The sequence below is a fragment of the Strix uralensis genome, chromosome 4, assembly GCF_047716275.1.
Source record: "Strix uralensis isolate ZFMK-TIS-50842 chromosome 4, bStrUra1, whole genome shotgun sequence".
NCBI lineage: Eukaryota > Metazoa > Chordata > Aves > Strigiformes > Strigidae > Strix > Strix uralensis.
Window position 1 is genome coordinate 3,359,791 of NC_133975.1, and position 121,896 is coordinate 3,481,686.

Sequence of the window (121,896 nt, forward strand, 5' to 3'; positions counted from 1 at the left end):
AACCCAGATGATTCTGTGATTCTGTGATATGAGGAAAAACCCTACACTGGAGTAGTTGCAGCTGGACTCCCATGGCTCTTTGCTCTGCCAACAGCTCATAGCTTTAAATAGAAACCTTATTCTTTAACATACAGAGGACAAGGACCCTGAAAAAATGATGACCATGCAGGATGGGAATGACCTGCACCCCCCCAGAGTCTAAGAGGTCCCTCAGGTAGAGGAGGGATCCTTCAGTGTCTCTGGCAGCAGGTCAAGATGGAACGCTGGCCAGGCAGATCCAAGGAAAGAGGAGGACCTCAGAAGAAACCAGGTGCATTCAGAATGAAAGCTGTGCTGTGACCTGAAATTGTCTCTGCTTCACTTTTCCTCCCTCTCCACCTTCCCGGGAGAGTGTCTGGGTTTGTTAGCAGCTAGGAAAACACTTTGGCCCAGATTCAGGCAGCCTATTAAGATCCACAGTCCCAGCGGGAGCTCGAGGCTGTGTGGATCGGCGAGCTGGAGCTGACGCTGGGGAAAGGCCATGTGGTCCCACCAGGTCCCAGGAGGCAGGAGGGTCTCCCCAGTGTGAAGGACACCGTTAGCACAACCCCCCATGCCCGTCCGGCTCTGTCCGCCCAGCCCTGCTGGCTGCTGTCACACAATGTCCTTAGGTTTGCAGGAGACGTGAGCTCACTTGCTGAGATTAGCCAAACAAAACAAGCTGTGTAAGACTATTCCCAGCTTCGCTTTGACATTTGCCAGAGGAGATTTCAAGCGCGAGAGCGGCCGTCCCCCCGCTGCACCGCAAAATGCAAATCCGTGGCAATGCAACATCCCCGTCCTCTGGTCCCCTGCCCCAGGAGGCATCCCCACCTGCATCCCCTCCATCAGTGACACCTGAACTGGTTGTCATAGAAACCGGTGGTCTGCCTGTCTCCCCGTGTCCTGCCTGCCAGGGTATGATGCTCTGCTCCCTCCAGCAGCAGCTATTTGCAGTCTGAGGTACCCGGGGCGGCTGCGGTTTTCCCCGTGCATCTGGGAATGGAGCAGCCCACGTGGCCGGGAGCGTGCTACCAGCTGGTGATGCTGCTATAATTAACAGGAAGCGAGGGCAGATTGGGGTCACAGCGAACCCCCCGAGTATTTCACCGGCCGAAGGACGCAGTCATCGGAGCAGGCTGCAGCAGTTCCTGTCTCTGCCGAATCGAGATGGGCGTTTCACATCTGCATGTTTTGGAAGCCGGTGGGGATATGAATGAACAGAGCCAGCTGCAACGCCTGCTGAATATTGCAGGGAAGCTTTTCATTCAGAAAAAAAAAAAAAATCCACCCTTCTGCCCCCCCAAAGATCAAAATTTTTAGAATAAAGCTGCACAGGGTATTGACTAAAATTAATTCAGGATGGGTTGATGCTGTTGGACAAAACCCCATAGTCTCACATTTCTTTTATGACAACAATTTTGGTTTTCATTCTAAATTGTTTTTCTGGGAAACCTTGTTCTGCAATGATCGTAACTGTGAAGAAGAGGCCAAGGCGCCTGTTGGAAGACAGCGATCGCCCATCACTCAGAGCCTCAGGTTTTCTCCCTCATCCCTAGCCAAGACCCCAGGGAAAGGCTGTGCTCAGGGCACCCGACCCTGGCTGTGGCCGGGCAGCAATGCCATGGAGAGCAAAACCTGGTTTCCTCAGGGAACTGGGCTAAAAACAATGCAAAGCAAAACACTGTCTGTCTTCAGCCAGCTAAACAACCCCTGAAAACTTCACTCTTTGGTTTGTGGCAGGGAACCAGGGTCCAGCAACACCCAGGGCATGAAAAAACGAGCTCCTTGAACCCCTCCTGGCTGCAGTGGGATGGGATGGGATGGGATGGGATGGGATGGGATGGGATGGGATGGGATGGGATGGGATGGGATGGGATGGGATGGGATGGGATGGGAAGAAAAGGAGATGAGTGAGGTTGCATATGAAAGGCATGGGAATAAGGCCAGGGGAAGTGTCAGATGTCCCAGCAGATGTGATGGTCCATGCCTGGTGCTACCCAGGTTCAGGCATGCTGTCCAGGATGGATTTGGCCCTGCTGGCAAGGAGGGATGAGGGCTTTCCTCTGCTTCCATCCACTGTTCCTCCACGGGCCACTAACCAGCCGAGTGTTTTCTCCCAAACATGAGCACTAATCAGACAGCATGTTGTGCCTAATTAGGACTCGTGACAAAGTGAATCAGCCTCCCCCCGCCTCCCGTGGCAGGACGATGATTTCATCCGAGGCCAGGTGTTAGCAGATGGGTGCCAGCTCCACACGCACGCAGCCAAGCTGCTCTTAGCATTAATAAAATCCCTCTTCAACAGGCTCTGGAAAGGATGAAACCAACCATAGGAGTGTCCGTTCCTCAACGTGCCTGCCTGGGCCCTCTCCCCCAGCTCCTCTCACCATCCAAGAGCTGGTTTCCACTACCTGACTTGCTCCTCTGAGGTCCTTTTTTTGGAGGCTAAGTCTGTGTTCTACCAAGCAGGACCGGATTCCCACTCCTGATCCTTCCTCCATCCAGGAAACAAAAGGCAGGAGACATTTGACTCATCCCCACCAGGCACTGAGGCCAAGAACATGCATGTGAGCATCCAGAAGGTCATGAGAAACCTCCACGTGAAAATGGGATCTTGTAACAAAGCAGCAAAAGGGGATGAGGAATGAGACCAGATTTCACAGGACACTCCAAAGCAGCTGGTGGCTTGGAAAGGAAACAAATCTGAACGTCTTAAAGAGGCCTGGGACAGTGCAGAGGAGGCAGAGATCCACCCTTTTCAAATAAGCTGAAGCTGATACTTAGCCAAAAGTGGATCAACAGCGTTTTTTTGACTGTATCATCCCATTTTTTCTAGGAGGTGGTGCCCCCTGGGAGTGGATGGGAAAGGGTATCTCAGTCAGGAGTTTTATAGCTTTAGATGAGGACTGTATTTCCAGCTTTTCCAGGAAAAAACTGATGCTGAAGAAAGCCCTGTGTCTGTTCCCTCCACCCAACAAGCAGGCAGGTGACAGTTTATCAGCCTGCTTCCAAAAAGGAGCTCCCAAGCTGAGAGCAGACGTGACAGCAGTGCGGCTACAACTCATCTTCTCCACGGGAGGAAAACAGCAGTGTGAGGACGTTAACGTGAGCAAAGGGTAGAAGTTGGGAATCACTATACAACAAGACAGGAGCAGCCACTGAAGGCAAAGTGGCCACCTGCAGAACATAATTAGCCGAGCAGGTCTTTTAGCATCTTTAAAGGATTATTGTCTCGTTATTATATTTGTCCCATTGCTGGTTCCTGGTCTCCCTGAGCCCCTGGGCATGGCTGGATGGCCCCTGGAAGCAGGTGTTGTTAGAGAACATCAGCAGTAACGGGAGGTCTTAGGAAGCTTTAGGACACAAACCTTCCTGTTTAGCTGAAGTGGAAATCTTTCTTCAGGGCCTGAAAGAGGCTTTTTTGGCTCTACTTTAATGGCAAGCTGAAACTCCATGTGGAAAGCAAACATCTCCTCCCAAGGATTTATTTTTCTTCTTCTTGTGGAGCAAGCTTCATCACTTTCCATCAAAGCTGTTTTTTCAGATTTTTCAGCACACACTGTATAGCTCTGCCCTACTCCAGAGCAGGGGAAACTGAGACACGGAGCAGAGCACATCAGGATCTGACAAATGCTTAACCTGACATGGTGGAGAGACCTTCCCAGGACAACCTGTCCTGTGCTGTGATGGCCCCAAAGGGGAAACTAAGGTAACCTCCTACATCTAAAACATTGAAATCAGTTTTCTATCCTCATGGCCCTACAGGCTCTCTACTGACCATGGACGGTCAAGTCTGTGCTCTCCACCTCCTATAAAAGGTGCTGGCTGCCAGACCTCCTGAACTCATGGGATCATGTGTTTCCCTTTCAGGAAGGAAGATTTGTGAGCCAGAGGGCAAAGAAAACATATCTCAGCTCATATTTATCACACCTCTCTATAATTAACCACTCTCTGAATGAAAGGCAGCACTTGCAGCCCAGGGGTGGACCCAGCACAAGGAAGTCAGAGGTGTTTTCTGGTCCAGCTGTGCTGGGTTTCCACGCAGATCTCCCCACCCCTCTCCAACCTGCTTCTATTTACGGGTGTCACTGCGAGGCAAGTGATCCAGATGAAGTCAGGATGCTTATTGCTGTTCTGCTTTGCTGGCCAAATGAAACAGCGGTGTGATGCAACAGCCGTGGCTGAGGGTTGCACAAACTTTCCAGCCAGAGGAATTAATCTTTTAAATAGAAATAGGGGAAAAAAGCAGTAAGCACAGAGGGCAGGCTCAGGGCGTCTTTCTTGGAGCGGGTGTCTGCGAGACAGGCTGCAGCACATGTTCTGGCTCCCTTCAGTGAACTTTGTTAACATCGCATCGGTATTTGCTGTGGCTGTGCTTGGGTTGACCTGCTGCTTCTCTCCAGGCTTCAGCCTTGGAGGACCTGGTGCCTTGTGGGTGCATTGCTAAGGAGGGACAGTGCTGCCCCAAGCCCTGCAACCAGACTCTGGGACGACCTTGAGCCAGTCCTCTCCCAGGAGTCTCTCACTATTCCTCCTCTAGATCCAGCAGATCCATGGATAATGCTCTTGGCTGGGAAGAGCAGGTGAGGATTAGCCGGGTGGGCTGCTCTCCTGGACACTGGAGTGGAGAAGATCCTGGGGGAACTTTACGCAAAAAAGGGCTTAAATCTCAATACAGCAGCTAGATATGTGACCATGTGCCCTCTGTGTCCTACAACACAAGAGTGGACAAACTGGGGCAGACAGATGGCCTATTCATCCTATAGACCATCCACCCTATGGACCATCCAGCTAATGGTCTGTTTAGCACAGTATCCTGACTCAGAGCAGGGAAGAGGAAAAAAAAAACAAACCAAATCAAGCCAACATGGAGCAAGTCCCTCCCAGCCTCCAACAACTTCAAATTGAAAGAATTCCTAAGGGAGAGGTGGGATCTTTGGCTGGAAGAGACTTTTGGGGATGAACAGGTGCTGAAGTTTTGAGATCCATGTAAACATTTTGTATTTGCAACATCCTGCAGCAGTAATTCCCTAGTTTAATTGTATGTGTGATGGGGAGCAGCTGCCTTTTCTGTTTGAACCTGTCCTATGCTTGTGTCACTCTCCAGACACTCTTTATTTTGTATCTTCATTCAAATCCTCCTCTGTCATCCCTCCAACAGGAGCTATCACATATCTTTGAACCTACTTTCACTCCTCTCCAAATATTTCCCCAAAATTCTTGATGAGATGTGATAAGGATGAACCAAAAGACCATCCGTGCATTACTGGGGCAGTGGAAGACCCCAGGAAGCACACGGCAGCCAGCTGACACCTCAGCGACTCTCTGATCCCTTATATAACCACTGACACTGTTTGTTTTTCCTTCCTGACTTTTTTGTGTGTGCTACTCCCGCGTACGCTACTCCTAAAGCCGCTTATAATCGTGCTAAACCCCCAGCTTAGCCAGACACGGCTCTGGGTCCTGGATGACTCACTGAGCAATTTCCTTCACTCCCCTTGCAAGAAAAAGCCTCCTTCCTCCCTCCAGCAGCCCAGAAGGACGCAGTTGTCTCCAGCACCCCCTTCTCCACCTGCACACCCACCACCTCCAACACTGAAGGGCTTTTTTTCCCTCTTGCAACGTCCAGATTCAACATTTGCATGGCTTCTCCCCTGCGTGGTGACTCTGATTTGGAACCTGCTGCCCAGGACATGGCCAGGTTGCCTCCTCAAAGGGTTGGCCAAGGTCTTGCTCATCCTCAGAAACACCAGCCTGCAAAGTCCAAAAGCCCAAACTTGCAGAGGTTCGTGTCAGCGCAGGCTGAGTGTGAGAATGTGTGCACAGGGGACAGTGATGAAGTCCTTTACAAGGTCATGGCTGTTTTCTAATATATAGCACTCCAATATTCTCATTTTGCTAGTGTTATTTTGATAAAGAATAACGTATGCTGTTCTTATTTTGTGTGATGTTGTCCTCTAAAACCACTGTTGCCTTATATATGTGCAAACACACTCAACAGATGCACACACGCATCTGCTAACAACTTTTCTGTTGAAATCCCCACCTACTAAAATCACAGCTATTGCTTAAGATTTGCTCTTGCTAAGCCAGATCAAGAATTTTGGGGTCTTGCTGAAACCTCTTCACTCCATGAAGATAAGATTTGTAGCCCTAGCAGAAGACTATCCTGGTCTTTTTTGTTGATGCCTGTGTCTTTACTGGAAAGCAAGTGAATTTTCATGTGCCCTGGAGCAAAAGCAGTATCTGGGCTTTGCATCTACTCCAAAAGGGGCCCAACCTATTTCCTGCTGGGAGAATATTTCACATCCAGGCAATGCCAGTTAAATTAACAGTGCCCCACACTCCTTTTCATGGACTTGGGGGAACAGATGGGTTGGTAAGCCTTTGCACAACATCTCAGTGGTTCAGGTTGATCCCCACATCTGGAAACACTGTGCCAGGAGCTGCCCAAGTCTTTCCATGTGCCGCGTCTTCCTGTTTGACAAGGCATGGAGTGAACCAAGGGGAGTTCCAGGATCTCAGGCCAAGGCAAGTGAGTCCTTCAAAGAAAATTTTAAAAAGCTTCTTTGATCTTTGTGATGCCTGGACTGTGGCAAGGAAACACAGGACCTCTCACATGCACTTGGCAGTCTGATTTACTCCTGACACAGGCACAGTCAGGAGCTGGGGAGACAGCAGTGGGCTGACACAGGATATTTGTAATGCCATCAACCATGCTGCAGCCTCTCCACCCCAGTTTCTGACCCTTTTTCCCCCAGACCAGTCTCACAGCTGTGGCTCCAAGGGCTCAGCTTGGAGGCAGCTCTTCCCTTTGTGATGCTAAACATCTAGGAAGGAATAATCAAATTATATCCACATGATTACGTGAACAAGTGCATGAAGCATCCCATAGAGATTTGTCCCTCGTCCCTTCGTGAGGGCCACTGGATCACTCTGGTTGGCAAAATGCCCCTCTGGGTTTTGAACGGGGAGATGGGAAGACTGGTTTGGCCACCTTTGGTTGCCTTTCTTGAGTGCTTCTGGACCTGCTCACCTGGTTCCCACCAGCCATAGCATGACAGTGTTGTCTTTTCCAGGTCCTCCACCTCTTGCTGCTGTGTTTTTCAGGTGCTGTACCCCATCCTGAGCCCTCTGCCCTGGGCCACGTTGTAGCCTGAGCAACGGGTGGTCCTTCTCCCTCCCACTAAGGAGGGTGGGCCCTCCATGCAGCCCCCATGCCGGTGCACAACAAGTAGGAAACAGATGCTTCCCAGTGCAGCTCCCGCTGGAGCGAGTGGCTGTGAGCGCATCCCGCTCCCGGGGCTTACGCAATTAGCGGATGAATCAGCAGCACATCTGGGCGCCTGATGAGGCTGCACAGTCATATTTTCCTCTCCATCCCATGCCGATGAGCTCTTAAGCCCTAGGAAGGCAGCGGGCCAGCCCGGCCTGGCTCCTTGGCTGAGAAGCAGGAGGGAGAGGAAGCTGGGTTGGCTTGCCTTGCAGGGGAAATATTAAATGCTGCCATCAAAAACTAGGTCATGTCCCCTACCCTGTGTCTTCTTGATCCAGGGGTGAGAAATCAGGTCTGTTTTCTGCAGACGGTTTCCCCCACCCTGAACTTGAGTATGAAGGGGAGACATGGAGCCTACCCCCTCGTTCTCCTCCTGGCTCCAGGTTTTGAAGCAGAGTGTTGGTCCTGAGCTCAGCCCCATAGCACAGAGCTCGGTGTCCTGTAGGGCTGGGTTTTATGGAGCCAAGTCAAGCCCATGGCAGCACAGCATATGACAGCCAACAGCACGATTTTCCCAAGCACAGGGCAAGCAGAAGGAACCAGGAGGCTGGCTATGGAGAAGGGGAGGCTGGGTATGGAGAAAGAGAGGCTGAGGATGGAGAAGGGGAGATTGGGGATGGAGAAGAGGAAGCTGGGGCTGGAGAAAGAGAAGCTGGGGATGGAAAAAGGAAGGCTGGGGATGGAAAAAGAGACTGGGGATGGAGAAAGGGACAGCCTTGCTTTGAGCCACCAGGAGGTGGAACCAGGCTGAACAGGCCCCTTTCACCCTCAGCTATTGTGTACATTTCCCCCAGCCCATCACCCAAATCTGCAAGACAGATGAGTTCCTGTCCCAGAAATGCTCCTGCCCTCCAACACCAAACAGCCTCATCCAAGGGATGATTCTTCACCAGCAAGTGACTGGAGGCTTTTTTCTCACTCTGCCACACCAGATCCCATTTATCACTTCCTCCAGCACAACCCAGATCTCCAGGACCCCTCAAACAGCCTCACCCCAAGCTCGAGGGCTGGACATGGAGAGTTGGGTGCTGATGGGCACCGTGGGAGCAGGTGCCTGGGCAATGTTGGCTCAGCCCTGGCGCTGTGGGAGGGGGAACGGCTGGCGGGGGACTGCTGTCTCCCCGCTCTGCACAGTCAAGTGTCGCTCCACATCACCATCACCCTGCGTGGCGAAGGGATCTACTACAAGCAGACAGGACCGGAGGCGGGAGAGGTGGTGCAGGGAGAGCATCCCTTCCCCCACCACCCTGCTCCTTCCCCCAGTGTTTTCCCAGGCCTAAAATTCAGACCTTTCCCAGGATGCAAGAAGAAAGGCAGGGGGGAGGAAGGAGTTTTCCAGCTGAAACAAAGCCTGGGGGGTGCTCCTTGGTTATCAGTTCCCCTCCTGGGGTATGTCATTTCCTCTCCTGCCCCCTCATTTCCCCTCTGAAAGAATTGGGAGATCAGCCCGCAAAATCATGAGATCTCACCCAGAAGGAAAAAGACATGGATCCCATGCTATCACAGCACAACCAGCCCCTTCCGCAGCAGGGACCACTTTTCTGAGAAAAAAATGGGAAGCTGAGGCAGGCTGAGGAGATGTCTCTGCAAGTGGAGATCTGGTTCCTTTGGGCTGTGCATCCCAGAGGTGAATATCTGTTCCTTCCCTCTGCCAAGAGGCATCAGTGAGTCCAAATTGGGCCCTCAGACCTCCGCCAGCAGGATTTGGCCCCCGTGAGGTATTGCACATGGGCTGCCATGTGCATCCTTCATCTTCGGTCATGTCCTGGGGTCACTGTGCTCATGGATGATGGAGGGAAGGGGACACCAGTGGGACATCTCCATGCTCGCAATTGATCTCGTTATTAATAAATCATAAGTGTTTCATCCAGCATGGCTCAACCACCACCATTCTCCTCTCTCTCAAACCAGGTCCTTGGAGGGGGAAAGAGGCTGTGACGGGGGTAGGTTTTCTCCAGCCAAGCTAGGTCATGGGCTGTCCTGATTTTCCATGCACAGCAGCCGACGATGCCATTTCCAGATTATTATCTTTGAAGTGTTACACTCAAAATCTAGCAGCAGGCAAAAACGGAGCAGACGTTATGCGCAGAGCAGGGAGTTTAGCATTAGTCTCATTAACGATCAAATCACAATGAAGCAAGTCATTTTTGTTAGCCTTGTTGCAATGAAACCAACACATACCTTCCAAATTATCCAATTACAACTAATTCCCATTAATAATGCAATTATGGTTGTTATACATAGACTTCTGACCATCTCTGGTGCTGTGCTCACCCCTCCTCAGAGTCGTCATGGCAAGTCACCAGCACCCCATGATTTTTGCTGAGGTTGGGAGTGTTGCCCGGGTTGGTGTTGGGGGTCACTGGTGCCATTTTCATACCTCATCAAGCAGCCTGCTGCTGGCACTTCTGTCTTATCAGTTGGCAGATCGGGTTATAGAACAATCCCTTATTTTTTTAGACCTTTGCTGACTGGTAGAATGTTTTTAGGGTGAAACCACACAATTGCAAAAAGCTTAGCTAGAGCTTGATGCTTGTCACCTGACTGCTGGGCGGAGTGGTTGTCACAGCCAGCAACGCTCATCTGACCATTGGGCAATACAATGTTATGGCTAAATCTGACTAAAAAAAGCTCTGGCCAAGACCAGTCCGCCGAGGCCTCACAAGACCTTAGCCCTTGTCTTGCTAAGTGAAATAAGGCTCATGACCTAAAAGCAATGGCCATTTGTTATCTTCTGCGCTACCAGGCCACAAATGCAGTGTTGAAAAGTTAGATCTCTGAGTCCTCCCTGGAGTGATGCTTGCACCCACATGCAGCGTCGGCAGAGCTAGCTACACCCAGCCTCAATGGAGCTGAGACCAGTCACAGGTTGTCCTCTCCTGTGTGGAGAAGCTGATGCGGAGACAACCTGGGTCATGCCCAGCGAAGAGCAGCTTCTCTGCAGGTCCTGCATCCTCTTGGGTCCAGCCCATCCTCCATGTTCTCCAACCAAGAAGAAGCTGCTCTTGGAGGCCACTAGACCTCCACCTTCCTCTTGACCCCAAAAGGGTACAGGCAACAAAACATTAATATTAACTGAACCCCTGTCTGAGCCAAGCATGAATGCTAAACAACAAAGCTCTGGGTTTCTTTCTTCTCCAACTCCCTTTGATTATTATTAATATTCCTTTAATTATTATCACCACATCTTTTGCACAGTGGGGTAAGTGCCCACCCATTTTCTAGTTGACAGAGGTCAGAGGTGATGTGTGCCCTCAGACATCCCTGCCTAAGAACAGCCTCAAGCTACCAGTTCAGAGGATGGCCAGAGCAGGGATGGCTGGGGAGGAAGAGCAGGAAGGTTTGCTCTCAGAGCTGGGTTGGAGGATGATAAAACACTGGATGCAGTGTGAGTTAATGGCAAGGAGAGATTTTTTTTGAGCTTGTCAGTAGGAAGCATATGGCTGCTGCTGAGCTCTCAGGCTTATTTAGGATTTAGTGACTATTTGATCTATTTTAATCCAGATGTTCAGCTCATCACATAATGAGATCCCACCAGAGGAACCATATTGTGATGCCTCCCAGACAGCCAAGGCCCCCAAAACACATCGAGGAGAACAAGCAGCTTCATAAAGCCATGTGTGGTTGAGCATCTTGGAAAGGTGAAGGTGAGCTGGGGGACCTCAAGGCTTTCCACTGGGGTGAGATCAACTCACCAGTGTTGGGAGTTCAGTCAGCTTCCCAGGTCCTTCTGGCATCCTACCCAAGCAGTTCCTAAAATTTGAATTTTTTATCTTAAAGTACAGAATTTTGAAGGGTTTCACTAAAGCTTGGACATGCTTCTCTCCAGTCTCCTTTTCCTTGTGCCATGGGCCTTCTGACCAAATAGAGACACCGTTCTCCTTATTTCAGTGGAGGGACTGACCACTCCACCACCTTCCTGTCTTCTGCATCACTCCATTACAGGCATCAAACAGAAAAACAACTGTGAATTGCAGAGTGATGGGAGGGCAGGTGGGAAGCACCAGCACTGTGACCCTGAAGCTGTGATCCAGTATGGAGAACATGCCCATTGCTGTACACAACAGATGGTCCAGGATCTCCCATCTTCAAATTCACACTGGGATCACTGGGCCTTTCTTGGAGGGCTGGGTGGACAGGGTGGGATCTGGTAAAGCTCATCTCACCTGAATTTTGGTCTGTGTACATGTGGAGTGTGCCAGCTCCCACCGTAGCCTAGGAAGATGGAGGGGAGTCTAGGGCTGGAGTCGCTTGACTGTTCATATTGCCATCAGAGGAGCCCTGCTAAAGTGCTTTCCAGGAGAAATTATGGTTATTTTGGAACACTAAATTTCTCTGTCTTCCAAGTTGGCTTGTGTTGTGGGCTCCCCAGAAGCTGACAAAAATACATCACATCCTACCAGGGCTACTCCAAAATCCCACTGTCATCACTGCAAGGTTTATGTTGAGATTTGAATGTTTATCAAGATTAAAAAAGGCTTCTCTCAGGTGCAGCTCTGACTGGCCAGGTCTGAGGCTGAAGCAACAAGCCAGAGGGCAGGTGAAGTTGACCCAAGGTGGTGGCCTGGGGCAGGAGCTGTGTGCATTTACAGTTGGCACTGGACCATGGGAAGATGGAGGTGATGAAAGTGCCCTTCCTGCTGCTTCCTGCTGTGCTGCCTCCTCTCCTGCTTCACCTCCAGGCCTCCTTGGGAGGACAAATTGTACTGAAACATCCGAACGCCTCCTTTGGGAGCGTCAGTGCTCGGCATCCAGCCCTTCATCTGCAAGAAAGCACATCAGGCATCTCTCCACATCAGCCACCACACCTTTTACAGGGCATCTTTAACGGGGAGGCACGGAGGAAAGGACGTGGCTTCAGAGGACTTAGTATGGAAAAGCAACAAAGGCTTGTAGCATCTACCCAAACCTCTGACAGGTCATGCCAGGCGGCCTTTTGCTGCATGGAAACAGTTTTGGTCCTTTAGGGCATCCCGTGCTGATGCAGGATGGGTCTGGCTTCCCCTGGGGGTGATGCCCCAGGACTGACCATCGCTTTGGAGATGAAGGAGCTGCAACTCAAGCATGGAGGTGGCCAGTTTTATTAGATCCTTGCAAATAAACAACCCAAAGTATTTCCACCAGATGCAGGTGAGCCATAAGCATTTATCAGTTTTAATTGTGCTGCTTTTTGAGCTCATCTAGGGGCTTAACAGTTTCATTGTATGAAAAATCTCAGAGATGGGTTTTGTTCTGCATTCAGGAGACACCCCAGCTTTCATCAGCTTTCATGCTGTGGTGAGGTGGAAAGTGCAGCACAGGTCTGGGCACAGTCAAGGCAAAACTAAGGCAGTGCCCTCATCCTGCATGGCTGTGATCCCTGTTTTCTCTGCAATTTTCCCACTCGAAGCTCCCCCACCACCACCACCTCCTCACCACACAGTAATTGAGCTCTCCATGAATCTTTCCGAGCACAGGGCTCTTAAAAAAAACTGTGCATATCTTGACATTTAATTAAAGAGATGTGAGCGGTTCATCAGGGATGCAGAGTGCACAGCGCCGGGCCAGGAGAGCCGTTAGCCGAGTGCCCTTGACAGAGCCTGAACGACTTGGTGGGCACGGTGGGGAGGGGGGAGGATGGGAAACCCATTTCAATTAAGATACTGAGGCACAAAAGCCCTCTGGCCTCATTGCTCTGTGCACTAATGACCCTGGTCTCCCCTGCCTCCACCCCAGGTGGTTTCTGGGAGGTTTACCCAAGGCATGTCACGGTGCATCCTTGGGGAGAGAGGCAGGAGGAGAGGGATGGAGGACCAGCAGTATTGGCCAAACGGCACAGTGTGAGCAGGGAAGGTAGTACAAGGCAGCCAGCAGAGCAGGGAGGCTGCAAGGCTGTGCTGAGCAATGCTTTTCAACGGTGCTTCTGCCTGTGGGGCCCAGGGGGTGAACGCAGAAATGACCCCCGCCTGCTCCATGGCTGATTTTGCACCAGGGCATGCATTTTCAGGGAAAACACTGCAAATGGGGGTTTCTTTCCTTTTTGTCACTTCCTGCAGGTAAACGTCAGGTAGGAAAAGCATCTCTGCTCTCATATGAGAAGAAGAGATTGTAGCAAACTAGCTTTTGAAGTTAATGTATTTTCAAGGCTTTCTTGCTGGGTTCAAGGAGAGCCTGACAGGTCCTTCAGTGTCCTTCCTCCAGCATCTCGAGCTGCAAGGCTGAGAAAAGAAAGGAGGAGCAGCTCCCAGAGCCATGAATCCACAGTGCTGGACCTGCCCCATCCTTCTGACAGCAGGACTCCCTGTTTCTGCATGAGCTGGGATGGGTTTTGCAGGTGCCAGGCGTGTGCATGGGTGAGGGATGAACAAGGGCAAGAAACGGCCATTGTCTTCAGACCCGTGTCAAAAATGATGTTGTCCAGGGGAGGTTCATGTGCTCAGGTGGGGTCCTGGTACCACGGCCCACAGTCCTGCTGCAGCGCATCTTTTAGGCCTTCTGAGCATGTGTTAATTCCTGATGGCTGCTCAGCCCCCACATCTCAGCCCTTCCTGCTCCAGCCCAGCTAGCAGACACTTGCGGGATGCTGAGAGGAGCTGCAGCTAGCTGGGATGGTAAAGTACACTTGAGCTCCAACAAGACGGATGAAACTAACCCACAGAGGAAGGTCTCATACCCTGCAATAAGGAGGACAAGAAGTCCCTTCCCTGTGCAAGCACAGGCTTGCACCAAAGCTTCCCCACTGCTCTAGTACAAACAGATGTGGTTGATCCCAGAGCACAGCTAAGCCTGGGACACCAAAAGCTCCAAGCATGTTGCGTGTATGTCTCCATCCATGTATTTGAATGACTGGAACCCCACAGCAGCAGGATCCCCTGGGATATGCAGCACTGTTTTCTCTGCGTCCTTCCCTAGGGCAAGGGGAAGAGATGTTCTTGCTGAGTCCTTCCCTGTGTTAAGGAGCCGGGAAGTGCCCTTTGGGCAGGAGATCTATCCACCTTAATTACTGTGGACAGAACCTTCCCGGAGCAGAGGATGTTTAACAGAGGCAGAAATGGAGAAGGAAAGAGATGGATTATCCCGTGCTGATTCACATCGTGGTCAGGTGCTGGCCATGTCTGGAGGGATAAGAAGTGTAAAGGGAATGGATTCTGTGCCCAGATCACCATTAATCCCAAGGATCATTGATGTTTCAGACTGCAACCTGCTCAGGAGTGGGTGAATCTGCACATCTCCACCCTCTCCAGATCATCCCTCCCTTTAGCACAGACTTTTCCCACCTTTTTCCTGCCTGCCCTGGCAGAAGATTCTCAGGGCTTATGTGGATTTCTGGGCATGTTTGAAATCTTGGGTAATCCTTCAAAGGACCCAGTTTCTCAGGAATTGCCGGTGTTTCCCATCAGTGTTGAGTGCTCCCAAGGTGCCCTCTTGGAAGAAGAGAGGATGACCTGTCATGGAATTGTCTCTGATTTGGCCAAGGTCAGACAAGGTGACACTGGAGGTGGGATCCTGCTGGATTAGGCCCTTCTCAGGCTTCAGCAGGCTTCAGTAGAGATAATGTAAGGCTTATAATAGTGGACTCCTTCCCCCAGCCGCCCCCAAATATGGCACGTGCAGATCATCAGCTAAAAGCCTGATGTGGGCAGACAGCCCACGGTTGTTTCTCTAAATAAACCTTCCCCTCCCTGGCTGACTTTCCATCTCCCTGCAAGGGGATGGATTTATTTCTTGGGTTCATATCAGGGCCTCGGTGTCTCCTGGAGCATTCTCAGTACAGCCCCGCTCCCTGGAAGGAACCTGCAACTCCTTGCTCCCTTTGGACCTCTCTTGGTCTAGCAAAGTCATTTTCTGCCTTTTCCCTCCTGCCACGGAAATGCGGGACGCAGTGTGCCCCATATTACATTGCAGAGCCTTTGGCAGCAGAGATAACTCATATATCAAATAAGTATGTTGCTGTGGCCCCTTATAAACTGGGAAATGCTCCTGGGCCATGAGTTACAAGCACAGTGCTGCTCTCAAAGCCTCTTTTGCTTGTGGCCAGGCCTCCCAGCCCCCTGACAACCCGAGGCATTGCTCCTGCAGAAATGGTAGGTCTGAGCAGCTGGGCGATGCTGGGGGGACCTCATTTGCAAGAGCCTCTCATCACGGTGATCTCTGTGCCAGCAGCATTAAGGCAATTTACCGCCTGACCCCAGCTCGAAAATGAAATCTATCATGCTTGACTTGACCTGTTGGCCGAATCATCGTTATGTGGGGAACATTTTTTTTCAGCCCTGTAAAAACAAGAAAAAGGGGGAGGGAGAGAGGAAGAAAGAGGCAGGGGGGAGGAGAGGCATGGTGCCTGGCTGTCTCCTCGTCTCACGTGTCCCTCGTCATGGTCAGTCCACAAAGAGCACGTGGGATCCGGTGGAGCATCAGTAAGTTCTTTATGGAGGGGATTGCCTGCTGCCTCTCGTGCCGTGGCCCTGGTCAGTAGCAAGCTGAGCTGGGTGGGAGGCTGACCCACCTGCTCTTGCTGTACGTCTGTCTGCCCATTTCCCGTAGTTTGCACCCCCCCCAGCATCACATATACCACTGCTCCCCATGGCATCTCTTACAGCCTCTTGATCCTTCCCATCGCTGTGTCCTGGCAGAAGCTCTGGATGGGTCCCTGGTGCTCTGCAGGGACTATGCTTTGCTTCTCCACCCCGGAACCATCTGGGGCTGAGTTTCCTTAAGAAAGCACAGTCCAAAAATTATCCCGCCTTAGCCTCCCTGGCATGCATTTATCACAGTTCTTTTTGCCAAAATCATGCAGTTTCATGAATTCAAAGGCCAGATTCAGCACAAGAAATGACTAGCTTTGGTGAAGGAACAGGAGAGTCATCTTTGCCTTCTTGTCTTAACCATCTGCCCACATACTAGTTTCAGCATTAGCAAGAGCAGGCATGGGAACAGCATGGGGCCGAGCATCAGTAGAAATGCTCCATTCCAATGTGGCTGGTGATGCTCTTCCAGGAAGGGTTGGATTAAAGAACGAGATAACTCAGCCCAGCTAAGAAAACACCTGCAAAAACATTTAATGAGCCCCAGTCATCTGGCTTAAACCAAACCTGTCCCAAGCATTTTCCAGAGGAGAGGGACAGAGAAATACCAACAACAGCTTTCCCAAGAGTCCTTTGTTCAGGATTTCTGGCACAGCTGGGGATGTCAGGAGTTATTTATGGGTTGTTTCTTTTTTAGCCTGCTGTGATCAATAGGTGTGACCCATCGCACAATCCAATACCATATCAGCAATCATAGCAGGAGAGCAAAGATTTTCCTCTCTGTGGTTATAATGGCATGCACTGAGTTGTCCTTCAAGGAGGGGAAGAAACAGTCACCCCCTCCATGCTGCAGAGAAGAGCTGGCACCCTCCTCCTTTTATTCCTATGGGTTTCCAACAGGTCACCTCTAGGTCCTTCATAAGACTTGAAGACCCCATCCTTATTGCCTGCTAAAAATAATCCTAGAGACAACTGACAAATGAACCCAGCAAGCCTGTACTGAAGTGGGAGAAGCAAGACCCAGGTGGAGTGCATCTAGCACTACCTGTGCTGCTTCACCTCCTGATTACCCTGCCCTGGCAATGACATTCCTCACCTCCAGCTTTTCCTTAGCATGCCACCTGGATCAGCAAGTTTCTTCCAGACAGCAGTAGCAGGCAATAGTAATCTGGGGAGTTATCCACACTTTTCTGCTCAAAGAGGTGCAGAAAACCTGTATCTTGTAAAAGGGATGTGTTAGGGCTCAGGGTGCTGCTCTTGATCTGTATTGTTGGCGAAAACAGACCTCCCAAGGGTGGGATCACGGAGGAGGAGGAGGCAGCATTGAGCAGCTATCAGAGGATCTGCTCCCAAGCGAGCATCAGGTCTCTAAAGAAAGGGTTCTCACCAAGCACACACAGGTCTCTGGTCCCTAACCCAGTCCTGGGTCTCACTGGGGTTCACCCCATCATGGGACAGGATGTGATCTTCATCAGTAAAGCAGATACTGCCATTATATGAACCGGGACCTCGCACAGACAGAGCTGAGAGGCTCTTTGGCTCTCGGCCAGCAATGACGTCTGAAGATTTACAGCCTGTGTCCCTCTCAAATTGCTTTCCTTAAGTAAACACCATGAGTTATCTTCGACGCCAAGTGATGAAAGTGAAGGTCTTGTCTTCTCTCCACGGCTGCTTCGACTCGTTGCTTCAGGAGCAGCAGCAATTGCACTGCACTGCACCAGCAAGGACGTCCACCGGCTGTTCACCAGGTTCCTTGGGTCAAGCTCTTGCATTGCAGTGTTTCATCCCCTTTGGTTTTTACACTAAATGATTTTGGTGTTTCCTCCCCCATGGCTCCCCATGCTCCCCTTCTTTCAGGACCTCCATAAGTTGTTGCAGGCAACCTACCGAAGATGTTGTCCTGGCGTGGACCAAGGGTGCAGCATCCACCACTCCACACCCTGAAGACTTTATCACCCAAACACATGAGGAAGACAAATGGCCAGGTGCAAGGAGCTGATGGATGGTACAGAGAAATTGCAGGAAGCAGGGTTTTGGCCGTCTCCAGAAAAGGTCTTTGATGGGACATTGTCAGACACAGGTATAAAGTCCTACCAGCATGTGCTAAAGGACATCAGAGAGCCCCTATCACCTCTACTGATGGGTACACTGAAGTACCTAAATTAGAAGCACAGTCAAGCCACTCTCCAGCAGATAGAAGACGTTCTTTATGGGTGAAAACAATACTTCTCTCTGCTTGGGTATGTGATTTAATCCCCACAGGAGGATTTTGTATTCCAAAGGTCACCATCACACGTCTGATTTTTCCTGAGAACTGGTAAAATTAGGAGCAAAGTTACAACATCATCGCTACCCCCCTCCTCCCCCATATCATCTTACACTCCTTGCAAGGACAAGGATCTCATTTTCTTTATTATAATAGGAATGCACAGGCTCCTGTTCCTGTCCCAGATGGCATACCCAAGAGCAACGGCTCCGGATGGACATGTCACAATAAAATCTCCTTTCTATTTATACAGTGCCTATGACCTTCAGCTGTTGCTACATCACGCTAGGCGTAGCACAAACATATTTTAAAACATCCCGGAGTTTGTTTCTGAAAGGTGCATGGGTTCATTATGTTTTCCAAGGGGTCGTTACGTGCATCTACTCTGAACCTTTTCAGAATGTGGTTAACAACTTAATTTTTTCTGTCCGGATCATAATTTCTGGGGTTAAACTTAGTACTTAAAAACACAGATGGGCTCAGTTTAAAGACTGGGAGAGGATCCAATTGTAAGTTGTCCAGCTGGTAAAACACCCTCACTGTTGAAAAACGGGTGAACCTGGGAATTCAGGCAGCTATATCTTCCCATCATTGCCTTTCACTGTGCCTTTTCCCAGCTACACTGATGAGCTATGAACCCCCAGAAAAGTCTTCACAGTGCAATTGGTGTCACTCTGTGACCCACTCACCTTTTAGCCTCCTCCTGCACAAACCCGACGGACCTCTTTACATCTCTGGCCATGAATCAGGTTTCTCAGGCCATTATAAATGTGGCACTTCCCTGAACTTCCTTCAATTTTTCTTTGTTCCCTTCGAACCGCAGGCACACAAGCAGGATGCAGGATTGACCCTTGGTGGGACGTGGAGCTCTTTGGCTGATGCATCCCTCAGCCTCTCATCTACCTTCACTCATAAAGCATATTATGTACATTTATGTATGAATTCATCACACAAATAGGCATTAGGCATCTTTGTTAAACTGGGCTCAAAACTCAGCTCCTGCCCATGGGAAGGAGCACATAGACTTAGCTTTGACTGTGTGGTTCTCCAGCATTAAAAAGGACCCTTGGTGGGCTTTACATGGCCCAGCAGTGAGCTGAGCTGGGAGGAGGGATTATAGCTGGACGTCCTCAGCCTTTCTCCCCTGAGTGCTAGGAGAGTTGCTGTTTTATGGCATCTTCCTTTGGGAGAGATGCAGGATGAGGATGAGGATGAGGGTGGGGAACAAGGCCTTCCAAACCTGTTAATCTAAGCCTGGGGGAAGTCTTGGACTTGTAGTCCAGATACGTGGAGAGAGAAAGTTCTGCTGGGAGACAAATTAATATAAAAGCGAGCTGTGTTTGCTGTTTTGGGGAGGAGAAAAGATAAGACAGGGGGAGGGGCTGGGGTGTTTATTGGGGTGCATGGTAAATAAGGAGCCTTTGGGGTGATGTAGTCAAGAAAGAAATTCTGATTTTTAAAGAGAATGAGGGAGAATATCTGAAAACAAAATGAGTTTTGGGGGCTGAGCCCTATGCAAGAAGGAGGGATTGAGTCTTCCTGCTCCAGCAGAGCCTCAGAGTGGTATTTACACTTTAAAAAAATGGTATTTTCAGTCAAAACCTGCTTTGGCTCCCCTTGCCTGGCTCTGTGTAGGGGGGAGCGAGTCAGTCTGGTGGCCAGAGGGACGGGGGCACAGCTGTGATCAGTGAGTATTAAACAAGCCATCCCCTTGCGATGGGACAGAGGGTCAGGGCTAATCCTCTTCAGGCTGCTTGAGTCCAGGGCTCTCATTTAGGGACTGTTGTTAGCTTTCAGCAGAGTGAAATCACTGAAGAGAGTGGCTTAGATCAAGCCAAAGTCCTGCTGACTTTCAAAAGAACTCAGTTATTGATTTCTGGGGACTGTGCTTCTCCCTGGAGGACTGGAAAAAGCCCAAGGCAGTTGCCTAGGATGCCTGTAAACTCTGGCTCTGAGAACAGCCTTGTTTAACGAGGACCTTTCTTAATGCAATTTGAGTCTAAGGTCACTCCCCTGGGCTGCTCTCCGGCAAGCAGACAGCGAGGGGCTGGAGGACCTGTTAGCCAAGGGTACCCTCCCCAAAAGGGGATAGGAAAAACAAGTTAGAAAGTGAGTTAATGATGATTTCTCCCAAAAGCTTTTCTGTGGCAAAGAGCCAGAGATTTCTACCTTGCTGAAGTCGCTGATCTGGTGAGCCAAGGGTGAAACCTACGCAACGCAGAGCTGAAAGACGTTCATTTACCACCCAGAGATGTGGTGGAGTTGGAGAGGGGAGAACTGCTAAAATCACCCCAGAAATCAGTCCTCTGTGCGGCGGGTTTTATACGAAAGCTGACTACTGCCATCTGAAACAAGTGTGGCTATGGGCATGAACAGTGCAGACATCTCTGGCACAGGCAGCTGAGATGGCCAAAGCTCCTCAGTCTCCCACCTCAAATAGCTGGACGTAAAAACTTATCAACACAGATGCCAACTCATATGGGCTGATACCTTAGTTGCAGGAGAAAACAGACAGCATTTTGTCTCCACCAAGGATCGCCACCATAAGTGATATTAACAGAGATCCTATGCCATGTCTACCTGCTCTGTGTAGGTGCCTCAAATACCCCAGGACAGTTACAGTGCTATTAGACATGGGCATGAGCAACTGAACCGAGCTCCAACCAACACAGCCAATGCAGCTTGGGGAGCTGCTCACTGGCGTTGATGTAGACACCAAGGTATGGTCACCTGAATGACACCCAGACGTCACTGACAAAGAGCTGGGTGCCTGCATGCAGCTCAATCCCAGGCCAACAAAGTCCTTGTAACATCAGGTGTTATTTTCTTTGAGGCAGTAGCAAGGTCTACAGGCAATTTTTACTGTGGAAACCCAGTGATCCCTCCTTGTGGAATGACACATCTTTAGGAAGCGGGTTCTCTATATCCATCCTTGCCCCCCTGAATACTGAACACCATAGCAGGCAGTCTGAAAACAGCCCTCAATACACAGGTCTTTATTATCTTTAACGACTATCAGCCTCCCACTGATTTCAGCGTGATTTCAAGGACGGCCCTGTAGCCTCCTTGACTGTGCGCCCCTTGCAACACATTCACAAAAAAAAAAAAAAAGATCCCCACTCTTTCCTTGCTAAACATGAACCCAAAGGTGTAGAGAGCTGCCAAAGCCGAGCTCTGCCTGTGGGTTGGCATGATGGATGGCAGAGCTCAGCTGAGAGCTGTTTAATTTGGGTGAAAGACACTGTGTGGGAAGCAACCCTGCCTGAGCTCCCAAGGTGTGTAGGAGCCAGCTCGGTTTCATCTCAGCTGATTCTAGCGGCAGCGTGTTGCTTTGGAGAAAACGAAATGCCGGGAGCTGTGGAGGGGAATGGAGGTTAGGACAAATCTCTCCATTCACTTCTGTGGGGATGAGAGCATCAGCGAAACTGTCAGTGAGAGCCTCAGTGTTTCTCCACTGAAGGACTGTTCACATCACACATCTTTTGTGGCACTTGAAGAGGAGATAATAAAGAACATTCCTGTCTTGCCCATCTTTCCGGGCTTGCACCCTTGGATTCTCACTTGGAGAAAGCCCTTTTCCTAGCAAAACCAGCATGGTCTCTCCCAGTGTCCCTTCAGCATCACTGCTTCAAATTCCCTTGGACTTGAGGAGGGAAGATTTGACACAGAACCCCATACTTCACACAATACCCCAAAGATCTCCATTTCGGCTCCTTCACCTCAAAATCCAACCAAAAGCTGAACCCATCCGTGTCTCCAGGAGTTGCTCACAGCCCCCTTCCTTGGAGAGACCTCTCTGGTCTTGAGCATGTTCAGCATGCCACAAAGTTCTAGCTGGTGATGAGACAGCCCTTGGCATTGGTATTTCTGAGCACCCCCAGACCATCTGCGCTAGTTTCATCCCTCTTCTGGGTCCTTGTGAGGAGGAGGAGACTCCAGCTGAGAGAAAGGGACAGGCCGCCCACTTGTGCTGAGTAACCATTGCCAAATTGGATGCCAGCACATACACACACACACACATACACACACAAAAATATTTCCACTGAGGTTGCTAAGAACAATGGTCTCTTGATTATTTGCTGTCTTAAACACATATGCCTTTGGCAGTCTTCCACGGAGAACAAGCAGTTCAAGCGCTGACCCTCCCGCTCTTGGACCGACTCATCAACATTTCCACATCCAACGCTACCAGCTGACGGGTGTTTCATCAGTGAAGAATGGGACATGACCCCTGCCCTGGGACTTGGCAAGCTGAAGGCAAACACGTGGGCAAGGGCAGAGCCACGTCCTCATGGATGGTGGTGAGAAAACACCTCTTGCCCGTCTCCTTAGACACAACTCCAAACCCACCTTATCATCTTCCAACCCTTCCTTAAAACATTGCCGTGGTGTCTGCAAATCCGTGGGAAGAAGTTAGGAAGTGTGCAGCTATCAGTCAAGGTTTGTCACTCCCGTTTCCAAGGACATGCTGGAGTGCAGACACCCTGGCTGGCTCTGCCAGGCAGCCTTAGGTCCAGGTGCACTAGAATCATGTCCCAACCGTGTCCTACCTGAATGATGAGAGCCACTGATGGAGGAAGCACTGGCGCATGTTTGAACCCAGGAAATGTGAGGAGTTGCACAAAATCCTTCTTACACAAGGTGAGAACGTGTTCGTGGTTCAGGTGGTAGAGAAATCAGAGTGACTGTCCAGTGCTGGCCGCTTCCTAAAGCAAAGGGGAAAAGGACCGAGGTTCTTGGAGGCAAGGCGTTTGATCTGAACATTATTTGTGATGCTCATGGAGGTCTTCACTCAGTCCTAGGTTGTCTTCCCTGCCTAGGAGAGAGACTTCCAGAGACCCCATCAGTCCCCGGCTATCCAAGATTTTGCACTGTCTACAAATAGTTGGTACTTGCTGAAAAGAGCAGATCTGAAACCACAGTTGGCAAATTGCATCAACAAGCATATTCTCAGCAAGGCATTGTTCCAGTTTGTATATGTCTGAAAAGAACTGTTCAGGCATATGTTAAAGTTGGCACCTTCTCCCTGGGACTCGCTACAATCTGACGGCTGGAGCATGATAACCACATCAAGACACACAAAACACTCAGCAAATAAGGGAAAACAAAGTCCACTCGAGATGTTAGCAGGGCCATGATGAGGACAAGGAGCAGAGGCAGAGCAATGTCCTCTGGAGAGAGCGCTCGTCCTGGCCTGCCGTAGAAAACGACGACATCTGCAAGAGCTTCTTGGAAAAGGATCAACAGTGGCGTAGCAAGAGGAGAGCAGAAAACCTGCTGGCCCAGTGCTGGTCTCAGGATAATCCTTATAAAAAGATTCAGCAACTGAAATGGAAGAGGAGGCCAGTGCTGTGTGAACCCAAACCGTGTGAAGTGTCCTACAGGCACCGAGCTTCAACCCACGCCAAGGGACGCAACGCCTGGCAGCGAGGTTGGACTCAGTGGGGACACAAAAAGCATATGAAGGGCTTTCAGCCCTCACAGAGGTCTGGACCCTGCAAAAAGCTCTCCTTTGTGTCAGTGGGGAAGAGGAGCTGGGAAACGCTGCTCCGGCCACCAAGGGTACATCCACCAGGCCTGTGCTCTGCCTGGATGTCTTTGTAGACAGCTCACCCTCTGGAAACCCTCTGAACTGAAAATGGTTGGAGTGTCAGGGGGAAATATTGTCCTGGTTTTGCTTTTCCTTGGGTGTCCACGTACAGCTGCTGCTGGGGATCGGATGCTGGGCTGACCTGGTGGAGCTGCAACATCATCGGAGCATCCTCTCAGCTACAAAGCTGGCCCTGCCCCAGCCTAGGCATGTCCAATCACTGGGTGGGGGGACACATGCAGATTCCCTCTTCATCCCCTCCCATCCCTTCAGGGTGTCCAGGAGCACCCCAGTGCCCCTTAGAGGGTCGGAGAGGGGAGCTGGAGCCCATCTCCCCTCGGGTGCATCTGTCTTAGCGTTGGTGCTCGATCCTGGAGGTGTGTGGCCAGGTGACAATCAGAGAGGGGTTCCTCTGAGGCTGGCAGCAGCATGGGAAGCTCACGTGTAAACACCCCACACTCTCGTATGCCCCCCGAAAGAGGCTGCACCGCGCTGCTCAAAGAAGACCAGGCTGCCTGTGAGCAAGGGGCTGCATCACACAGACAGGGGTATCCCGCGAGGTCCTGGGCACGTCTTCCTTTCGGGGGGGGGGGGGGGGGCAGTCCCTGCAGAAACGTCTGACTTGACCTTCTCCATCCCCCGTCAGCAGCCCTGCTCTCTCCCTTCATCCCACCAGATTTAACACCCAGAAGGACCACCCAGTTCTCCATGCAGGACCTACATTGCTCCACTGCTTGGCAGGGCAGGAGCAGAGTCCCACCCACAGGAGAGTCAGCTCCAATCCTGGTCCCCAAAGGTAGGTAAGTCAGAAGACCTCGGTTGCCTTTTCCATCCAAGGAAGATCACACACAGCCCCTGGAGCTCTGCCAGCAACAACCTATGCAGAGAGATACTCACAGCCTGCAATTCTGTGGGAGCAGTCGAGTGCCTGTCCAGTGTTATTAGCAAGAAAAATTAATTACCTGACCTGCCATTCCACTGGAAAGCAGCAGAAATATGTGGCAGCAACTCCTGTCTCTTCTCCCACTCTTGACAGGCGAGCAGGAGTGGTGTAACCACCGCACATCCATGGAAGGGGCCAAGAGGGGAACCGGAGCTTGGTGGTGTGTGTTGCAGGACCAAAACCTCCTGCAGTAACCCCCGGTCTGGGGTGAGGTTGGGGGCAGGGGCATGTGCTGCTGACCTCTCCATGCGTTGGAGCTCCTGACCATAGGCAGCATCGTGAGCTTTTTCTTTTCCTTTTTTTTCTGGCACCTCTCATTTCTCCTTGGAGAAGGCAACTCTTTGCTATGTCACCATCAGGAGCTGCCCTGCCTTCAGCTTGAATCCTTGGCCAAATCTGCATGCCATTTGCATGTCCCTTTTTGAGATAATCCGTGTAAGAGGGAATTTGGGGAGTTTACCCCCTCTGCTAGCTCAGGTCCTTGGCCTCTCTGTAAAGTGGGAAAAGAAGCTTTCATCTCCCACACTGACTTTTTTCCCCATCCCAACCCTGCTGGAGGACCCCATGGGTTCAGGCAGGGCTCTGCTCCTGGAAATGGCCAGGGGGGGTACACCAAGGGCCAAATGGGTTTTCCATGGTCTCAAGGTGGACACAGGCAGACAGACACGGTTCCCACTCCCAACCACACACTGTGGAGCTGCCTCGTGTCCCCCAGACACCAGTCATGACCCCGAGCCGCCCCACACCTCCCCTGACCCTGTGCGTGGGGCAATATCGGGGCTCAGAGGTATTGGGGGGCTCTTGTTTTCCGGGCCATGGGGGCGATGAGACACGGCAAGGCTGCGGGGGGACGGAGCCAGGGCACCACGGGGGTTGACCGGACCCCAAATGTCCCCTGTCCCAGAGCTCTATGGGGGGAGATGCCGAGGGGGGATCCATGGAGCATCCCACCTCCCCCAGCCGGGGACAGGGCCTGACCCAGCAGAGCCCTGTCCTGGGGAGGGGGGGTGGCGAGGGAAGAGTTAAAGGGAAGGCGAACAGATCCTCCCTCCATCCTTCCCTTCCTCGCTGTTAGGCTGCCGCTTTGACAGGGGGTGGGGTCGGGGCTGGCCGCCGTTTGCCGCAAGAAGGGGGGGGAAACGTGGCTGCGAGTGTGTGTGTGTGTGTGTGTGTGTGTGTGTTGGTGACATATGACAAAATGAGATGAGACCCCTCGGACGGGAGCGGCCACCCGGCTGCGCAGCCAACGCCGCTTGATCCCCAGCCCGGTCCCTGACACCCCCCCTCCCGCCCCCCCTCCCGCTGCCCATCGCTGCCCACCGCGCCTGGACCAGCCGGAGCCCCCAGCATCCCCGCCAAGAGTAAGGCTCGGGGTGGGGAGGAACTGGGAGGAACTGGGAAGCGGTACTGGGAAAGGCGGGGGGACGACGTGGGACGGGGTGGGGAGGGTGACAAGGAGGGGGGGGTGGTGTCCCTGGAGGGTGGGAAAGATGTGGGGTGCACAGAAAGCAAAGGGGGGGACCTGATGCTGGAGCTTCGCTCACCTGAACCATCCACCCAGATATAATTGGGGGGGGGGGGAGGGGGAGGAGAAAATTTTGGGGAGGGGGGTGGAGGATGGGCTGCCAGCGCCGATTTCTGGTGTGATGGAGGGGAGGGAGGCTTGTTTGTGCCTAAAGTCGCAGCTGCCTGGATTTGGCCCCGCGGGGCCGTTTGGATATGACAGCACCCAAAAATAGAGTGCAAGGCGAGGAGGGGTGTTGGGGTGGCGGGGGGTGGAGGAGGGGGGGAGACCTGTTTGCCAGTGCCCAGCAGGATCAGGTTATTCCCCCCCTCCTTCTCCGCTTCCCCGGCTTCTTTTATTTATTTCTTTATTTCTTTTGCAGTGATGTCAGGGAGGGGAGCGGTGGCTGGGGATGGGGGGTTGGATTCAAGCAAAGGAGGTTGCTGGCGGCCGAGTGATTAACGTGCAGTTGCTGGGAATTATGTCATCTGCCTCGGTGCTGGGTGGCCCTCGCCCAGCAGCGGCAGGGAGGGAGGGAGGGAGGACGTGGGGGGACGTCATGACACGGGGCTCCCCGCTTGGGACTTCACCCAAGGAGGCTTCGATGCCTCCCTGGCTTTGCGAGGACGTGGCCATCGAGTGTTCCCCCCATCACCCTTCGCAACACCCAAATCACGGGTGCACGCTGGCAGGGCTGTGGGTGCAAACCCACCCCACTGCCCTCTGCTCCCCCAGGGTGCCCAGGCCCACGGGCTCCATCCCCACGCAGGAGAGGAGCAAGTTGCTGCTCTTCCCGATGGCTCATCCCACTTGCTGGCCCGGCAGCTGGGTTTGGAGCAGCTGGAGAGGGTGTCATGATGAAGGAAGGATGAAGGCAGGCATCCCCTCTGCCAGCTCCTCGGGAGAGAGCAGGGCTGGAGCTGCTGCACTGCAGCAGGAGCCCCATCCGGGGATGCGGGTGTGCCCGGAGGGGAGGGCAGGGACCCCCTCTGCCACCCCCATCCGCTCCTCAGAGCCAAGGCGAGAGCCTGGGGGACCTGTGGCTGTGAGCGGCCCCCCAAGCCGGCCAGTCCCTCTACTCCGGAGGAGAGCATTGGGCTGCTGGATGCTCCACAGTCTCCTGAGCTTCCCCCTGAGCATCCCCTGCCTCCTCCCCATGCATGTGGGGAGCTGGGGGAAGAGGGCAAGGCCTGCCAGCTGAGCCAGGTGTGGGTCCCCGCTGCACATCGACACCCTCTTCCCTCTGCTCCGCACCCCGTGAAGCTCCACGCAGCCCCATGCAGCACGGCAGAGGGTTGGGCAGGCAGAGGAGCAGGCAGATACAAGCCGGAGGGCTGCAGGGAGATGTGAAGCAGAGGCAGGAGGGGTGGGCAGATGCTGTAGTGGGGCTGTGCTGGCATTTTGTGCCCCACATCGCAGTACATGGGAAGGGTGATGCCAACAGCTTCCTTAATCCAAGCTGGGAGTCAGCAGGTGTAATTCAAGCCAGGGGATGCCACTTGCCCCGCCAGATAGCCTTTGGCAACTCCCTTAGCTCTTCAGTGCTCTGCTTTCAACAGCCTCCAGCACATCCTTTATTCGCAAACCTGCTCGGGCAGTGGATTGTGCCAGCAGCTGAGCCCTCGAGGGAGGTGCTGGCATTAAAAGAGGGTGTAGGATCTCAAAGCACCCCCAGTCTCCAGCAGCCAGGGGTGGGAGGCTCCACCATCACGTGCAGTTTGTTCGCTCGTCCCCTCTCCACGCAGGGAACCGTGTGGTTTGTTTATGTGTGGCCCTGGTTCGAGCGGCGATCTGCCGTGGCTATATATAGCATGCGATGTTGTCATCCGAGTTCAGCCTGGCTGGGGAATTTATTTTCTGCAAAGGTTGGGAGGCGAATGGTCTGAAAACAGGCGTGGAAATGCCAGAGAGGTGTGATTCCCCATCTGTGGTGTCCGGGCTCCTGCAAGGGAATTGGGCATGTTGTCCTAAGCGTTGGCCTTGTGCTGACAACGGAGCAGAGGAGGAATATGTGGAGGGGCTGAAATTTCCCTCGTTGGCTCCCTGCTGCAGGGGTGGGCATTTAAAAAGCCGTGCAGCAGCGTGCGTGGCTGTATGGGCTCCAGACAGGGACAAGACTTCCTCCTCCTTGAACTCCTCTTTGCTGGGTACCGGCCTGATGTCCCAAGGAACCAACCCCCAGCCCCAAATCCAAAAGGAGGAGGTAGAAAAACATCTGAAGGTCCAACATCTGGTTGCAGGAGCCTAGATATTTGGGTGACAGCAGCAGCTTGAGCTACCAGAGATGGGATCAGGAGAGCCCCAGACTCCATGGGGGCTGCAGCATCAGCTCTGGGCAGCCGCTGCAGCACCCATCGCAGGGACATCACCATGTCATGGTGCACAATGAGGGCATCTCTTGATTGCCCATCCCTCCCCGGAGAAGGAAATATGGTCCCCTGCCTTGCAAAAAAGGCAGATGGGGAAGGTGGTTTCCAAATGTACTGTGAAAACCACGTTGCATCAGCAGTCAGAGGCACTCGCTGCATAACTGTGTGGAGCAGGAATCTGGATAAACCGGGCTGCAAAAAGTTTCTGAAGGAAGTCATGTCCCGATGGGGAAGCTTAAGAGTTAAGAGGGTGTTGCGGGAGCTGTTGTAGGGCTTAAAATCTGCTTCTTCATGAAGGGGAACTGAGCACACCAGGGAAAGCCCAGCCATGCCTGGGGCTGTCAGAGAAATCCAGCAAACAAAGGGTGAAACGAGGAGATTTCTTGTTTCCCTTCACAGAGGATCTTTCCCCATTAGTCATTCTTGTCACAGGAGCTGCCAAACACAGTTATTATTTGAGGGATCTGAAAGTGAAATGGAGGCACGCATCCAGGAGTCCAGACGTCCCTGCCCCGCAGGCCAGGGGGAGCAGGCAGGGACTCCCCCAGCCCCTCCGGCTCAAACCATGCTTCTCCTCCATGGGTAAAGCCTTCATATCCCATGCTGGATCTCTGGATTCCTCCTTCTGTTGTGCTTCCTGGGAGCCCTTTTCATGAAGGACATGGTGGCACCAGGAGCCATAGGTAGGCTGTGATGCTCTGTCCTGGAGGTGGTTGGTGGTCCAAGCGTTTTGAGACCCTGCAATAAGCCAGGTGGTTCCCGGCAAGGAGTAACATGCACCCAAAACTCATCTTTCCTATCACCCTGTGGCCCCACGCACCATCATGGGGGGAAAGGACCATGCTAATACACTCCATTTTTTGGAAGCCAGGGGCTGGATTTTTGCCTTTTTTCCGCTGTTCCTGTGAGAACACATCTTGGTGGGGTGGTGGGTGAGGACATCTGTTCTGAGACCCTCACAGCGGTGGTCCCAGAACAGGAGGGGACCAGGCAGGGAGACCACAGCCAGGAGGAGGTTCACCTTCTCAGCGGGGCCAAGAAGATCCACGTAGCTCCTTAAACAGCAAGGAAAGCCAACACAAGTGTTACAGCAGCTATCAGGAAAGAGGGAGATGGCTTATGCTTTATAATCCAGGGCTGGCTGGAGCCAAGAGCTTTCCTGGCAGAGGGAGCTGAAAGTCCCCTTGACCTGGTGGAGGAGCTGCAGAAGCTCCTGCTTCTTCTCAGCAGAGCTGCTGCAAGGCTTGACATCAGGCTCCCAGTGATCTTAGCTGAGTTTCCCCCTTGCAAAATTGTTTCTGGAAAGAATATGTGGATCCTGCTGGTTTTTATCTGGCTCCTGAGTCAGGACAAGTTTTGGCTGAGCCTTGCTGGAGTTTGACCCCAAATGAGACCTGGTGGCCTTCCGCCTTCTCCCCGTTGACTGCTGCCGTGGCTGGCACCTTCCTTCTTATGTGTGTGCATCGAGTTTTGGAGTAGTCACAGGGGCTGGAAAAGTTTTGGGTTTTCCTTTAGATGAAAGTAGAAGGTGGGATAACTGGAGCATGTAGACCATGGGCAGCTCTTGTGCACAGAAGGATCCACGATGGCTACACCTACAGCAGCCTGGGTTGGCTCAGACATCAGAGAAACTTTCCTGGCCTCCAGCAGTTGGTAGTTAGGAGATTTATTCAATGATCTGAGCTTTCCCTTTTGCTCCATGATTTTTTTCTGGTTGCTTTCTGAGCCCCTGTGTGCCCTGTGGCTTCCTCTGGCATCCTTCCCACTCCCACTGCCCACCCAACAGCCACCTCCAGCCTTTCAGTCCTCAACTAGTCCCACTGGGTGCTGCTGCTGGAGGCTGAACTGCTGCATTTATCAATGCAAAATGAACCCACATGCCTCATCCTCACACAAGTATGGAGACCAGCAACCCTCCTTTTCTTTTGGGGCCAAATCCTGATCACAGGCCAGCAAGATGCTCCAAGTTTAGACAGATGTAATAGAGCCCGCTCTCTTTGTAGGAAGCTCAGTAGGAAGACAATCATATTATTAACACACGCCGCTCTTCACACAACCAACCTCACAAATATTTATCAGCTGGAGAAATACATGGGCTTGGAAGTTGCCAAGTAACATAACAAGAGGCGCTTTTAAATAAATATATGTGCATCTGCGGGTGACGAATTAACCAAATCCCTTGATATGTGGCCCAAAGACATGTTTTCCTCTGGAAGCCCAGCACCAGTAATAATAATAATGATCTGAGCCAGGACAAAAACCTGAGATAAACAATTTCTGACCGTGTGTCCAGCACCTAGTGAATCCCAGGGGAAATTAGTTCCCTGCTTGGGAGCTCTGCAAGTGGATTGATGCCTGCTGGATCGGTGTCTGCCAGGAAGGAGGTTGGGACAGGGGTGTTTTGCAGGGAAAGTGGGAGCAAGCCCAGTGCACTCGGTTGGGTTTCACCCTGCATCGATGCACCTCTCCTATATACCTATAGGACCATTCTTCTCTATAGGCTCAGGTTTTCAAGATACTTGTTGTAGACCCTGTATTGCTCAGCAGTTCTCCATGTTTCCTTCCTTCCAGCCCCGAGGTCAAACAGCAGGGCACATTGGACCTCTTCTCGAAACCAGGTGGCTATGTCCCATAAATCCAGTGGGAACATTCCTTGCCCCGCCTTGCCCAGGCATGGTCTGCACTCTCCAGATGGCCACAGTTTTCCTGTTTTCCTGTTGCTAAATCCTGCTAAAGGCCAGTTTGCAAGTTTTGGGGGGCTATTACAGGAGTAAGTGCTGCCAGAGGAGACAGGGTGGGTTTGCAGATGAACGGGGATTTCTCACCCAGTTCCTTCTTCCATGGGGAAGCCCTGGCTTGTGGGGCTGGGATTTGGTGGAGATGCTCCCGTGCAAATCCACCATCTCCTCCCCACCATCACCAGAGAGCATGGCCTGAGGGTTTTGCAAAAGGGTTGACATTTTGGGGCCATTTTGGGGTTCTTGCCCGAACAAAAGCATGAAGAGAGACTACCTGGGCGTGAAACTGGTAGGCCAAGTCAACTGGGTGAGCAACCCCAGCTGTGTGGTTTTGGGGAAGACCAACACTGCCTGCTCTCAGCGGGCCCCAGGATAAGGGGGGCAAAAGAAGAGAGAACAGCCAAAACAATGGTGGCGGATATTGCCCAGAGAGGTTGTAGATGCCCCATCCCTGAAAACATTCAAGGATGGGAGCTTCTACCGGGTTCACGGCCATCACAGTGCCCTGCAGACACGTACTGGAGATGATGCGCAAGGGGAGGTCAGAGCTTTTATTAGTCCATTTGCTGGAGCTGGAAAAAACAGACCAGCTTTCGGGCACAGGAGCTCATCTCCTTGTCCCTGCTTTCTAATTATATCAGCTGATCTAGTACAAGCTCGTTCCACTCCCTGTGGATCGTTGCCTTCATTACATCCCCAGCTCTGCCCTTCATAAGCACTTGGAGTAACAGCCAAGCCATCCCACTGGAGATGTTGGGGATGGGAGGACTGGCTGTCCCACCTCAGACATTTCCCTGCAGTGGGGTCTTCTGCCTCCAGCAACACAAGGAATTGCAAGGGGCTGGGGAAGAGGGGAGAAGGGACAGGGACATATTGGTGTTTGTTTTGGCAAGACCGTGGATCTTGCCTTGCTGTTGTCCACCCAGGGTGATTGCTCCAAGCTGTAGGGTGGAAAGCCAGGGAGGGCTGTCCCTGTAATGGGGGCCAGCTGGGATGGGTCCTCAGGGTGGCTCGGAGAGGCCAGGACAGAAAGAAAAGGATGAAAACATCCCCCCAAACCATCAAGGATGCTGGGCTGAGATGGGCAGAGCTGCACCCTCAGGACCCCTGCACTGCACAGAGCAGCTCCCTGGCTCCCACGGCTCTGCTCCCCCACGCACCATGGTTCTGCTCTCCCTGCCCAGGGCAGAGGGGCTCTGGGAAAGATCAGGACCTGTTCTTGGCTCAAATTTCTCTCTCCTCAAATAAATACATTTCTCAAAAGGCCTCTAGGAGAAGCCACAGCTCCACCCAGTTTCAGCTCAGCAAGGGCATAAATACCTGTCTCCAGGAGCAAGCTGAATAGAGCCCATAAAGCACAGCTCTCGCACCAGTCTCAGGGAGACCCTGATGTTCTCCACAGCTTCCAGCTCCTCCTGTAATGTGAATAATAAATCACTGCTGCCGAGCTGGTCCCTGGCCAGCCATTGCGCAGCAGGAGTCTGCTCTCCTCCTTCCTCCAATCTGTGGGCTGCTGCACTCTTCCTCCCAGCCACTGCACTCTTCCTCCCGGCTGCTATACTCTTCCTCCCTCCCAGTGGTTTTCCAAGCTGGGATGCAGTTGTAGTTGCATTTGCAGACCCCAGGGGTTGATCTCTTTGGGGATCAGGATGTCCCCAACAGCCAGGAGTGGTTTTAGTGGTGTTGGTGTCCTGAGTGCAAAGTTTGTACTCTGTTTTGTGCTCTGCTACTGGCATTTCATGTGGTCCTTAGCATGTTCCTTAACTCTGCAGACCTCAGTTTCCCTCTCCTAGGCTGTATTGCAGCCCCCGCAAGCCCAGGGCAGCAATGGTAAGGGACTGCACTGAGTGGGAACTAAACTGGGGAATATGATGAGATATTATAAAATCTGATCTTGTGGCTAAAGCAGTGAATGTGCAGCCTGCATGTGTTTGGGGTGGGTAATCCCCTGCAGGCAACGACCAGTCTGTTTTCCAGCAGAGCCCGAGCAAACTCATCTCACCTGTGATCTGCGACTCAGGAGGGCTGTGAGACACTGCGGGGACCGGCCAGACAACACACAGCCTGTTGACATTCCTCAGTGCCAGCCAAAGTCTTTGTCATCCCCTCCAAACTCTCAGAAGCCCAAATTAGCTTTTAATAATAATATTAAAAAAAAAAAAAATCCCTGGGCAAACAATCCAGCTCAGGCGCCCGCCAGGAGGGCAAACACTCCCCGACGGGCACCAGGTGTGGTGCATTCCTGATAGCTGGAAAAGAAAGGAGGGATTATTTTTCTCTCCCTGCAATGTGCTGGGTGAGTAGTTACAGGCCAGCTTGGCTGGTGGGAGAGGACCCATCCAGCTCCAGGCAGGGCTGGGTTGTGCCCAGAGTTCTCAGAGGTGAGTACGTGGCTTTGGGAAAAGGTCCCTCAGCCAAGGCATGAACAAAGCCTCAAGCTCCAGAGGTGATTAATGGTGGCATTTCTTTCTTAAATACCTTTCCTCCTGTCGGAGGTGAGGGGTTTCAGGCGATAAAAGGGACTTGTTTAGTTTAAAAACAAGTCCCACAAGTCACCCGAGCGATCCCTGAGCAGCCTCCCCATGCGTGAATGCCCGCATAGCCTGCACAGCTGGATGCATCCACCACTCGGAGATTATTCCTCAAAGGTGGAAAATTTAGTTGTTCCTTCTTTAATGAACTTTCCCACCAATCTGTTGACGTCTTTTCCCCTCCTCCTTAGCAGAGAAGTCAAGGATGGGTAGGACAATGGTGGTTATAGCCCCAGCCCCAGCTTTGTGAGGACAGGAACCAGGGAAAACCCTTTTGCTTCAGTTCTCCACCCTTGGTATGGGGATGAAAAGCAATTTTGCACCCCTCCTGGGTTTTAAAGATAGGCAGAGATTCGGGCTGCCGTACAATGTTTCACTGGGCCAGCTGCTGTGGTAAAACCAGGGCATCTGCCAGCCCCAGAGCCAGGCAGCAAAACTCCCCACCTGAAAGTCCAGTGCAAGATGACAGCAGGCATCCCTTTCCTCTGAGGGAGAGCACGCAGGAGATAACACCAGCCCCCCCTGCGCATCCCAGCGGGGGCCATGTCTCCATTTCATGCCCCATCGCAGGAAGGAGAATCCCTTCATTTCCTTTGGACACTTATCCTCTAAGGATCTTGATCCCCGGGTGAGCGACACAAACACCCTTTAAATCCATCACAGCGGGCTTAGGAGAGGATTAGCCGATGCCTCTACAGGCTTTACACCAGCCTCTGGCTCTGGGTTGGAGCTGGTCCCGGAGCCCCACATCCCACCCTGGTTGTATTTCCCAAAGGAGATGCTTGTAGGCAGAAACAGAGCAAGCCTGGCTCTAACTCCCGTCGAGAGAGCATTGCATCCCCAGCAAGCCCAGGCTGGCAACTCACTTCCAAAAGTGGCAATCATTTTTAATTGCAGAGCTGGTTCTGGTGTGGGTCAAGGATGTGGATGAGTGTTATCTTCTGCTTCTGCCTGCGGCTGGGGAGAAGGGTTAGAGAGCCCTTCCCAGGCTGTTTGACCCCAGCATTGCCTGGGAGGGGAGAAACGCCCCCTGCTCCCCTCCTTTTGGGGAGTTCCCTACAGAGGAGCCTGGATATTTCCCCGATGAAGAGCTGACTTCCCCCTCCCTCTAGCTGTCTGGTGGGCATCATCCCTCTCTGTCATCCCCTTCGTGTTTGCAAGCAATTAACTGGATCACTCTCCATTCTTAACACATTCCCTCCTTAGTATTTCTCAGCAATGTTTCCCTTCACTTCTACCTATGGCATCTCCTTTAACTCTCCCCATTTCCCATCCACGAGGGCTTTTCAACCATGACAGCTCTCACAGACCCTCCCAGGATGGCTTTACTCCAGCACAGGCAAGCTTGCATAATAGCTGTTGACACCGTAACTTCATTTGAATCGATTTTGTTTGCTAATTAGCTGATTGCAGTAATTGGCATGAATTACCTCGGGGGATTCTGCCTCCCTGGGGGTTCGAAGTGGCCAGCATGTCCCACTTAAGAGGTGGGAATAGCAGCAGTGAGATGGCTTCTGCTCCAGGGCCACCTCTTACAGATATCCCTGTGACCTGTAGAGATGCAGAGGAGTTACAAGAGGGGACCCATAGCCTGGTACAGTGATTTTTAATTCCCAGAGTGCCTGAGAGGCACCAAAAGCATATTCAGACTAGCTACTACAGAGACTAAAATGGATTAAAGTGCCTGTTTGTGACATGAAGTGATGAGTGGATGTGACTCTGCTCTTCCTCAAAATGCAACTGGACATCACTCAAACACTGGGCTAAAGATAAACCAAAGGAAGCTGTTTTTCTCAGAGGACAAAATTCCCTTGCAAAATACACTGCCAGGGAGGACAAAATAGGTGAATAGGTTGAGTGAGGAGGGACCAGGCAGTGTCATGGAAAGTGAGTGCCCTCTGATGGCATCAAACCACTTGGGGGGGTCCAAAGGCAACTTGGGCATGAGGTATCCCTGAAAAGCTTTGTGGCAGGGGAGATATGGGGAATGATGAGTGGGTTTTTCCTCTTCCTAGTCCTTTTTTCTCTAAGCATCAGCTGCACAGAGAGGATGGAGACTGGGAGGACCTCCGTGGAGCCCAGCTAGAAACACCCCCGTCCCAGGTCCCAGCCCCCTTGGCACCCAGTCAACACCCATCACTTCACCACTCCCCTTCATACACTTCAATAACTCTTACTCATTTTTTAACCAGAATAACCATGTCACTCCAAACCAAAGCACCTCACATGAGCATATTTCCATCTGTGAGGCTGCCTGGGTCGTCTAATACAACCTGCCCCAAATGAAGTTGAACGAATCTGCAAAGTTCTATTTTGCATGAGCCATCTATTTATATTGACAACTTCCCACGCTCCATCCCTCCAGTCCTGCATCATTTTCTGCCAGGCTAAGCTGCATCATTCCAGCTCTTCTTTCCCCTTTCCTTGAATATTGCCCTACAATTATCATGTTTCCAGTCTTCTGGGATCAGAGAGAAATCCCAGGACTTCTTAGAGAGGATGAGCAGCACGCCACACCACTCCTCATTCTGCTTCTAGTGGACTCTTGGGAGAAAATTAATCTGAGCCCACTGTTTAAAAATGTTTATCCCTAGGCCAAGCCATTTAGTGTCTTCCTAGGTTACTAATGGACTAGAAAGCACTTTGTTGCCCCTATGCAATACGAGCACATCAGTCTGCTTTAGCCAAAGCCACAAGAGAAATTATTGAGCATTTCTGCTTTTTCTCCATTTTTATCAGCAATTTTCTGATCTCCAGTTTGGGAACAGGGAATGCTGCTGTAGCTCAGTTATTTCACTGATATTCATTTTGCAAAATCAAATCAAAAGTCGCTTCCCCTCTCTTGTTTGTGACCCTCCAGGAGAGATCTGATTTGGCCAGTGCTTGGGAAGGGGATTCATTCATGGCCAACTGAATTGCAGAGTACATGCCATAACTTTCTTGAGCCAGAAAACCAACAAGCTCTTGTCCTGGTAGCCAGTGTTGTTTCTTCTGTAGTTTGGGTGGAAAAAAGACAGCCCAAATGAAACTGGAGTCTCCAAGAGCCTTTGACTCTCTGCCAGTGATACCAAAAGGCCAGATTGTTAGCCAGACATTTTATTCTCTATTTTAAGAGGGTGGAATTATTAGCTGGGCATCCACTGACTGAATAAACATCATAAACAGGTCTCAACCACATGTAATGCCATCAGTCACTGCCAGCAACCCCAGCTGCAGAACGCTGTCACCGTACCATCTGTGTGGGTCACTTGTCCTCCTCTGAAATCACACAGGGCGTCCATAGAGAGTCCCAGGGCCAAGTGTCATGGTCGCAGCAGATGTAACCCATCTCTGCAGCCAGGTTTGTAATTTGGCATCACCTGAGGCTCCCGTTACCCTCTGTAACCATCTCTGATGCATTCTGAGCGCTTGGCAGAGGTAAAAAGCAGGCGGTGGTGCATAAGGGAGATCCTGGGTTTGCACTATTTACCTGGTGGTTGAGTCTCCAAACACCCAAGAAGCAGCTGGACCCATCCATGAGGTCTCAGCAGCACAAGGGCCACACTGGGACTTTGTGATGACTTGTATTTGTTGCAGCAGAAGGGTGAAGACCCCTGGCAGCTCATAAACAGACTGCGTCAGGCCTGGCCAGGTACGAGCTGGCCAAGAGATGGATACCCCATTTTTACCACTGCGGAGGAGTTTTTGCTGGTGGAGCTGTCATTGAACAGCTCTGAGAAGGATGAGTGGCATCTGTGGGGGTGGCTGGCTCGTTTGATCTAAGGGAGGAGTTGGGTGAGGACACGGGACTTGTGAGAGAGAAACAGACCCAGGCAGAAACCAACAGCAGTAGGAGAAGGTGATGCTTCTCCTTGACGAAGATCTGCAAGGTTGGACACAATGAAATTCCCTCCTCCCTCTTACCCAAAAAAGCCACATCCCAAGAGGCATTCAATGATGTGTTTGAATCCATTCAAAACACATCAGGGTCAAACCTTTTTAATACAAGAAAGAAAATAAACCCAAAGACAAAAAGTTGCTCTGGAGGAGAGGAGGGGAAGGAAGGGGTTCCAAAAATGTCAATGACAACCCTTCCTTTAACCCCAGCTATAACTGTGTGTTGGGTGTCTCTACACCAGCAGGACCTAGCAGGGCAGGAGATGTGAGCTTATCCTTCTACACCTTTCTCTTGGTGGGAGACGGCTCCAGTGACCAAACTGCAGAGCTTTGAGCAGATTAGGTTAGGACCATGAGGATCTGGGTGCTGGAGAGGGGACATCTCTTGGTGGGAAGGGTTGATCAGGACAGGATGGGTTCCTGCAGTGACAAGGGAGTTGGCTGGCACCAAAACTCGCCAAGCTGTTTGCATCTGCCTTAAATACCACACTGACCCTCTCCTCTACCCCATCTCCTACAGCCATCACCTCTCTGGCCAACAGGACCCCATGGCTGTGTGGGTTCCTGGGATCTCCTGGTGGCTTTCAGATGCTGCGTTGCCCCTGGTTGTGATCTCAGCTGGAGGCAGCTGGACAGAATCCTGGTCCCCACATCTCCAAAACAATTGGGGTTGTGCCTTTCCTACATTTCTGCTCTTTAGCTAGAACCGCTAAATGAGGTTTTTTGAGAAGGGACCTTCAAGCCATTCCTATGTGGGGTTAAAGTGCTGGCACTTGGGAAGAGATGGGGAGGACTGTGAGTTGGAGGAAGGGGTGGATTTCAAACCAGAGACAACTGAAATCCAGTTTGATGGGAATGGACACACACAAGGTCTTACTTTCTGCTGAGTGTCTTACTGCAATGGAGGAGGGCACCTGAAGGTGTAGAAAACCCCACTGGTAGGGGCGAACCCCAAAAGAATAATGGGACCTCAGCAAATCCCTAAAGAAGAAGAGAGTGAGGGTGCTCAGCCCACCCTTCTTTCAAGCCCAGCTCTGCTGGGATGCTGACACATCTCCCCCGCTCCCTATTAGTGCCGTCTCCCACCCCACTGCCCCTGCATGCTTGTGGGGACAGGGCTGTCTCTCGGAGGATGACCGAGAGTCACTCTGGAGACAAAGACACGGTCTGTTTGGAGCAGTGCAGAGAAAGGCGATTTCCCCACAGCCCGTGATGTGTCTCAGGAATTTGCGGTCAGTGACAGCTGAGTCAATGGGAGCGGGAAAAGTCTGGCTATTTTTAAGACAACTGACATTTGGGGGTGTTTAACCCCTCTCCCTCCTCCTATGGCCAGCTTGTGTCTCACTTGTGGCGCAGTCACTTCAGACTGGAGCTGAGGTCAAAGGTGTAGCTCAACATCTATCATCAATGCAACGCTGATATTAGCAAAAATAGTTCTTCAGAGATAGTGCCAGACTAGAAGAAGGCAAAAAAGACCCTTCCCAAAGCAAATAAGTGCCAGCCTCGCAGGGTGGTGCCTCCTAGGAAGAGGATGTGAAGGATGCAGGGTCAGGGTGTCTGGGAAGAGAGGATGAAGGAGGCAGGATCAAGGTGACCAGGAAGAGGCGGTTAGGAGCCATGGAGATTAGGCAAGAAGCCGTGCACAGAAGTTTTTGTCCAAGTTCTTCTTCAAGTGCTCAGAGGTCTGTCTGCACCAGGGTATTTCCCTACTAAGAATCCACTTGCACCGACTTAAAAAGCTCCTCACCAAGTCATGGAGAGCTTCTCCAAAGCTTTCACTTCTCCCGGGACTAGGACCCATCTAGCATCATGGCATAGTGTAGCCATGTTCACATGTGTGTGTCCTCCTCTGAAGCTCAGTGTGCCTGTGTCCCCTGTGCTGCTCCGCCTGGTGTCACCCCTGGGTTCATGTGCTGCTGAGCCACCAGGTCCTGCATTTCTTGGCATCCCCTCCCCAGGAGTCAACACAGCCCACTGACTCCTCCAGCTTATCTACCTGTTAGTGTGGCATCACGGGACTTGTCCAGCTTCCAGCTGGGCTCCAGGACAGTGTTGCCCTGTAAGACAAGACACTCCTTGTGCTTGCTGCAGGGCAACCACATTTTGGGTGACCAGTGATCCACCACGCTGTGTTGCATCTGTCCTTATCAGAGGATGCGTGTTCTCAGCTCCCCCTCAGAGGACAAACTGCCTTTTCCCAGGGATGCTCTTCCCCCAGCATGCCTGAAACAGCAGCCACCATCTCTCCTTCCCCACCCTCCCACCTTCCTACTGGAGATGAGTTTCTTGTCCTATCTTGCTCCCAGATCTGCCCAGCTTGCCGCTCTCCTCTCCAGAGCTATGTCCCCTCCTTGCTGTCCTGCTCATACCCAGCCCTGGCTGCCCTGGACTGAAAAATTCACCCTGCATTTTCAGCATGTAAGCAATTAAGCCAGGAACGTGACAGAAATATAGCTACCTTCATGCCAGATAATCTAGCCTCAGTTTAGAAAATTCCCTGGTTTCTTTTTCTTTAGCAAAATATTAAGGTGTTTTGTGTTTGGGGGTTTTTTTAGTATCATGCACACAAGACCCTCTGGATTATGATCTTTCTCCAACCTGTTGCCTTCCTGGGACATGGTGGGGGTACTTAGTATTTTAGGGATGAACAGCAGGGAAAATCAATACAAAGGGCAGGGATAGATAGAAAAGGGTCGGTTTGACAGCCTGCTTTATACAATACACTCCCAAATTTGACTTCTGTGCATTTTGCACTGGCTCATGATGGATTTCTGGTCTGTGAACTTATCAGATTTCCCCTTGAACACAGGCAGCTACTGAGCATCAACTGCATCCCATGGCAGGGAGCTCCCCAGGTCAGCTACCACTGCATGAGAAAGGGGTTTCTTCCTTTCCTGATTTCTTTCTTTACCTGCCTCCTGATGGTTTTTAGCTAAGTGCTCCTCCTTCCCACACTGAAAAGGAGACAGAGATTGACATCTGTGTGTCATTTGACCACAGCCGTGGTCCTGCTCCCAACTGCAAGCTGTCTGAAGCACTGCCCCAAAGCCACCAATGATCTTGTAAAGCCTCCCGGGGATGTCTGAGTAATGCATCAGCACGGATTCATTTAAAAACCTACAGAAGAAAAATGCTGAAAATACTTCTGGTATTTGTACAGGCAGATCCCAAGGCAGTCCCTGTCAGCAGCACAGGTGAGATGAACGGCGTGGGATTGCTCACAGCCCAGACAAATTAATAAGGATGCTGTGCCACGATGAATTCTGCCCCAAATATATGAAGTGCAAGCTTGTAACATGTGCCAACCTCCTCTGGAGCTTGTTTCACAAGTGCTTCCCATTTTACACGCACATCTGAGGCATCCTGCTGCCCTGAGCTCAAGGTAGAGCTGAGAAAAAAATAGAGGAGTGGTGAGATCAGGTGGTGGTTCAACCCCAGGCAGCTGCCTTCTCCCTTCACACATCTTTGCCCGTACCAGCACAAAGCATGGGAAGCTTTTGCTTGGCTTTAGGCCATAGAAGCTGGGCTGATTCATGTTGGATGGACAACACAAAGCACAGTGGTGGGAGCTGGGGTGGAGGTGAGAGGCTTGGTCACCAAGGTCTTCTCCCCATGCAATGGGGACTGGATGAATCCCAGATGGATCCTTGGCCTGATCCAGGGTTTATTGGCTATTTGCTTAGCGCAAGGTGGTTGTGCTGAGCTGAGCAACTTATGCAAAACTGCTGGAACTAGGGAAAAGGGATGCTCTGAAGGGCTGGCGTGTGGTCTGTGCTCAGCAAGGAGAGGGGAGGAGAGGACAAGCACTGAGCTACGTGGACATGGGCTGGGAACTGAAGGTCACCTCATCCACTTCCCCACATCTCCCTCCCAACCCCATGGCCACAAGTCAAGTAAGCTGTTGCTCAAGTCATTTGTCATCTGCAAGGCTGGGACCAGGACAGAAAAAAACTCTAAATGCACCAAATACAGCCTGGGAAGAAATGTAATGCAGGGTTACGGTCAGGATCTCTCTCAGTGAGGATGAAGAGTCCAGAGGGATGGATGGCTTCTATACACAGAGCTGGATGTCCCCATGAATGGCAGGAGAGGTGTCTTGCTGTGACTTTGTGGAGCAGAGATCAACCAGAAGTGCAGTGTCCAACCTCATCCTTTACCAGCTCCAGAGCCAGCACTGCTACAGGGTGATTTTCATCCCCACCCAACACATAACACAAATCTGCTTAAAACCAGTATCTAGGAGCTTCTCCCTGGCCTTGCTTTATTCTTTTAAGACTCTGGTCACAACATCCCATAAGAAGGATACAGAGAAAGGGAATGGGTAAGGAGTAGGGTTTTATGGAGAACAACTATCGAGGCTAGAAATCTCCAGCCTGGGAAAGAAATGGCCAAGAAGAAGGTCTATACATAAAGGTCTATAAAATCATTGCTTTCAGGGGGAATAATTCCCATAATGGAAGAATAAAGGGTCTCAAATCATCATCTAGAGGGCATTTGCTCTCTGCATTCACCTTCCGGTAGCCTTGTCATTGGCGTGACCTTGAGAGAGGCTGGGGTCTGCTTTAGGACACACTTGCCCCAACAGCCCCAGGGCAAGACAGGCTGAAACTCCTCTTGCTTGTGAGCTCTGCTTGGTTCCCTAAACACACCCCCTGGGATGCTGAAGTGTGTCAGTGCCCTGAGCACACTTGGCTTCATATGTGGTGGAAACATCAGCTAGACAGAGGTTAAAGGTCTTTCTTAAAATGTGTTTGAAGCTTGGGGACCAGGAGAAGGGGTGAGCTGTTCATGGGACATGAACAAAACATGGATGATTACATACCTCGCTGCTCCAATAGATGCTGACAGGATGGGAAGAGCAGATAAACTTGACCCAAGCATCTGCCTCTGGAGGATTTGCACCTCTGGAGGAGATGCTCACTGGGTTTGGGCTAGAGATGAGGGAGGGGGGACCATGCTGTAAATGAAAATCCAGTGTTAAAGCCCCATCCAAAAGACATGTATGGGTGTCAAAGACATCACTGAGTTTGGAGGTGTTTTGCTGCCTGATGTGGAGCGAGGAGCAGAAGCACAGGCATATGGGACTCGATCTTGACCATGAGGAGCTTTGCACTGCCTGGCTGAGACCTCCCTGACTCCAGCGCAAGCCCAAAATGAATGGGGTGACCACCTTCTGGGTCCTCATGGGCTGGTTCCAGCTGATCTGGCACTAACAGGTTATCAGCAACCAACAGGAGCCTGAGGTCCAAGAGGTGGTTAAGAAAGAAAAGCAGCTTTGTGGTGGAACAGGAGACTGGTTCACCAGGAGAGGTGTAGGGACATGTATATGGGAGGACAGGGTGGGGAGGATGTCACCTGTGAGGGGAATGGGATGGGAGAGGATTAGGAGGAATGTGGCAGGGTCTGGCATCGCTTCTGCAAGAGGAGCAGGCTGGGACTCGTCAGCCTGGAAAAACGGTGGCTAATGGGAGGTATGAAAACAGTGGAGGCTGGAGCAGAAATGTTAAATGTGCTTGCCCTGCTCTTTCTGCTTTGCCTTAGGCTTTTGGCCACCACCAGGAGACAGGATCTGGACTTGGTAGGTGTTAACCTGGTAGGTCTTCTCTCCTCTCCTGGTTGACAGTGAGCAAGGGACCGAAAGGGTATGGTCATCTTAGACCAGATTACCTAGGTCCAAGTCCTTGGCCATACCTTCTTGTCCTCTCTAGAGCCTGAACTGAATTGCTGCATCCCTTTGAAAACATCCAGGAGCTGTTTTCTTCTCTGCAAATCATTTACAAAATCGCTTTTTTTTTTCCTCCCTGCACCCATGCCATTCTTCTCCACCCTTCTCTCTTTTCCTCTCAGAAAGACATGCCCATTGCCTTTGTGATTGGGGTATCATTCCCCACCTTCTCCCCATGACGGTGATACTGGGAGGGAAAAATTTCTGAAGAAGAGGGGGTTTTCACTCCAGGAGAACTGGGGTGAAAGCAGTAACCTGGGAGCCCAATGCCACTTTCCTCTTGGTAGCAGAAGCAGTGTTGGCAGTCCCAAGGTGGAGCGTCTCAAGGACTGTTTGCTTAGCAGGTTATCTACACACTTAATTTACCCCTGCCCTTGTAAAACCATTTGAAGCCTTTTCTCGCAGTTGTAACCAAATGCTGCTTTGGCAGAAAGCGAAGTGAAAACCAGACATAAGCAGGGTTAGGACAGGAGAGCAACCTGAGCAGGTTTTTCTCCCTGGAGGTGCAAACAGAAAACACAATCCAACACCACGTTATGGGGTACCCCATCGGTCCATAAGCTGCTTTGCAAAGCTCAGGGGAGCAATAAAAGGCATGAAAGCCTGTAATGGGAGGAATGAAAATTTTTCAGTACGGACAGGGCCATTGCCCATCAGATTTTGACAGCTGATGGTCATCTTCTGGCTGAGAGGGGCAGTGGGGAAGGGTTTTGTATCAGTCATGGGGTGCTGCAGGAAAAGTACAAGAGGACACCAGAGCATTGCAAGAAGGTTTGGGCTGGACACAGGTCAGCAAAGAGAGAGACATCATGGATTTTTGTGTGTGTGCTGTCTGACCCTATGGGTTTTCCTTTCCTGGGAAGACCATTTCTGATCACTGACACCAGAGGTCCTGCAGCCCCTGAGAGTGATTGTAAACAGGAGCAAAATGGTCTTCCGTCTGGGCAGGTCCTCAGGTCCACTGGGTTGTTTATTTAGCCATCACAAGGCAGCTTGAAGGTTTTCATTAGAACTGGCCCTAATTACAGCTCTGTTGAGCTTTGTAGACCTCCTCTTTCTCCATACGCCAGTTCTCTCATTCTTCTAGGCGGAAAAATGCAAAGGGGAGAAACAGGGAGGATTTGTCACCCCTCTCTACAAGTCTTGGATAGAGAGGACATTTTTCCATCCAATCCAAGCTGCACACACACACGCTTACACCCACAACACAGCCAAAAACATTTGCTCATTAAGTCCTTGGGATGTTGGTGCTCGCTCCCATGATCCTGGCCATGCACAGCACCACTTTCCAGCAATGCGTGGCTTGATGGGGTGTCCAAGGCCCTGCTTCTGCAAGGTTAGGAAGCCTTCCAGATGAGATGTCCCCAGGCAAAACAGGCACATGGTAAATGTAGTATTAGCAATGCACAGCATGGGGTGAGGGGGAGGTAAGGAAATGGTGTCTGTGCTTGACTGAGCGATGCTGGTCCATCAGAGCTCCGAAGGATGATGTCAGGTTAGAGATACACGCCATGTTGCTGGAGGAGCTTCTCTGGGGGAGATTTGGATATATCTCCTCACTGTTGCATTTGCAGCGGACCTGCTGGCACTTCCCAATGCTCTCAGGGCATTTATGAGCAAATAAAAAGCGAGGAGGAAACCAAAACCATGCCTCATTCATCCTCCATCCCTGCCCCAGGGCTTGCTGCCGTGTCCTTCGTGCTGCCAGACCCTGTGAAAGGGCAGCTGCCCTCGGAGAGCAGAGCCGAGTCCCATGGCCATCTCCATCTCCATGAGCAAGCCTTGCACGAGCAAGACACATGAAAAGCCCTTCATCAAACCAACTTGTTTGCAACCTCTGCATCCATTTCAAAGCATTATTTTCCTTTTGCAGAGGAGCTGGAGGGATGGGAGAAGCATTCAAAGCCCAAAGCTGGTTGTGAAGTCCAAAGCTGAGCGAGCAAAAGTGTTTGTTTAGTATGACAGAGCAGAGAGCTCAGAAACCCATGAGAGCAACACCTCCCTGCAAATCAGGTCATTTATTTAGCAAGTGAAAAATGGCTTCCTGAGCTTCAGAGCACTAGGGTAGAAATCAAAGAACATTTGAAGGAGGAGGGAAAGCCCAGCCCTGGCTTTGCCGTTCCTGCCCTTCCGCTGGATCCCCACCAGCCCAGGAGGCACCAAGGGAGACCACGAAAATATTTCACTCTTTACACACCACTTCAAAACCTTAGAGCCACCCTTTCCACAGGGACCTGGGTCAGCTGCCACACTAAACTCCAAATATTTTCCTAGCTGGCAAATAAAAAAAAATCTGTATATCTGTGTCTAGCTCTATAGCCAATGTACACGAAATGATAAAGCCCCTGGCACATATCTTGCAAGAGCTAATTATAGGATTTGGAAGCTAACGTGATAATATTTTCTTTAGATGTGTGGTGCAGATGTAATTACTTCTCCGGAGATGCCAGCCGCAGATGACGCAAGATGCCCTTATGTAATCAGCTTTTATTATGCAGTTATGGAAATTTTCCCTCTCTGGCCCATCCCCTACTTTCCCTTCAACTCCTTCTTTTTGTTTTTCACCCTAAACTCTCTATGTCCTATTCAGAAGGCAATGGGGTGAGGTCAGCAGGCCAACTGGACAGTAAGGGGAAGGACAGTTTTGTAGAAATCCCATTCCTTGGTTTCCCTGTCTGGCTCATCAATGAAGGAACAAAAGGAGTTAATGGCTTTTCATCTGCTGCGTTGGCTTCAGTGGGGCTGGGAAAAGGCTCCTGTCCAGCTTTTCACCTGATGGACTGCAAGGGAGTCATGTTGGAGCCAGGTCTCGCCCCAGCCCTGGCATCTACTGTGGCTTGGACGTCAGCGGATGCCAGGCAGCCATCTGCTTCATCCAGCAGGCTGTGGAGGAGTACCTGCATGGAGAGCCCACTGCCCTCTCCCCAAGAAGGGACTGGGGGATACTGAGGCTGCAAGTGAACCGCAGAAGAAAGCTGGTTTGTCATGGGAGGAGTGAAGGCTTGGTAGGACACAAAAGCTTCAATTGCTCCAAAGGTTGCTCTGGGGTGCATGAAGATCTCCCAGGTGACCCACTAAGTCAATTCTGCCAGGGTGAAACCACAGTGGGATTGCAGGTCTCCAGCCAAAAATGCTTCCAAACCCAAGTAATTTTTGCCTGTGGATCCCTTCTGAGGTTTTCAGTTTTGTTGCTTCAAATTCTCTCTGTTCCACTGGCTGGACAGGCAACAGAGGCCAGAGACATGGGTGCCTCTAGGACATAGGTTTCCTCCACCACCAGTGCTGGTCAAAGTGGACACAGTCCCCTGACATGACAAGAAAACCCCTCCTTGACTGCAAATATTCAGGAGAAAAGGTTGATAAACATCTTGGAGGCATCACCCCATACCTGCAGCACGTATTATGACCTTGCACCCTTCTGGTCCTACCCAATTCCATCCCTCTTGCTTGGCCAAACCTGGGTCCTTTCTTGCTGTGTTTTAGGACTAACGCATGACAGGGAGGGGTGACTCCTAGCTCTGGGACATCCTGCCACCAACTGAGGTTGCAAAACTGGGTCATGAAGACATTTCTTATTTTCTCCGCATGGCATCCGAGCCAGCGCATGGCTTGAAGAGGACGAGCCTGGAAGATGAAACAAGCCTGAATCCTTTGGTGGCTGGGAAACAGACCCCAGGTAGAGTTCAGAGAGCTGGGAAAGGGGGATTTGGCCAAGCACAGTCTAAAGAAAAGGAAGTGAGAGACCTGGTAGCTGGAGCAGGGAGCAGAGACAAAACCCCTGGTTCACCCACTAGGGAAACTTGTTTCCAGACATGGTCCAATGCCAGTGACTGCAGAGGAATTTGTCTTCAGGGCAGGGAACACCTGCATTTCTCTGAGGACAAGGAAGCCATGGGGAAGGAAATAGGTGGGGGATGTGTTTGTTGCACTCTGGTCATTTATTAACTGCAAACTGTAAGCTCCTGACGGAGCCCAGGGCCATCAGCTGGTCATGGCTTTAGATGGCATTTCAGCCCACACCCACCTTCAGTCAGCCAAACCCTTCCCTGTGGTCTATGGACTGTGTTAGGTGGGGTCTTGTGGACTGGAAAGGGTGTCTAGACCTTGGGTCTTACACAGAGAGTCTTGGTAGCCACCACAGAGGTGCCCCAGGCTTCCTGTTAGTCTTCCACTGCCCTTCCAGCAGCTCCTTCTTCCCAGGGCTTGAGGAGTCTCTTGCTTCTGCTTTTGCTGAAGCCATCCAGCCACCTTGTCTTGCCCAAAAGAGGTTGGCCAGGATGAAGATAGAGTAGGATGGGACATCATGTATACACATAACTTACACCTGCTGAGGATCTAGCCTAATGTTCCTCCCTTGTAACACTGAAGAAACCTTCTACCCTGAACCAAGGGGGCTGTGACAAATCCCCGATTCCTGAGTTTGCTTCCTTCATTCTGGATAATCACCCAAGGATGTTTAAGCAAGCTTCTCTGGTCTAGAAATTAGTTGAGAAACCTGACAATGACTGGTTTTCTCTAGGAGTATTGGTCACTGCCTATCTGAGACCTTGTCAGCATTGGCACCACTGCTGCCTCTAGCGGGGTTGTTCAGCCAAGGCATGAAAGGAGAGCAGGGAAAAAGGACAACACTGCTTGCCCACGCACTTTTTTTTTCAGCTCATAAGATTTAGATGAAGGTCTTGGCCAGCATTAATGTGGTTCGAGCTCCTGTGAGAGAAACAGGCTCACTCCTCCCCCACAGAGTCTGTGTGGTTTGAGGGGCTGGTGAACAAGACTCCACTCCACTTGTTCCTCTTGTTAGCTGCAGGAGGGAAGGTGGCCATTTACTGTGAATTTCTTCAGTTACAATGAGCAGCCACAGGACAGCAGTGCCATATGGTTACGAGTGGGTTTTACTGAGCATCACATCTTCCCCCCCATGCAGCTCAGACCTGACCTACATAAGCATGGCCAAGTCACCACGCCAGAGCATCCCAGCACACATGCTGGGCTTTCAGCACCCGCAGTTGGAGATGCAGGAGCCTCCCCGGATTTACGGGAAGACCTGGGCGATGCACCAGGTTGTGGCTTGCCAGCGCTGCAGAGGCTTTGTCTGCCCTGTGTCGATACAGGAGGAGACAGCTTATACCAGCAGGGATGTTTTTGCCAGAATAGGAAACCATCTCTCTGGATGACATAAACCAGAGTCTTTTGGCTTGTTCGTGTTGCCTCAAGCTGTGTGGGCAGATGTTACCGTGGATTTGAGATAGAAAGTGTCCCCCATTGCAGCAGCTGGCATCGACCCAGCTTTGCAGTGCCAACCCAGCCTCGGGACCCCCTGCCAGTCCCCTGTGGCAGCTTGAAGTAGGTCCTCTCCCATCCACAACTCTGTGTGGGTATGAAGGGGCCTCACAGGGGCTCAAATTATTCTACTTATTGAGCAGGAACAATCTCTCTCAGCATTTTAATTTCCAGACAAGTGCAATGGTGGGATCTCACTGCGCAGGTACTGGTGCAGGTAAACCTCCAGGTACAGAGAAGGCTTTTGTATCACATAAGCAGCCAACACTTTCTTCTTGTGTGAATAAATACTGGGTGTTCATGTGACATTTTTCCTGGGAGCTCAGCCACAGATCTTGCTCAGGTGGTGATTTTATCAGCTTTCCTACCAGTAAGGTTGAATTTTCTGGCATGGCATAGTCATACTCCCCTACCAGTAGCACACTGCCCATTTGGCTGTGGTCCCCATGATCCCTGCAAGACACCCACAAAAAATGAGAAAAAGCAGCATCTCTCCGGAAACATAGGGAAGCCCTTGGATGTCTGACACCCATTAACTGTCACAGAAAGCAGGCTCAGGTCTTCCTCCTATGCCCATGCTGGAAATCTCTGCTCTAACAACAGATATTGGGCAAGGGCTTCAAACAAAGCCTGATTTGGAGATACTGGAGGAGATCTGGTTTCAGTGTACAACCTGTTGGATGTCAAGTACTTACAACCACAGCCAGTTCACAGCTGAGGTCTGAAGCTGGGTTTAAGTTGTTGTGATGCTGGTTGGAAAGCTCTGGAGGTCCCCATCCCAACTTCACAGTCCAAGCAGGACTATCATCACTAGACCAGGTTGGCCTTGGCATTGCCCAGCCAAGTCATGAAGGAATCCCAGGACAGAGACACCTCCACCTCACTCGTGACCTGAAAGTATGTGCGGTAGCCAGGGGACCCTCATTTAGGAGTTTTTTCTGCTCCTCGGGGCTTTGAAAATGATCTTCCCTGTAAATAAAGGAGTCTGGATGGAGAGAGGAAGAAGGCTCTTGCTCACATCAGGATGTCTTGCACTGGGAAGTTGCTCCCCAGAGCTTTTACGGAAGAAATCCCAATGCAGGGAGCTGGTGTCTCTGTTCCCATTTCCATCTCTACATCCACCTCTCCGCATGCCTGAGCACATCAGTGCTTTCTGCCCACCATTCCCCAGGGAAAGTCCCAGGCCAGTGACGCTCCTTCAGACCTCAATGCAGTTGACATTTTGCTCCTTCTCTGATCAGTGCAGAAAACACTTAACCAGTGCTGCAGCTGCAGTCCAGGGACCTCAAAGAGCTTTGGGATCTTGAAATGAAGTGGCTCCAAAAGAAGTGAAATTACCCTGCCAAGGGACCTGCTCAGAGCATGCGGCTTCTGCAAGAAAAAGGAAAAAGAAAACAAAAGGATCTGGGGAACAAAGATTTTTGTGGTTTTATAGAGTTTATTTTTCCTTTCCTCAAGAGGAAGAAAGCTTTGGGGAAAAAACAGAAAAAAGACCCTGTATTTTTATTCAAGGGAAGGAGAGGGCATTGAAAAAAATAATCACTAAAAAACCCACCTCAAAAAAAAAAAAACTAACAGGAGAATTTTTCTGCAGAAGATAAAAACTCAGCAGGAGTCCCCGGGGTCCCATTCAACAACAGCCAGTCCAAGTGATCCATTGAATAGAGAGAGAGGATCTGAGGATCTGCTTATTTCCTTTTTTTCATTATTTTTTTTTTTTTAAGCTACAGGTGCTTCTTTTGTTGTGGCTCCCACCTGAAGCTGCAGACCCCCATAACTTTCACCTGTTCTGTGCTGGTAAACACTTTGCGGCCTCAGGACTTGTTTGGGAGACCCATCACCTTCTTGGCACGGGCATCGTGGTCATGAGCAGCTTCAGCCTGATGGGGAAAGGGAGGTTTGGACAGGGGCTGTTGCCCCAGTATGAGCTGCCGCAGCTGGGAAAGTCAGGGCAGACCTTCCTCCGACTGAGGGAAGTGGTGTGGATGAAAAGGGGGAGCCACTGGTGCCCTCCCTGAGATGGGGGAGCCTCCGATGTCTGGGGGTGCTGCCTGGGGGCTGCTGTGTTTCTCTTGGTTTTTTGGGGACAAAGCCTGGCATTGCTGCTGTGGCCCCATGGGTGAAACCGGAGTTGGACATGCTGCATTTTGCAGATAGAGGGCTGGTCTCGAGCCATCTACCACAGCTCAACAGGGAAAACCATAGCCATAATTTCTCACCCAAAAGGATTAAATGGGGAGCTGAGAGGGATGGATGCTGTGCATGCCCTCAGCATGAGCCATGTGCAACGACAGCCTTCCCCACTGTTGAACTGAGGGAGAAAGGGGCAAGGGTGTAACTGGCTTCAAGAGTCCTTTGAAGGATGTAGTTTTGGGTGGATGTACAAAGCTTCTTCTCCCAGGTAGAAGGAGTCCAGACCATCGCAGCTGGGTAGGGAAGGCTTTTTAGGGGGGTAACCCCTAACCCTGTAATACCAGGCTGGAGATCACCTTGTTTGATGGGCTCTGTAGAGGACTTGTTGTATAAGACTGAGTTCAGTCTCCAGCTCCCAACTGGTTTCTGCTTCCCACCCATGGCTCCATGCAGCTCAAGACTCCAGAGCTCCCCCAGATGGGTGAGCTGGACCTCATGCTCTCAGCCAAACTTTCCAGGTCCCTTCTCCTGGACAGCCCTTTTATGAGAGTCCTGTTGATACTGACTGGCTGATGAGGGAGAATAAGATGCCTGCGGAGTTTCATCACCTCTGCCAGGCCCAGTACAAGAGCAGCTTAACAGTGACCAAGCTGAGGATTATGGCAACTTTCGACCCATCTCAGGGTGCTACGTGGGAGAGAGTAGTCTGGGCAGGGGCTCAGACAGGAGCTACCTGTCCCACCAAAAGGGCATCAAAGACCTGCTGTCAGAGATGCTCTGATGGATACCCTGCTCCCCATTAGCTACTCAGGGTCCTCATGGTATGAGACATGCAGCTAAACGTGTCTTGAAAAGAAAATCTCTTGCAAGTTGTGTTGATAATGATGATCTCATCTAATTTAAATGGCAATTAAGAACCCATCGTTAGATCCGTGGTTCTCCAGTCAGAGTCTGCCATGGTGGGGAACAGGGACTACCACCCGGAGGCAACACAGGTGATGGGGTCTGGGTGCACAGTCCAACCATGGCTGCCCAAAAAGGGGAGCACAGGGATGGATAAAATCCTCAAAGAGATGAGACCAAATCATGGTGGTTCTGTCCCAGGGGCCTGGAGGCAGCCAGCTGTGCAGGAGTCCCTGCACAATGGGGTGCTGGCTGTGAACTGGGGGGTCTCTGTTGGCTCTCAGAGGTGGTGGAGGGACTTTGGTGGAGGTGAGTGTGGTGTGTAGAGAGGTTTATGTCTCAGCGACTGGAGACCGGGGTTAGAAATGGGAGTTCAGGGTTCAAAAGTTTATGACTTGCCTGAGAGTGACAGGAGCATGGGTTATCCTGGAGTTTCCAGCATTCTCCAAAGCATCTTCCATCATGACTTATTCATCTGTGGGAAGCGCTAAGACATAACACAACTCCCAAAGGGAGAATGAGCACAGCCTTAACCAGCTGTAATGTCAGGAAACTGCCTGTCTCTCCTCTGAGATCTGCTGAGCCTGGCTATGCTGCAGCTCCACACCGGGCTCCTTTGCTTGGGCAGCTTCACCAAATCCCACTGGTGGGAAGGGTCCGCATCCTGATGAAGCTCCTGGGTCAGTTCTGGTTATTGCAAGAGCGGTCCATGGGATGGAAAAGGCTTGCTATATGTGTGGCTATTTCCACGGTGTGTGCCATGCATCCCGCTGCTGGGAGTCTTTTCTAGCAATGTATAAACCAGCCTGTTTCTTGGAATTCTTTGCTTCTGAAGTCAAAGGGCAAAATTAAGAGCTTGAGACTCCACAGGAATCCATTTTGGCATAATTTACACCTTCCCCATGCACCCCAGCAGTGCATTTTGCTGTAGTTTAAATGCATGCGTAACCCATATTTGATTATTGTTAGCATTATTGCTATTTTACTGTTCTTGCTGCTATTAGCCCGCCGATGACGATGCTATGTTTGTGAGGCTGCGACCAGCAACTCCTTTAATACGCAGACATCCTGCCAATAGAAAATTCACATGAGTAAATAAGTCTAAATTAGTGGCAGCTTTGTCTAGCTTTATTTCCCTTATTGCACTCCCTTCACGACTGCAAATAATCCAATGTAAGTGCCGAGGCCAGCCAGCCCTTGATGGGAAACCTGACTGCTCTCCTGCCACAGTGCTGGCAGCCAGGGAGGGAGGAGAAGGAGCTCTGGGCCATCCTGGATCACCAGGGCTCTGCTCTGAAAGATGGGGGTCTGGATGGCAAAGAATTGATGTCAAAGGAGGGAGGGCAGGATCCAGGTCCAGCTTCTAGGGTGATGGGCATCATCCCATTTGTCCAAATGGGCTGAAACCAGGCAAAAAATGCCGAAGTTAGAGGAGGACAGATGGACATAGGGACCATTTAACACTCGCTTCCTCATCTGCAATAACCAGGGGAGAAAATGACTGCCCCTTTCCATTTTGTCTGTGCGGAAATGTGTTGATGGGCTACAGCAGGATAAAATCCCTCTCTAACTTCTTGTTGTTGTTGTCTCATATGTGCACAGCTTTATCAGGGAGTTTGGCATTGAGATGGGTCAGTGTGGGCAATAAGGAAAATGTGGCCTTCCTGGGTGTCAGACTGCCTCTCTCATGTGTTTTGGTGAGATTTAGGATATCAATTAATCCAAACCACCTCGAAAAGAAAGGCTGAGGCTGTTTCAAAGTTACTGGGCTGGACTTGTGCTCTCTGCCCCTTGGTGAATGGGCTCTCGGTTCAGCCACACAGCTGTGAAGCATGCCCATCGGGATGGGAAATTTGAGGAGAAGGCTCCCATGCTGGGACAACCCCAAAATATCTATTTGAGCCAAAACAAGCCTCTGGATCCCAAAATTACCAATTGAAAAACCCCCAGTTGTTGGAACCCCAAATCCCCATTTGAGCAAAACCAAGACATCAGACCCCAAAATCTCTGAACAAAAATAATCCTCTGAACCCCCAAATCCCTGTTTGAGCAAAACCAAGCCACTGGACCCCAAATTCCTCATTTGAGCAAAACCAAGCTTTCAGACCCCAAAATCCCCACTTGAGCAAAAACAAGCTGTTGGACCCCAAAATATCAATTTGAGAAAAAAAATGCTGTCGGACTCCTAAATCTCTATTTGTGCAAAACCAAGTGATCAAACCCCAAAATCCCCATTTGAAAAAAAAACAAGCAGTCAGACTCCGGATGCTTATTTGAAAAAGAATGGGCTGTTGGACCCCAAAAATCCTGATTTGAGCAAAACCAAGCTTTCAGACCACAAAATCCCCATTTGAGCAAAAACAAGCTATTAGACCTCAAAATCCCTATTTGAAAAAAAAAAAAAAACAAAAAAAAAACCAAACAAACAAAAAAAAACCCCAAAAACCAGGCAGACCCCAAAATCCTCATTTGAGCAAAAGCAAGCTATCAGAGCCCAAAATCCCCATTTGAAAAAAAACCAAAAAAAAACCAAAACAGGCAGTCAGACCCCAAAATCCCCATTTGAGCAAAAGCAAGTGATCAGACTTCAAAATCCTTTATTTTGCAAAACCAAGTTGTCAGACCTCAAAATCCCCATTTAAGCAAAAACAAGCCACCAGACCCTCAAATCCCAATTTGAGCAAAAACAAACTGTCAGACCCCAAAATCCCTATTTGAGCAAAACCAAGGCACCAGACCCCAAGGTCCCCATTTGAGGACACGGGGCTCATCTCCGCCCTGATGGGCACAAAGAGTTAAGATCCCACAGGCCAGCAGTGGCCAATCACACTGAGCAAAGTGCAGCCCTTGGCCCCAGCCCAGCAGCAGGTTGATCTCTGCAGGTATTATTTTGTTTTATTTTCCGGGGTACCAAGCAGGGAGACGATGAACCTCGAGACCAGAAGATGGGGAGCTGGAGGATGCACCCCTGGGCTGCCCAGGTAAATCCCGGAGGGTGCTGGCTTTTGGGGGGCTCTCTCCTTTCCTCTCCTTCCCCCTCTCGCTGGGTGTCTTTGTTTGAGCCCAGAAAGGGGCCAGGCAGGGGAACGAAATGTTTTTTGTGTATTAGTGTGGGACTGAGCTGGTGGGACTCACTGCAGGTGCTTTTTTGGGATGGTACAGACCCACTGGGCTGTGTTTGTACCCCGGGGTCGGAGCACAGATGGGGTGCATGGCGGTGGGTTGCTCAGGGTGGGGAGAGCTGCTATTTCCCGCCCCCCCATAAACTCACCCTGGATCCAGCTGGCATCCACCAGCACTGGGACCTTGCACCCCAATGGGGTTTGGGGCACCACTCTGGTTAGCAGCACTAACACTGGTGGTGGGGACAAGCCACTGTGGGGACAAACAACCATGAGGGCTTCCTCTGAGTGCGGTGTCGGGGGAGGAGCGAGCACTTCACCGGCTGGCTCCAAGTCCTTGAAATTCCTCAGGGCAAGTTAATGATAAATCATGGCCGGGTCGGTGGCGTGGGTGGCGGGTTGGGGCCGGTGGTGGGTCCCCTTGTTGTCCTTCCTGCTGGGACAGAGGTTTGGGCAAGATCTGGGCATGGCAGAGCCAGGCAGGGGTTGTGGGGACGGCTGCTTGGTACCTCTCTGGGGGTGATGGCTCACCCCAAAGGGCAGGAGCAGGTACCCCCCTGGCAACACACAGGCCAGGGCTGGGGTCTAAATTATGCAGAGGGGGGGGATTTGCTGGCAAGAGGGGTCCTCCTGTTCCCACCATGAGGCATTCGGGGCCAAGGAGTGGGTGTATAGCAGGGGATCACACTTGAATCCCCAAAATATGGGATGTGGGGCCAGATGAGGATGCTCAGGAGGACACTGGGGTTCCAGGCAAGGGATGTAGCTCCCCACTGGGGGACTTTCAGGGGACAAGAGCACGGTGCCTGCACACTACAATGGGCCAGGAGCTCCCCCATCCCCCCCCCCCCCCCCCCCCCCCGCTGCAATAATACGCATCAGGCAGCACCACAGGCTCAACTGGCAGCAGCTCATCTCCAGCCACCTTGCCCAGGAGACAGCCCCTTAAGAAGGGGAAACTGAGGCACGCAGGGCTGGGATGATTTCACGTGATCCATCCTGCAGCATGGAGCATCCCAAACCCTCAGCCCCACAGACAGCACCAAGGCTGCTCCACCAAAACGCCCTTTCCCTATACTGAGTGAATTCAGGGAGTTTTCCTTGTGCCACCAAAGCTGGGGTGTTCCCAGCAGTGGTTGTCACTGGGGCTTCACTGGGGATAATGACCAGCCCACAGCCGGTGCTGAGCATCTTCTGGGGAAAGTGGGCACAGGTGAGACCATGTCTGAACCCTTCCTGACAGACAGGATTTGGGTTGGCAGTTTGGGCTGAGCTTTAAAACATCCTGTCCCGCTGGCATCTCTGCTCCTTGGGACGATGGGGACAGACATGCCATGTCATGGAAAATCCCTCCTATCTGCCCTCAGGTGCATCCTGGAGGATGCCAGCCTGGATCCAGAGCCAGGGCTCTGATAGCAGCCCAGGGAAAGGGGGCAAAATACCCCTGAGGATGAGGACTCTGCCAGCAACACAACCCCCTTGCCCCAGCCAGGGCAACGCTGGTGGACAACCCTGGGGTGGCTTGACAAACACTCCATCCTCCACGCCAGGATAATTCATGGTGGAAGGGACCTCAGGGGGTCTCCAGGTCAATTTTCCGCTCAAGGCAGGCTCAGTTACAAGGCCAGACCCTGCTTGGTTCATTCAGGGCTTGAAAATCTCCAAGGATGGAGACTGCAAAACCTTCCTGGGACCCTGTACAAATTGCAGAGCACCATGTTACACCACCCTCCAAGGTTTCTCTGAGGCTTTGCCCACCTTGCTGCAGCCTCCAGAGTAATTTGGATTTCTTTCCTTACTGGAGCAGCTCAAGACTGGTGCAGCCTGCCAGGTGCTTGGCCTTTTATTCCACACTTTTGTCTGCTCTTTTGGATCCAGAAAATCCTGTGGATTAAAATTGGGAACACCCTGAGATGAGGAGCTGTGGTGGGATTGGGCTTGGGACAGGCAGAGCAGTTTGTTCTGGATGAGCAATAGGAACGCCCAGATTGATTTACTGAAGTTTTTGCTGTCGATAAGGGGTTTCCAGGGAGCTGCCAGGCTCTCCAAGCCTCGTGCTTGAAGAGGGATGCTTTGAGGCAGTGGCATGGTCCACAAACATGGACGCAGCACAAACCTCTGGTGCTCTTCATCATCCTCACCATCATCGCTCCTCCTGGGGAGGAGCACAGCTGCTGCAGCAAAGCGAAGTGAATGCAGACAGGGGATCTTGTGTCACTGCATGTGACAGAGGCACAGCCCAGGTGTAGCACGTACACAGCGGGGTGTCCATTCCAGGAGCACCCCCGGGGAGCGGAGAGGAAAGGAGGACAGGCAGGAGGGCATAGAGCCAAGGCCACGTGTTCTGTGGCAGAGGTTTCGGCTGTGCTCTGCCGTGATTTCCCTTCCTAGGGGACAGGGATGGGGAGGGGTGGCAGTGGACCGTGTCCGTAAACACATCGACCAACCAAGGAGGAAAACTGATAGCAAACTGGGAGGATTAGCCAGGGAAGGTGGAGCAGGCTGCACTATTCAGGCTTTGTCCGGGGAGAACAATGGGGCCTTTATTGAGGAAGGGAGGTGGCGGGTTGGCCGGCTGGTGGGGACAATTTGGTACACAGAGTGTCCCCTGGCCAGCTGGGGAACAGAGCACTGGGATGTGGCATGGGACAGTTTGGTACCCAGTGTCCCCTAGCCAGCTGTGGGGGCAGGGAACTGGGACACAGGACATGGGATGGGACAGGTTGGTGCCCTTGGCCACAGCTGGGGGCATGGGGAAGCTGGGACATGGAGCTGGGACAAGGGATGGGGCAGTTTCGTACCCAACATATCCTCAGGTGGTGGAACTCATCCCAAGGTGTCCCTGTGACCCCCAAATAAACTGACCACATCAGGGCAGAGCTGACACAGCTCTCCCCACCGCCCGCACAGGGAGTCTCAACCCATGGCCACCTCTCCCAAATCCTTCGGCAACAGGAATCACGATGGGTGGTTTATAACAGTGCATTGGGCTGGTTCTGGGGACCCTGGGGACCGTCGCAGCTGAGAGCGAGGAGCATCCCATGCTGGGGACCAAGTGCTGCCACCCACTTCAGACCCCCGCAGAGAGACCTCAGGGATGGAGAAAGCCACCATCCCACGGGCTCTCCCTCGGCAGTGCGAGGGCTCTCCCGGAGAGCCGCTGGGTCTTTTCATCTCATCTCTTTTGTTTCAGGCTTATTATGTAAATAGCTGATGCGCCCCCGTAATGAGAAAGTAGTTTCCCAGAATACAAAAGGCTGTAATTATCTCATTAGCAGGCGGAAAGGAAAAGGAAATGTTTCTAAGCCGCTTGCTTTTATTTCCCACAGCAGCCCAAGAAAGTGCAGCCCCCGAAATGGGGACCTGCCTGCCCCGAATCCTGCCACCCCCACCCGATGCTGTCACATCTGCAGGAGAGAAAAGCAAAGCATGATCTTCATGTCTCAGAAATAGCCACGTACTGTGGGGGCTGATGGCTTTTAACTGGGCCCAGTAATTGTGAGGATGTTGTGGGTCCCTGTGTGGACCCCACAGTGCTCTCAGCTGCTGGGACAGCAGGTGTCATTGGAAAGAGGGGGGTCATAGAGGGGCAAGATGGTCCCCATCTTCCTGAATTGGGTGTTCCTTGGCAGGACTCCTGAGCTGGGATTGTAGCACAGAGCTTCAGAGTAGATTTCCATGGTTGCATCCCTGCAAGAGGACAGGACAGGAAATAGCCTTAGGACACATGGAGGTTGCTCCCAGGAGAAGGCATCTAGGATGGTTTTGGTTGCTTTGCTTTCTGAATTCATGCCTTTCTTGCTACTAGCTAAATGCCCAACGCTCAGGGGCAGAGCTACAAAGGTCCCTGCAAAGCATCCCGGGCTGCAGTCAAGAGCTGGTCCTCACTGAGGTCTCCAAAACCCCTTTCTGGTGGTTTGCTCCTGCCCAAGCTCTCCGTTCCTCTACCCTGACCATGGCTCTGTGGTCCTGGCTGAGTCCTCAGCGAACTGGCTGGAAGCTGCCAACACAGCAGCAAACTGCTTGCAGCTTTGGGTTGACTTTCTGCCAGGTTTGTGAGCTGGATCAGGCCATGGAGAGAGCTGACAAGCAGCAGATCTGGATGGGATCCCTCCTACAGAAGGGGCTCAATGGAAAGCTGGTTATGGGCCACAATTCCTACAGTTGCCCAGGGGGTTTGTCTGACTCCAAGGGAAAAAACTGCAGGGTTCTCTCAAACCACAAGGTCTTGGGGAGAAAAAACAGCTTTCCATGTGTTTTTGCAAGCAAAGCCAGCACCAGAGCTTAAGCACCATGTAGCTCTTAATCAACACCTCCCTGTGAGCGCTGCGCAGAGATGCAGGACAGCCGAGCAGCATTGATGTATCCCACTGGAAAACAGCCCTAGCAAATCAACCCTTCTTAATATTATCATTAGCATTAACAAAAGCAAGCATCTAATGTCCTGAGCAGGACTGGTGCATTCACTACATGCCATCACCCTGCTCACTGTAGCCAGGAGCCTCTTTTAAAACCTTCTTAAAACGTAACAGTAGGACTTCTCCAGCCTGGATGTGTCTTACAGCACAGACTTGCAATGACTCGGTCCCACCCCTCATGCTGCAAAAGGAGCCTAGGCTCAAAGCGCGGCTCAGCTGAGCCGTAGGAGATGCCGGGCAATGTCCTGCTAGAGTCTGGAGTCTGCCCTTGCACCAAGGGCTTGTCCATCTCTACATAGTCCAGTAGCAATCAAAAAGCCTTTGCACAGAGGGATGCAAGATGTGCAGACATGTAACAACCCCATGGCCAAAGAGGTGTCTGAAGGTGGCTACAAAAACTTGGCACTTCTTGACTCTCCAACCTGCCTTCCCAACTTTGCTTTTTGGCCCTGAATGGGGGGGAAAAGCTCCCCATCACAAAGCTCCCATTTCCTTCGGTGGGGATAAACGGGAAAAGAGAGGTCTGTGTCCTAGGGAAACAGCGGAGTTGTTTGTCTGACATCATTTGGCTTCTGGTTGTGGAAAAAGCTTGTGGTCAAAAAGCCCAAGATTTGCATGTTTTCACAGACAGGTTCAAGTGCTTTCGTGCTGTATTTCAGTGGTGGTGGAAAACCTGGCAGCCACCAAGCCAGGATGTCAGAGTAGGGGAAAAGGAGTTGGAGGAGGTGCAGAAAAGAGCCACAAGAATTACTTGAGGGCTGGAAAAAATGCTTGTGAGAGACAGGAAAAGCTCATTCTGTTCCCCTCTTCAGACCAAGGCAACTTGAGAAGGGTGTAGAAGAAAAGGAGGTGCCGACGCACTGGAGTCGGGTAGGAGGGGAGCGGTGGTGTCCCTGCCTCTTGAATGGACCCTGGCAGAGGTGCTCTCGACCAGGTTTGGGTCCAGCATGGCCGTAAGGATTTGACACATGATGGCCCATGACACAGTGAAGGCAGAGCAGGAGCTGAATGGTCTTTTTGGAGGACGTGATGTACAAGGAGAGACTAAGGGCTGTTTGTTCAGCCCGGAGAAGAGGGAAGATAAAAACCTTCTGGAAGGTGCATGGTGGTACAAGTAAGGCAAGCAGTGCATTTTGCAGGGCAAGATGGGAGCACTGAGAAGTAAGGCATGTCCATCTGACCTTCTCCAGCACTGCAGCGGTTCTCTCCTGTGCCCATGTCCACCCTCCCCAGCCCAGGCAGGGAGCAGGAGGTGGGCTCCCATCTCGCCATCGCTGCTGGAGCTGCCTTGTGGGAACACAGGGTGTCCACACCAACCTGAGCAAGAACCTTTGAGGTGCTGATAGCTTTGCTAAGACCCAGACTCAAATACCTCCATGGACGTATTGGTCAAGAGTGATTGCAGGTCCTGGGTCTCACTGATGGTTTTTCTCCAGGGCTTGTTAATGCTTTGCCGGACACAGGTGGTTTTGCTCCCTACAGAGTCTGCTGTCTTCTCACTGCTGACCATTACTGGCCTTCCCTTCCCTCTCCATATATTTTTCTGGAAGAAGCTGAAACGATCACAGCAGAATTTTTTTTTTCCCCATTTTATGCTGTTTCTAACCTGCTCCACCACCCCAGGACATGATGACTTTTTTCCTCCAGCTGAACCAGCTCTGGCACCACTGCCAACAAACTGGACAGCCACCAGAGCCCTAAACACAGTGCAGGTGTAGGTCCTACCTCCCCGCAAAATGCATGTTTTCATTGTGTCAGTAATTGCTTGCTCATTAAAACAGACGCAAACAAACCTGACTGTTGAAGGTCACGGGCACACCTGTTACTGCAATTGGCGGGGGGTGGAATTTTTGACCTTCAGATGCCTTTGCTGCCCGTCCTGCCAGGACCACATGCCTGGGATGGTGCGTGTGCCAAGGCACTGCCTTGTTTTCGGGCTGTTTGCTGGAGCTCTCTCTGCCCGAGACCAGTGATTGATTTCCTTCTCACATGGCACGGTGCCTAGGTATGTCTCCCAGAGGCCTTTGTTACTAGAGTGTTAACAATTAACCTACTCAGGCAGAAACAGAGCCAGGCCTTCATAATCTAGGCTTAGTTAACCATTCAGCTGCTTATCTGAAAGCAATTTTTCTTCTGCCTAACTGGAAGGCATTCGCTAATTCATTTGGATAAAGCAAGTGTGAAGATGCAATTGTTTTATGGATTATTATAATAGCATCTAGGGGTCCCTCAGAGCCACAGGCATGGTAGGAAACCTTGGTAAGAGGTGGCCTTGAAGAATTTACTCACCACAGTTGGGGAAAAGGAAATTTCACCCTGGATTTTCTGCATCAGCTCCAAGACAGGGCTGCTGGGGGAAAGGCCAAAGGGCCACCATGGCTGGATGGGACGGGGAGGTTGTGAAACATGGAGATGGTGGAGAGCTGCACCGTTCTGTGAAGTCCCAGTGTCCCCAGCCAGAGAGGAGGCTGGCTGTACCGATAAGACAGGGCACCTTTCCTAGGTAAGGTGCTGGCGTGGAGATGCCTACCATGAAGGGTGCTTTGGATCGATCCAGGCAGACAAATAAACCCTTTTCAGCTTTTACTAACACAGTAATGCTGGGAAATGGGAAATTGGTTCAGTGTTTGTTCTGGAAGGGTTCCATTCTCCTCCTTTGTGTCTCCAGAAAGTCCCTTCACTTGGGTTCCTGCTGTAAACACGGGGCTCTGAGGAACAGGACCGAGAGCAGAGGTCAGCAAGGGCTGAGTGTCAGCTCTCAGAGGTGGTGGCTGATGTGATGGATGGATGGACAGATGTCACTCAGGAGTGATTTGGGCAGAGCTGGTCCTCCTCGAGAGGTGGGATGGACCTGGTGTCTTCTTGAGAGCCTGGTGAGGATGAAAAGCGAGATGGTCCTGGTGCCTCTTCACCACTGTAGATGGGATGAAACATCTGGAAAAATAAAACACCTCGAAAGAGCAGTGGCTGGCAGGTTGCTTAAAACTCCTGCTTTGGTTTCTCACCTGTCTGGAGCGTCCCCATGCCACCACGGGCAGGGGAAGCCACTTTTGCCCCTCTGCCATGGCTTGGGGTCTCTTCCATGCTTGGAGGTGACTCCTCTTTCCTTTCTAAAGGACAGACTTGGGAATGAAATGCTGGTAAAGGTAAGCCATTCAGCTTCCCTCAGCCCCGCTGTGTTCACAGACTGCCAGGCTCAGCATCCTTGTTTCTCTCATTGGGAATCACCCATAAACCCAATTTTAGTTCGTGTTCCTATGGGAGGGAGACAGTTATGAGATTTAAGGAGCAGAAATGTCCTGGGGAAGTTTTTAATCATTCATTCCTCCAAAGCTGGAAGGAGAAAAAATGACCCTCCAGCTCTGCACCAGAGCGTGGCAGCGTTATTCCTTACCTCGCTGTGCTCAAAACTTGATTTCAGAGTTCACCTGAGGAATGACCAAGGTGAAACTTGACTTGGAACTGGAGCTGGCCAGAAGATACAAAAGCCAGAGCTGTTGTTCTCGAAAAAATGGCCCTTTTTGGCAAACAAAGCTGTACTGTCAGGGATCTGTTGGCACTTCTGGAATCTCCTTAATAACATATTTGTAATGCTTGTCCGTATGCTCTGTTTATCAGATCCTGCCTTTACAGTAAACATAAGCTCATAACCATTTTTTTCAGAATATCTTCTTGGATGATTCCCAATTAAAAAAAAAAAATAATGGAAAAATGTCCATTTTCACAGTGGTGCAGCTTTGATCCCACATCCCAAGAAGGCAGATGAAGTCCCCCTGGTTTTGGGTTGCTGGCACTGAATGGGAATTCCGGCTCAACATCCTGGTGGGCTTGGGTCATGGCCCTAAGCAGAAGCCTCCTTGATGTGGAAGCCACTGCCTGGGAGCCAGGGGGTCCCCAAGGGCAGAGAAAGGCTGTGATTCTCTGCCGGTGAAGACCACTGATGGGGATACCATGGGGCTGAGCAGGCACCTTCCTCTGAGGTGTCTTGGGGGACATTGCCATGAGTCTGCCCAGGCTGTGGCTCCTGCCCAACTAAGGACATTTGTCTTCCCTAGCTCATACTGTTTGTTGTTGTGTCGGCTTTCTTTTTTTTTTGGAAGGATCAAACTTTCCAGTGACCTCATCCTGCCCTCAGAAAGTCAACGTAAATGCAAATGTCACAGTGGAATTTACCCAGAGAGGAAAAAGTAACCTGGATTTCCCCTCCACTGGCTGAGCGAGGCTGGGGAGCACTGCACGGAGGTGATGTGGTCACTGCCTTTCCCCTGTCTGGAGCTGACACCTTCCAGCACATCCCTCCCGCGGTGGCTGGTGTCCCATAAGAAAACAGACACAGCCTATAAAAATCCCAGAGTCACTGAAAGGCAGGTTATTCCTAAATTAGCAGAACAAAAAGTCTTCCCTTGACTAATGAAATCCAAAGGCACCATGGGTTAAGTGTGGCTTCAGATGGGTGTTCTCCATCCCTCCTCATCACTCCATAGTCCAACCAAGTCTGCAGGTGCCCAGCAGGCACCTAGATTAATCCCAGGGCATCGTGCACTCATGAACTGTCTATGGTGTTGTCCCTTGAAAAGTGCCTTCAGGGTGCAATGGAGTTGTGAGCCTTTGAGTCCTGATCGGTGCATTGGAGAGAGACATGTCCAAATGTCGCGTGCCAGATGCATGACCAGACCCAGACACTTCTCTCTGCTGGTGGAGGTTTTGTTACTTAGGATTGATAAACATTTATGTGTTTGGATTGTAGCGGGTCCCCACGCTGCACCGTGTGATGCTTGTGTGATATTCGTTTGGTGCTCAGCCTTTAGATCTCAACCAGTGAGTGACATGGAGACACCTCTGTTGGGGGACAAAGGTCCAAGCTGCAGGAAGGTCATTAGCAGTGACTACAAAATGTTCACCCAATGCTCATCGCTTCATATCACTGGTGGTTCAGTGGGGCAAGTCCCCTGGGGACCCACTTTGGGTGAGGTATTGTACAAGGGGATGGTGAAGGTTACACCACCAAGCACATCCTCCTCTGCCTCACAACTGCCTTGTCCCCTGTCCATGATGGGGCACATCTGGTGTGTCTCAGACCATGAAGGCTCCTTCACACCTCAACAGCAGTTCAGCTGGGATGGTGGCTTTCACCAGACTACATTCTTAAACCACTTTTTCCCCCTGTGACCACCTCCACACCCTGCTCTGCCCCAGAGGAACTCTCTCAGCTCACTGTGGGTATCGCCTCTGTGTCCCCTCCCTCTGGCGCAGCAGTTTGCCACGTCTGCCCCCAGCCCCACAGCACTTGGGCCGTATTTCAGACAGGGCAGCTTTCTATGAGAAGATCAGGATGCTGGAAAAAGGGACGAGGCTACAGGCAGTGTTCCTGGCAGAAGCCTCCAGAAATGCAATTTAATAAAAGTGAAGTCGAGCAGCACAGGTCCTGCTTTAACCTTCTTTTTTTTTTTTTTTTTGCATTATTAGTGCAAATAGCAAGACCCTGTGAGACACCACATCAGAGCTGAGCTCTAGACCTAAGCTAGCCCTCCAGGGAAATAAACCCTTTCCTGCTTTACTTGGGGAGGGATGATTTAACAAGCCTACCCCAAGAAGAGGGAAATCCCCAATGAAATGGGGATTTTCTCCATCTCCTCTACCTGCTAGTCCTGCCTGAGCACCCCCATTACCAAACCTCTCTCCAAAGGGCATCGCTTTTGTTATCCCTCTTTTACCCAGGGGAAACCTGCACCTCCCACTGCTCCTAAATCCTGATTTAGTCCCCACACTGCCAGGATGGTTTATCCTGGGAAACCTGGAACTGAGGGGTTCGGGGACAAAAATAACAAGTGATAGGCCAAGAGGGAATGGCCTCAAGCTGCGCCAGGGCAGGGTCAGACTGGCTCTTAGGAAGGATTTCTTTGCAGAAGGGGTTGTTGGGCGTTGGAATGGGCTGCCCAGGGCAGGGGGGGAGTCCCCATCCCTGGAGGGGTTGAAGAGTCGGGTTGACCCAGCGCTGAGGGATCTGGTGGAGTTGGGCACGGTCAGTGTGAGGTTAATGGTTGGACTGGAGGATCTTCAAGGGCTTTTCCAACCTAGATGATTCTGTGAAATAAAAAAAGCATCCTTTCTGGCCCATGGGGACCAAGACAATGAACTCAGGAGGGCTGGGTGGACACTGGTCAGCTGAGTGTCCAGAACTGTCCACGTGCCACCATAACTGCTCCTCCAGGCTTTGTTCAGCTGTGTCCAGTCTGAAGGTATCAGAGACATCTGCACAGACCTGCAGATAAGAGGCAGGACTCCAGGGAGAGCTGAGCCTTTCTGGAGCGGCACTGGGAGGACACAAAGATCCTCCCCAGCAGCCTGGACACTCCAGTAACTGAACTGAAATGTGAGAGTCTTTCCCAAATACAGAGACCCCAGGATTCATTGCAATCAGCCAAATTTTGCAATGTATCTTCTCCCTTCCCTCAGGTAATGAGATCCTTATCTGGTATGGATTCAAATTCTTCATTATTCAATGAGGCAATGGAAAAAAAAATGTGTTGTGGGTGTTTTTATTTCCTTAAATAAGATTTTACACCTTTGTGGGGATGATTGCATTACAGAGGATTGAGTTATCACCTCAGCAGAGGGAATGGGAATTGTGGGGAATGCAGCCACTCTCTGCAAGACCTCTATCTTCTGCACCAGCTCAGTTCAACATGGAGTAGCTTCCCCAGCGCTCATATTTTATGGGTACACCCATCAAGGAAAACCCATGGGTTTCTTTAACTAAAGAAATTCTGTTGAGAGAAATAAATTCATGTAGGTTTTTTTTCCCCTAGTCCCAGTCTATGCTGGGGAATGACTGCAGAGGCTTTATCACCTTCAAGGAGGGTAGTGGGGCAGTGCAGACCAGATCCTTTACTGCTGCGTCCAAGAGTGCAAAACCAGATTGATTTTCAGCTGGGACTTTCAGAAGGGACTTTCAAAAGGCCTTTTAGGAAGTTATAAATTGTCCTTGTGAAACCTGTCTTATCACCAGTAGCTCTGGACCTTGACTGCCTCAGAGGATAATAAATTCAGCACCAATGCAACCACCAGTATTTGTAGAATTTCCCCAAAACACAGATGAGAATAGGCCTGGGCACCTATGACGCCAGAGATGAAATCACAGGACTGGGGTTTGTAATGGTGATGGAGCTGAGGAAGAGCATCCAGACATGTGAGGACTGGTCCTAACCATTTTTAAAACCATTACCTGCATGTTATCCACTTCCCATGGCCTAGTTTTGGCCAAACCAAGGCACAGCCTAGGTAAGAATAAAATGGAGTAGTGGAATAAAGGTTTAAAAGAAAATTTAGGATGACACATGGACAAAAGTATCTTTTTAAAAGCTCAAGTCCATGGGACAACACTCCCAAGGAAGAGATGGAAAATGTGTTGCTCAAGGCCTGCTGAATCATCCCTAAGGGATGTGCTGGAGGGAGCAATAATGTATGAGCCTACAGACAGGCCAGGGCTGGAAACCTTCCACCCCCACAGCAACACAAACTTGTCCAAACCTGGGAAACATGACAGAAATAATTCAAGCTTAAGAACTGCAAATGGTCACATCTAACTGATGTTGTGCCCACTAAAACCCACAGAACCCCCTCCCCTGGGAGCACACAACCCTTGAGACTGAGGGGCTCAAAAGCAGCTCTTTTGCATAGCAGTCATTTGGGGGACCAGTGCGTGTTGCTCCTCCAAGGGGGGCTGGGGGTCACAGAGAGAAGGACAGTCCCATCGTCTGCTCCATACCATAGACTGAGACATGACAGCTTCTGTCCTTGCATCACCCAGCCCAGATACTCACTCATGTCTGCATGATGCCGACCTGCAAAGGGTATGGTAGATAAAAGGCATCTCTTTAACAGTCCTTTCCTTTTCCTCCTTCTCCAGTGCCACTGATTTGTGCCTCCACCTCACCTCTGCACTGCCATGGCCACGCTAGAGACACTGCCCGTTCTTAGTGACCCAACCTACCCCAGCCCGGAGAACTTCCACGGTTTTGCTCCCCGGCCATCCCAACCCATCTCCCAGAGCACCATGGGGAGTGTGGGCAGCGGAGTTGCCAATGACCAAGAGTTCGCCATGAAGAGCGTGGGGACCCGGACGCAGAGCAGTGGCCGACAGACAGAGGGGTCTCGCAACGGGTACTCCACGCGTGAGATCTCCAACCGCTACTCCGGCGAGGAGAAGACATACAAGTCGGAGAAGGTCTCCAATTCCCTCTACATCAACGGCGACCTGCGCAAGAGCGAGAAGGTGAAGATGGACATCTGTGGGAACGTGACCACCAACAACGAGAAGAACATGCCGCCTCCTCCCCAATACCGAGAGCCCAGTAACCCACCAAAGATATTGCCAATCTCCGGCAAACTAGACCAGGTGAGAATTCCCACCTCTGGAGCAGCTTGATGACCATGGCACATTTCTAAAAACACAGACCAGGGAGCCTTGGGCAATGGTGCAACCCTGACAGTCTAATTCTTACGGTGTAGATGGCATCATTTTTATGCACAGATAATGTAATTCTTATTACTTTCAGGGGATTGAACAAAGGGGAATGTTAGTTCTTGAGGAACCCAAGAGCATGATCACAAGTCTTCCACAGCTAAGCTTCCAGCTCATTTAAGCTTGTATTTAAGTCACTGGCTATTCCAACCTACCTGAGATGCTCTGCCTACCTCCTTGATTGACGGGGAGGGAGCTGAGTCTGCTCTTGTTTCAGTAGGTCCAGCATCTGGGACCCACTCTTATGTTTTGTACCATTTATAGACAATATCCAACAGCCCACTGCCACCAAAATGTGTTTGAAAGCAGCTATGAGCATCTGTTCAAAATCCCAGTGCTTCTTGTGAGGGGCAAATTGACAAGGCTTGAAAACTACCCCTGGGAGCATTATCATCCATTCAAGCCCAGTTCTTGTGGCTCATATTGGCTTCAGGAAGCAAACATCTCCCAGGCCTGGAGCAGCAGAGTCCCACAGCCAGCAGTGTTTTATATATCCTGCTGCTCTGCTCCAGCAACTTCCGTAATTTGTGTCTTGGGGATGTTACCTTGTGCAGTATCATTTCTGCAGCGTTTGGTGGCCTTGTCTCCAGGGTTGTTAATCCACCAGCCCCTGTAGTCCATCTCAGTCCCACATGCCAGGCACCAGGTTTTAGTCCCCAACCTTGCCTGCTCACCAGGGCTCGTTCTGTTTCTCCTGGAAGGCATTTTCAAAACATCTTTGATAATACAAAGCGGCTTACTCTGGGTTAATTTTCACCTGAAGCCCAACCTGCAATAGGGAAGATTCAATCCCATTTTGAGGAAAATTTTGTTTCTGTAGGTGCATTCACAGGGCGAGGAATGTGGAAGGTTTTAAAATCCTTTCTAAATCCCTTACAGCTGTGGTCCATTCTCCCCACAGCATTGTTTATGCCCACAGAAAACACAAACATTCAAATGAAGAGCAGCTTCAGCATGTTCCTTGCCTGGTGTCGCTGCACTTGGGCCAGCAATGGCTGGAGTCACAGCTCCTACCTACTCCTGTCCGACCATTAGCAGGGCACGATGTCCACACAGGGGAGAGATGACTGCTGGCAGGAGGGAAACGTGATGCTCCAGGGGCAAATCAGCTGCTAACCCAAGGGTTCAGTGTAGTTTTCAGCAAATGGACAATGCACCCTCAATGCTAGAAGTCCTTCAAAATATAATCTGACAAAATCAAAGAGTTGTTTTGATCAAGTCTGGTAGGCAGGGGGCAGCCCTCCTTCCTGCAAAGAGCACTAAGAGGACCCAAGGAGTATTCTAGGGAAAAATCACACAGATTTGGGATGAGTCAAGGTTTATTTTTCAGTTGGGGCAAAGGAAAAGAAAGTGTTGCCCTATGAGAGACCACAGGTCCCTCGTGTTAAATCCCAAATGGTCCAGGGTGTAATAAGGCTGAGAACTATGGAGCTAGCCCAAGATGTCTTAGCTCCATCAGCCCCATCCTGTGCTGATGTGTCTCTTTTGTGTGCTGTTACCAAGCTTCCTGCTGTGTTTGATGCGTGGTCCTTTTTCCTTTTGCAGAGCAATGAGCCCTTAGTTAGACCCTCAGCCTTTAAACCAGTAGTTCCTAAAAACTTCCATTCCATGCAGAACCTCTGCCCGCCGCAGAGCAACGGAGTGACAGAGAATAGAAAGAGCTTGAACCATGCCAACAGCAATAGCCCGTCCGCACCCAAAAGTGGACTCGACAAGAGCAGCCTTAACAGGACTACAAACCAAGTGGGGGGCCTTTCGGATTCAGGCCGTAACTCGTTAACGAGCCTGCCCACTTATGGGACAGGCTACAGCCAGCACGTGGGTCCAATGAGCGCCTCCACAAGCCACATCAACCGCATCGGTACAACCTACGTGGACAAGAACATCGTGGGATACAACGGGATATCTACCTCAGACAGCGGGCGGTCTTCGAGCAAGAGCACCTCTTCATTCAACAGACTGAACCATCTCAACGAAACGATGCCTTTCCACTCGCCTTCAACAGACGACATCATCCAAGACCTGGAAGACCGGCTGTGGGAGAAGGAGCAGGAGGTTCTCCAGATGCGAAGGAACTTGGACAAAAGCGAGGCAGCCATCTTCCAAGTGTTCGAGGAGAAGCAGAAGATCTGGGAGAGGGAAATGGAGGACCTGAGGCAAAACTATGCCAACAAATTGCAACAGGTCTCTAAAAAAGCGCAGCGGGCTCAGCAGGCCTTGCAGCTCCAAATCTTCAAGCTCCAGCAAGAGAAAAAAAAACTCCAAGATGATATGGGACAACTCCTCCAGCAACGAGAGGAGCTGGAGAAGAAATTTGTGGCTTTCAAGAAGGAGCAGGCTGAGTTTCTCCCAAAGATTGAAGAGACCAAGTGGGAGGTAAGAGCCTTGTTGTAACTGATCTTGAGTGAGGTTTTCACTAAGGGCTCTGATAGCCAAAAATACCTCCCATTTGCCATCAGTGGACCCCACAGACAATGGCTATGGGCTGGTGGCCTCCAGGTAACAGATGACACTTCAGTCACTTCTTCATTTGTCTGAGTCCCAAGCCTGTAGTTTTGAATTAGACTAAAATGAGCGCAATTTTTTGTGCACACCTCTTGTGCTGGTTAATAATTTGGGTTCCCACTCAGGTCACTCCAATGCGTGACATTTGAATCCAGTTTCAGTGAATTCAGGTCTTTCCATACAGGTATTTGTGCCTCCCAAAAATGGGTTTAAGTCTATTTTAATTAAATTCCTCTAACATCTGCGTTTGGGCAAACCTTGAAACCGCTTTTCAAATATTTGATTTTCTTTTTTATTTAAGATATAAAGCCAGTGAGCCAAGAATGATACCGATAGCCAAGTCTACCTCATGCTTTCCATTGTAACACACTGTTTTCAGTTGCTAATAAGTTTATCTCTCTTAAAAGGGTGAAAGGCAAATTCCTCTTTCCAGTTCTCCTTTTGAGGCTTACATATTTTTTCCTACTGTTTCTATTTTTAGACCATTTTATCAAAGTCTGTTTGTATAGCCAGTACTAACATTTTTTTTTTTCAGCTTGATCATGTGAAGAATTTTAATCCTTTCATGGACTGGCTAGAAACTTTAAATTTATTAAGAGTGCAGAGGCAACATGTAGCTCTAGAATCAAGAAGACCCTATTCTGCTAATCCTGATGGAAAGTCAATGAAGCTGGGATTAATCAGGCTCTGAAATGTGCTATTTGCAGATGTTCAGCAGAGCTTATTAGAGGCTTGCTGTTAAATCCCCGCAAGTCACATCCCAGAACACGGAGGCTGCATTGTCCCACATGATGCCTCCTTTGGCCAGCTGCTCTACCCAGGTCTTTTGTTTCTTCCAACAAGTTTGGTCTGGAAAGTTCCCTCATTTTGCACCAGGAAAACTGCAGATGGGCTTTTGATTATTCGCTTCACTGCTACAGTTCTGTCTGCAACAGCTAACCCAGTGATATTGATGTAAAGATAGGGATTCGGCATGTGGATCAAGACACCTAAAATTTGTAGACACCTACACTTGTTGACTTGCTCTCCAGGCTCCATGGCCTGTATTTCCTAGATTTCCATGGCACCCAAGTAGAGGCCTATATTTAAGTATTTTAATCTGTAAATTGATTCCTATCCAAGCTGTTGTTCATCATGTATTTCTCTGCCTTTTGGGAAGAGCTAGCCCACAGAGAGCACTTTCAGTAAATTGTGCAGTTTTTTAGCCAGGCAGTAACTACACCACTCTAACTACAGATAAACCAGCGTGACACAACTCTGCTTCTGCTGCAGACAAGTGCTGGTGGGGATGTGAGTACTCACAGAGTTAGGTCTGCATGGGGAACCACCACAGTTGTCAGCTCCAGGGAAAGCTGCTATCAGTAGGAAGTGACTGGGTACATCTCCCAGCTCTTCAGCCATTGAGGACAGTGAGCACTGGGCTGTCGCAATAGCTGAGCTGCAAGGTCTGGCTCAACATTACGCACCAGGCAAGTCCTCTATAGCAGAGAAAGATGGAGGTTGCAATGAAGGTAGCAGAGAGGAGTGTTTGTCTGAGGAGCATTGACCCAACTGCAGCAGAGCAGCAAGGGACCTTGAGGGCACCGCAGGAGGGAGGAAAGGCCAAAGCATTTCATGTGTGACAAGAGACAGGAGATTCAGGAGGACGGGACACCCCGTTCTGGAGGTGGCTACCAAGTCTGTTTTTAATTATGCCTGTCCTCTCTGATCACTGATGGTTCCTTGGTGCCTATCCCCAGCCCAGTCTCCTGCCAGCACAGGTAGGGACTGTTTGTCTCCACAATCATCCACAGGAGACAGATCAGATCTGCCAGTGCAGAAACCTGAAAACTACGGAGTTCATGGGAAAATGAGGGTTTGGTCATTTTTATGGTTCACTTCCAATACCCACAACTATTCATGCAACTATCACTTTTGATGGACTACACAGGTGCAGAGGAGCGTCATATTGAATGGTGACACCTACATAATGCAAATACACACTGCAGCAAGGGTATTTCCACCAGGCTTGTGTACCCTTTCACTTGGGTGAGACGTGAGCCAGTCAGGATGAAACTCCTGAAACTCCAGTGCCCAAGGAGGGTGCATGGTAGTCCCATTTCAGCAAGGGTGGCTTGCAGCTCTCTCCTTGACCTTTGGCAGAGGGGCTGTCACTCTTCATGCCCTGCCCCAAAAGAATTAAATAGCTACCAGTCCCTGGAATGTCCCCAGTGAGGTGAACCCTAAAATTTAGTCAACTGGGTTCTTCAGAAGTCTTTGGGAATCAAAGCATCATAGGACAAGTAAGTAATATCTACTGTCTCTGCATCCTGTCCTACACTTCCAGTGCTCAGGGATAGCCCGGGTGGTCTCTGGGTCTAAGATGTTTCTGTCTCAGGCTTGTTCAAGGTCCAGATCCCGTTGAGGTCAGTGGGAAAACTCCTGCTGAGAGCAGAGGGTTTGGGGTCAAGTGCCGCAGGCTTGTGGTTAGGTGAGTAAGATGAATGCAGGGAGGGAAGCACTGGTGTCCGCTCACCACTGGTGAGGACCACAGCACTTAGGTTTGCTGTTTGGTCAACTCCAGCTGGGAAAAGCATCAGGTCCCTGAGAGCCAGGAAGAAACACCAAATCTCCCCCCAAAATGTGGGGACAACCTCTAGGTCTTTGGCACAGTCTGGATCCTGGTGAAGGCTGAAGCTCAGCCCATGAGCATTGTTGCTGGCTATCCCCTCCATTACCTGAGCCTCCTGCCAACCTGAGGCCATGGAGGTGTTTCATGGGCAGCGTGGGGGACAAGCAGCAGTGGTGGCTCCTTGCTGCCTTCCTCCTGCCTCACGGATGTTCTGCTCGCAGGTGTGCCAGAAGGCAGGTGAGATCTCCCTGCTCAAGCAGCAGCTGAAGGACTCCCAAGCTGATGTCTCCCAGAAGCTGAACGAGATCGTGGGACTGCGGACACAGCTCAAGGAAGGTAAGAACTTCCTACGGGAGAAGGAGGAGCAGATCCTCACCCTGAAGGACTCCTACAGCTCCAAGAGCGTCAACCTGGAGATCTGCGAGAGTGAGCTGCAGCGGAAGATGAGTGAGGTCCAGGTGCTGAGGGAAAAACTGAACCACTGTGAGCTCGAGGTCTCTGGCCTGAAGCGGACACTTGCCAGCATGGGACCTCCAGGACCTTTTGGTGGGGACCTTGGTGAGAAGCTGCGGGATCCACTGGCCTGTGAGAGTGACGAAGCCAAGATGCAGCGGCAGAGCGAGGACAGCGTCAACACACTGCGGAAGGAAGTGGAGCGGCTCCAGACGGAGCTGAAGCTGGAGCGGCAGCAGCGGGAGCAGCAGGTGATGGACTTCGAGGAGGAGCGGCGCACATGGCAAGAAGAAAAGGAGAAAGTCATCAAGTACCAGAAGCAGCTGCAACTGAACTATGTGGAGATGTACCAGAAAAACCAGCTCCTGGAGCACAAGGTGAATGAGATGAACACAAAGGCCACCAGCCCCCCACACACTGAAGAGAAAAAACCATGGACTCCCTCCAGACTTGAGCGAATAGAGTCCACTGAGATCTGAGATGGGACCAAGACAATACAACGTCATTTTTTTTATTGCTGTGCATGTACTACCTACTCAAGCCAGTGATCTTCCGAAGGATAATACACTACCGTAGGAGCAGTGTGAGTCTACTCGCATCAAGCTCCATCACCCTTACTCTATACTTCTGTGCTCTGTAGGTAAAATAACTGTGGATGTGCGTTGTTTTTCTATCGATAATGCGACATCTCTTTTGGTTTTTTTCCTAGTACAGCTGGTGAGGGTCAATTGGCTCTTTTGTAATCTGCCGTGACTGTTACTTTGCTAGAGGCTGCCATCCCCTCTCCTACAATTCACCCCTCTTCGGTTGGTTGTTTTGGAGGGTTATATTTGGTTTCTTTGGTTTTCCAAGCATTTACGCGCAGCAAAACAGTTCAAAGTGGCAGGTTTTTTTTCAGGGCATTTTTAGCCACATTGGCTAACAGAGCAAAGCTCTCGGGATCATGAGCAAACTCACTGTTCTGCATCAAGTATCCTGTCTAGACAGTGGTCTTAGTGAAGTCAGTGGGAAGTTGGCCACTGATTTCAGTGAAACCAGACATATCTCTACCACATGACTCCCTCTTGCCAGCCCATAGCTACCATGGTTGCAAGAGGTTAGGACATCCTTAAGGAGCAGGATAAGCCTGTCCTGGTAACATAAGCCAACAAGGAATTATTGCCCAGCAGGAGCCTCTCTGGGGGCTCAGCAGAGCTTAACATATGCTGCGTTTTCATTTCGCTGTGGTTTCTTTCTGCAGTTCCACACCTCTCCTGGGTTGTGACCAACCCTGGGAGCAGAAATACCCTCCCACCCTTGCCTTGGTCCCCCTATTCTTACCACATACACAAGCTGGTTACAGCAAGAAAAAAACCTTGGAAATCCAAGATAGTTTCCCTTCCCAAGAGCCCTTTTACTTCCCAAAGTCAATGGAACCAAGGTTTGGGGAAGCCTCCAAACCTGGCAGGATGTTTATGCAAACTGAAGCTTTAGCAATTTGCCTCAACAGTGGGCAAGTGTGCTATCCCATTCACAAATGAGTGATGCTTCAGTGCACTCTCTCGGTCCAGGGTCTACTTAAAAAATGGCATCTGAGCCTCACTCAGGAGTTGCAGTGAGCACATATCAGCATTACCGCTAGATTGCAACGGGGCAAGCGTTAGCCTTCAGTACAGCCGTTTCAAACAGCGTCCATAGCGATCCCACGTGGCATCACATATTCCAGGGACAGAGATAATGCAGGCCTAGCTTAAGAAAATATTCAGCTACTAACTCTGAGCATGAAAGCAGTCATAAGAAGGAAAAATGCTTAAGATCACGCAAGTGCTTATGCCCTGGCAGAATAATAACCAAATCCTATATGCACAGTCACCGATAACGGTGCAGGCATCAAAAACCAGCATTCAGCTTTGAAAGGTGGGCAAGGTGGGTCTGGCTCTCCCTTTCACGGACACTTTTTTACCGTGACCCACAGCAAAGAGTGAAAAATGCTGCAAAGTGGAGTTTGCACTGACTGGGCAGTGGCCAAAGGACCAACGCAAGTGGGAATTTTGGCTCTTTGCCCTGGGGAGCAGCTAGAAGAACAAAGCTAGAATTAACACGTCTTGGGATCTCTGTGTGAGGCAACTCCAGGGAGAGTTTGGCCAGATCACGTTTCATCTGCATACCAAGGGAGAACCTCAGGGTGTTGAGGGGCTGAAGACCTTCCAAACAAAAGCTCTGAAGCTACTCATTTTCCATGTTACCTCCCCTGAAAGCTCCTCCCTCCCCATCACCAGGTCTGACATTTAGTTGGCGTCAAGCACTGTTGTGGTGAGCTCTAGACTGAGCAAAGAGGCTGAGCAGGAGAGAGGAGACTTAAGTTAGTCCCACCAACCTCCAGCCAAGGTCAACAGACAGCATTACTGGGAAGGAACTGTCGGTGCCTGGCAGCGATCCCTGGAGCTGTAGAAAATGGATATGTGTGATGAGACCAGGGCATTTCAAGATCCCAGTTGATGGTACATGTCTCTTCCCACTGCTTCTGCCTGTGCCTTTGGAACTGGAGGAAGACACAACCCGTCAGTCTGGAAAACACCAGGACAGCTCAGGCTAAGCTCCCTTTCCAGGACCAGCCATAGAAAGGGGAACTAGGTCAGATCTGATCCCTGAAGGGTGTGGAGATGCCTCCCACTATGAATCCTGCAGATGCTCCAGAGCTCTTGGACGTCAGCCCGCGCACCCCACCACGGAAGGAGTGCAGCTGCCTGCTGGTGCCACCTAGCAGTAGACTTTGCCATGCCAAGGAAGACACACATATGCACTGTGCAAACGTACTTTTGGCCAGGCAAATCCTAGAGCTTCCTCCATTTCATACACTGGGCCTTCAAGATGGAGAGAAACATCCCACAGTGTCAGGGTTGGAGATCTGGTGTCTTGTGTCAACTCAGCTTTCTATGCCTCTCTTTCCACATCAGATAACCCATGCTGTCTTCCTTCCCACAGCAGCTGTGAGGCATCTGTGCTTGTGAAGGGCTTAGCAGTCTTCGGGCAAAAGGGCAATTTCTCTAAAGAGGCTTAGTCTCAGAGGGTTGTATGGCTTTTTTGAGATCACCACATGAAAAGCACACCCAAGAGCAAGTGCCCTCATTAGAAGATGGGTCCAATAACCTGGAGGCTCATTTCCACTTTTGATCCTCCTTGTCACACTGACATTGACGTTGGTTCCCCACTAACCATCGCAGAAACCAGTGTTTCAGTTGGTGGCTCAAGAACACCCAGAGTGATTGAGTTTCAAGGATCTGCTGTTGAGGAAGCATACACCGCAGTTCCCCACTGCGTTAACGCTCAAGAGGAATGGACACTGGCATCACCCTGTGGGACATCTTCTCACCAGAGCTCCTTGTTAATCCACAGGCAGGAGAAGCAGGGGCTTGAATGGCCTCCCCACACACCTGTCAGCCAAGCCCTCCAGCATGCCAGGTTTGCTCTGTCATCTTTTTTTTCCTAGATCTTTTTTGCAGTGGTGCCAGGAATGAGTGTGTCTTGATGGACCCAGTGAAACCTGGAGGCATACGAGTTTGTCTGACTGTTGGAGGGTGCTGGACTGCCCAGGGACTCAGTGGCCTCACAGTGCATCCATCAGGGGCTGGCAGAGCTCCTTGGGATGGAGCAGGAGCGGCAATTTTTCACCTTGGAGGAGGAAAGGTACGCTCCCTTCACCTTCTTCACTGCATCACTTTGATCTAGAGTTTTGATCCAGATATGAGCAACCTCGACTGTGTCCATTCCTTGGATTACACAGAGCCTTGCACACACCTATTAAGACGCTGTGCTGTTGCTGCTGGTGGTTTTCCCTCTCTTGGGCTTCACCCAGCATCCCCCAAGCACTCAGCTGTCCTGCAGAAACCACCCCGCTATGCTACAGTGATATAAAATACAGATGTTTTTGGCAAGTGCACCAGCCAAACTGCCATGAAGGAGGCACTGGTCCGGCACTGGATGCACTGGTCCCCATCACATCCTTTCCCACATGCTAGCACTGTGTGGCCACATGGTGGTAACCAGTCTCTCTTGGAGGTGACTGCCCTTTGCTCAGCAGAGATGGAGTTAAATGATGGTGGGACACCTGGGTTCCTGTTGTTTGTGCTCAGATCTGGCCCAGGTGGAAGCTCACCCAGCTCTTTCCAGATCTTAACACTTTTACCCACTGACTGGATAAAATCCCCCATCACAAGCTAGGTCTGCGTTGAGGTCCTGGGGTCTTAGCCTTGGATTAAGATAGCCAAGGGGTGCCAGCCTGGCATTTTGATGACATATCCTGGGAATGGCCAGCAAGGCTGATATCTTGTTTCTTGGAGGCTCAGGCAGGGCCGATAAAATGTTTCTGTCCCATGAAACTCAACACAGAGTTTGGGCTTGACCATAACCCAGCTGTCTCCTCCACCTTTGCTCAGCCATCTCTGGAGCTGATGGGATTCAGTGTAACGTACTGGCTCATGTGTAATTCTCCAAGTACTGCCCTCAAAACCTTGCACATGGTTAGTGTCTCTCCTGAAACAAGAAATCACCTCTAGTTTGCCATTGGCCAACACCAAAACCTATGGTCATGAGGCTCTCAGGTCAGTTGCCCACACATGGGGTCCAGAGACATTAGAGATGCTCTGGGATACCTGATAGATGGGGCTGGCCAATATCATCCAAGACATATGGGAGAGCCAGGCCAGTGGTGGGAAGACCTGGAGCACCTCTACTGGGACATCACCCACGTGCGAGCAACTGAGTCATGCTCCAGGCATGTCCACATGGCCATTATATGAGCAAATAGAGGATCCTGATCAGCTCAAGCCATTTCCATCCATGAGGATTTGGGCTAAGCAGGCTACCCTGGTGCCAGGGTGGGCCTAAGCAGCCCTTCTTACCCCTTACTGTGAGTGGGGTTGCTTTGCTCCACCATCATTTTGAGGTTGGTTGCTGTCACTGTAAGATGCCAACCTGGCTGGGCTAGTTCCCTGCACACAGCCAGCACTCCTGTCTCACCCTGAGGATGAAAGCCGCAACCATTGCACGTTGTTGTGCTTCACACAGTCCCACTTAGCTTCTGCCACTGTCTCGTGGCAGCCGGCTGCACCGTTCCTGCTGTCGCTGGCATCATGCCGGAGGGAGATCACCTCCAGAATTCCACACTCAAAATAGGAATTGAATTGTTGCTCTTATGCTGCTACGTTATACGGAGACAAGTGTACTTGGATGTAAATAACAGCCCAGCTCTGTACATACAATGATTAAATGAAGAGACAAGAAAGCTCTGTGGCTTCTATACTGGCGAACGGGATGAACAGTAGCAGCTGATGCTGTGTTCGAGCGCTTAGTGCTACACAGAAGGTGCTCAGCACCCCCTGAGCTTTTGCTGGCTGCAGTGAAAAAGGTGGGGGCTCAGCACCTCCCAGGAAAGCAATCCGCTTGGGATCCCAACAGAGCAGCCTGGTGTCACTGTCCTCTTTCAATGCTGGCTACCACGCTGAGCCAGGATTTGCAACCGTCCCCTGGTTAAGGCTGAAGTCCCCTCTGCCCATCCTTGTGACCCCCCAAAAATCCTTGCAGACAGTGGCTCCCAGAGGTGTCCCCCTTGAGCCCTGCTGCCCATGAGCTCTGCCCATGGAAGGGACCAACGCACCCCACTCCTGCCCCTCACAGTGGCACTTTATAGCTTGCTCAAGACAGCGAGCTCATGAGCAACATGACCAAAGATCTCCGGAGAGCATTGGACTGCATGCTTGGAGCTGCTTCCCGGCTTTCCTGGGGAAGATGAGGCTGGTGTAGGCTGGAAAATGGGAACAAGAGCTGGCAGGGGACAAGAGAGGGCTTGGATTTCCCTGTGTTCCAACTGGGAATGTTTGCAGGTCCATGAGGGGCCTTTCCGGTGCTAGATAGGATAGGGTAGAAAGGAGTTCCTGGGTGAGTAGATTGTCCCCAGTTGGTTACACCAGTATCCTCCATGGCCATGCCAATTAGCTCCACACATTGCCCAGGGAGAGTGTGGACCAGGGGCTGTTCCCAGGAGGCAGGATGGATGCAATTCCCCTTTTTTCCTGGGGAGAAGAGAGGATGCATGCCAAGCCCTTACACAGGTCTTCAGGGTGACAGGTCTCCTCTAGTTTAGTAGCAGATATTGCTGCAGGGTCCAGTCAAGGGCTTGTTCTGGCTCAGTGTGAACTGGCCAGGACAACGTGTATCCTGAGAGCTGGTGGTCCTGCTGGCTGCCGCCTTGGTGTCCTCTCCCGAGCTCACACCAGGGCATCCTCAGCACCCTCCTTACCAGGGAAGCATCTTCCAAGGTGAAGGCACCGTGGTTTTTGCTTCTCCTGCTTGGGGTGCTGAAGGCATCTCTGCCCACCTTAGCTCCATGAAGGCTCCTGAATCTGGTCCCAGCCTTGGCAAGGGGAGTGTGGGCCAGTGGGAGACCCGTGCTCCTCTGCCCACAGTGCTCCTGTGGATGGGTGCTCGGGTGGCTCTGGGCATCGGGCACATGCCTCTTCACTGTGCCTCTGCTCCCCAGCTGTGCTGAGCCTTCTCCATTCCACTCCTGCTAAGACCATGAAAGGCTGCTGATGGGCAGTGACAGCCTTCACTTCTGTCCTGGATGGGAGCAGGTCCAACTTGCCGTTATTTTAACCCAGCCCTTCAGCCCAAGCCTTGAAAGCTACTTTATAGAGTTACTTTTCATCAAGACCCCTTGCTAAAGATCTGCTCATCATGTTGCCTGTGCCCTGCGACTCCTCTGCCCCAGCTCTCCAGCCTCTCTTGCCTCCTTTTAGATCATCACCATGCCCACTGTCCCAGGAACAGCCAGTGCCTCTCCCAGTACTCTCCCAGATATGTCTGAACAAGCCAGAGCTGAATCCCAAAGCCCCCACTGAGAGTGGTGTGTCCTGATCCTGCCCTCAGAGGAGCTTTCTAGACTACTGATCCTCATCTCTTCTCTCCACCATTCCCATGTCAGCTAGATCGGCCCTGCTTTACCTCCAAGAGCAATCTTATTTCTTGCTGAAGGATGTCCCTGTGGCTTGCAATCACTTGAGATCATTGCATGGGGCTTTACACCATCGCAACACATCACAACAGCCAGCTCTGGGGCTTCCCTGGTCCTTCCACCCTCTGGAAAGACAGGGGTGTGAGGGGTGTATGAGTATCCCCGGTCCGTAGGAGCACACAGCACCCATGGCACCTGGTCCCCAGTGTATCGAGGGGCTGGGATCACATCCAGCTCTTTGCAGATGTTGGCTTCCCAATAGGATGTTCCATGCTGGCAGTGTAACTGCTGGCAACGCCAGAAATGAGCTTCTGCATTTTCAGGATAAGCTTCCTCCCTGGTTCTCCCAATGAAGGGGATCGTGTCAGGTCTGGAGCCTGGGACAAGCTCTGACATGCAGGGTTGTGTTTTCACGGCCCTTTTACAGATCTGTTTTCTCAGGCAGAAAGTCTTTGCTTTCTGTCACAAAGCAATAGATTTTTCTAGAGAGATTTAAACGGGACTATTCCCAACTCTGATACCTGCAGGCAAGCCAATGTTCCCTTGAATACCTTCATAGCTCCAACCCTGGGCTCTCCTCCTTTGGAAAGGGATGTGAGGTCCAGTCTGGCTCCAAATAATCACCAATGGTTAAGCTTGGCAGTCCCCATTCATCTGGAGAGCCCAAAGCTGCCCATGTCCAGCAGACCATCAGTCTGGGTCCCCAGGAGGTGTGGTCCAGCCCGTCTGGTACCCATCCCACAACTGTTACTGGGTCCCTGCAGGAGGTCTTCTCCATTAGCTCACCCTTGTGGGAGCCACTGGGTGCCCTGGGGTGTCTGAGCTCACAGAGTAATGTTTGGTGACAGCCAGACATCAGTGGGAGACCACGGTGCTGGCTCTGCCGTTCCTGAGAGCCAGGCTGTCCGAGGAGCCCTCTCCAAGGAGAAGGTCCCCTTTTCCCAAGGGTGGCATGTGGGTTCCCTTCCAGCAGCTGAAGGGAGCAAAACGTGCGCAGGCAGAGCTCCACCACCGGTGCAAAAGTGTTCTACCACCGGTGGAAAAAAATGCTGCACAACCGGCCAATGTGTCTATGCAGTCCCTTTCCACGCAGCGGTGTCCCCGCAGAGCCCAGCCCAGAGCTGGAGCTCCTCCAAGGTGTCTTCGTTTGCACTCACTCGGACCTGGTAAACGCTGTGAGCTGAGAGGAATCCCTCTTGGTCTTTGCCTTGCACCGGGCAGTACGCTTGTGAGGGTTTCCTCATCCTAAATCGATGCACGTTGCTTAGTCGCCTGTCTTCTGCATCTGTTCTCCAGCAGATCAATAGGTGTCCCCCCAAAACCCAGCTCCCCGATGGGAGAACGTCAGGTTGGGCCAACTGGCGCCCCCGAGCAAGCCTGCTGTCTGATTTCACCAGCAATAAAAGCCCCACGGAGGAGTGGCCAGAGCTCTTCGCTGCCGCTCCACTGCCGGGTGAGCTGCAGGCTGTGTCTGTGTGTAGGATCTCTGCATTAGACCCTTCGTCCAACGTTTTGGATCTACCCGACTGTAAATTCAATCCCAGCCTTGTGCTTTCTTTCCCTTTGTTGGTTTCTTGACGCCTCGGTCTCTTTCTGCTCTTACTGTGAATTCAAACCAGAAGTGTTCTGAACTCGACTCCGTTACTGTTTTGTTTCTGCGTTGACTGTTGCTGGTTCTCTGAACTGCGTTTAATGAGACTTTGCAAAAAAAAAATTTAAAAAAATTTTAAAAAAATTATATATATATATATATATACTTAAAAAATAAAATATTTAAAAAAGAATTCCATGAAGTTGGGTATCTCTCCTGTCCACCGGTCACTTCCAAACACCATTGTCTTGACTTTGCCTCTGGTCAGTGTATTTAAAGACAAGAGGTTGAAAAAAAAAAAAAAGATAAACCACAGCATTCTGGGATTTTTGTACAGCAAAAGTGTAACTGTTTAGGAAACTCACGTTAAAACTATACCACACTTCCCAATCTACTGCTAGTCTGTTGTATGTTTCCATTGGGTTATCAAGATGTGAAGAGCTACTGCCTTTGCGATTTTCTACAGTGAATATATATATCTGTACAGAGGTATGTATATATATAAATATATACGAAGATCTATATGTATACGTATCTCTCACTCTCCTATCTCCACCTGACTGTGAAGGATTTTTATTGGGCAAAATAAAATGGAGAAAGGCCCCGTTTTAAAAACCTGACTGTGTGGCTTGTCTGACTGTGTTGTGGGTGGGAGACGCGGCAAGACCCGTGGGGGATTTCGGGAGAGACCCACAGCCAGGCTGGGAAACTGCAGGGAAGATTTCACCTTGGACATACCAGCACCCTCCAGTCAAGAGCTTCCCCGTGGGTCCCATCCTGGAGGATGGAGAGCAGCCTGGTGTGGTGGAGTGGGAGGGGAGACGTGGAGATTGTTGGGAGCAGGGGGGGACATTGTGCGTGTCCGTGTCCGGGTGGGATGTTCCCCAGTCCTGCTTTCCCAACACACAAGGGCTGCTCAGGCTCTTCAAGCACTTGAGAACAAGCACCACAAGGCCACAGTGGTGGTCACAGGGCTGGACAAAACATCTGTTTGAGGTCCCATAGGTCAGACCCCCATGGATGTGTCTGGAGCTGTTGGGGATGTCCCAAGGCTGACTGAGGAAGACACAGGCTTTCCATCAGTCCCACAGCCAATGTCCAAGACCACCCAACATTCATGTAGGTCACTAAATTTCTCCCAAGCCTACGAACACAGGCTCCCAAGCCAGGCTCAGACCTGAGGGATTTCCAGGTGAGGACACACTGTGGAAGACAAGACTCAGGTGGAGATGTCAGGCATGGGCCTGGAGCCAGCTGTAGTGGTGGGAACCTGGCACGAGCTAACTCCCCTTCCCTCCTGTGCCAAGCCCTCGCTTGGAGCAGCCACCTCTCCCACTGCAGCATCCCTCTGGGGTTTCCCTGGCTCTGGGGCTCAGACACTGCCACTCCCCCCAGAGAAAATTCTGCTATGCTGGGGCTTGAGGATGGGAAGGGAGATGGTTTGAGGGAGCTGCTGTCTGGGCTGCAGGGAATGGGGCAGGGAAGTGTGGGGTGTCCACTGATGGGCACCCTAATGTTGGGTTGGAGAACAGAGCTGCTTTCCCGGCACAGGCCTTTCACGCAGCTGAAGGAATGGAAAACACAAGCAGTCAAAATGCATCAAATTTGTGCTGGATCCCCAGATGGTTGGGTGTGGAGCAGTTTGCTAACAACTGGCTACGTGAGAAAGGGCACAGCACCGAGGAACTGCTGACAACGGCGACGTGATGGGAGAATACCGAAAAGTATCAAAGAAGAACAAAGAACAGAAGCAGGACTATGTAGAAGGCCTTGCAGAAATCATAAGGGGAGAGATTGGTATTTAACCTTAGCAACCAATGTATCTAACCTTAGCAACCTATAAGGAGCTTGCTTTTTGCAATATGTATGAACTAATTATTGTGGATATAAAAGCAGTGTGAGTACTAATAAAGTTGAGCCTTTGTGCATTAAATGATGGCTGGGCTCCCTCTGCGTTCTTTCAACAAATGGTGACCGCGACGTGATACGTGCCAAAGGACGTATAAGGCACCACGAAGGATAAAGACCAGAGAAGGTTGTTCAGGTCCTTAAGCAGCGAGGACGGCGAAAGGCGACTAAAAAGGCCCGCGCCCAGGGTGTCATAAGAGGTGAGCCCTGCTGATACGTGCTGCCGAGACCTGGAAAGGCTGCAACGGAAAAATTCAGGTATGGACAGGCAAGCAGCATATGATTTATTTGCATCCTGGCTGGCACAACGCCGGGTTGAGGGAATAGATGTAAAAAAGGATCTTCAGGGGCTTTTAGCTTATGGGGTAGAGCAAGGTTGTTTTATTAATCCACATACAGTTCATGAGTTATCGGAATGGAGAAAATTTGGAGATAAGTTATGGGAATTAACATTGAATGATGATAAGACAGCAAAAAAGTTGGGAAAGTTATGGAGGGTGGTTCATAATGAATTGCTCAGGTATCAGGCTGAAAAAAGAGCTGCACAGGGCGCAATTGCGGCAAAAGAGAAAAACACCAGATATGGGGAGGAGGAAACTAGGTGGCCATTACCGCCTGCGTTTCGTGAGCTTGTTTTACCACCTTTACGTTCCGAAGAGACGGGACAGGAAAGCTCAGAACGAGTTCTCCCTACCGCTCCCCCCGCTTCTGCCCTGAGTAGCCCTGACGCGTCCAGCCAGACTGTGACGCCGGAAAGCGAGAATTCTACTCCTGGCTCAGAAGATGGGCTGGGGATAGAGATCGCTAAAGAAAGGTGTCGGGCTTGGAATGCATTGGCACGAGAGGGGTTAGAAAAAGGGGATGAGGAGATGACTCAGATGGCGACAGCAATGGCTTTTCCAGTTCAGTTTCAGCCGAACCCAGCTGGTGGACTAAATGCTACTGTTACGGCATTAGATTGGAAGCTTTTATCACAATTGCGCTCTACAGTGAGTTCTTATGGTGTTACTGGTGAACCGGTTCGTCAAATGTTAGATTATCTCTGGAGCACTCAACTTCTTTTGCCTGCAGATTGTCGGGGTATAGCAAAGTTAATTTTCTCTCCTAGTCAGTGGTTGTTGTTTAATGCGCATTGGCAAGCGAGAGTGTTAGAATCGATAGCGGTACAGCGGCAAGCAGGAGATCCATTACAAGGGATTACAATGGATGAATTAATGGGGTTAGGACCTTATGCTAGAGTAGAAGCTCAAGCACTGCTCGGTCCGGATAAAGTGAGAGAGGCAATGAGGTTAGTGAGAGAAGCCATAGAGCAAGTGAAAGAGCCAGGCGGAGTTCCAATGTATATGGGGATTAAGCAAGGGAGAGAAGAGACTTTGGGCAGTTTTGTAGATAAGTTGGTAAATGCAATTGAAAGAGCAAGAGTACCTCTCTACATGCAGGGTGCTCTCTTAAAACAATGTATTTCACAAAATGGCAATCCTGCTACAAAGAGTTTATTGAATACATTAAGGGCACATTGGACTGTAGAGGAGGCACTTGAAAAGGCGTCCTCGATACCTACTGGACCTCAGGCTTTTCTTGTAGAGGCAATAAAGAAATTAGGGGAAGGAATGAAAGAACAGGCTCAGGCTACTCAAAGTCAGGTTATGGCAGCCCTTGCGCCTCTCCAGACTTCAGCAGCAACAGCAGTTAAAGTGCAAACACCTAAAAAGGGGCAGCTACGGTGTTACCGATGCGGAGCTCCAGGGCATGTACGAAAGAGTTGTACAGCCAGAAATGTATGGTGTCAAACTTGCCGATCCAACTCCCATAATGAGGTGGCTTGCTGCAGACGGTCGGGAAACTCCACACGGAGCGCGTTCGCCGGCCGCCGCGCAACGACCAAAATTGCAGCCGCAGCGCAGTCCTTCAACCCGCCACCCGGGGAAGTCTCGGGTTGGACCTGGCAGCAGCAGTAGATGTTATTCTGTTAACAAATAATCCTCAAACAATATCTACGAATGTACGAGGACCTATCATTATTAATGGGAGAGCCATGGGAGCTTTATTATTAGGAAGATCATCGGCATCACAATGTGGACTATTTGTTTTACCGGGAGTTATTGATGCAGATTATGAAGGTGAAATCTATATTATGGCATATACACTGAATCCACCAGTAAAGATTGCACAGGGACAACGGATTGCACAGCTGGTACCTCTGCCACAAGTGACTCAAATAATACGACCAGTAACTGAGGAGAGTCGCGGAAATAAAGGCTTTGGATCCACAGGAAGCCTGACCCTGCTAACACTGGATCTGAGTACGAGACCCAGAAAGACTGTTCACCTGTCATTTCAAGGTAACGCAATAACTGTGGAAGGGTTGTTAGACACAGGCGCAGATTCCAGCATACTGTCGCCTTCTTCTTGGCCACAAGGCTGGCCATTACAAGAGCATACCACTACCATCACTGGCGTGGGTGGTTTAACTTTAGCTAATCGAACGCCGCCCCTACAATTGACAATTGAAGGACAAACAGTCACAGCGGTGCTTGCTGTAGTGCAATTACCTCCAGGGGTAAATTGCTTAATTGGAAGAGATGTGTTAGCACAAATGGGAATAGTTTTGACAAACGATCACCATTTATCCTAATGGCCATTGCTTGGACTTTCCCGATCCCTATAACTTGGACATCTGACAATCCAATATGGGTAAAGCAGTGGCCACTAAAAAGGGAAAGTCTTGAGCAAGCACACTTGCTAGTACAAGAACAATATCAGCAAAGACATTTAAGACTATCTACTAGTCCTTGGAATACTCCGATATTTGTCATAAAGAAGAAATCAGGCAAATATCGACTTTTGCATGACCTTAGAGAAGTAAACAAACAAATGGAACCAATGGGGGCTTTACAACCAGGTATGCCGAATCCAGCTATGTTACCTTATGAATGGCCTATATTGATTGTGGACTTAAAAGATTGTTTCTTTACGATTCCGCTTCATGAAAAGGACATGCGCCGATTTGCTTTCACTTTACCGGCAATAAATAGAGAAGGGCCAGATCAACGGTTTGAATGGACAGTTTTACCGCAAGGAATGAGAAATAGTCCAACTTTATGTCAGATTTTTGTAGATGCAGCCTTACAGCCATTACGTCAAAAATGGACTGATGTTATAATTTATCACTATATGGATGATATATTATTTGCACAGAAAGAACCATTTACAGAAGCACAGATAAAAGAAATTGTAAACACCCTTGCAAAGCAAAGATTGGTAATTGCACCAGAAAAGATACAAAAAACAGCTCCATGGAAATATTTGGGATTGTCTTTGACGAAACAAATAGTAGCACCACAAAAATTGACAATTAATCCTGAAATTTCAACACTGCATGATGCTCAAAAGCTATTAGGAGATTTACAATGGCTAAAACCTATAGTGGGCATCCCAAACGAGCTTTTACAACAATTACGACCACTGTTAAAAGGAAATGATCCTGCACAGGTAGTGTCTTTATCAGCAGACCAGAAGCGAGTACTACAACAGATTATGGATCGTATTACTTCTGGACAAGTGCGTCGGAGAGACGCTGAGCTCCCCCTGGACATACTTGTGTGGATGGGTTCACAGCATTTGCTCGGAGCTATTACGCAGTCTAAAAAGAAAACGGGGGAGACATGGGTGCTAGAATGGATCACGCCAGCATTACAACAATCAAAATCTCTACTTCAAAAAGTTGAGGCACTAGCAAATTTAGTAAAGAAAGGTCGTGTGCGAGTTATTCAAATAAGTGGAAGAGAACCTCAATTCATATACTGTCCAATGCAGAAGGAAACCATGCAGTGGTACCTGGCAAATAGCACAGCATTGCAGGAAGCCATGTTAAATGGGCCAATGATGTTGTCAACTGATCAATTATCTATGGAACCTTTGAGATGGTTGGGACAATTACATTGGATTGAACAGCCAAAAAGACAGCAGGCGCCGATCCCGAATGCCATCACAGTTTATACAGATGCAGGAAAGAAATCTCAGACAGCAGCTATAACGTGGCAGGAAGATAATACATGGAAACACGAGATATTAAAAGCCACAGCACAAGACATACTACAAACTTTGGAACTGTTGGCAGTAGTTTGGGCGATGGTTAAGTTTAATGAACCATTGAATATTGTAACTGATTCTATGTATGTAGCGGGAATAGTAGCAAGGATAGAAGATGCAGAAGTCAGGGAAGTACAAAATAAGCGTCTCTATGAGTTGTTCTTACAATTACAGAGGGCCATAAAAATAAGGGAACAACCGTATGCTGTAATTCATGTTAGAAGTCATAAATGGGATATAGGACTTGGGGAAGGTAATGCTCGAGCGGACAAATTGGTATCCACTGTTATACATGTTCCCATGCCGAAAGACAAATTGGCAAAAGAAGCACATGACATATTCCATCAGAATGCAAAAGGGCTAAAAACACAATTTGGCATCACAATGGCGGAAGCAACGGCCATAGTAAAAACATGCCCTGTTTGTAGTTTTCACAATAAAGGGGTTGGTATTGGAATAGGAGTCAATCCTAGAGGGACGAAATCTAATGAAGTATGGCAAATGGATGTGACTCACATACAAAGTTTTGGTAGACTTAAATATGTACATGTTACTATAGATACTTATAGCAAATATATATGGGCCTCTGCACAGAGTGGAGAAAAGGCCACACAGGTAATCAGACACTTAACATGTTGTTTTGCAATAATGGGAGTCCCGAATACTATAAAGACAGACAATGGACCAGCATATGTCGGAAGTCGAATGCAAAGATTTTTAAACAAGTGGGGAGTGAAGCATGTAACAGGGATACCGCATTCTCCCACAGGACAGGCCATAGTTGAGAGAGCAAATGGTACCTTGAAATGTTATGTAGCAAAATATCAGGAAATACAAGATGTACAGGAAAGATTAGCAAAAACATTATTTGTAATGAATCACTTGTGTATATTTGGAGACGCAGAACAACCACCAGCTATGTTACATTATGAGAAGGCAAAAGTAAGTGAAGGAAGGAAAGAGATATGGGTAAATTATAAGGATCCAAAAGATGGATTGTGGAAAGGACCGTTCATCGGTTTGAAAGTTCTTGTCGAGATAACATTGAATTCTGGAATCCAGGCCAAATCATAACAGCCTCCATATTGGCACCAGGAGTTGGTGTTGCAAATGCCTTAACTACTTTGAATAAGTTGGGATGTTGGCTTAGCAAACAGACTAATGCTACTTCTTTAGCTTTAAGTGGTCTTTTAACTGATGTTGATAGTGTTAGACATGCTACTTTACAGAACAGAGCAGCTATTGATTTTTTGCTCTTAGCGCAAGGACATGGATGTGAAGATTTTGAAGGAATGTGTTGCATGAATTTGTCTGACCACTCAGAATCTATTTTCAAAAGCATACAGCAGCTAAAGGATGGTGTCAAACATTTAACAGAAGATGATGGATTAGATTGGTTAACAAGGATGTTTAAAGGATGGGGACTTTCAGGATGGTTAATATCTCTGATCAAGTCTGTGGGGGTCATGATCTTGGTAATTGTGGTTGTGCTTTTGATGTTGCCATGTATTGTCAATCTTCTGCAAAGGGCCCTGCAGAAGACTGCCTCTGCAATATTTTTAGCACAAGTGCAAAAAGAAAACGGGGGAGATGTGGAGCAGTTTGCTAACAACTGGCTACGTGAGAAAGGGCACAGCACCGAGGAACTGCTGACAACGGCGACGTGATGGGAGAATACCGAAAAGTATCAAAGAAGAACAAAGAACAGAAGCAGGACTATGTAGAAGGCCTTGCAGAAATCATAAGGGGAGAGATTGGTATTTAACCTTAGCAACCAATGTATCTAACCTTAGCAACCTATAAGGAGCTTGCTTTTTGCAATATGTATGAACTAATTATTGTGGATATAAAAGCAGTGTGAGTACTAATAAAGTTGAGCCTTTGTGCATTAAATGATGGCTGGGCTCCCTCTGCGTTCTTTCAACAGTTGGGGTAGGGAGAAGGATGCTGCCAGGAAGGCAGTTTTGGAGGCTGACCCCAGACTGAGGTCCATTTCGCCTTCCCTCACAACCAGGGAGTTAACAGAATGTCCAAAAACTCCTGCCAATTTACAGGTTTTTACTCAAATCCCACCCTGCTGCTTTGTCAGCGTCACATTACAGCTACATTGAGATCAACGTTATTTTTCTAAAACAACCAACAAATCCAGAACTTTTCCCAACATCAGCTTTGCTAGAGAGGTCTCCTGTCCTTTCACGACAAAGCTGATGCCTCCCAGGGCAAAGCAAGCGTGTCAGGGATTCCATGATTTCCCTCAGACCAGGTTTAAGGTCCAAGGTACCATCAGCAATGCAAGGCTTTTATTACAGTTCATCACAACCACCGTGGCTCTCCTCCAACTCCATTTGGTCTCCTAAAGATGTGATTTTCTCAGTTGCCGCAGGATAAAAAGCTGATGTGAAGAAAGTGAAAAGGAAATTCACCTGGTAGAAAGATCAGGAAGGGATGCAAGTACCAACCAAGTCTATGTGCCAAGTCCAGCTTAATGCACTTCCATGCTCAAGGCCTTATTTAATTACTGATTGCCAGTGCTTAAAGCCTGCAGTGAACAGGAGACAGATGTCTGGGCACAGCGGAGCCGTGAATATCTGAAATACTCAAAAGCTGTCTGGACCCAGCCCTGGCCAGCTGGCTCTTGGGAGCGCTGCCGGGGCAGGGGGTTGGACCAGATGACTTCCAGAGTCCCATCCCACCTCAACCACTCCGGTTCTCTCAGTAAGGCTGCAGTGACGGGCACCTCCACCGCACCCCATTGACAACCCCAATCCACACAGGAGTGGAGCAGCCTCCCAGAGGCTGCACTCTGGCCACCAGCCGCCATCCTCTCATCGCCCCCCACGCCCCAGAGCCGGACCCTGTCCCACGGCCCACAGCCAGCAGCCACCCCTTGTGAGGGACGCCCACCCCAGCACTCCCAACAGGCCACCAGGGAGACGGCACCAGTGCACCCAGTCAGGCTGCTGCTGTCTGCTAGCTGATGCCTGCAAGCAGTTGGTGCTAATTGCTGTAATTGGGGCAAGAATGCACCCAAGGACATAATTTTTGCAACTCTGATGGGTACAGCCCAGGGAGGGCAGAGAAACCAACAGACACCTGTGGGAGCCAAAGATAAGAAAACTGAGAAGCTTTACAGACAGCAATAAGCCAAGGCAAAGCCTGATATGAAAAAAGACTCAGAGTTCATGGACACTAAGAGACACCTCTTCAACAACCACTAGGGACCACCACAGACCACGCAAAACCCCCATGGAAGCCCCTCAGAGACTCTTTCCCAAATCTTAGTATGCTTGTGCAATGTATTAACATATGCATTAAATCCTCTGGAAATAGGCGTGGAAATTACAGAATCACAGAATCATCCAGGTTGGAAAGGACCTTGAAGATCATCCAGTCCAACCTCCAGCACTGACAGTTCCCAAGTCCACCAGATCCCTCAGCGCTATGTTGACCCTGAATATTCTTTTTTTTTATTGTATATAATAAATGTGCTCTTGTCTTTTGACATGCCCGTGAGGTGGAGTGATCCCCCGTGCATCCAGCGCTGCAATAAAGAATGCCCGCCTTCTAAAACTTCAAATTAAGTCTTAGGGGGTTCTTTTGAGAGTGAATTTACTGCAGCAAGCACCACCCAGGGATCAGCTCCTGCAGGCCGCGGCCCAGATCCCCGGGGCTGCTGTGAGCCTCACAACCGCTCCCCAGGTCACCCCCCCGGGGCGTGCAGCCACCGCGGCTCGGGGCGTTTCCCGGACGGGCAGCACCGAGCAGCCGAAGAACCCCCCAACCGCACCATCCTCAGGGGATCGAGTGCACCCTCAGTAAGTTTGCAGACGACACCCAGTTGGGTGGGAGTGTTGATCTGCTTGAGGATAGGGAGGCTCTGCAGAGAGACCTGGCCAGGCTGGAGCGATGGGCTGAGGCCAACTGGAGGAGTTTCAATAAGGCCAAATGCCGGGTGCTGCACTTGGGCCACAACAACCCACAGCAGTGCTACAGGCTTGGGGAGGAGTGGCTGGAGAGCTGCCAGTCAGAGAGGGACCTGGGGGGGGCTTGATAATGAGCCAGCAGTGTGCCCAGGTGGCCAAGAAGGCCAATGGTATCCTGGCTTGTATCAGCACTAGCGTGGCCAGCAGGGACAGGGAAGGGATCTTACCCCTGGACTCGGCACTGGTGAGGCCGCACCTCGATGAGTGGGTTCAGTTTTGGGCCCCTCACTCCAAAATGGCCATTGAATGACTCGAGCGTGTCCAGAGAAGGGCAACGGAGCTGGTGCAGGGTCTGGAGCACAGGTGTGATGGGGAGCGGCTGAGGGAACTGGGGGGGTTTAGTGTGGAGAAGAGGAGGCTGAGGGGAGACCTCATGGGCCTCTACAACTGCCTGAAAGGAGGGTGCAGAGAGGGGGGATGAGTCTCTTGAGCCAAGGAACCAGCGGCAGGACAAGAGGGAATGGCCTCAAGCTGCGCCAGGGCAGGGTCAGACTGGCTCTTAGGAAGGATTTCTTTGCAGAAGGGGTTGTTGGGCGTTGGAATGGGCTGCCCAGGGCAGGGGGGGAGTCCCCATCCCTGGAGGGGTTGAAGAGTCGGGTTGACCCAGCGTTGAGGGATCTGGTGGAGTTGGGAACGGTCAGTGTGAGGGTTAATGGTTGGACTGGAGGATCTCCAAGGTCCCTTCCAACCCAGACGATTCTGTGATTCTGTGATCCTCCATGGCCGCGCACCGACATGGCGGCCCCTCTTTGGGCAGCCACGTGACTCCTCCCCCCTCCACCGGCACCTGTGTCACATGACACCCGCTCCCTCATCACGTGGGGCCTGGCCGCGCCGCGCGCCGCTGGCGCCACCTGCCGGCCGCCCGCGCCGCTGCCGCCGCCGCGCGAGGCCCCGCTCGGCTGCCGTACGGCCGGAAGTGCGTCACCGTCAGGTGGCCGGAAGTCAGCGGGAGGCGACGGGGGCGGCCGGGCGGAGGGGCTGGCGGGCGGCAGGGCCAGAGCCGGCGGCGGGCGCCGGGCCCCGGTGAGTGCGAGCGGGCAGCGCGGGCTGCCACGTCCCCTTCCCCCCCTCGGCCCCTTCCCCGCGCCCTCCCCTCAGCAGCGCCGCCCCCTCAGCGGGGCAGCGGCGGGGGCGGTGCAGGCGCATGCGCGGAGCCCCCCCCCCCCCCAGTCCGGGGGCAGCGGCGGCGGGGGCTGCGCTGCCCCGTGTGCGTGTGTGTATAGGTACTGCAGATGTGTAGGCACAGCCTGTGGGGAAGGAGCGGGGCTCGGGCTTCCAGCAGGGCCCGCTGGGGGCCGGGCCTGGCGGCCGCGCCGCCACCGGTTGTGGTGGTGGTGGCCGAGCCCTTCATCGTGCCTGCTGCCTTCTGGTGCCGGCGGGGGCTTGAAAGGGAGGGAAAAAATCACAAACAAAGGAAAAAGTGACGCTTTTGCACTCTGACGTCATAATCTGTTAGGGGGTAAAAACCCCTCCTTTTCTGTTATTTTTCTCTTCATCCCAGGCACAAGTGCTAACTGTAAGCTCTTGGCTAAACCGAGCTGGTTTACCCCCAACATTGATCGGATCTGAAGTGCCTCACACGTACCGAGGAGACGCCGTCTGCCCTTTTATTATCCGTGGTGCTGGGTAGGGGGAAGCACGGGACGGGGCGGTGCGCTGCAGGGGTGGGTGGTCTCCTAGCGTGGATCCTGTGAGGGTTTTCCGGTGCTGCTGAAAATCCCTTTGAGTGTTTCAGAGGGACCAAAAGCAGGGACAGCATTTCAGGGTGCACTGATATCCCTTTTCACAGAGCTAATACTCTGAAGCGGGTGGCATCCCTCCAGGAATGTTGTTTTCCCTGGTGTTCAGCTAACGCTCAGCTGTGCAGTTGCACTCTTGGCCAAGAGCTCAGCTCTAAGTGTGACACACAGACACGTACACAAAGATGTTTCCATCCCAGAGGACCTCTGTAAAGTGCATTCGCAGCTTGCAGGGCCCAGCTCCAAAACTGGCTTTCTGGCTGGCTTTTTGGAGTCCCTGGAAGTGAAATTTCTGGAGAGACTTGCCCAGAGGTGGGAAGGAGTTTGGCTGTGTACGAACGAGAAGCACAGTGGGAGGAGGAAGGCAGGCTGATTACTCAGGGTAACGGGAAGAGAGGGAAATCAAGGAGAGGAGTTAGAAGAGAAATGCTGTAAGAAACTTCAGAAATCACAAAGATTTAGGCTGGGGGTGTGTGAAAGTCTTGGGCAAAAGGCCACGTAGAGCCAGCCTGTTTCTTTCAAAGGTGCTTGAAGTATCTCAACCCATGCCACCTTGCTCCCCTGCACGTGGTCTTCTCTTTTTTTTGCTGTGTTTAGAGCAAGGGAGGAGAGAAATATTCTCTTTACTGAATAGCTTCCCAAATGCCTTACAGCTTAACGCTAAACTACACGGATGGTATTAGCAGCCTGCGACGCTCACCTTCAGAGTTTTCAGTGTGCGAACGCTGTGACTTTGATTCTCTGTCTTTGAAGTGGGGCTGTCGTCGCCAAGAGGGGTGTTTTTGGTAACAGCAGAGTGCTGTGTTTTGTAGGTATTATCACCTTTCAAAAGCAAATAGAAGTGGTTTTAACTAAATGGCCTGTCTCTCAGTAGTGCTTGCGTGTTTCTCAACAATAGAAAAATAGAAGACATGCAAATAGAGTCAGACAAGAAAGCTTCTCGGAAAGCCTAGGCCGGATAAGCCTCCTCTTGTCCAAGATCATCTTTGCAGCTTGGACCAGCCCCTCGGAGTGTTCTCCAGGACAAGCTCTGTGAGGTACTAGAAGTGGAGATGATGCCGGAGGAGATGGGGTCTCCTCCCCCCAGCCAGGGTGCAGGTCTGAGCCTTGCCTACTTCACTGCTGCCTGTCTCCAGCCACATGAAGATGGCACCTGTCACTTGCGGCCAGTTCAGGCTGGACGTCCCAGCCAGTAGAGCCAGAAATGACATTTTCATTAAACATTTCTTTGTGCTAAACAGGAGAGCTTTGAAATCCAGCTCCTGCTTGCTGCTGCTGTTGGCTTTGTGAGGCCTGGGCTGTGCCGCAGCGTCCCAGCTCCTGGCTGGGGTTTTACTGTCCAGGTTCTGAGGGGGCTTTTCCTTTCCCCAGCTTGCAAGACAGTCAGGAGGGGGTAGAGTCTCTCCTCCCTGTCGTGATTTGACTTCTCACGCTGGAGGGGGACAGTCACAGCCTTGCAGCTGCCTGTGGGGCAGGGAGTAGCACAGCCCTAAGGGTCAGCAGAGCCTGATCTGCACCAGCAGGCTGCCTCGTGATATGCTTTGAGATACAAATAAGGTGCCTGGCAAGCTTAGTGGCTACTGAGCGTCTCACAATATTTATCAGCCGTTTACTAGTCACCTTAAAAACACATTGGCCTCTTTCTTGTACCCTCCTCCTTGTGTGGTTGTCTCCAGAAATCTTAATTTCAGTTTGCCTTCCCTGTTTTTTGCCCCAGAGCCTCCCGTTCTCTACCCAGGTTGCTTTTTTCACCTCTCCTGCTGTGGTGGCTGAGAGGGTTACTGCTCTGGCAGCTTCTCCTCACCCACCAGCTGGCAGTTGGTGCCTCCAAGCTCTGCCCGTGGAGCAGTGGATGTGAGATCTCCTTGGCTGCCTCAGTGCGAGTTGACACGGTCAGTCCCAGAGGGCTGAATTGAGCCCCTTGACTTTGCACTGGAGCAGATCGGGAGCACTCCCATGCCAACTCCGTGCTGAGATCCTGTCCTCGGACAGAAGCTGAGCCCTGACGAGACAGAGGTGAAGCTGCCTGGTGAGAGAACAGCCTGCAGAGAGCCAGATCAGAGATGTCTTGCGTGCCTTACTGCTTTTGCTGCTGGGCGAGAGTTCAGGGCGCACAAGAGACAGCCAAGGCTGCTGCAGGGAACCACCCCAGCAACAGGCAGCACCTCACATCTGGCACCAAGAGGGAGCAAAGACCGTCACTTCAACTCTCCCTGTCCTCCCTCCGTTCCCATCTCGCCCTTCCTTGAGAGGAGCTGATGCTTCGGCGTTGCGATGCAGGAATAGATTGTCTAATGGGTCATGGGAGACGGGGGGTTCTTGTACTCAAAAAACAAAAAGTCCAGCTTATATTCAGCTAGAGCTGCTTGTGATCTCCCATCCCACTGCAGCCTCCTCAGATACCCCAAAGCCACAGTGTTCAGCCCACATTTTCTTCCCCCGAGGTATCCATTTTGCTGGTGCAAAACTGAGTTTGCCTGCACCACTGGGACTTCTTGATCCAGCCCTAACCAGGAAGCCGCACATATAAGCAGAGCTCAGAGGGATTCCCATAAAGGATTTATTTCCCCCGTGTGGGGAGCACAGAAGCTAATGTGTATTGCAGTGTCTCTGCCAAGCTTTGGCTTTCCTGATTGCTTGGCGCCCTGGGGTAGTGAGGGCACAAGGGATTTTAAAGAAGTTGAAAAGGACTGGGCTAATGCATCTTTGGGGTTGGCCACACGTGGTGGGATAGGGGTGTGTTACACAGAACGCTGACCTGGTGCTTTTTTTTTAATCAGCATCTGAATCATCGTAAACAGGCTCGTTTGGCAACTTGTGCGGGCTGGCAGCACGCAGCTGAACTCCTGACAAATTTCTCATTCTCACCCTCTGTGCTGTAGCTGGTTTAGGCAGGAGTTAGGGAGGCACCAGGCATTTTTAAGCTTTCTGTACCCTAAAACTATGGGAAGCGCTCCCAAGTCTGAAGTGTAAAGCTCTGTTCCCTCTGGTTCTCAGCTCGGGATGTAGCATCTCATAATGATTTGTCTTGCTTCTCCCATACTCTTCCCCCACTTTGTTCTGGGGCCACATTTCTCCTTTCAACTAATCTTCATCTTCAGGTTATGGGCCAACTTTCACTCTGTGGACTGGTTTTGCGGAGACTTTGCTCACAGCCTCCACGTACTGTTTTCAAGCGCGAAGAGCAGTGCAACACCCTGGATATTTCAACAACTTCTCGGGTGGTGGTTGGTGTTTCATACTATGGTGACCAAAGTAGCAGAATGCTCTGTTTAAATACGTAAAAGTTCCCTGAAGCTGCAGTGCTACTGCAAAAATATGTTTTCATTGTTTAGAATGAAAAAAAAGCAGTTTGTGTCTCTTAAAAATGAAAAAGATAGGAGTTTTTTCTTAAATCCCATAGTCCCTGCCAGGTTAGGTAATGCCCAACTGCTGTGTAGCCAAACTTTGGGTGTGTCAGGTCACCTGGGTGCTTGTCTTGAACTGCTTTTGCATGAGGTGATGTTTGATAGCGGCTGCCGTACAGCTTTGCAGGGAAGCAGCTGCCCTGGCTAGGGGAAACACTGGCATCGCCTCACTTTCGGTAGCGTAAAGGATAAATTAAAGTGCTTCGTGTTAGGTGGAAGCCACTCATTCTTCGTCTGCCCTTTTTTCAGTACCTGGAAGCAATTCTGACCCCAGTAAATTGTGATCCATGGCTACAGTGCTAATATACCGAAGATTTCCAAGGCTGAGCAGGGTGACTCCATTTTCGACTACAGCCAAGTACAAGGCCAAGAGCGGAAACAGCAAAAGTGAGCAGAAAAAGGAAGACAACCCAGAAACAGCCAACACCAGAACCGAATCTGTGGCTACAATCCAGTTGCTGAATCCGCTGGACTACAGAGTATTGTATAATCCATCTGCCTATGCCAAAACCAGAGGTGCCTCCCAGCAGCATGCTGCTAGGAGCAGTGGCCAGGCTCTCGGTGACACTTTCACCAGCCCTGATACCTCACAGCTTCAACATACGTTCAGCACCGCCTCTTCTCGAGCTTTGCCACCCCTCAGAAATGCCCCACCAAAGCCCGAGTCCAAACGGCTCCTCAAGCAGACCACCTCGGCACGTCTCTCTGTGGCACAAACCAAGGAGGAAGCAGAAAAGGAAAAAAGGGAGATGCATGACTCCAAGGAGGACCCTCGCATGTTTCAGAAAGGGAGGCCTGAATACAGATCTCTCAGCTATGACAGGTTTGAGCCAGTAGAGACGCTTCCTTTAGAAGAAGGCGACTCGATTTTATGCAGTGTGGCCGTCTGCAAGGGCAGCCAGAGCCCAGGAACTATCGCGGATTATTTTCGCAAGCTGAGTCGTTTACCAGTGGAACACCACACGACGCTGGTGTCCAATCCCAGGTTTAATACACTGTGTCACTGTGCTGTCAGGAATCTCGGGTCGTTCAGCACTTCAGATCTCATCGATATTTTAAAGGCTTGTGTCCGTTTGGTTCTTCCACCCACCCACCCTCTGCTGAACGCGTGCGAGAACGAATTCTGCCGGCGGGTGTGGGACATGAACCTGGACCAGGTGCTGCTGGTGGCTGATTGCTGGCGCTGTCTGGAGCGTAGCGTGCCTTCCTACCTGAGCATTTTGTTTAGCTATGCCAATATGAACTGGAAAGACCTCACTTTGGCCAGGTTTGTTCAGCTCGTTTACATCATAGGGGAAGGCCGGAGGTCACCCACAGACTTGATGCAGAAGATAGAGAGCATGATTTTGAAGTACTTGGACTCCTTCACCTTGGAGGAGGTGGGTGCTGTCTGCTTAGGGCTCTTCAAGTCCCTCAGTGGTATCTCTGACCACGTCATGAGAAAAGTCGCAGACAGAGTCTCCCTGCAGATAGAAGACATGAGCACTTATGCTTTGGTGAACGTGCTTAAAATACTCCGTTACACTCGCATGGACCACTTACCCCTCTTGAAGGAACTTGGGAAGGTTATTCCCGCTCGGATTCCTGCGACGAACATCCAGGGCATCATGCACATCACTCTTACCTGTTCATCCCTACACTACTTTGACGAAGGCATTATGGCTGCCGTAGCCACATCTTTGCCTTCTAGGGTGACTTACTGCCGAAGCAAAGATGCTGCCAAGTTCTTGTGGTCATTTGGATGCCTGGACTATGAACCTCCAAACGAGGAGGAGTTTTACTCCAGCCTGATAGAGCAGATGTATAGAAAATTCCATGAATTTGGGAAGTTTCCAGAGCATCTCCTTACTGGTTTGCTTGGCCTGGCATTTGTCAAACGCTTCCCAGAGGAGCTGATAGACTATGCTTTGAGGGATGAGTTTGTCCGCAAAACAAGAGATAGTAAATATGAGCTCAGAAAGGACCTGTTTACCCTTAGTAAGAGCGTTGAAATTGAGTGCCCCAGCTACCAAGGGAGCCGCCTTCCACCTCAGCTTTCTCAAGAGATTACCGAGATGATTCTGAATTTTGCAGAGCAAGAAATCTATGTCAGGCATGAAATTGTGGAAGCCACATCTCTTCTCGAGAGCATGTTAGGTGGCCCTGAGTATGTGAAGAACCACATGATCCTGCCTCACACGAGATCGAGTGATCTGGAGGTTCATTTGGCCATGGATGGACATCCCATCCCTTTCAACTTCAAAGACCCTGTTGCAGATAAGAAACTAAAAGACATTGGAGTTAGTCTAACGGATGACTTACTGACTCAGCTTATAAAAGGGAGATCTAACAGCCACTCTCCTGTGGAAGTGGAAAATGAAGCCAGGCCTCGCAGTCAGGAGAGAGGGGACAAAGCACAAACGCCACACGTGGGGGATCATGCTGCGCTTTCAGGTGGAACTCTTATCACAGATTCCAGATTGCAAGTTGAGCCTAAATCAGGGCGCAGTCTTGAAACCCCCCCGTCTCTTACACTGGATCACCAGCCTCGGGGGGTGAAACTGGCTCTTCAGGTGTCCAACCGAAACCACTACTGCTACTGCTCCAAGCGGCTCTTGGGGCTGCACCGCTTGAAACGGCGGCAGCTGCAGCAGCTGGGCTACGTGGTGGTTGAGCTTCCCTTTTGGGAATGGTTTCCTCTGCTCAAACGCACGCGTTTGGAGAAACTGAGCTACCTCCATTACAAAGTGTTTGACCCAGCGCTGCTTAGCAGGGCTGGCTAGCCTGATGGCGTGCTTGCTCAGAGGCTGACACGGCCTCCCAGATGCATCTCTCTTTCTGGTTACTGGTTAAAATGGCCTCTTGAGTGTTGGTTAAGTTGGTTGCTCTGTGTGCTCAGGCTGCCTTGCTGTATTAGCCAGTTCTGCTCTGCTGACAGTCATGTGTCCCGTGCTCTCCTTTTGTGCGTAGATCCTCAAATGCTTCCATCACAAATAAAAACTACTGTCCTATTCATTTTTCTCCATGATTACTTTTTTCTCCGCCCTAAATGAAAGTGGATGGATTTGGTGACTCCGTGAGAGCAGAACTGTGATATTTGGTAGAGAATTGGAATGATTTTTAGTCATGAAGCTGACCTGGGTGCCAGGAACTCATATACATATTTCCTTACCGTTTCCATCACCACCGAGCTGGGGCTGGTGAGCATGCAGTCTGAGTTTCTCCTTTAGGAGCTGTGCATGAGCAGGACAGAGTGTGAAAGCTGAGTGGTGAGATGGAAGCTGAGGCTGAGGGTTGGGCTGCTCTGACTCTGAGACATTAATTTTGTGCTCAGCTCTCCGCAGTGCCTGGCAGAGAGGATTTGACCCTGTTGATAACGTCTGCCACCAAATGGGGCCAACAGATCCACCTCGATGTGATTCCCCTGCCTGGGTGACAATGAGTCCTGTGCAAACTAGAATGCAAACTCTAGCTGTGCGGAGCATCTGCTCTGGAGGCTGCTGTTTTCACCCTCCGTCACATGGCTCACCGTGTTATTTTCTTGCTCGGGATGTGGTGCAGTGTCTGATTTCTGCACATTTCTGCCATTCTGAGGACAGAGTGGCTGGCTTCTTCCTGAGCTTTCCAGAGGTGGTTCTTTCCGAGAGGAGAGACATTTCCTGAGGTGCACAGGGCAGGCTCTACATCTGACCAGAGCTGAAGGGATTTTTTCACAGGGAGCAGCAGAAACTCTCATTCCCACTGCAAAAGCAGCCGAGCTGTTCTCACTATTTTGCAGTCCAGCGTTTCAAGGCGTACTGAGGTGGAGAATGGGGAAGAGAGGTGGCAGTAAGCAGGTTGCTGTCCCAAGAACATACTGTATATTATCTCATTTTGGCTGCCTGCTTTAAATTATCTGGGCTGGGTTTTTTCCCTCTCCCTTAAATACTCAGCATTATGAAGCCCCGTAGTTCATTGTCAACTGTTCACGTTCGTTATTGCAGTAGCTCTCTAGTCTTACGTAGGACACCAGGAAAGCACTTCGAGACTAGCTCCAAAAAGCCTGGGTTTAAATTACTGGTCCAAGACCAGAGAGGATCGTGCTGGCGTAGAGAAGTAGAGAGTACAGTCCTTCAGGTCTGCATTTCACCGCCTCAGTCAGAAGATCTTTGTTCACCTTGGGGAAGTCACGCACTCGAGAGAGACATTTGTGTGACATCCTGATGGCACTTCATAGTCTTTGAGTCTTTTGTGATCTTCGAGTCGTTTGTTTTGACAAGTAATGACTTTAGTAATGCACTTCTGTGGGTGTTGTATTTTTAAACTGTTCGTAAATTCAGAACCTCCTTCGTGCCACAACCACGTGAGTTGCACGGGAGACCTCCACACAAGTTTGGGGCATAATGGCAGCAGTAGCCATAGGAAGCCACATCTGCTGCCCTGTCCCATTCTTTTTCCAGAGGTTTTTACAGTCTGGATTTCCCAAGCTCTTGCTTCAGACCAGGCTCATTGCTAGAAGGGTCTTGGGCTCACTGTCCCCATCTGATCCTGGTGGCTCCTCTGATCTGTTCCTCTCGCCTGCTTTTTGCCTGTCCCTGCTGATTCTTGTTCCCAGCCTGCATCTCTGGCCTCAGCCAGCCCCTTTACTTTCCTATCACTGTGTCCAGCCAGTTCTTGCTTTCCTTCTTTACACAGAAGCTTAGTCCTAATCTCATTCCAGTTTCTCATTTAATCTGTCCCTCATCCCCACTGTCTGTCTTCTGAGTTGTGTTTTCATGGGAAGAGTAGAAAAACCACAGCCATGGGTAAAAGCAACTCAGGGATCAACTTTTGCTGTGAAGCAAGTGTAGCAGAGCTTTTCAGAAGAAGGGAGAGCAGTGACTTGGACATGCAGAATAATGCATTTTCTTACAGAGAAGTTGAACCTGGAAAAATTAGCCTGAGTTGAAGTCTGTCAGGGTCACAAACAGGTAGGAGAAAATCCTATAAAATATACCGATATTAGATAGATATATATATTAGATACATAGCTCCTCGTGCCACAGAACAAGGAGCAACTGAATTGAAAGCAAGTTTAGTGGGAGAATAAATTGTTTGTAATTAACCAGAGCTAATTGTCACAGACCATTAAAAGCATGGTAGAAAAGGATGAAGGTTTAGGACGCAACCTCACTAACAGCCTTAAGCTTGGAAGAAGAGGTGAGTCTGTTCTGAGCTTGCACCCATCCGTGATTTGCCTAACACAAGGCAGCACTAGGAAAGAGGAGGTTGCATGACTGCAAGATCCATGGGAGCATTTGGCATCTGCTGTGGGCAGGATCTCGACAGACAGCGACTCGTGAGAAGTGAGTTCTGAAAGCGATGAGTTTGCAGGGATGCAGAGGTGAAGGTGCCTCTCCCCGTCATTCAGGGAAGGTCTCACTGAGACTTGCTGAATGTGAGTGCACCAGTCTGGTCAGATCGGAACAGAGAAGTCTTCAGCCCAAGAAAGAGACGTGAGGAGAAATAGGACAGAGGGTGAACCGTGAGTCATTCCAAGAAAAGGGAGCGGAGAGTGTTGATTTGCCATTTTTCTTAGTGCCAGCTCTGAGGGTCAAGCTAATTTACCAGCCACAGGTTCAAAATGAACCAAAAAGAGTAGTTTTGTCGCACAGCCTGTAGTTAAATCGCCAATCTCACTCCCACAAGATGTGGGTGCCAAAAGTCAGACCAGTTTAAAAGCCTGTTTGAACAGTCCCTCACTGGCAGCCCTGTACTGGAAGCCTCTCAGGTTCGGAAAGACAGGAAAGTTATATTGGAGGAGCGTTGGTTTCTGCTTGCCCTGTTCCTATGTTCCCTGTTGAGGAGCAGGAATTGCTCCTGATGCTGTCAGACCAAATATTGGGCTGGAAGGGGTGCTTGTCTGGCCCGCTGCACCTTCTCTTAGCTTCACCCCTGCTTGGGCCAAGCATTGACATTATAACCTTGAAGCTCTGCTTCTCTGCAGGCTCGGCTTCTGTTTTGTTGATTTTTATATGTGGGCTTTGTACCTCGGATACCACATTTCTCATTTCAGACTGTTGCACAGACCGGCCTGCACCCGCAGGCTTAGCAGGCAGGCAAGGCGAGCTGGTAACGCTCTGCATTTCAGTGGCTGCACCAGCGTGGCCCCAGAATTCCCATTTCATTTCAGCTGAACTAACAGTTTCAGTTGAAAAATCATTAAAGGGCTGCTGGTTCTTTAAGAAAGCAACAGGCTCCTAATTTGCAAGGTTGCCCAAAGCAATGGCGTATTAAAACTAAGGTTAACATAAGGTTAAAACTCTTACCTCGCAGATAATTTTATTCTTAAAAGGGATCTGATATAACCAATTCGAGTCGCCTTTTTTTCAGTGGAAAAGAAGGTGTGTTCACTTGAGTTTCTTTAATGAACATTGTCAGAACGCTCAGCAGACACATATAATCTTCCTCGGAGCTATCAAATGCCCTCTGCTCCCTCAGAGCTATTAAACACCGATTATTAATATTTGTGTTTAATCTCAGCTTACATCTGAGGCTCCCAACGCCCTCAAGAAACGTTTCTCTTCACGGCAGCGGCGTGTTAGTGCTGACTGGTGTTACCCTTGTCCCGAGAGGCCCCGTCCAAGCTTGTCGTGTTGGGTGTTGTCCAAGAGCACAGGCAGGTTCTGTCTCAAACTGCTGAAGGCAGCAGATAGATGTGGCATGGAGTGGGGGTGGGGGGTGGAAACTGGGCACGGAGACAAAACAGGCAGTTCAAGGCCGCACGGTGGGGATGGACACCGGCTCTTTCTGCCCCACAGCAGTGAGGGGCTGCGTGCCCCGGTCAGGTCACGGAGCAGCCCGTGTCCTCCAGGGCCGACTGAGGCCACTGGGAGCTCACACCGATTCCTCTGACAACCTCATGGCGTAGTTGATGCTTTACCATATCTACAAAACCTCCCGCATCGTTGATAAACTTTCAGATCTGATTGCTAGTCTATCCGTAAGTAAGACTTTTTTAGTTAAAAAATAGACATTTTCTCTTTGATGTTTCTCCAGGGGTTCACTAATTAATACAATTTTTTCTCTTGATCCCATCCCTCCACCAGTCATATGGGTTTATATTGGCTTCACCTCCTGGACTCAGATCTGAGCTGCGTTTTAGGAACTACCGAGCTTGTAATTCATACAGGCTCCAAGACACGAAAACCTTTCACTGTTCATTCGTATTCACTTTCTTTATTTTCCTTTTTTTTTTTTTTTCCACAAGCTGAATCTGATGCTCAGAAAGTGAGCTTTCTCCAACTGCCAAGATGGTAATAAACGTCTGTCTCCCACAGTTCAAGCCAAGAATTCACTGCAACAAGGTAAAATAATGATGGGGGTGGGGGGGTAGGGAGATGGAGGGGTGGAGGGGTTGGGTGGAAGTGCCATGCTGGGCTGGCTGGGGCTGGGGAGGGCTTGTTCGGTGCTCATCTGTGATAATTAGCAGTGTTTCTGGAAGACTGATTTTTGGCTGGCCATGCCAGGCTTTCCTGAGAAAACAAAGCAAAGGCAACTCACAGCAAACTCCCGTCATTTTGTGTGGTCTGGCTGGTTCAGAGAGGGATTTTAACATGGGAGGCTCTGTATGTCCACTGGCAGCAGAAGCATTAAAGACAGATGCAGGTAAAGTGTAGGCTCTTCAGTCTGCAGAGCTGAGAGCATTTTTATCAATTAAAATGCTTTTCCAGTGATGTGGGAGGGTTGTGATTTGGGTGGTTTTGCTCACAGCTTTCTCTTCCAAGCTCACCAGTCTCCTGTCATTCCCAGCAAGGAGGTTCTGTGAATTGATGTGGGGAATCTGTCCTCCTGGACCCCCTTCCCCTTTTGTGCTTCGGTCTTGAGAGAGTCCCTCATGTGTGACCACTAAGAGAACCTGTGTCTGGGTGCTTGGGATCTGCAGCTCACTTGAAGATAAAGTGGAGCTGAAGGCTGAGTACTTTGAAAAATCAGTATTGAGAGATTTCCCAGAAGTTACTCTTCAGACTTTGCTTTGTCCTGTCTATGCTTTGGCCAATGTCTGCCAGGTAGTGTTAGAACACCGTATAACCTCGTGTGACTGCTCTGATGTGGCACACACTACTTCTTGGAGGGAAGAAGCCCTAATTTTGCAGGATCTTGTAACAAGACAGTGTTATGTGCTTACAGGTGTGTGTGCTTTGACTTGAGATACCTTTTTCTCTGCCATATTACAGCTTTCCCTTTGTCCAGTAGAATGCACAGCTCTTGACAATGTTTGCTGAAATTACAAGTACTCATGTTTTCACTCAGCATCATCAGAATCTCTTAGAAACTAACTCGGTTTTAATTCAAAGCCATTTTTTAATTGTAAGTCTCCCCACTGACTCACGCCCCAAAATCCAAGACAACCTTGGATTTGTAAGTATTATGCTGTAAAAACAGCAGTAGAGGTGTGACCGTCCATCACACCAACTGAGGTTTGGTGTGACTGTTGTGATCAGGAGGGTGTGGAGTGACCAGATTAAGCAGGTGGAATAACTAGATATTCCTTGCTGTTATTTGTTCCTTTAGCAAGTGCTGCAGACTTTCTAAGCCTCAGTGCTTCCAGGAGAAGGAATGGGTAGAGCCAGTCTGCCCAGGAGCAGACCAGAGGGTGGGATTGCATCTTCTGGGAGACATGGGATGGGGCCCAGCCTGGTTAGACGCATCTCCCGCAGGGATGGCTAGGGTTGATCCCAGGGCAGGACAAGGCAGTCGGCTAACTGAGCTCCAGATTTCTCTGGGATCCTGTAACTGCGTGATTCCGAGTACGCGTCCAAGTGGCAGGATAAGCTGACAATGTTTCACTGCTGCTGAAGGAGAGGAGACTCCCATCTCCTCCACGCACACACGCTCTGCTCCCAGCCACGCTCTCCCACTTGATTTAGTTCGCTGACCCGGCCAAAACCACAAACCATCCATAATTTTTCACTCTTTTAGCAGTTAAATCAGCTCTGCAAATGGCTGGCCAGGTAACAGAGGGGGCACAGAAGAGCGGATGGGACTGCGTGGCTGGAGGAGCGGGGAGTGGGTCTGTTCTGCCCAGCAGCAGGGATCTCCTGGGTTGCCTCAGCTGCACGTGAAACCATGGTCTTGGTTCCTAGTTGATGTCATCTTGTGAATCTGCATAAGTGCTTGTGAAATTAGTTTCCTTTTATCTTCTTGCTTCAAATTAAATCCCGTTTTCTCCTGAAACACAGATTTCTGCTGATGGTTACGAAGTGGAGAATCTGATCTCTGAAGACCTTGCCAGGAGAAATCGTGGTTTCCGCAGCGAATACTTCATCAAACCTCCAGTCCACGTCACGATCTCTTTTCCCTTCAACATTGAGATCTGCAGGATTAATATTGACATCTCATCCGGGGGATACCAAACCTTCTCCGGGCTTGAAGTTCACACCTCTACCTCATGCAATAAAACCTCTTGGCAGAGCCCTGAGGGTCAGTTCTCAGGTCTGGCCGGTCAGCCTGTGTCAGACAAAGACACTTTCACATTGGTGGGCAAAGCTGTCTTAAAAAATCAAAGCAAAGTGACGTTCGGCCACAGAGGCTTCAAGCCGAGGCCTCCCTTCCATCAGATGGAAAACGTCTTCTCCTACCCTGGCTCTGCATCTCAAGACCTCTGGAACAAAGGGCCCGCCTCGCTGAGCAATGTGTCGCACTTAAAAATCTGCATCACCCACGTGGCCGGAGGCGGCTTGCCTTGCATTAAGAGGCTGGAGGTGTGGGGACAACCTGCCAAATCGTGCCCACAGGAGGTGATCGAGGGTGTCTTTCAGGTGGCCTCCCAGTTCTTCGCCCAGGATGTGGGCAGCCTCAAGCCAGAGCTTTGGACGCCGATGGAGAGCGACTGCGTGCCCTTCAGTGCTAACGACAGCGAGCAGCAGACCCTCCGCAAGCTGGTGGATGTTGTCCAAGATATCCCTGAAGAATTCCTAGACCCCATCACTCTGGAGATCATGACCTTCCCCATGCTCCTGCCCTCTGGGAAGGTGATCGACCAGACCACCTTGGAAAAATGCAACCGGAGTGAGGCGTCTTGGGGCAGGGTACCCAGCGATCCTTTCACTGGGGTGGCCTTCAGCCAGCACTCGCAGCCCCTACCTCACCCGACCCTCAAGGCCAGGATAGACCACTTCCTCTTACAGCACAGCATCCCCGGCACCAACCTGCTCGGAAGGGCTCATGCCTCGGAAATGCTCGTACCTTCTTCCATAACAATGTCTTCTCTGAAAAGGAAAATGGACTGTATGGATCAGAGCTCTGTGCAGCCACCTTATTTTTCTTCTACAAACTTACTTGTCACGTCTACCTCAGAGAACAGTGCTAAAAAAATGAAAACTGACAATGACTCGCATTTGATCCAAATGGACTGTTCGACAGGTATCGTGGCTCCCTAAGTCACTTGTGTTTCTTGAGTGTCTTGACAGCCCAGGGCCAGGTTTTTAAGCCGGGAGGCTCCAGTACGGATTCCCATCCTGCCTCTAGAAAGCTTTAAGGCCATTGTATTTTGCTGTTGCTAGATGTCATGGAAATCAGGTCATCATCTCGGTCAGCTCCCCTCTCCTCAGCACAACCTTCCATCCCCAGATGGGCTTTGTTCCCATTTTGTTTCATTTTTTCCTCATCTCTAGGCTCATCGTTCTGATCGTGCAACCTGTGCAGACCGTTTCACAACCCTCTTGTTTGCTCAGGTCGCTGTGTTTCCCTTTCAGTTTGTATTTCCTTTCTCCTCCTTGCTTTCAAGCCACTGCCTGTGTGGAGATAATGTTTTTCTCACAGTGTGCTGGTTTGAAGTTTCTTTATCATGGGTGATTTATCATCGCAGCCATCTGATATGTTCTTGCATCAGCGAGAAAATACGCAACAGCAGGAAAAAAAAAATGTCTGGTGATGCAGTGGGGATGGCACGGGGAGTCCTGGCTGGTGTGGATCTTCTCACAAGGAGTGAGGTGGGGAGGAAAGCAGGAACAGGGCACTAATCCTGCTCACAGATTTCCCTGGCCAGGCACTGCCAGCGTGGGCTCTCAGTGCAGCTGGTTCCCTGCGCACTCAGCGTCACTGCGCAGGTTGTGTCCCTGGGACACACTGGCTCTTTACCCTCTCACGGGGCTGCTCTTGCTGTGGCAGAGGCTGAGCTTGGGGAGTGTGTTGCTGCACGGCCTCCGGGCTACGCTCATCTGGAACAAACAGCATCAAGGGAATTGCAGGCAGTGCTGCCTTCAGAGCAGGGAGGAGAAGACAGCACAGGCTGTGAGAGACTCGCACAGGATTTGCAGTTAAGGCAGAAAACCAGGTAGAGACATTAGATAAGGGATGTGACTTGTGTCTACATGGGAAAGAAATGGGCACTGGTTTCCTTTTAGCCTTGCGTTTCTCAGCAATCTCATAGCAGCGCCGCTGCACGTGAGCTCCAGCAGGCAGAAAAACAGTCCAGACCTGCAACCCTGAGATAAATTTTTGGTTCAGTTTTGGGCCCCTCACTCCAAAAAGGCCGTTGAATGACTCGAGCGTGTCCAGAGAAGGAGCTGGTGCAGGGTCTGGAGCACAGGTGTGATGGGGAGCGGCTGAGGGAACTGGGGGGGTTTAGTCTGGAGAAGAGGAGGCTGAGGGGAGACCTCATGGCCCTCTACAACTCCCTGAAAGGAGGGTGCAGAGAGGGGGGATGAGTCTCTTGAGCCAAGGAACCAGCGCCAGGCCAAGAGGGAATGGCCTCAAGCTGCGCCAGGGCAGGATCAGACTGGCTCTTAGGAAGGATTTCTTTGCAGAAGGGGTTGTTGGGCGTTGGAATGGGCTGCCCAGGGCAGGGGGGGAGTCCCCATCCCTGGAGGGGTTGAAGAGTCGGGTTGACCCAGCATTGAGGGATCTGGTGGAGTTGGGAATGGTCAGTGTGAGGTTAATGGTTGGACTGGAGGATCTTCAAGGTCTTTTCCAACCGTGATGATGATTCTGTGAAATTACCTGAAAAGCTGAGTGCTTTCCCCCACCTCGGTCCCCAGCCATGCCACAGCTCCTGTCCAGGCGGCGCAGACAGACCTTGGGATCCACGGAGCGCTGGGAGCAGGAGAGTGGGATATTCTGTAGGTGCAGCAGCATTCACGTGCTGGGGTGGGCAGGAGTGGTGAGGAGACATCGGTCTTTAGAAAGCAAAGGTGATCTGTGTTTAAATACCAAGGAGATTCACACCTCCCTCCCCAAAATGTTTGCTCTTTGTGGTTTGTTCTCTAATGACTAGTACCTTCAGCCTCCAGTCCGTGGAGAAGAGTGTGGCTCGCAGGCTCCTTGTGACTCTTTTGCCCAAATCTGCATGTATTTTGCCATATTTATTTTCTCCCTTGTTGGCACAGGAATTCCTGAAACGTATCGGAGTTGCTGGCAGCGCAACCATTCTGTGGATATAACTGTAGTGCACACAGCAACACTTATATCTTCGCTCTGGTATCGTTAAACTGAGTTACTGCTTTAGGTAATAATCCCACTGGAGGAGGAAGGTAAATTTAAGCTGGGAACTGGGAAAGAGATGTCTTTAGCAATCTTTATTTAGATTTAGAGGCGCTTGAAGAGAGCAGCCGTGTGTGAGGCTGTTGCAAACAGCCTGGTTTGAGTAGGATTGTATAAATACACGGTGCGTGGGTATCTTCTGGCCACCTAAGGGCTCTCTCTCTAGGCAGGTAAGTCGAGTTTTCTTGTGTCTGTAAAGGTGGCCCACAGCTTCTGACTACTGTTAACGCCTGCTTGTACCTGTCACTCCCTTCACCTTTCTCCAAAATTGCCCAAAAGTAGTTTTGAGGAAACAGTTGGTTGTTTGATTTTAAACAAATTCTTTAAAGACTTGACTGAAAATAATTGCTGTTTGGTGGTACTAGAAAGAGGAGGAAGAAGTCAGACTGCATATTTCCACTCTGGTCTCTCAGTCTAGAGCTCATTCCATGTTTTAGGAGGACTCATTAGTTAGTTTTATTGCGGAAGCGTGTAACAGCTCCCGCTGGGGATGTGCCCCAGCCCCCCCAGAGCAGGGACTGCCCTGCCGGGGTCCTGGAGCTCCTGGGGGAGCCGTGCCCATACGTAAATAAAAGCACAGTGCTCGGCCCAGGGAGCTCATGCTTCAGTATTTCATCAGCCTTGATTGCTGTAGCAAATGTGCATCACTAATTCAAAGGTCTTCCTTTGGGAGATGGATTTAACAGAATTAGTGATGCAGACAACATTCTCTTAATGCATAGTCTTAATTAACGCCTTTGGTATCGCACAGGACAAAATGCTGCAGGGAAGGGTCCTACCCTGTGCCTTTGGCTTTATCCCTTGACTCAGAACTGGGACAGAGGGAAAAAAATAAGTCCCCCAGATTTTGTTAGGGGCTTAAATGTTCTCAGTTACCTGCACAAAGCAAGCCTGGGAGCACTGGGCTGGGACTCTTAGTGGAGCGGGCTGAGGGAGAGAAGTGAATTTTCTGGATTATTTGGTGTTTTGCCCTTTTCAAACCTGCAGATACAAGCCAGCACCTGAATGTTCATTGGCACTGGGGCATGACATGCACGTCTGACAGTATCCCTAGGACTTTTCATCTTTAGGACCCAAAGGAGATGAGGCACTGCATCCCTATCCTGGCACCTCAGTGGGGAAAAGAGACCTGTCAAGGGAACAAAAAACTCCTAAAATCCCGAGCGTTGTCCCAAAGGTTCAGAGGCAAAGCAGCGTTTTTGTTGGGTATTGTTTTTCCTGGCATCCTCTTCTTGAGCTTGTGCTTCTCTTTGCAGATCCGGTCTCTCACGAACAAAAACTATCGGAGAGTTTGGACAGTGCCTTGAACTCGGCGCTCAGCTCGATGCCCTCATTTACGGCCAAGCTGATGAAAAGCCAGCAGCAGGCGCAGAGCGAGGGAGGCTGCAGCAGTTCCTGGAGCGTGGGCACCCTCCTTGGTAAGCTACAAGCACCTCTGGTTCGGCTTGGGAGCGAGAGAGGAGAGGAGAACTGGGACTGGGTTAACAGGGAGGGTTATGCTGTGGCACAGCATCTTTCTATGCCTCTTCAGACCCCAAAATATTATATATTCAATATAAAAATATTATATTGTCTCCCAGCAAGCTTTACTTAGCAATCCTGAACTACTGCTTTTTTATCTCAGCAGTTTTAATGGTTTATTCTCTCAGTGAGGCAGGTTAGACCTTGCTGACCCCCAGAAAGTGGGGTGTGTTGTCCACGTCCACAGTCAGAGCACGCTTGAGCATGATCCTATGATTTGCCAGCGTTGGCTGTCGCTTGTCTGCGCTGCCCAAGGACCGTCCTGGATGGGTTGTGCTGGGACACGGTGCTCAGCCCAGCCTGCACCAGGTTAGTTCAGACTCAGAGCTCGCCCTGCATCGAGGCTTTGGCTGTTCCCGGAGCTTTGTGATTGGGCTGAGTGGCTTAAATGGTGCCCGTTGGCTGCACAGAGCAAGCTGGGGTGTTGCCACGTGGATGGGGAATGAGTCTGGTGTGGAGATGCAGCTGGAAAGGAGTAAATCAGGCAAATACCACATCACATGCTGACCCTTAATAGGAACAGGTAACAGTGGCAACGTCACAGGCCGAGCAGCCATGTGTGTGCCCAGAATCCCATCGGGTTTGAATATATATATAGGCCAGGCTGTTGGGTCCTCACAGTTTTCATCCCACCTGATGCTAATCCAGCTGCGTCCGCATTCCCAAAATTATTTCTTTGGGGTGCAACAAAGCATTGAACCATCATATATCCGTCCTCAGGCTGATGCCCGAACTGCTGGCCTGCTCCTCTTCTTCCCCTGTGTTCAGTTTTGGGCCCCTCACTCCAAAATGGCCATTGAATGACTCGAGCGTGTCCAGAGAAGGGCAACGGAGCTGGTGCAGGGTCTGGAGCACAGGTGTGATGGGGAGCGGCTGAGGGAACTGGGGGGGTTTAGTCTGGAGCAGAGGAGGCTGAGGGGAGACCTCATGGCCCTCTACAACTCCCTGAAAGGAGAGTGCAGAGAGGGGGGATGAGTCTCTTGAGCCAAGGAACCAGCGCCAGGACGAGAGGGAATGGCCTCAAGCTGCGCCAGGGCAGGGTCAGACTGGCTCTTAGGAAGGATTTCTTTGCAGAAGGGGTTGTTGGGCGTTGGAATGGGCTGCCCAGGGCAGGGGGGGAGTCCCCATCCCTGGAGGGGTTGAAGAGTCGGGTTGACCCAGCGCTGAGGGATCTGGTGGAGTTGAGAACTGTCAGTGTGAGGTTCATGGTTGGACTGGAGGATCTTCAGGGTCTTTTCCAACCTTGATGATTCTGTGAAATTCCCCTGAGTGAGGATCTGCCCGCTCATGGCAGAGAAGAGGGTTCAGAGGGACCAAGTGACCCTGAGAACAGGTGGGGGCTGTGCAGTCCCAGTGGCTCTGTCTCTCTCTCTCTCTCTCTTGGAATAGCTTTTGCTGTTGCACAGTGACATTAAGCTATTAAGCTTTTTCCTGTCCCCTTTAAAATTGCTGCTGTTTAAGAGTTGACTGAGTAGCCCTTGATAGGTGGTGTGTGACAGGAATGCAAAGTGATACCTAAAGCGTTTCGCTCGGGAATCGGTGGGTTTAATCCGAGCGTTGGAAGAGCGGAAGGGAGGCTGATTTAGTCTCAGCAAAAGTGAAAAGCCCTTTACAGTCATCTGTCCTCAATTAAAAGCCTGATGGTGCAAATGCTGACGTGATCCAGCCAGCTCTGAGCGCAGCCTGCCCTAGAAGCTGGGCCCTTCCCTTTCTTTATGGTAGTGACAGAGAAAAGGGGCCGCGGGCCTGAGCCACAAGTGCTCATAGGATCAGGTACATGAGGGGTGGCACAGCGTGGCCTTGTCACCCCCCCAGAGCCGCTTCTCCTGTCGCCTTTGCAGAGCACGGCAGGAGCAGCCAGACCCAAGGATGCACTTCCTGTGGCAAAACCTTCTCTTCTTATTTCAAAACGGAGCCCGTTTACCAGCTTCCCTGCGGCCACCTGGTGTGTCGCCCGTGCTTGGCCGAGAAGCAGAAGTCCCTGTCGTCGATACCGTGCGGGAGTTGTAAACGGTCAGCTGCCACCCAGGACGTCAGGAGGGTGCACTTCTGAGGCAGCGCCTGCCGCGGCCTCGCCGGGAGGACGAGAGCAAGGGGCTGCTGCTGTTCCCTGGGTCCGTCTCGATCCGTAGGAGGACGAAGGCCTTCGGAGAGCTGGCCAAGAAGAGCGCCCGTGATGGCGGAGAGGACTTGGTCTTCTTGTGCTTACAGAGTAGTGGGGGGTGGGGGGTTAGAGCATCGCGCCAGAGCAAAGCGATCTGAGGATAATAAAAGCCATAGCTTCTTTAACAAGGAATATGTATTTATACAGAACTGATTTCCACCTGTCGCACCCGCCCTCTTACCACCATCCCAGTGGCTCAGTGGTTTAGCATAGGTGCCTTTTGGACTGTGAGTTTAGCTTCCCCGTGAGTTAAAACCATTTATACATATTTGACGAGCAGCCGTTCGGTCGTGGACCAGGCGAAGTCCTTGTGATTGACAACATGCGAGCTACCTGACCTCTCCCCTTCCCCGCCTCGCTCCCCTCCTCCCCGCGGGAGCACGTTCACCCTGGAGTCCAGCAAGTCACGAAGAGAGGCCGTGGTTAATGCGTGAGTAACCGGCAGCGATCTCATCCTGCTCGTACGAACTCGTGTAGAAAAGCCATCGCATTACACCAAACGTCACTCTCGGTTGATATCGTGTGACTGGACCAGCTCCCGTCTGGCTGATAGACATTTAAGCCTTAATAAAATGATGTTTAAAGTCAGGTTCTCTTTCTGACTCGTAATTGGTCTCATTGTGCGTCTTAATGATTCCGTGGAGTGAATCTCTTTGCAGAATGCTGAATAAATGGGCGGAAAAAGCTTAAGTTGACACAAAGGATCAGCAGAACCGAGGCGTTACCGCAGCAGCTGCGTGGAATTCTGTGATTCTGTGATTCTGTGACCGTCACAGGGTTGAGACTCAGATCCCTAAACCCGAGGAGGTCTGGTCTTCAAAGAGCTCTTCAGGAAAAAACCAGGAGGAAAATCACTCGGATACGTTCTGTCTCCAGCGTGTGGATGTGCCGAGGGTGAGGTGACAGCAGAGGGTTTTGTCACCTGTATAACCCCCTGCTGTCGCCACTTAATTGGTAATTTCCCTCTGCGGAGCAGACATTACTCGCTGATGTTCTGTGCCAGTTTCTCTGGGGTAACGAGCCTCCAGCTGACTCAACTCACCTTTGTGTGTAATACCTTTATTCTCTCTTAAAAAGCACCTACTTGCTGAGCAACCCATAATGTTCGTGGCTTTCTGGTCACGGGAAATAGTCTCATCAAGCAACTGAAACACAGCTTTGTGTTGGCACCAAACTTACCTTGCTCTTTGTCTGCGTCAGTGGGAGTTTATAATCCATCTCCATTTGTAGCAAGAAAAGGAAGTCCCCCATCTTTAAGTAATAAACTGTTAGAAAATAGGCAAAAAAATGCTTAAAAAATCCCACAATTCAGAGGCAGCAAAAATCCTCTGCATCCTGTGGTGTGGTCGTGTTTGCAGTGAACCATCCCGATGTGATTCAGCTCTCACACCTCCTCCGCCCCAGATCTCCGGGCAGCGATCGCTGCCGCAGGAGCTTCCCATCCCCGCAGCCGGCTCCTTCTTCCCTGGCGCTAACGAAGCCCCGTCGCCTCCATCCCAAAGCTGCTCCTTGCCCAAAAGTTTCTCGTGATAATCCTGCGGGTGGGCGGCGGTTCAGGCTGGGAGCCATCTCCCTGGGGCTGAAGGCGAGTTCTCTCTCGAGGAACCCGAGGGCTCATCTCCACCTTGTATCGGGTTTCTCATCCGCCCAATTTCTCCTCCTCCTCAACCCTGGAGGACCCTTTGGCAGCAAGTTTCAACCCATGTGTCCCCTTTTGCTGCTGGAGGGCGGGCGAAGGGGTGAGTGTCCCTCTGCACCCACCTCTCGTTGCTCAGGGAAGGACCATGTACCCCCAGCGGGGTGTGAGGCCTCCTGAGCGCTCCCCTGACAAACAACCGGGGCACTGAGCCCCCTGTGGGCAGCAGAGACCCCCTCTGCACCCCAAAAAGACCGGCTTGGTGAGGGGGTGACACTCAGCCAGGACTTCCCATGGGGTCTTCTGCCAGGACCCACACCAGTTCCCCTTAAGCTCCCATGCAGAATGGGCAGATGCCACCAGCAAATTTATTTCCCGGCACCGAGCTGGTCTTCTCTTCGGGAGGTGGGGAACAGCTTTTGATTGAAGGCTGGAGCAATTTCCTCTAACACTCTCCTCCAAGCACTTTTAGGAGGACAAATCCATCCCTTGTTTGTCAGTGACCTCCCGACGTGACGTCTGCATCCCAGCGGGATGGATTTGGACACCCAAGTGATAAAAGCAGCGCCCCAGCCAAGCTTGACATCGGCCACGCTTCCTTTAAACGAGCATCAAAGCTATTTTCCGTCACGTCATGGAAGCAGAGGAGCATCTTTAGCCGTGACACCAAGGAAGAAGGTGCTGTGCTCAGCCAGGAGGGGCAGGGTCCGCCCTCTCCCCACCAGCCTCCGGCCATTAACCCCCCATCAGCCGCCGGTTCACGGTGAGTGGGTGAAAGGCTTGTGACAGGCTGGCTCGCTGCTAAATGCCACCAAGACAGACCCATTTGTGGAGCATTAGTTCACCCAGACGGGAGGAGGGAGCGCTCCTTTGCCAGCCTGACCTGCTTTATATCCCCAGTGCGTGAGCAATGTGTTTAAGAAGTTTCTCCTTTGCTGCTGCATCCCCCTCCAGCCACGGCAAAGGCAGAAAAACACACAAATCGGTGAAAATCTTCCAGTTTTCCACACAGTACACAACGGCCTCTAATTTTTTTCTGATTAAAATTTGTCCCTTTGGCCTCTGTGGGCGGCAGCGGAGCACCACAACCTCCATCCTTTCTCCTGCCTCTGGAGGGGCTCCAAAACCTCAGTGGAGGCTTTAAACTTAACGAAGCTCCTGCTGTTAATGAAGCATGGGGCGGGGGGGGGGGAACACACAATATACTTGTGGTTTGCCCTGACGATGTGCGAGGGTGTGATCACTCGAGGATTGGAAAAATCATCATCAGTTCTAAGCAGTAAAGATGCTTTAAAGCTCTGTGTATGTGGCCGGAGGGTGTTTTAGGTGTGAAACAGCCCAGGAGCACTGCGGGTTGCTGCCGGACCCCCCCCCCCCTTTTCCCATCATCCAGGTTATTCCCCGATGTGAGAAGTGATTGGGAAGGGCACGACTGGCCAAGTTCTGCAGCTGACCCTCTCTGGCAGCCCCCAGCCCCTTTGGTGATGTCTAGGAAGAGCTGGGGCCATATTTTGGCTGCGCAGGAGGGCTGGGGGGCTGGATTTGAGGCTGCTGCCCGCTCCCCACCCCGTGGCAGGCCTTTGGGGCTTTCCTCCGCGAGCCGAGGCGAGCTGGGTTATAGATAGCAGGCAGCTAACGCTGCCGATTAATGCCACAGCGGCTGCATCGCCCGCCTCGCATGTCGTTAGGAGATCAGCGCTAACGAAGGGGGCTCCTCTGGGGCCCCGGGAAGAGCCTGGGGAAGAGCAGGGACGTGGCAGAGCAAATCCGGTGCTGGGGACGCAGCGAAGGGACCCTCCCCGGCTGATGTTGGGGGATTTGGAGCAGGGATTCGAGTAGCCCCAAAGCTGTGGGGTGTGTGGGGGGGTCTAGCATCACCCCGGGGCTGCGGCTGGGTACCAGTTTGCCCAGCAAGGCTGCTCCCAGCTGGATCTGCCCAGCCCCCTCAGGCCGCATCATCCTGAGGTCACCTCCGCCGTGACTCACCCCAGGTGACCCAAATGCTTTCACCCCTCCCCAAAACACCCTTTTTTATGTGTTTTTTTTTTACAGTTTTTGCCTCCCCCTGCCTCCCCCTTCCCACCTCACCCTCCCCTTGATTCCCATAAGTGATTCTGCCTTGTGGCTGCGGAGCCTCTGCAACTTGGAAAAACATTTTATTAACCTTCCTTGACTTTAAAGAGCATAATTACATTTTAATCTCATATTCCCGCGTTATCATTCCAGACACAGAGTCATTTGAATGCAGATCGTTCCCGGCTAATGTAATTTTACGATACAGTAATGAAGAGACGGAGCATGAGCGTGTAACACCCAATTTAGAGCTGACATTTGGGTTTCTTTTAAAAAGTTTTCCCAGCCGAGGTTTTTTGTGTCCTCCTCGGTCCTGCAACGCAAGTGGGTTTCGGCTCCTGCTGTGAAGGGATGGCTTTGGATGGGGAAACGTGGCCAGTGGCTCATAATATTGGTCATTAAAGCTGCCCACGGCTGCCCCACGTGGGTGATTCAGCGTCTCTGGTGGTGGGCACGGGGCGAATTCAGCAACTTGCTGCTCCCCTGGTGCCAGGGAGACATGAGCCAGGGGCTGTGGTTACCTTCACCCCTCTTGAGGAGGGGGGGGATCATCTTCATTTTATCCATCAAAAAGCTCAGGAGCCCCCCAAAAAACAGGACCATCACCCCCCCCGGTTGACGCATCCCTCCAAAATCACAGGGCAAGAGATGGGAGCCGGCTGGGACCCCCAGCACCACAAGCATCGCTCCAAAATAAATACTTGCCCTCACCCCTGTGTGCCTCAGTTTCCCCTGGGCAGCGAGGCGATGCTCTGGGGTTCACCCCCCTCCCCAACATCCCTCACCGATGCCTACAAAGCCCAGCATGGCACTTGCTTTGCTTTTTCAAAGCATTTTGATTTTGCCAGGGTGGAGTGCACCAGGCCCACGGTTTCCTTTGGGGTGCGTGAGCAGAGCAGCAGCCCCCCACCCTGGGCACCCCCATCCCCCTCACTCCAGCCAGGGCTGGGCTGGTGCAGGTCCCTGATCCATCGCCAAAGGGATGCTAACGAGGGTGAGAGAGCGAGGGGTGCTAATGGGCGTGGAAAATACCACCCTCCAGCCACCCGGAGTGATCCCCAAGCTGATTTTTATGGTTCTCTGCCTCAATGCCCCATCTTCGATGAAGATGAGTTCAGGGTGGGCTGAAGGGTAGAAAAGTCACCCCAGAGGCAGCACCACTGCCCACCCTCATCCCTCCCAGCACCCCAAAACGAGCCCCTCCTAATCACCGTGAGCCAGCCCCAACGCTCTGGGGGGGCAGGGGGTCTTGTTAGGTGCCTGATTCCTCTCTCCATATTAATTTCACATTGTCAAGGTCACCCTTGGTGTTGCTGAAAAGGGGATCTGGGACCAGCAGGAATATTCGTGGCTGGATGGTGCAGGGAGGGATTTTTACACCAGTTGGGGGGGGGGTGAAATTTCTGCCATTTGCCCCATACTAATGTTTCCAACAGCCCATCAATGACACGAGCATGCCAGGTCTCAGTGTGGGTGGGACCTGCTTAGTGCCAATAGCAGGTCAATGCCAGACCCAAAGGTGCTGGTTTCGTTTATTTTTTTCCTTTTCCTCTCTCGCTCTGCCATTGTTTTTTCTGCTTTCTTGGAGAAAAAGAGGTGGAAGAGGCGGGTGAGCAGCGGGTGGCACTGACGGGTCCCTTTGGGCCCAGGTTTTGTCAGGGTCCTGCTCTACACCCCAGCACTCTGTGGTGCAGCGCTGCAGCTGAGGCCCTCGGTTTAGGTGTGTCTTTGTGCACTCCGAGATCTCCCCCAGCCCTGACCCCATCGCTCCCCTCCCGCCCAGCATCCCCTCCCAAACCAGCACCATTCAAACCAGCACTGTCCCAAGCTGGCCCCCCTCCCCAAACCGGCACCCCTCCAAACCAGCATCCTCCAAACCACCAATCCTCCTCGAACCAGCATCTTCTGACTGAGCATCCCTCCTCAAACCTGCTTCCCTCCCAAACCAGCACCCTCCAAACCGGCACCCTCCAAACCAGCACCCTCCAAACCAGCACCCCTCCAAACCAGCACCCCTCCAAACCAGCATCCTCCAAACCAGTACCCCTCCAAACCAGTACCCCTCCCCAAAACAGCAGCCTCCAAACCACCAACCCTCCTCGAACCAGCATCTTCTGACTGAGCATCCCTCCTCAAACACGCTTCCCACCCAAACCAGCACCCTTCCAGTCCAGCACCCTCCCCAAACCCTCATCCCACCCAGTCCAGCATCTGAATGAGCATCTGTCCCCAAACCCGCATCCCTCCCAAACCAGCACCTTCAGATGGAGCACCCCCTCCCCAAACCTGCACCCTCCTGGCCCAGCACCCCTCCCCATGAACTGGGGTGTCCTGCACCCCTCGGAGCATCCACAGCTCGGTGCTTGGGGGGGGGGATTCACCAGCTCTGAGCACCACTGCTTGCGCTCCTGCACTGAATCATCTCAATTACAGATTCACTTGGATGCGATTTGGGAAGGAAAAAAAAAATTAAAAAAATAAAAAAAAAAGAAAAAAAAAGAAAAAAAAACACAACAAAAAAAACAACCCAGCCCTCTTTTTCTTCCTTCTCCTCCTCCTCCTCCCCTGGGAAGGGGCGACAGCAGCATAAATAGCGGCTGGTGCAGCACGGGGCCAGCTGCAAAGCGAGCGGCCGGCTTCCCCTGGCACGCGTGGCACAGCGGCGGGCACCCTCCACCATGGCAGAGCCTTCGCTTCCCCTCTCCTTCCTCTGCCTCCTCGCCTTGTCCTCTGCCTGCTACATCCAGAACTGCCCCCGGGGCGGCAAGCGGGCCCTGGCCGACACAGCCCTCCGACAGGTACAGGATGGGCTGGGGGTTTGGGGGGGACGGGATGGGGCTTTTGGGGGGATGTAGGGGCTCTGTGGGGTGCAGAGGCTTCTCTTGGCTGTGCCATGCTCCCCTGAGCAGCGCGGTGCACCCCGTTTTCTGGGAGGGCTGGGGGACATGCCCAAGGGCACACAGTGGAGGATTAAGTGACACCCCCCCCCCCCCAAAATGATGTTGTCACCTCAGGGAGGGGACGGGGCTCGGCCACAGCCGAGCATCCCCGTGGGGGGACAAGGCACCCCTGTGGAGCAGAGATGGGGAGGGCACGGGGGGCAGCAGGGAGCCCCCAAAGCGGGGCCAGCACCACAGCATGCAGCCACGCTGCTGGAGACAGAGACAAGACAGGTCACGCCGTGCCAGCGTGGCACCCTGAGGGCTGGCAAAGTTGTTGTTGGTGGTGGGGCTGCTTTTGAATACAAGGGGGTGCGAGCAGGGTGTACCCCCCTTTTTTTTTTTTTGCGGGGTTTGATGGACTTAAGCGGCTCCTTCCCCCAGTGCATGCCCTGCGGCCCCGGGAACAGAGGCAACTGCTTCGGCCCCGGCATCTGCTGCGGCACAGAGCTGGGCTGTTACCTGGGCACGGCGGAGACGCAGCGCTGCGCTGAGGAAGACTACCTGCCTTCACCCTGCCAGGCCGGCGGGCAGCCCTGCGGCTCCGGCGGCCGCTGTGCCGCACCCGGCATCTGCTGCACTGCCGGTAATATGGGGGGTGGGGGCGTCGGGGTCAGCAGGAGGGGCGGGGGCTGGAGAGTTTGGGGTGTTTTGGGACCATGGGGGGGATTGCAATGGCATAGGTCGGTCCTCCAGTTAGACTTTGTCTTACAAAGGGGAAACTGAGGCACAGAGCCGCAGCATTTTTCCCCATTTTGGGGATAATTCGGGGATAGTCACTAGATACACGGCAGAATTTTTTTACAATGAGGGTGGTGAGGCCCTGGCACAGGTTGCCCAGAGAAGCTGTGGCTGCCCCCTCCCTGGAAGGGTTCAAGGCCAGGTTGGACGGGGCTTTGGGCAACCTGGGCTAGTGGAAGGTGTCCCTGCACATGGCAGGAGGGTGGGACTGGATGATCTTTAAGGCCCCTTTCCCGCCCCAACCAGTCTGTAGTTCTCTGACAAGAATTGGGCTCGGAGCTCCTTTCTGAGCCTCCACCGTGAGATACTTCCCAGCCAGGCACACGCAGCCTCCCCAATGTGCCGGAAGAGCCCCGCCAGCCCCGCTCCCTGGTTAATGGGAGGGACACAGCTGGAGCGCGAGCTGCGTGCAGACACCCCCAGCTGCCTCCGACCCCTTCTCCACCTGAAAATAAAAACCACTCGCCGTCCTCAATCACCCACCCCGTGCTGACATTTTGCTTTCTGCTAAAGAAACCTGTGCAATGGACGCCGGCTGCCTGGACGAGGGTGGTGACGGGGCTCAGGAGACGGCAGAGAAGAATTTGACGGTGCTGGATGGCTCAGCCGGAGATTTGCTCCTCAAGCTGATGCACTTGGCGAACCGGCAGCAGCAGCAGCAGCAGGGCAAGCACCCCCTCCTCTGAACTGGGGCGCCGGGCGTCCCCCCCCACCATCACCAACCTCCCTCACCCCAGCCTTGTAAATACCAGACCCAATAAAAGTCCTCATGCACTGTGGTGGCTTCGTCTGGGGTCACAGGGGACCCATCCAGGGCTTGGGGATGGCGGGGTGAGGGGTGGGTCTTTATCCCCTCACCAAATTCCCACCCAGCCCCGTGGGGTTCGGCTTGACTCCGCAGAGGTTTTGCTGGGCTGGGTGCAGGATTTTGCCCCGTCCTCACAGCGCTAAGGGAAAGAAGCTCAGGCAGAGCTGCCCTTCAGCATCTGGCCATCGAGTCCCACCCCAGGCGCCCTGGTAGCACCCATGGGTGCTAACCTCCCCCCCCCCCCCACCCCCAGCCCTGGGAGATGGAGGATGGCTGAGATGTGTCGCCATCGTGTTACCTCTTGGCCAAGACCCTTCTTTTGGGGCAGATTTGGGGCCTCCGTTGCCTTCAGGAACTGGGACAACAGGCAGCTTCAAGCCACGTCTAGTCAAAATGATAAAAAGTAAAGAAAACCACCCAAAAAACCCCTAAGAGCAGAAAGGTTTGGGTTCCCAACATCACACAACCCCCTGGGGCCGGTCTCATCTTTCCCTTCCACCGCTCACCAAATTGGTCCCCTCCAGACCCCGA

At 51.2% G+C, this 121,896-nt stretch overlaps 4 protein-coding genes across 16 annotated transcripts; all 4 read left to right on the plus strand.

The window, feature by feature from the left end:
• Positions 1-25,737: 25,737 nt before the first annotated feature.
• LZTS3 (leucine zipper tumor suppressor family member 3) lies at positions 25,738-82,491 on the plus strand. Of its 3 annotated transcripts, none has more exons than XM_074865449.1 (4): positions 25,738-25,958; positions 67,106-67,594; positions 69,266-70,096; positions 73,058-82,491. In XM_074865449.1, the coding sequence occupies exons 2-4, from the start codon at positions 67,145-67,147 to the stop codon at positions 73,766-73,768; spliced, it is 1,992 nt and encodes a 663-aa protein (XP_074721550.1). In that variant the 5' UTR covers positions 25,738-25,958; positions 67,106-67,144; the 3' UTR covers positions 73,769-82,491. The 3 variants fall into 3 exon arrangements, with proteins under 3 accessions (XP_074721550.1, XP_074721552.1, XP_074721551.1); XM_074865451.1 differs by having other exon boundaries at positions 69,335-70,096; XM_074865450.1 differs by lacking the exon at positions 25,738-25,958 and adding an exon at positions 53,344-54,637.
• A 10,307-nt stretch (positions 82,492-92,798) lies between these two features.
• Positions 92,799-99,997, plus strand: FASTKD5 (FAST kinase domains 5). 5 transcript variants are annotated; one of them, XM_074865446.1, is made up of 2 exons: positions 92,799-92,880; positions 97,253-99,997. In XM_074865446.1, exon 2 carries the CDS (start codon positions 97,291-97,293, stop codon positions 99,763-99,765), a length of 2,475 nt encoding a protein of 824 aa, XP_074721547.1. In that variant the 5' UTR covers positions 92,799-92,880; positions 97,253-97,290; the 3' UTR covers positions 99,766-99,997. The 5 variants fall into 5 exon arrangements, with proteins under 5 accessions (XP_074721547.1, XP_074721548.1, XP_074721549.1 ...); XM_074865447.1 differs by lacking the exon at positions 92,799-92,880 and adding an exon at positions 93,355-93,483; XM_074865448.1 differs by lacking the exon at positions 92,799-92,880 and adding an exon at positions 94,282-94,408.
• Positions 92,799-113,756, plus strand: UBOX5 (U-box domain containing 5). Of its 6 annotated transcripts, none has more exons than XM_074865453.1 (5): positions 92,799-92,880; positions 104,211-104,307; positions 106,183-107,365; positions 110,740-110,901; positions 112,846-113,756. In XM_074865453.1, the coding sequence occupies exons 2-5, from the start codon at positions 104,254-104,256 to the stop codon at positions 113,055-113,057; spliced, it is 1,611 nt and encodes a 536-aa protein (XP_074721554.1). In that variant the 5' UTR covers positions 92,799-92,880; positions 104,211-104,253; the 3' UTR covers positions 113,058-113,756. The 6 variants fall into 6 exon arrangements, with proteins under 6 accessions (XP_074721554.1, XP_074721556.1, XP_074721557.1 ...); XM_074865455.1 differs by lacking the exon at positions 92,799-92,880 and adding an exon at positions 94,377-94,408; XM_074865456.1 differs by lacking the exon at positions 92,799-92,880 and adding an exon at positions 99,345-99,436.
• Positions 113,757-114,862: 1,106 nt separating this feature from the next.
• AVP (arginine vasopressin) lies at positions 114,863-121,336 on the plus strand. 2 transcript variants are annotated; one of them, XM_074865464.1, is made up of 4 exons: positions 114,863-115,567; positions 119,451-119,675; positions 120,201-120,402; positions 121,071-121,336. In XM_074865464.1, exons 2-4 carry the CDS (start codon positions 119,556-119,558, stop codon positions 121,241-121,243), a joined length of 495 nt encoding a protein of 164 aa, XP_074721565.1. In that variant the 5' UTR covers positions 114,863-115,567; positions 119,451-119,555; the 3' UTR covers positions 121,244-121,336. The 2 variants fall into 2 exon arrangements, with proteins under 2 accessions (XP_074721565.1, XP_074721564.1); XM_074865463.1 differs by lacking the exon at positions 114,863-115,567 and having other exon boundaries at positions 118,461-119,675.
• Positions 121,337-121,896: the final 560 nt, after the last annotated feature.

What these genes read in the sequence shown, in the direction of transcription:
- LZTS3 (XM_074865449.1), top strand. Translation starts at nt 67,145, where the DNA reads ATGGCCACGCTAGAGACACTGCCCGTTCTTAGTGACCCAACCTACCCC. An exon ending in TCTCCGGCAAACTAGACCAG is followed by an intron (nt 67,595 to 69,265) that starts GTGAGAATTCCC and finishes TTCCTTTTGCAG; the next exon opens with AGCAATGAGCCCTTAGTTAG. An exon ending in TTGAAGAGACCAAGTGGGAG is followed by an intron (nt 70,097 to 73,057) that starts GTAAGAGCCTTG and finishes TTCTGCTCGCAG; the next exon opens with GTGTGCCAGAAGGCAGGTGA.
- FASTKD5 (XM_074865446.1), top strand. Translation starts at nt 97,291, where the DNA reads ATGGCTACAGTGCTAATATACCGAAGATTTCCAAGGCTGAGCAGGGTG.
- UBOX5 (XM_074865453.1), top strand. Translation starts at nt 104,254, where the DNA reads ATGGTAATAAACGTCTGTCTCCCACAGTTCAAGCCAAGAATTCACTGC. An exon ending in CAAGAATTCACTGCAACAAG is followed by an intron (nt 104,308 to 106,182) that starts GTAAAATAATGA and finishes CCTGAAACACAG; the next exon opens with ATTTCTGCTGATGGTTACGA. An exon ending in CCAAATGGACTGTTCGACAG is followed by an intron (nt 107,366 to 110,739) that starts GTATCGTGGCTC and finishes TTCTCTTTGCAG; the next exon opens with ATCCGGTCTCTCACGAACAA.
- AVP (XM_074865464.1), top strand. Translation starts at nt 119,556, where the DNA reads ATGGCAGAGCCTTCGCTTCCCCTCTCCTTCCTCTGCCTCCTCGCCTTG. An exon ending in CCGACACAGCCCTCCGACAG is followed by an intron (nt 119,676 to 120,200) that starts GTACAGGATGGG and finishes TCCTTCCCCCAG; the next exon opens with TGCATGCCCTGCGGCCCCGG. An exon ending in CGGCATCTGCTGCACTGCCG is followed by an intron (nt 120,403 to 121,070) that starts GTAATATGGGGG and finishes TTTCTGCTAAAG; the next exon opens with AAACCTGTGCAATGGACGCC.